At 39.7% G+C, this 144179-nt stretch overlaps 3 protein-coding genes and 1 long non-coding RNA gene across 14 annotated transcripts; 2 read left to right on the forward strand and 2 right to left on the reverse strand.

The window, feature by feature from the left end:
* Positions 1-6111: 6111 nt before the first annotated feature.
* cacna1da (calcium channel, voltage-dependent, L type, alpha 1D subunit, a) lies at positions 6112-69796 on the forward strand. Of its 10 annotated transcripts, none has more exons than XM_051947874.1 (48): positions 6112-6651; positions 8627-9077; positions 10818-10923; positions 26923-27062; positions 31786-31961; positions 32593-32745; positions 34350-34546; positions 34934-35037; positions 36497-36666; positions 38275-38349; positions 39558-39645; positions 39924-39950; positions 40653-40813; positions 41713-41938; positions 42055-42262; positions 43214-43334; positions 43896-43983; positions 44078-44108; positions 44207-44361; positions 44451-44580; positions 46052-46111; positions 47465-47571; positions 48918-49005; positions 49097-49204; positions 49295-49347; positions 49445-49591; positions 49786-49987; positions 50353-50511; positions 51596-51706; positions 52696-52779; positions 56573-56605; positions 57570-57698; positions 57795-57860; positions 57943-58034; positions 58130-58289; positions 58716-58843; positions 58948-59044; positions 59159-59261; positions 59421-59522; positions 61144-61277; positions 62130-62246; positions 62671-63059; positions 64072-64095; positions 64768-64896; positions 65034-65173; positions 65719-65825; positions 66112-66429; positions 66587-69796. In XM_051947874.1, the coding sequence occupies exons 2-48, from the start codon at positions 8773-8775 to the stop codon at positions 66890-66892; spliced, it is 6354 nt and encodes a 2117-aa protein (XP_051803834.1). In that variant the 5' UTR covers positions 6112-6651; positions 8627-8772; the 3' UTR covers positions 66893-69796. The 10 variants fall into 10 exon arrangements, with proteins under 10 accessions (XP_051803834.1, XP_051803836.1, XP_051803832.1 ...); XM_051947872.1 differs by lacking the exon at positions 46052-46111 and adding an exon at positions 45914-45973 and having other exon boundaries at positions 6114-6651; positions 64069-64095; XM_051947873.1 differs by having other exon boundaries at positions 6114-6651; positions 64069-64095.
* A 120-nt stretch (positions 69797-69916) lies between these two features.
* Positions 69917-73146, reverse strand: LOC110955248 (parapinopsin-like). Its single transcript, XM_022200164.2, has 4 exons — positions 72816-73146; positions 72326-72654; positions 71357-71599; positions 69917-70125 (listed from the first exon to the last, which is right to left on the reverse strand). The coding sequence occupies exons 1-4, from the start codon at positions 73144-73146 to the stop codon at positions 70015-70017; spliced, it is 1014 nt and encodes a 337-aa protein (XP_022055856.1). The 3' UTR covers positions 69917-70014.
* Positions 73147-80008: 6862 nt separating this feature from the next.
* Positions 80009-115370, forward strand: LOC110969094 (voltage-dependent calcium channel subunit alpha-2/delta-3-like). Of its 2 annotated transcripts, XM_051948737.1 has the most exons (40): positions 80011-80484; positions 80619-80889; positions 82681-82762; positions 84743-84964; positions 86398-86514; positions 88356-88415; positions 92466-92628; positions 93147-93278; positions 94989-95049; positions 95141-95291; positions 95465-95539; positions 95645-95734; positions 99325-99438; positions 100467-100545; positions 101932-102065; positions 102508-102525; positions 105529-105600; positions 106366-106446; positions 106531-106605; positions 107535-107618; positions 107928-107999; positions 108102-108163; positions 108280-108347; positions 108776-108821; positions 108950-109047; positions 109184-109277; positions 110163-110258; positions 110381-110502; positions 111163-111240; positions 111325-111386; positions 111479-111523; positions 111619-111681; positions 112272-112342; positions 112437-112512; positions 112691-112731; positions 112890-112945; positions 113085-113202; positions 113308-113420; positions 113675-113755; positions 114451-115370. In XM_051948737.1, coding segments are annotated over exons 2-39 (3318 nt in total). In that variant the 5' UTR covers positions 80011-80484; positions 80619-80764; the 3' UTR covers positions 113677-113755; positions 114451-115370. The 2 variants fall into 2 exon arrangements, with proteins under 2 accessions (XP_051804696.1, XP_051804697.1); XM_051948736.1 differs by lacking the exons at positions 113675-113755; positions 114451-115370 and having other exon boundaries at positions 80009-80484; positions 113308-113668.
* Positions 115371-134510: 19140 nt separating this feature from the next.
* On the reverse strand, positions 134511-136625 carry LOC127534220 (uncharacterized). The gene is made up of 3 exons (XR_007942253.1): positions 136387-136625; positions 135410-135685; positions 134511-134556 (listed from the first exon to the last, which is right to left on the reverse strand). It is a non-coding gene; the product is annotated as an uncharacterized LOC127534220 (long non-coding RNA).
* Between the last annotated feature and the right edge of the window lie 7554 nt (positions 136626-144179).

The raw sequence follows: 144179 nt of genomic DNA on the forward strand, positions 1-144179 counted from the left end.
GCTGCTATCCTGGTTCCTCCGACATTGTCCTTCTCCCAGTTTCCAGCAACTCCTCTGGGCTCCTGGGCCCTGTCAGAAAAGCTTTTCTTCACAGAGCCCCACAGGTGCCAGCCAATGGCAGCCTGGGAAGACAACGCCATGTGATGATGTTCAGCCAATGCCTGACGCCCACAACTGCACACTTCCTGAAGGGAAAGTGCATTCAGAGAGCATGAATGTTTCTATTTTTAATCTCTCTGGCAGAAAAAGAGGAGCAAAGCCACCACTTTTGAAACAATGCCTTAATATAACACAGTGTGTCATGTGCTTCCGCCAACACAATGCAGAGCTCAGGTAAACAAAAATGTACTCAGTGTTGTTGGACCTTGAATGATTAATGGGACTTCAGAAGTAGCGCAGATGCAGATGCACACACACACACACACACACACACACACACACACACACACACACACACACACAGTTACATAGAGGCCTGCATACGTGCACATGCACTCAGGCATGACGAGACATGTGCACACGTGTACACTCACACAGAGAAATGAACTCAGGAATATTCTCACATTTATATGCATAGAACCACACACACACACACACACACACACACACATCCGGTCTTGGTACATTGCTTTAATGCCAGTCGCTCCTTGAGGCTTGAGCCTTTTCCACTCTGCTCTTATCACTCCATTTCCTTAAATCGCTCTGCAGTCACCATGATGACATGGTGCTTGCCCTTCTATCTGAGAGCTGTCTGTAACTCAAAGGTCCCACACACTCACAGTTCATGAGACAAAGCATAGGAATTGTGATTGAATATCAACAAGCCACTCAGTCATACAGATATTCAGAACAGAACAAGGTGACTCCCCTGAGAATGTAGTGCTCTGTCAGGTTAAAATAGTGAAAAAAGGAGAGCGAGATGTCAACACATGGTCATGGCATAGAGGTGGAATCACCGATGAAGTAAGATAATTAGAGCAAAGAGGATTAAATTAGCTTTTTGAAGGGGAGAGATGTAAAGATTGAAATGGAGAGCTTTAGATAAGCAGCGGAAGTGGATGAAGAGAAAAAGGAGAGACAACAAAGAGAGAGGAAGATTCAGAGAGGAGAGGAGAGTGTGTGAGTAGGGGTTAAGGCTGAGTGTGTGTTGTAGGCTCAGCAGTGAAGTTGACGATGCACTGGGAGAACAGCTGCGCTGCAGGGCTTTCAGGCTCCATCACTACTGCTCTCCTTCAAGCAGCTCCACCAACACATTGCCTCTCTCACACACACCACATGTACACACAGCTCTCATAAACATGAAACAGCAATGATTGTTGCATCAGTGCACATGAACGTGCTGCAGTAAAAACCAGGATTTACATGCCTGCTCAGACATCATATATCAAGTTGCACATGGTCATATTTAAAATAGTTTCTAATGCCCCAAACCTTTATGTTACTATGTGACATTAAAAACATTTAAAACCATAGATTTCTGATACTGTGGAGACATAAAAAACTGAAATATTGAATAATACTGAGATTAAATTAGAAGAGGACTAGTAAGAAAATAGCTGTTTTGCAGCTTATGAGCACGAGTGAGGCGCTCATGTAGATTTATTGCAATCTGATTTAAAAAGAGCTGCAGAAAGTCAGGCAGGGAGGGAGCGGGTGCAGGAGAAACTGAGGGATAAAGGACACAGAGTAAAAGCTAAGTGCATTTACGGAGCAATAGAAAAATATAACAGCTGTTCACTGTGAATTGTATATGTAAACTAAACACGTTGGGCATTTTTATTGAGTCAACATTTTATAATCTCCTCAGTGGTTGGACAAACACAACACTGACACAGGACCTTTACCAAAGACCTGCTTTGTGCATTACTGTATCTGTCTGTTTTTGTTTTAATGTGCGCATTACAAACTCTCAAGCAACACAGAGCATCTGCATAGGAACCTTAAGAAAAATAACCTAGAAAAAATACTAATCAGAGATGAGGGCAGACTGCTGCACTGAGCCAAATGGCAACTGTGGTCCCTGGAGGCCACGGCACTCTAACTGTGTTTTTACTCCACTTTCAGAAATTTTGAACTGCATTGCGCTTTTCTCCTCAGGGACTACTCACTGGGTTTGAAGGGAAGAGAGATGTGAAGTTTGAACACAGTCTCACTGAAAACACAAACACAGAGATACATGCACATCAGCTGTTCCAGGTGGATGAACACGGAAACATATACCGGTAAGTGTTATTTCCACCATCTTCACCACCATACGGCGGGCCTTGCAGGAACCAGGTCAAGAACAACAGGAGACAAGAGTAAAGAAAAAAAAAGCCCAAAAACCCCAGAAGAGCATTTTGTAAGGGTGGAGTTTTAAAGCAATATATGTTCAGCTCATCTGACAGAGATAAAGTTAAAAGAAGAAGAAGATTAAACCGTAATCATCCCATAAGGGAAGGGTTTCAACATACAATGTTAGAAACCACTGATCAGTTAGACTTTTTCCTTCTCATTGATTAACACCTCATATGGTGTCTTGTTTAATCTGTGCAAAAAAACTAAATAGTTTTATGTATGTTTAGTGCTGGAACCATTTCTTTGCGGCGTGCAGTGACTTTCTGGAGACTTGTTGCTACTACACCTCATTGAAAGAAATATTGTGAGTTTTAACACTGCAGGATCTTTTTTTTTAACCTTGAAGATATCCAAACTATGTGTCTGTAGCATTTATGCTAAGCTAAGCTCTTGGTTACAAGCTTTCTGTTACTGTAAGAGTGGTACCAATTTTCTTGTGTAATTCTCAAAAAACAGCAAAAGATAATGCATGCTGAATATTAAATTGCTCAAAATGTCAGACTATTCCTTTTAGACCAAATGATTAAATGAGGGTCTGTTGTTTATAATTGCCTTTCAGTCTGTGTTCTGTTGAGTAATTATGTGTCAATTATTCATCCAACTTTGAATCGCTGATAACCAAGAAGTGCCAATTAATATTTAATAAAACTAAAAAGTACAAAATGTGAAGAAATTCTCATGACAGCATGTTTTAACCATTGCTTATATACACACACACACGCACACACACACACACACACACACACACACACACACAACCTCGTCCACAGGTGAATAATTCAAGACGATTCAAGAAGAAACCATTATCCTGGGCAGACAGGTAAGCTGATACGGTGAACTTCGTGCCTGCCTCTTTGCTCGGTCATCCTCCGCCTCTTACTAAACGCTGCTGCAGCTCACTGACTGACTGACTGACCGCCAGGGAGGACGACAGGTGTCTTCTGCTCTTCGTTGTCAGCTAAGACATGTAGGTGAAGCAGAAGCCTCGCTCAGCAGGTAGGATTCTCACATTAATAATAGTAATGAGTCAGTACTTCTGAACTGTGGTTGCTGCTATTTCAGCAAACATTAGATATTAATATATCAGACCGTGGTTGTGGATATTAATGAAAGCATTTGGAGAAGATGGAATATGTCTCGGGTATAATTTAAAAAACCCACCCATATAGTACAGTGCAACAACAAAGCCTCACTACACAACTGCTGTTTCATTAGCAGTGGTGTTAAGGAGACACCAGCTTAACGAAGTGAAAATAAAATCCAGGGAAGAGTTTTTAAGGGTCCTCTGTGGGTCAAGACTATCATTTGGTCATTAGTTTTTCATAAGGGTGGGATTAATGTGTAGCTGCATGCATGACAGATGTACAAGCCCTGCGTTTGTCAGACAGGCTTTTTACTTACAAATAAGCATATTTCACAGGATAATGCAGCTGTGACATAAAAGGCTGCATCTTTGATATAAAACGAACACCACATAATAAACAACAAGGGACTGTGTTATATATATTTACATACATCTGGAACACTCCAGCATTTGGTTGCTTAAAGAGACCAGCTGCAACGGGAGAGAGGCGTGCGTTACAACTAGATCAGGTTAGGTGGTGTTGACTTACTTTCTCATTATGAACACATGCAACAAGCTGTCAGGGGAAAGGACGCATTTTCACTGACTTTGGCAGGAAAGCAATAAATGAGTCTGTGTGATGGTAGCTGAACAACATGTCGACTTGCTTTATATACATGGTGTAGACTGAAGAGCATCTTTATGACTAATATAGTAGATATCGCTTTGAGTTATTGCCCTACTTCTAATTCTATCTGCTGCACTTTGTAATGCAAAGCAGGTCTTTTTGGATTTGTAATATCTGTTTTGAGTGAGAATCCATGCTACTTACTGATATATAAATGATGTTGCTATAAAAGTTTGAGGAGCAAGTTCATTTTTGATTCCATTCTAATTGAATTACAGATATTCTACAGCACAGAACTGCTACTTTTTCTTGCTCGAATGTGACACCGGTTCCTTTAAGTTATTCACTCCATTTTTGCTGACTGATAATATATACAATACAGCAGTTCATTGTGTTTGCTGTAACAATGCTGCATATGCAACCTCAGTTAGTGCCTATTTGTGTGTATGTGGAACACCTCAGAAAAAGTAGCTTTAGATCTTTGCAGAAACTAGATGTTTTTTTCATTTTCATTGGTGCCCTCCATAATAAATATTGCATATCGTAAGCCCCTGCATACAGACTTTGGCAGATTTCATAAGCAGCATGGTAGAAGTACAGTGGGGTATAATGTGAGATAGTATGGTGAGGTATAGATTAGGAGCATTCACAACATTATCTATGGCATGAGCTGCAGCAGGTTTCTCTAAAATGTGTGAACTATGAGTGGAGTGATGAACAGAAAACCTGTTGTTGTTGGGAGATGAAGGGTTTATAGATCGCTTTGATCAGACACTGTCAGTTTTTGAGGTTGAGCTTCACACACTGGCCACCTGGATATTTGTGTCCTGTCATTTCAAAAATGAAATTTTCAACATGCCTCACTCTTACAGAGGCTTGGGTCATGATAGGGTCCTTTATGTTTACAAAACTCATGAGTTAATGATGTGTATGGCTGTCAGTGCTCATTTAAACAGGATGACAACACACAACCTTTTGATAAACTATTTTGGAGACAATGCAGGCCTGTAGGTCACTTTCTGAAGATCTAACAAGTGATTAGAACCAATAATGATTTAACTCTCCAGTGGCTGCCACTGCCGATGCTACATATGTCCTGCTGGATTTTATTTTCTCTTTGAAAAAAGGACTGAAGCCATTTTTGTACCACATTCCTATGAGAAAATCTTTAGGGTTTACAAAGCGTAATTTACAGTAAATAAATCATTTATTTTAGGCTCATGGATAAGTTATAGGCCATAAACATTTACAATCTCAGGATGCCAAGGACATGAAAATGAGTTAGAATGTTACCATTTTCAAAATTTCAACTTCAACTGCAGATCTAGCTTATTATGACCAAACCCTAAAACTTAATGGCTATTACACTGAGAAAACAGTGGCAAGGTGAACGTTTAGAAATGGAAAAGAAAAACAGTTGCTAATGGGATTTTAAAAAAAATGACTAATAACTTATTGTTTAAGGTTTGTAAATGATTTATTTACAATAACACAGCCCGGAACATGTCTTAAAAAACCAGTATCCCATATTATTTTCAGAAACACAAACTTTTACACCCTCTGACTCTTTCTCACAACTGTGTATGTACAGATTTTACTTTCTGTTTAATAAATAGAATTGAAGACATATTTTGTAGCACATTATTAGATTGCTTAATAAGGAAACCTTTGAGGATTACAGGTTGTAAATGGGAGTTTATAAATTATTTATTTAAAGCTCATATAACCCATTGACATGACAGCCTGAGGTTAGCAAGGTAAGCAAATTTAACAAATATTGACTAAAACTTCATTTAATGTCTTGTTAAATTAACCAGTGGCCAGAAAAACATGGGTAATGTCATCATTTAGCAGTAAATATATATATATGTGTGTGTGTGTGTGTGTGTGTGTGTGTGTGTGTGTGTGTGTGTGTGTGTGTGTGTGTGTAAATATATATATATATATATATATATATATATATATATATATATATATATATATATATATATTGATTTATTAACCATAACAAAGAACTATATTTTAATTATAAGAAGTTCCTTTTTGAAACTGGTGCCCAAAATGTTTAGTACAATAAGCTCTCAAACCTGCCTATGATTATTTCACATGACTGCATACAGAAAAGCCAGGCTCACACAGATCTAGCATGGTTTTCACAGTGACATTTGCGTGATAAATGCATGCTGGATGTGATATTACACTAGAAAGGTGTCACTTCTTATGATAGGAGCAGTGTAGCAGGTAACACTGGACACTTGGCACAGCACCTATGCGACCAGTGGTGGAGCAGGAGGAGGAAGAGGAGGACGAAGAGGAGGAGGAATAGAGCTGCTGTCCTCTCGTTTCACTGTTCACTGGCGCTGTGACGATAAGCAGGCAGCGGACGAGGATGCTCTGTTGTCTGGTGCGCACTCTCTGCTGTCTCCAGCTCTCCACAGTCACCATGGAAGAGCTCCTCTAACGCACAGCCTCCGTGCGTCTCTCCTGCCTCGCTTGCGGGGGGGAAACCTATGAATTATAACCCGCCGTTTAGCTCCGGGACCTGCGTTTGTTGTGTTATTTTCGCCCTCCGAAGCTCTGGAGAGGACCGCGGCTGAACCCTGAAGTCTCCAGAATATTAAAGGTACTGAAGTTAGCCTCTTAGCATAGCTGCGTTTTTCCTGCATGATGCATTTGGGCTTTTTTTTCTCCCCCATCATTATTGTCAGAGGACAGCAGTTTACTAATGGCCACTTTCCTTCTCGACGCTGGTGGATTGAGAGAAGGAGGTTGGTCCTAAACAATACAGATAAATACGTGGGAATAGCGCACCTCCGGGGCTCGAACCTTCTCCCTCTGATCATGTGGACTGTCCACTGTATTAGCTCCTCGGTTGAGGTTGGTTGGAGCCGTTTGGACCATCTGACGACTGTGCGATGCTCAATTTTCCACTATGGGAGCGCTCAGTCAGTCAGCATGTCATTCCGTCGTTTTTTGTCTTTTTTTTTTTTTGTGAAGGGGGGGATTGGAGCATGTCTTACCTTGGTGCTGTCCAAGGAGAAACATGAGGACGCTTGATGATGGTTTGTTTTGTCACGAATCGCTCATGGAAACGTCAGTGTTCATTTTCATCACGGCCGACCATGTCGATGCAGCAGTGAAATTAATAATAATAACAATCTAGGGGGGCATTTGTTACGCATATTGTTCCCACACTGAGCCCTGCACTAGCCTGGGCTACCAGAAAGGCAGACAGAACAAGAGCAGCACAAAGGAGGATGGAAAAAGCTGGCAGCCTGATTCCACCTCCGAGAGTCGCTACATTACAATAACACTCACATCACTTTGTTTTTTTCTCCTCCCGTGCAAAAAGAAGATTAATTCTTCTTGGAGCATCACTGCAATGTGACCTTTTCTGTTTCTTCCTCTGCGGGCCTGCTCGCAGTTCAAGGACTTACACAACTGATGTGACCAAGTGATGCCTGAGAGTGGCAGCTCTGAATTTACACGCTCCATTCGCTCATATTTTGGCTTTAACTGCATGTTTCCTGCTTTGATGTTTGCCTCATTGAATGTGCTCAGTGTCAGGCAGTGACAAAGCCAGTCTGCCATGTTTGTTGTAGTTTTGAAACGTGCTCAGCTTCATTCTAATATTTCATCATTTATCTCTTGGAGTGATCTAGAGGGATGTCTGTCAGATTTACTGGCATCATAGAATTTGCTTTTTTTTTTTTTTTTGCAGCTCTGCATCAATCGACAGACCAGTGCAGTTCAATAAGACACCCAGGCTTTATTCTGCTTTTACTTTTGCAGCTGTGTTTGATTTAATGCCACCTATGTCTAATTTAATTGCTTAAGTTCTAGGGCAGTCTTAAACGTACACTTTGGGCCAGTATACACTGCGTATATTTTAACCTCTCTTTGCTTTCACTTTAAATCCCATTGACTTTGAGCCCATATGGAGCATCTACCGTGTTGTTTATCTGCTCATTTTACTTCTGCAACACAACAGATGCCATGAAAAGGCATACTCTGACTAAATATAATCTTTGTGCGGAAATGTTACAGCTTCAACTTGAGTATCAGTTAGGGCAAGCTTATAAGCTTTTTTTTATAAAGCAGAAAAGACTGGAGAGAAAAGGGGTAAGATGAGAGAACGAAAAAGAAGAATGATGATCATACCACTGCCACTAAAAATAAAAATAGCAGTAATGATTATAGTCATTCACAGCAAGTATACTGGAAGATTCACTGGAGTTGAGAATGTGCAGTTAAAATCAGTATGGTGCACATTATTCAGGTAGTAAAGGAAGATTATTAAACAATAAGGGCAATAGCTGAAAGCAGTATTACCAGATGGGAAGTATTGGACTGGATCATCTGTGAAGTCTGTCTGCAGCTTTAAGGTCAAACATATATGACAGAGCAACTCCATTCAGAGTTTTAAAGACGTAGTGAAGAAGCTTAAGATCAATGCTTGTGCGTACTGGAAGCCTTTATAGTGATTTCAGCTTTAAGGTGATCAGCTGTCGCTTAAAAGCTACATCACTTATCCTTTTAGTGTTCACAAAAATGTCAACTGCACTGATGCCACCTTTTCTAACCTTTTCTCTTTTTAGAGGCAAATTATGCCAGCAGCATCAGAGTCCCTCGCCCTGGTGACGTGCCAGCTCTTTGGTCAGACCACTCTGCCCTCCTCTAGCCTCCCTGTCTACCCTGGCAGATCCATGCTGCTGGATGCTCCTCACAGAGCCACGCCCGCACCATGAGCGCCAACGGGCCTGCCCCAGACCCAGCCCCCACAGCCCCAGAAGCCCCTCCAGCCTCAACCCCTGCCCCTGCCCCTGCTCCTGCCCCAGCCCCAGCCCCGGCAGCACCGCCTGCTCCTCCTCCACCTGCCCCGACAGCCTCTACCATCCCGGTAGGTGCGTTGGCACAGAAGAAGCGGCAGCAGTATGCCAAAAGCAAGAAGCAGGGCAGTAACGCCAACAGCAGGCCACCGAGGGCTCTGTTCTGCCTAAACCTCAACAACCCCATACGCAGGGCCTGCATCAGCCTGGTGGAGTGGAAGTATCCTTTACAGTGGCTTTGTGTGGGGGGGACTGAAGATCTGGGCTTGTTCAAAGAGCTGAAATGATTAGCTGATCGCTAAACTAATCTGATAATCAGTAAAACATGATAATAATACATCAAGCAGAAGCATTGATCTGGTTTAAAGAAGGGATTTTCTTTGGTTTTTAAATTCCTTTAAGTATAATTTGTGTACCTTCTGATGGTTGGTTGGTCAAAACAAGACACTAGAAGACATCATCTTGGTTGTGAGAAACTGATGGACAATTTTCAGCCTTTTATGATGTTTAATTGATTGCCTGAGAAAATTGCAACTGATCCTATTTCACTTTAATGACTATAATAATCACTAGTTGCAGCTCTCCTGGTTCACAGCTTTTAAGTGTTACCTGTGGAGGATCTTGGCTGAGGCAATTATTGATGACTGCCACATGGTGATATACATACATATATGTAAAAAAAATATGCATATATGTGTAAAGCAGGTTAGTTAAAGGGAAAAAACCCACCAAATTTCTCTTTGTTTTGCACATTGTCTGCGTTTTTTGAAAAGTTGTTGACTTAGTTATACTTTGGATTTCATAGTCGAAGTTTGTTGACGTAAAGCTGTAACAGATGTGGCCTTAAAAGTCAGTTTATTGTTCTTAAACCGTATGTCGCAGTTGCTGGTAATGTTGCGAATAAAACTACATAAGCACAGGGTAGATGGCATACTTTCTGAAGCTTTCCAATGTTTCTTTTTTAAAGACAAAGTGAACATTCCCAAACCCTAAACAGCGGTGGGATATGTAGATAAATTGTCTGAACACTGGCGTAACACAACGGTGGCTGTTTTTTTTTTTTGCTGCCATCACAAAATCCATCAGATGCTATTAAGGAGATTGCCAGACTTGAATTTCAGAGATACATTTCATAATCCATCTTTTCGTGTTTGTTGGCAAAAAAAAAAAAAAAGTCCCTGGGGATTTACTACCAGTACACTTTAGGAAATGCAGCTGTGTCAGATGTCCAAAATTGTTCTGCACTGACCACATGCAACAGCGCAGCGCAAGTGCATGTGTTTGTCCATTTTAATTTCTGATTTATTGCATAACTTCAAATGACAGTTTTACTTACTGACATGTTGTAGAATGTATTTGAGGTGGATGCTTGTTTTCGTGTTTTTTATACAAAACAATCTTTGGCTTTAAAATTATGCCTTACTTCAGTATTTAATTTAATCAGTGTGACTTTTAAGATGGAGTTTATTCATTCTCTTTTCTAGTGGCAACACTTTCTCAGTCGCAGAAGTTAAGCTTTTCATCAACTTGCATGTGCAGAAATGTTGACCTATTATTTGTTCGGTTTGGATGTGCTTGTTTTTAGCTAAATGCATATTTATATCTATTTGTATTTGTTGAAAATTGCTCTTGAAACAGTTTCTACAGACACTGAAAGCATCTAAAAAAAACTACTGGAGTCAATTTATATAAAGAGGAAAATGTGTAAAAGAAGTGGCCAAATTAACATAAATATAATGTGCAATTCATCAACAACTACTAAATGACAGCTAAGTTGCATAAAAGAGAACACAAACAAAATCGTATATCATGTACACTGTTTTGACAGGGGGTGTATGTCTCTGCTCAGCAAGTGGTAAAGTCACAGCTGGGGATTTGACATGTCCTGTTTATTTATATTATATATTATTTGATATGTTGTATCATCTTCCTCTGTGTTTTCCTTAACTTCTGTTTTCAGGCCATTTGATATCTTTATATTAATTGCTATTTTTGCCAACTGCATGGCCTTAGCTGTCTATGTTCCTTTTCCTGAAGATGATTCCAACTCCACCAACCATGACCTGGTGAGTGATCTGTATATGTCCTTATCATTAGTTTATTCATTTGATGCCTATTGTGCCTGTTTGCGCGCCTGTTGTGCTGTGATTTACGCTGATTATTACCGCTTTGCATTGTTTTAATTTTGACTATCTGAGACTTTGAAAACATCTTTGGACCTGGATTGAATTAACAAATTAATTGTGATCTGCAAATGTATAAATTGATTATTTAGAAGGAATATTAAATGTAAGGTTTTCACTAGGTTTGTGAAAAAAATGGCCTGTCAGCGTCTTCTTGTTTGACTCTCTTTCAGCGGCTGTTTTACAATACACTGCAAAATGTGTTGCCACTTCATAAGTACAGTTGCTAAAGTTTGATTTTATCACCCTTCTGAGGTTAAGATATAGTCAGTATTTCCAAGCTGCTGCACTCAGACTGTGTCTTCAGTGTTTTATTATGCAGATTTGAAGGACCTGCTGTGCCTACAAAGAGAAACACTCTCATGGTGCTTTATCATGTCAAAGTTTTACTGTACAGAGGTTTTATTCAGCCTTCTATTTTTAGAACTTTTCTCGTCATTGCTCCACTCCGTGCACCTTGTGCATTTATGTCTGTGTGATGAATTATGGGTGATGTAGTGTGGTAAGCATTGTTCCACAGCTGAGGATAAGTGCACTCTCAAAAGCCAGACAGACTCGCAGAACGTGGCGCTTGCGTGAACAGAATTTCGCTGTAGTGTTAAATGATTCATGAGCTGCATATACAGCGTGTGTGAAAGCTTCATTTAAGAGCCGGAACATGTTAGAGGAAAGGTTGCCAGCCGGCTATAAGTGACTGGCAGGAGCGTCCCTCTGTCTCGTACACTGCTGAACCTGCTGTGTAAGATAAGATACGACTTGCTTTGAAGTACTTTGGCGAAGTAAGGTGTACGACTTCCCAGCTTGACCTCCTGGAGGGTGACCTCAGGGTGTTTGTTTACACAGTACTGGTACATCAGAGAAAAGTGGGCCATCTGGGACAGAACAGTGTCTGGTATAGTGTTATGTCCATTATGTTGTCAGGTTTAGTTTGGAAAAAAGTTTGAAGGAGGTCGATTGTCCTAATAGTGACAAGGAGAGGAAATTCTCACAGTTGCATAAGAAATACAGAATAAGAGAGGGGGGGAAAATACTGTGAGGCCCCCTGACAAAACATTTGTGTCTTTAGCATCTGTAATCTGAACATAGAAACAGTTATTCTGCCTCACAAGAAAGGTAAGTGAGTGAAAGCAGTATCTGAAATCAAATACATTACTTCTGACTTTATAGTAGATGTATGTTTACAGAGGAGTGGTGATTGTAAAGTAGGGAAACAAAGACCAATAGCACCGATGTGTCACCTCATCTCTGGTGTCAGAATCAGAGCCAGAGGGGAAAAAAGTCAGATTAGTACATTTCTATTTTGTTTGGGTAAAATTTTCTTGTTGTTCTATCTTCTGCATAGTCAAATGTGGCTGTAGGGCAAATGTTTTTCTACAGAACATACTGTGAATGTGAGATTTATCTGAGTGTTAAAAGAAACTGCTTTTAGTTAAATGGTAGCTCTACTGTGTTTTAGATGACGGTTGAGCCAAGCAGCTCTCAGTGACAGAAGCTTCTCATGAATATGTGCTCAGCTTCAGCCTGGTAATGAATCATGTGTATATTATTAACAGGTGTTTAGTTGTTTTATACAAGCAACCTTGGGATCAGCCTCTAAACCTCAAGTCTTTTTTATTTTCCCCGTAAGCACTGTGGTGCGATGTTTAAAAGTGTTGTCAGAATTTACACTCAGAGCTTCATGTGTTTGGCTGAGGCAGGCCTCGGAGTGTTTTAATATTGGCTCTGATAAATGACACTGGGGCTGCACAGTGGAGTACTGGTTAGCACTTTCGCCTTGCAGCAAGAAGATCCCCGGTTCAAATCCCGGCCTGGGTCTGGGATCTTTCTGCATGGAGTTTGCATGTTCTCCCTGTGCATGTGTGGGTTTTCTCCGGGTACTCCGGCTTCCTCCCACAGTCCAAAAATATGCTGAGGTTAATTGATCACTCTAAATTGTCCATAGGTGTGAATGTGAGTGTGATTGTTTGTCTGTATATGTAGCCCTGTGACAGACTGGTGACCTGTCCAGGGTGTCCCCTGCCTTCACCCGAGTCAGCTGGGATAGGCTCCAGCACCCCCCGAGACCCTAGTGAGGATAAAGTGGTGTATAGAGAATGGACAAATGACACGTGCATCTGCTGTGGTGTTTAGGAAGGAAGCTACCTTCTGCATGTCATCTCAGTCCCTTTAACACAAAGTAAAGGGCTCTAAGTGGAAGCATAATTTGTCACTTTTTGATGATGCCTTCATTATGCCTGTTGTCTGAACCTGTTATGGCACTGCTGTGTAATATTTGTCACTCTGTGCTAATGGCCCTGGTGTAGCTCTGCTCTAAAAGTCAGTGTCAGATTGGATTTATGGACGCACCCATTAAGAATTAACTAAACAGCTAGCTGCCTGTCACTGAACAGGATCATTGATGCGGCTTGCATGTTTCATGAACAAGGTCATTGAGAAGAGATGAGAGGACAAGCCGATGAGCAGATATGAAAAGATTTATTTTGTATTGGCTTCCTTTCAGTAATCCTTATAGTTAGAACAAAGCGATGCATACCTGTCTTCCCCAGTGGAGTCTCCTTTGACTGCACTATGTTTTTTTTTTGCTTACAGTTATAATACAGCTTATTATCCATTGCTACAGTCTGTTTCACATTGCACAGAACTTTAGTTTAATTCTGCAGAGTCCACAGTAAATCAGAGGGTGAATAATGCGATCTTTCCCTTTTGCAGCAGAGGTTGAACAATAGAAATCTTTATAGGGCAGGTGTGCCAGCTTGGCCTTAGTTGTTGTACAGAACTCTTGCTGTATTCACAGGAGGAGCGCTGGAGAGAAAAACGCTGAGCTGGTTTTGCTTTAGCAGCCAGCAGGAAAGGCTGTAGTGAAGATTGCCATTTCACACTACTATGCTCCGCAGCCTCACAGGTGGACTGAGGACTGATATGAAACCTGAGTTGCAGTGCTGAGAGGCCTAATGTGTAAAGCAAGGATCAAATTGTATCACAAGGCTGCTGGGCTATGCAGGTTTTTAACTCAGTGATACATTCAAATGTGGTGTAACTTTCAGCAGACAGACACTGAAACCCTGTTAAAGGCTGACTTCTAGATTGTGGATGTTCTACACTCTTTATTTAGTGCATTGTGACTTAACGCATATTGTCTGCTTATATCAAAGCATGAAGTAAAACACTGAATCTGTTTTAGTCATGCTACACCGTGTTCACAGTGTCCAGGTGCTGCAGAGCTGCTTGAGTTAGAACATTGCACTGCTGCAAAGTCATAGAGGCCTTAATAGCCTGAGTCTGCTCGTCTTGTTAGTAAGGCTTGGTTAAATGCAGCAGCTCATTATAAATAGAAAGCAATTTCCTCCTCAGGCAGAACAGAGGGCAAAAGATTGGGGTCTTGCTACCACCAGGAGGCACAAGTGAGTAACAAGATGTAGCCAGCACACAAATACACACATGCACGTGTGCAACAAGACAACAAAGCCTGTCAGAGACTCATAGTCATGTTTTTCGCTGTCTCCTGCTTAGCTCTCTCCTTTACTGCTCTTCCTTTGTTTAGTCATTTCACTGCAATAGTAAGAGCAGCCACAAAACACATCCTGCACGTGACTGTGTCTCCTCCACACCCAACTTGTCTAGGGGACAGACAAATAGTCTCCAACCATATTGCCTTTGCTTTAAGGTCATTTCTGACTTATCTATCTGAGACTCAACACCCCAGGCAGCTCCTGCTGAAGGTAGCTGAGTAAAACAATGACCTTTTCATGGTGAATATGATTCATACATCTCATCCTTCGTAAGACAACATGCAGAGAATTGTGTCTGGTATCAGGTAGTGTCCGTGCCGTATCACTGTTATTGCATAACCCTGGAGCCGCAGAGCTATTTATTTTACTGGGGACAAAAGGACACAAACATGTAGAGTGAAATGTCCATGAACAAAGGAACAGAGGTCATTTGGATGCCAGAAGAGAACTCACAGTTGGAAGCTGTCTCACGTTTGATGCTGTTTAAACTGAAGATGTCAGAATTTTTAAAATACCTTTAAAAAAAAAAAAAGAATGGGTGAAAAATACGGTTATGGCCGCTCAGACTGAACTATATTCATGCCAGCATAGAGAAAGACAGATCGACTGCGCAGGGTGCCTCCTATTGCGTATCTGATTAAATATCTATATATCTGGGCAGTTATGACAAAATAATTTGCTTTGATGCTAAAATTTGATGAACTCAAGCTCAGAAGATAAATTGTGTTTGTTTTTTGCAGAGAGGTGAGGAGGCTGGGAGATGTTCACTGCACAACTGTCCTGCTTGTTTAACATGAACAAGTGAAACATGGTTTTAGTAATGATAGTTTCATGCTTGTCATCTCCCAATTATGGAATATAATGTTCCTGTGCTTGTTCTATGACATGCAGTCGGACAGCACAGTGCGTGTAGCAGCATCTGTTTCTGACATGACAGGCTTTGTAGATAAATGCTACTTTCATTATGTTTTTGTTCTTTTTTTCAGAGAACATAGGCTTTTTTTAATCTCCGCTTTTGCCATCAAAGCATGCATCAATACGTTATGTGCAATATGCTTGTCTTGGTTATTATTTAAAATTCAGATGTAGAGAATAACTCTGGAGCACACCATTGTCTTTTAGTTTACAGTATACTATCCCTACAGTTCATATGTACCATCTGACGCCAGCAGGTAGCAGAAATTCCTGCTGTGGCTTCAAATATACCACAAATTTCTCTGGTTTATCATCAGTGAGCTCTTCCAAGTTTTACATCGACTGTCAGACATGCATCAGTGAACTTTCACACCCATTGCACAACACAACAACATGCTCCAAGCTAGCAAAACATGACACACTACAGCAAAGTGAAGCTAATATATGTTGGATTTATATGCAGCTCAGTTATTGGCGTAAAATGCGCACACTATGGACTATAGAAAATGAGCAACAATCAACAATGAAGAAGTCATTTTTGATGTAAATACATCCCAACAACTCTCACAGTTCCAAACCCGTGACCTGAAGCCAATGCCTTTTGGCTGATCACAGTCATCGAGTACTTAAGTTTGACAACAAGCCACTGAGAGGCAGCCAGTGGTTCTTGTCAAACAACATCCGAGGCACAGTGCTGCCAAATTTTGTTTTCTCATCAGCTGACGTCTGATAATATTATCGGTGCTTCCATATTATACTACATCTTACTTTCTCAACCTAGTTTAATGTTAAAAATGTTAGATATCTTTAAAATTGAATATCACGATTAGAAAAATGTAAATGCAACCCTCCAACTCATTACAATAATCATTCTGCTCATTCTCCTGCATTAAAGTGCCACGTATTAAATATGCCAGACAGTTATTCATGGACAAAGCAAGATAATTAAAACAGTAAAGCCTAATAAACACAGTGAAACATGACTCATACTATGCGTCTGTCTTCTACTGCACTGCTTAATATATCAGGATAATCTATGTATGCGGTGCCCTTCTTGCTCAGTGTCAGCAAAACAAAAAGAAGCCTCAGGAGCTGATTTTTAAACTTCTAGCCAACATGCACCCTTGAACAAAATCTCGTTCACAACTGTAATTTATCATAAATTGCCAGTAAAACAGCAACAAGTCCCACTGCGCCTGTTTGCTACGGTTTATTCTGTGGTTTAAGTCAACGCTGAGGGAACAGATGACATGTATAGCATGAGAAGTGCTGCTAATGTTCATATGTCAATGTTTTGGCTGTGTGTTTGCAATGCAGAAGAGTGTAATGTGTACATGTTGGGGGCGGTGAAGCCGTTGGTTCTGTGTGTTTATGTGTAATGGCTGGCACAAGCAGTAACGTCTGGACTGTGGGCTCCCATAGAGATGATGGTAGAAGTATGTGTTTAGTCACTTAACGTAACTGCTCATTTGTGGCTCACACTAGCACTGTCCCCGCTTGTTATCTTGTGTGTGTTTGCGGATGTGTGTGCGCGTGTGTGACCGAGGGAGAGACGAAGATAGAGAACGAAGAGGGAGTCAGAGCTTTGAGTGGATGCTGAGTGAATGTGCAGCCATGATGGCTTGCAACGGCAGAGCATGTGCATCCGACAGGCCTTCTTAAAGGGGAACAAGAGCAGAATTAAAATTTGTCTTTTTACTCATCAGCCTCTATAAATAATACATTATTTATTCTGAATGAAATCCATTTAACAATGAATACTTTCTGTCACAAAATATTCAATAATTCTCATACATGCAATGGATCATGAAAACTGATCACATCACGGCTTCACGAGTCATGGATCAGATCATATTTTGGAGCAGTAAAATCTAGAGAAAGAGGGAGACTAATATTGCCATGAGCGTTACTATCAACATAGCTTTACGTGTGCATCAAGATTTACTGAATTATTCCTTGGCGGAGGTGTTTGTTTTTTTTTAGTGCCATTCAAGTTGAATTTTGGTGCAGACCCGGATCACATTCTTAAAAGGTCTCATATTGCGTCCCTTTTAAGAAAATTTATAAAAGCCTCACACGTCATCAGAATATATCCATTGCATTTTTCAGCTCAAAACACGACAAAGAAAATTAATTTTACCGTGATTGTATAACGACTGGTTTAGTCTTGTTTAAGCTGGCTGTTTCTAGTCTTCTTCCACTTCAGGAAGAAGACTGTCTCTGCATCTGTTATTCACAGCATGGAGCAAAAAAACTGCCAGCAGGGTGGTCACTATTTCATACTTGTTCTGTTGTCTGCAAACAGAAACAAAAAATTGTGTAACTGACAGCTTTAGTGGAAATTCGGCTGTTTTAAAAAGCAGCATTTGTGAGCACAGAGAGCAGGAGTGAAGCCAACAGATGGAAAGGGCCACTTAGGTGGGTATAGGTGGCATAGAGAAATGGCAGTGGGAGGGCAGACAAGCTCTGAAGTGTGTCATGCATGGCTTTATAAACAAAAAGAGTAAAATCAATTGCTATGTAACAGGTAGCCAGTGCAGGGATACTGGTGAGTGTAACACTTTCTATTTTGTGGTGCCGGGTATAACATGATAAATTGCAACAGTGCACTTGGTGTTGAACTTTGATTGTTTGTAATTTGTCCTCAGTTTACAGAAAGAATTTTCATTTGCTTGGTTTTAGCTGTATTTCACTAAACCTCAACAGCAGCAAGAAACTGTTGTATCTACGGAAAAGACGAGGGCATGTTGTTAAACATGGTTGAATTTCTTTGTTCACAAATCTACTGTATATGAAACCGTCACCTTTTATAGCATTGACTCAAATTGCATTTGTTTACTGCATCTTTCATAATTCACCAACTGTTGTCTGACTCAAACTCAGCCACCAACACTCAGTATTTACCCTCCATAAATGGCTGATTTAATTGTTTTAACATGCAATTACTGTAAATTGCTCTTGTTTTTGCACTATATTTTGATACATTTCCAACTGCAAGAAAGTAAAAAAAAAAAAGGTAGTTTTATTAACTCATAAATGGGACACAACGCTAAGTGCCTTTTTTAATTCCTTGATGACCCAAAAGATTTCTGCTAGGTGAGGAAATAGGATAGAGGAGTCAAATACAAGACCATTTTATAATTTTATGGGACATAAAGGCTTTTTACACAGACTACAGTTACTGCTCATTGCTGCATGACACCACTTTTCTGTCCACCTTACTCTCTGTTCTTCTGAAAAATTCTGATCTTCTTAGGTGTGGAAGGTTTCAGCCACATTAACAGACTAATTAATAGATTAATAGACTCTTAGGAAACACCAGCTCGTATCCTGACTACACGCAGACCTTTTGTTAAAAAAAGGTGGAGATAAATTACATATCATTATGTTTTTCTGTTTATTTCTTGTGGCTACAGTCAGAATTTGACTTCTACTTAAAGTTAAGTTTATTTGTTTCATTGAAATCAACAGCCTGTTAAAAGGACATCAAGTTTTAAAAACCCTCACTCGAGTTTGTCTCTAATAGAAGCCATCTTGTGCTGCAGCTTTAAAGGAGCCACAGTTTTAAAACCACTTTTTTTGTTAGATAAGTAGGTGGGGTCTCAAATCTGACCGGACTATCAGTACATGATGAAATTCAAAGCAGTTAAGGTAAATACAGAAGGAAGCACTTATGTTTTACTCATTTTACTGTTGATGACTGGAGCTATAGATTGAGGCAATATGGTCAGAAGAATCTTCAGAAAATCACATGTAGTTGCTGTTAACTTTGTCAACTACCTTCTACTGCTCTGACCTGATTGGTTAGCTTAAACTGGGAAGACAGGCCTTCCTGCTGTCTATATATATGAGTAAAATAGACGAGAAGTTGGGAAATGGTTTGTTCTGAAGGCAGAGAAAGTGTCACACTTCACTAACTGATGTTAAATGTTGGAGGTAATCCATTGAAAGTTTTTCCTCTAAGTTTAGCTTGTTATTTTTTTATTTTTCCTTTTGAAGGCTGCTACATTTGTTTGCCAGCATAATGTTTTGTCCGGTACATGACTTGACATGTTACCTACACATCTCCTTGCAACATGGCCATATGAAACTGGATATATTTGCGCATCAGCGGAAGGTTGCAGTGATGGATCAGGCATGGAATACGATTCTCTCGCAGGTGTTTTTCAAGACATCAGGTTTGAGTGTTCAAACTCTGCTGAACACACAGTTGGCTAGCCAAGTACTGTTGCATTTCCATATAGGTAGCATTCATTTGTCTCATTCTCCACACAACATTCACAGGCATACACAAGTAGCTGGCACAGTTAAACCTCAAGAGAAGCTCTGATTGTTTTGCTAATGAACTCGGTCCCACTTAACTCCCTAAACCGTGCAATTTTTTCCCAACCTCAACAGATCGGATACTTTTAGCTGACGTGGCTGCTCTTGTAGAATTTGCAAATAAGAAAACAGCGACTACATCGCTACTCAACTGTATGTTGGTCGTGTAACTCCAGGAAAAAAACTATCACCAACCACCTTATGCAACAAATATTCAGTGCAATGTTTTCTTTCTTTGTGAAGACATTCACTTTAGTAGTGTGAGTATACTTTCCATGACCTGCACTTGTAGTGTTTTCCTTGGCAGAGTGGCATCCACATTCTCACACAACTCCTGCCCGCCCCCACAGTACTTCACATGCTCACACAGACACACACATAAACCTGCGTGTACATGCATAAGCCCTACAAAAAGCGATAATAGTATACTGTACATACAAACACACGGGCAGCGCTGTATAGAGTGATAAGGAACAGAGCACAACAACAGATGGGCTGTGCATTTCGATGCTTTGTAGTGTTGTTGTTGGATCTCAGTGTGTTGCATTCAAGAATAAACACACTGTTTTATATTCTTTCGTTACTGGATGTAGCCAGTTGTTCAGAGTTACAACAACACATTTGAACTAAAAGCAAAAATAATTGTTGGAAGAATTAAAAATGCACTGTGCAAGCATTTGAAGTTTCTGAGCATACAGTATGATGTACTGGTGTAGCAGACCTAATTAAAATGATGCATAAGATTAACACAAGCCCCCTGCATAGCTCACGCTTGAACAGCCACCCCAATGTAGACTGCACACTTATTTAATGTGCAAACCTGCAGGAGTAGGCGGTGAAGAAGCACTAAATACTGGCTGCCCTCACCCACCTGGCTTGGCTGGATGGCACTGACTGATCTGTACAGACAAGGGAAGGAAAGAAGAGATGGAGAGGGCATGGGGGAGGGAGATAGCAGTAGAGTGAGAATATACGATTGCTCATTGAGTGTAGAATCAGATCTGAAAGGACACTGCAATGTTTCTGTAGCGCTCACGATAAATCTGCTCTCAAACTGTCCCGTGGTCGGTGACGGCGGGGTTTGTGTATGCACAGAGTTTGTGTACATCCTTATACTGTGCTACATATGGCGCTCACATCGGTATTATAGCTTGGAGTTTGTTGTGTTTGCTGTGCTTGTAAGCATTCTGGTCGCACACAGATATCAAACATGCATGATGTCACTCTGACTCATGTGACTCAGGGCTCGCCGCCACACGCTCAGATGTTCAAACACGCACATGTAATAACAGTCAGGTGATCATGGAATCAGAAAAACATGAAATCTCATTAAACATCTTTATCTGTAATGAGTTCATTAGAGAATGCATACACATGTGCTCTACATATTGTATATGTCAGGCGATCAGGCAGACGTTGGCCTCGACTTGTACATGAAGCTTTAAATTTTAATGCCATCTTAAAGTTTAATCATATGATGGGGTGTGCATCTCAGAATGTAAGTGGTTAACCAGGAAAAGTTAACCATGTGATGACAAGTTTCCATTTTTTGTCTCTGTTCTCTCTTTCACTGCAGTGCGGCTAAATTATTGTGATATTTTACGGCCACAGACTTCCTCCTGTTGGCTTTATGTCTGCTTTACTCATCACAAAGCATTTAGATTTATTACAGACTGTCAGTGCTGGAGCTTCTCAGGCTGACTGGTCTCAGCGGGAGACTTGTACATTTAATTTCCTGCTAAATTCTCATCTTTGCTACCTTTTTGTGTGTGTCATCTTTGTGCCCATAGAATTTTCTTACTGTTATTATCATATATTATTTGTGGTTTTGAGATTTGGTTTGTTGTCTGTCCCTGGGGTACAAACAAATTAAGTTCCTGTGTTTTAATATAAACAGGATCCTCTTCATGCAATTCACTGTGCAGTATTTTCTGCTTGAATGGTCCGGTGTCTCACAGTGACTTTAAACTGATAATAATATACTTTGACATCAGATTCAGAATAAGGTTTAATGAACTTACTGTGCCAGATAATTTACTGGTTTAGTAACTGGTTTATGGCAGACTTTGTTGAAACACAATCTTGGTACGCATTTTGAGAAGTTTGATTATTTCTGTTTTACCGTATAGAATTAAATGACACATTTGTTTTTTTTCATATTTGCATGCATAATGTTAAACAGACTGCTAATTTAGCATAACATACAAAAACTGAAGTCTAAAAACACAACATTGTGCTATTAGGTGTAATCAGTATTGATCTTTTACATGTGTAATTATGTACATTTCAAACAAACAATATTTATCATGTTGCTTAATGGATGTCTGGTGTGCTGGTAGGTGTATTTTGTTACTAGAGATTTGATGTACGCCAGGTCCAGAGTATTTATGTCAAACTAAGCTAGTGGTCAAGGACCTCTGTTGTTATATTTTGACAGGGGAGTGGCAGCGATCTTTTCATCTAACCCAGAAATGTTTTTTCTATTATTAAAAAATGCTGATTTCTGCCTTTAAATGTTCTGTGACTGTTTGAGATAAGTGACTACAATCAGGATACAAAAAATAAATAAATAGATAAATAGGGCTTTCATAGAAAGCAGCTCTAAAATGTTACTGTAATTTTCAGTTTTTAAAAAAAAATACAGAAAAATATGTAAAATTACAGATATTGCCTTTTAATTAACAATCCAGCTGTTATTTTAAGTTTTTTGTCAACAAGTCTGTGTAGAGTCTCAGCCATCCAGGCCATGCTCGTCATAGCACCTTCAGTAAAAAGCAGCTGGACTTGGAGTGTTGGTCTTGCAGGTAGTAACACAGAGAAAGACCAATTTCAACTTTGAATTCTTCCTGGGAGGCTCTGCAGATTTTGTGTGTGTCTTAATAGTGTGATTAAATAAGTTTTTTGGGAAGTATTGGGCCAATTTATTAATGATCTTGAGTGTCTGTTAACACTTTATTAAAGATGTGTGATAGTTATAATTTGAACCAAATCTATAAAATAAAATAGTTTAACTGCAGAACCTTACGTTTATTGAAGGTATTTGTTCATAACGATGAAAGAAAAACCTGTAATCTGCGACACACATAATAAAAATGTCTGTAAATGCGTTATTTTTGCTGTATCACATTTAATGTTCTACAATATGTTTGACGTTTGTAATTAGTTTTGATAAACCGGCTTTATTGAAAGAGTAACTGATAGCGTTTGAACAGTGTGCTATAATTACAAGCTGTTTTATTGTCTTTTTATGTCTTCATTCCCACTTATTAGTAGGCATAAAATTAAATTAGTGATCTCCCTGTGTGTCTGCAGGAGGGTGAATTGGGAGTGTTGCAGACAGGCCCGTCTGAACCGTTAATAGGCTGACATTATCGCTCTCCACCTGGCTCAGTCATATGGCGAGTTGTGTGGAAGAATGAACGGTTCAGTGGGTTTGCATCGTCTGTCATATGGTGAACTGAACTCTGTGAGATCAACTGAGTTGTGCTTGTAGACATGAACACTGACCCTGTGGCACGTTAGGACCCGCTGGGGTTGTGGCTGTGGGGGCTGAAGGGGAACTACACTGTTTGGCTCGACATGAGTTTGCTGTTAGCGTGCATTTCAGGATTAAAACGTGTGTCCGTGTCAGCGCCTCATGTTGTTATGTATATACCTAGAATAGCAGCAAGTGAAGTGACCACATTAACTGCTGATAGCATTATACTGTATGAGACAAGGAACCACAGTACAGTAAGTCTCTTTACAGCACAAATAAACTAAGATGAGTCACAGATATTTATGGTCATCCCTAAAGCCCTCTTTCCTCGCTTTCTCTCTCTTGTTGTCACTCTCTCACTTTCTATTTCTGCTCACAGTTCAACGTGCTGATAAATGAATAAATTACTGGTTAATTGAGAGGGAATGGTTATCATTTGCAATTATATTTAACACGCTTTAACAAACAAGGGATACATTTACTGCAGGTTGGAAAGTAAAAGTTGTTCTGACAACGTGTTGCAGGCTGTTTTCAGTATCTTTATTACCACTGTAGTCTATTCTAAATACACATCCTCGTGTGGCCAGCGTGGCCTGAAAAGACACGCTGAATAAGTTCTGTCTATTTATTCTTGTCAACCACTAACAGATAACTGCAGCAGCACTTCACTATGTGTTCTTTCTGTCTCTAAAATTGTTCACTCGTCCCTCTGTCACTTTCCTTCCATCCTTGTATGAATCGTTCTGTTCTCTGTGCTGCCTGCGGTCTGAGCATGCTCCGTCACAGAGGCAGCAGCCGTGAGCTTAACTCAACCTTTTACTTCAGTAACAAAGAGGACCATGTCTCTTATTCTGGCCTAAGTGCTCCTCACAATCTGCAGTAAACTGTTGGGAAAACGAGCCTCGCGGCCCACAGAACTCCTGCATTTATGGTGTCCGCAGAGAACACAGAGCAGGGGATTAAAGGCTCCCTTGGGCAGGAGAGGTTATTATGTATATAATAATATATGAGTGTCTGCCATTGTCTGCATTGTGTTTCCCATGTCAAAAGTTAAATTCCTGTCTGTAATACGTTTAGCGCAGTTTTGTACTGATGGACAGATAGTTTGAATAGCAGCAGTTTGTAGAGTTTATGTTGGCCTGCCTCATGCATAAAGGATGAAGAGGGCGTCTCTCTGGTTTCACATCTCATGGGAGGTCCCAGGACTGTACTAAACAAGCTGAGTCACCTTTGGTGTGTCCACCCCCGGTTTCTCGCACATCTCCCTGCACTGAAATGCACATACCACCTCTGTCGGGCCGTGTGTGCCTCTCTTGTCAACTTCACTCCCAGCCGACCTCAACCTGATGGCTTAATGTTCCCGTGTTCTCTCTGCCTTTGAAACAACCGGAGAAAGGCTCACTGCTGGGTTACATCAGTGCTAATCTCTACATACCCTCTAAAAACAGCCACTTTATTCAAAGTGTGTTTGTCCCTTTTGTAACCTCTGCCTCACTCTGATACATTCATGCCTTCAGAGCTCTATGGCTGTTATCAGTGAATCTGTTTTCACCATTTTAGAATCCTTTTCTGTTCATTTGTGGCCCAGGCCTTTCTTCTTCCACGATGGTCACAATTTTGCCATAATTTTCCATATCCACAATCCATCTTCCAGATCTACAACAAGATGGATATTTTTATGTCTTTGTGAAATGGTTTTATTATTGTTATTATTATAAGTATAGCTGCTGTCTGATTATTTCTTGTCATGGCAGTTTTGGAGGTCCATGCATGCCAGAGATTACTTGTACTGTTTATGTGCAACTCTAGTTGATTTAAGGAAAAAGCAAAAGATTTGGTCTGTCTTTTTAAGCTCTTGTGCATCAAGGCTGTAACACTTGAAACTGGAGTGCAAGAAGAGATGAATATCTGTTATTCAGGCCACTGTGAAAAGAGTTCACGCATTGCTGATTAAGCCATCGGTAGCACGTGAATTTCTCTATATTTTGCTGTATACTCGAATTTAAACCAAGTGTCTATAACAACATTCCCAGTCTGGCTACAGGAAAGTGAAGTGTTTTAGGCAATCAGCAACAACTAATGAGGGGAATAACCTCAATTGACAATGTTTTTATTGTCTGATTTACCCAATGTTGTCTGATTCTCCTTTTACTCCCTTTCTGCTATCTGCATGTCACCACTTTCAAAATCCCCCTGACTACAGAAAATAACAACAACCTTCAGGCAGCAAGGTACATGCTGAAAATTTCAAGTTTTGCAGAAAGTTTGCACAGTGCAATAAAGAAGCCTTGATAGTTCTTTTCAGTTTTCTGGTTCTTGCATGCAAAAGTTCCACCAAAGCAATTCAAATTCAAATCGAATGCCGTTGCTACATCCTGAGACGATTGTGATTGGTTCAGAGAAATCTATATTCACCACAGCTTTTTTCCCCTCTAGAATGATGGTGAGGTGACCATTCTACACAACTCTATGTCAATGCTACAGAATGGTCTGGCCGTGCAAAACCAGTGTTCATGTTATTAATCTCTTGACACTCGCTGAGGGGGAAGAGAAAAGTGTTGAAAGCAGGTTTCAGTCATGAAGCCATACAGATACTTTTCTGATCTAGTCTGAATCTGCAAACATGCACCTCTTCAATGGTTCTCATGTTGTCATGGTGTTCACAGTATTCTGGAAATTATGTACAAGTGTTAGGGAAGTATGAGAACCAAATCTGATTAAAGTGAGGTCGGGACATGGTGAAATTTTCTAGCTCTTGTTGAAAGTTGTTGTTTAATGATGAAGAAATACCCTGTACTACTGGCCGTTCTTTATTTTTGTATCACTGAGTTTATAAATGGGAAGAAAATAAACATGCAGCACTGATAAACTACATTGTATAGCCAGTCAATCTAAAAACATGTCTGTGTGTGCATGTACAGATAATTGCTGTATGTGTGTGTTTGCTGAGGCTTTCTTTACTGCAACTCTGTGACTGACATGAATATAATAACATACATTTTTGCTTAGTTAGATTTTTGGACTAATTGTCTGACAATAGTATTATAAAATACAGCTAATTGTATTTTGGGATGGACAGAACAAATAGGTCTTACTTAAGAATATGATAGCAATGTACGGTGTATTTATTCCAAATTTACTTGGTCATTTTTTGTACTGGTGAACCAGTGCAGTACATATTATTGCATTGGGAGGATAAGGGAGTGAAATGGGAGTTTGAAAAGAATTGATACTATAGATATTTTTGTAGATATAATATAGATATTTTATGCCTTTTCTAACATTTGCTCAGTCATCTTAGGAATTATGTGTATCGTTACTGTACTGGTAAGCTGTTAGGGAAAAAACAGCATTTTGAATTGAGTTTATTTATGCCGTACAGCAAGGTCCTGAACTCCACCATATTGTCTGGGGTTTCCGCAAAGAGTTATTGTTGTCTTTACTCCCTTAAACACATTCATACAAACTACTGATCTGCATTAAAATGCTTCCATCAGATTTATTTCCTTTTAGATCTGAGTGTGTTTGTATCTGTGTGTCGTATCTGAGCCTTCAAAACACTGTACTGTAATAATTTCAGTGCTCTCACTTCTTTATGATGATGCATTGTAATTCCTGTTAAAAAGCTTTTTTTTTTCATTTTTTGTGCGTTTGCAGGAAACAGTTGAGTATGCCTTCCTCATCATTTTCACAATTGAGACCTTCCTGAAGATTATCGCTTACGGATTGGTGATGCACCAGAATGCGTATGTGAGAAACGGCTGGAACATGCTGGATTTTGTCATTGTTGTGATCGGGTGAGTCCTCAAGTTAATAAATGTTTCTTTTTTTTGATTGATTTATTAATTGATTGTACGTATACTTAGTTTATGCTGCTTCGGTTGGTGTTGCATCGACTGATTCAGCGTATCTGTGTGGAGTGCAGGTGACAAAGTTTTGTTTTTAGTAGGATTTTTAGAGGTTACACTTCGATCTAAGCCTGACAATATCTGAGAGGAGAAATCAGTGTGAAAGTTGCTTAAGCTTCTGCTCCAAGTGGCCAAGTGCTAATAGAGACCCTCATACACCCACAGTGTATGACCCAGAAAAGACAGAGAGAATAAATCAGAGCTTTACCACCACTGGAGTGAGTCACCATCTCTCCATACTTCATCTCTTCTCCAACACTCCCTCCCATCTTTCCCTCTCCTCTCCTCTCACTGACTGTCTTTCGCTCACACTCTCCCATTCTGCTCTGCTTTGTCTCTGCAGCTTGTTCTTATTACTGCCCCCTTCCATTTTCATATCTCAATTGGTTCATGCTTTACACCTCCCCACCTCAGTCTGCCCTCATTCCTATCTCCTGCACACTCTGCTCTTGTTATCTTCATCCTTATCTCAGCTTCTCTTTTTCTCCTCTGTCCTCCCTCCTCTCTGTCTCTCTCTCTCTCCTCTAATGCGCACAGTCCAGTGGGTAGCTGGGTCAGATCTCTGTCTGTATGCTGCATGCAGGGTTGATCTGCCATCCAGTCAGACGCAAAGACGGCTGCCTCAGCCATGAAGACTGACTGTTGCTGCTAAATCCCCTAAAATCATCCTGACAGAATCTGATGACAAAATGCTCAACATTCAGACCACTTTTCGGCAGGCTATATGTTTGTTTGTCTTGGGGTTATCATTATCGACTCTTAAATAAGAGTAGATCATGATGTGGTTTAACAGACCTGAATGTAGATTTTTGCTCTGTCATTTTCTTCATATCAAGAATAACTGTAAAAATGAAGCTTGTAGAGTAAAATGTAACAGGAAAACTCCTATTTTCTTGATTTGTTTGATGAAAAAAGTAAGACAAAACAAGGAGATAAAAACTGATTTATCAAAAAGTTGTAAAGGAAGATGTGGATTTTAGAAATCTAAATTAGCTTTGCTACAAAAAAGCAACAATAAGAAATGCAAAAGGTGAATTTATCAGACAACAGTTTACACTACAGTAGAGGAATATACATATACATATGTTTTTTAAAAATGTATTTAAAGCAGTTTGCTGTTGTGTTTAAGCCTGTGTTTTAAACTGCAAAATAGTGTACTTTTTAGGTTTTTGTCACATGAGTACGATTCCATTCAACTCTATTACTGATCTTTCTCTTCAGTTTAAGATTTTGGTTGCATGGATCACAACTTGACAGTTTTAGTACACTCTTCCTGCTCCAAGCTTGGACTTGGCAGCAGTAGGCAGCAATTTAAAAAAAAGTCTTATAAATCTACTCTCCGCAACCTGCTCAGCACCAGTCAGCAGGAAAACTTATCCACATTGGCTGGTAAACATAGTGGAGCATTTAGCAGCTAAAGACACAAATCTTTCCCTTAGCAGCTGGTGAGGATCAAAATACACTGTAGCCATGACGAGATAAATATCTGAGTCATCCGAGGTTCATAAATACAATCCAAAATGACTGCTAATGTTGCTCTGTTACTGGATAGATTTATTAATGAACAGTCTGCAAAATGCTGCAGCTTTTTGAGGTAATATGCCAAATTAGATTTAAAAAAAATATATATAGCTTTAGTATTTTTGCCAATGACTTGTGACTGTATTTCATGCAGATTTATCTATTTGTGGGGTCTTTTTTTCAATATTCCAGACAACAGTTTGTTTCCTTTTCAGTGCAGTGTGAAAATGAATCAGCAAACTCATGAAAGTTGCTTGAGTGCAAACATTCACTGTAAAGAATTACACAACTCAAGGAAAATTCAAGAGACTGCTAACCTAACATTAATAACAAATAAAAATAAATAAAAATAATGAATGCCAGAAACAGTTTGAAAGAATATATTAAAATTTCTTAAACATGGTTTATAGTTTGCAGAATGACTGTGAGAAAGCTTTGCAACCCTAGAAATAATAGTTCAATACAACTAAAATGCAGCAGCAAATACATTTGGAAGGAACCATAATTATGACTGGATTATTTTGTGGTAAATGTGTTGATAAAGTGTTGGGCAAGTCACAAATATCATACTGAATATACTGATAATTGATAACAGTTGATTGAAATCGAATGAAATATTCTAGTCTCTTCTTCTTTAATGTAGTAAAAATGTGTCTAAATGAATGAATACCTTCATGAATTAATTACTGGGGGCTACAGACATGCCTAAAATCCATATTCTCTCAGTATGAGTGACCATGTTTTGTTGCGTACAGAGTGCAATATTTGCAATATAATTTTTCTGGATATCTTCTAGCTCTGGCAGTAACATGTTCAATGAGAATGTTTTAAAATATCCACTTGTACAATAGTTTTATAGCTATTTTTAGGCAATGGTAGTACTTGGTAAGATTAGTGAAAGACTGTGGTTTGGTTTAGTACAGATAAAGTCCACCTTGACTTGAGACACATTATTCACATTAAATTAAAACCATTGTCTTTTCCTGACCTTAAATATAAAATCAATTTGCTGCCTAGACCATCCAGTCACCCACCTCTTGCCAGCTCACATGTATTTTATAAAACCTGGACTCAATTCCTTAACAAAAGTTGCCTCTCAATGCCAGCAATCATAGTTAGGAAAATAGTTTAGTTGTGTAGAAACACTGGTTTAAAGCTGTAGAACGGCGGACTGGTCCTTCAGTAGAGTTACTGGAAAACACCTCCTTCACATCACCTCATTCACTGGGAGGGAAACCTGCTGAATTACTTTTATAAAAGTGCTTCTTCTGAGATATGCTCAGCAACAACAACAACAAAAAAAAGGTGTCGATATGTGAAGGAGAGTTTTCTTTTGAGCATGACTGGATGACTAATGAAACCCCCAGTGGCGGGCGGTCAGTCTTACAGCTGTGACTCAGTAGAACATAAGTCGGAGCAGACTGTGCTTAAAGGCCATCAGAACTCCTTCCAGCCCCGATCGGCAGCTTCATTCACTGCTTTTAGTCCGCCGCTTTGATGTGATGTGTCGAGATGATTTTCCCTCCTGGCTAGGTGAGGAATGTCTAACTGACTGTAATGAAGTGAGAGATCCGTTCACCACTGATTTCACTTTGTGACCACAGTAGGAAGCAGTTCTTTCGGTGCGTTTGTCGGCTGTATACATAGATTCTGTTTATGTATCTAAACTGGGCATTGAGCCAGAGGGATTGAGATGTTGTTATATTGTGCTTTGCCCAGCTTTCTATTGAAAGAGCTTTTTTGTTGCTCTGGTTCTGTATGAAGCAGGTAAGGAGAAAAAATAACTGAGAATCGTTATGTCAGGTCTTAAAAATATACATGCAGCCTCCCAACACAGTGTGTATTAACCACTTTTAAAGCCATCTATTCTATAAATATCAACAGCAGATTGTATTTATTAAATGTTTTGGAGTCCTATTAATCCAACTGTATCCTGGTGGTTTCAGTATGGTTTGTGGGTGGTTGTAAAGTAAACTGATGATTGTACATTATAGTGTCACAGCTAAATGATACTTTGAGGGATCAACAACAGTAAAATGAAAAGATTTGAGCCAGGAAAGAGTTTGAAATGTTTGCTGAAATAAATGATAGTGTATCAAATGTGGAACAGTAAGGAATACATGTAACATATTTTGACATTATGTCAGGAACTGAGGGCATAAACTTTTTATTTACTTGGTATTATGACTGTTTTAAGCATAATCTGATGTTTTGGTACAACACTGGTATTTTTAGAAATCAGTTAAAACATTTACACAAACATAACCCATGACTTTCTTTATTGGTTCTTAATAAAAATTACTTATTTAATATAGTTTTCGATTATTGTTAAAAACACTCAGTCTTACTGAGAAAATTATGTTGATATCTGGGAAAATTTGTGCAAATGCAGTGAATCTGATCAAACTGCCCATCTACTGTGTAACAATGATTAAAATTAAGATTTAGAATAACACTGATGATTAATCGGATGTTTTTATTAATTATATTTTGTTTAAAAGTTAAGGTGAATTTTTAATAATCTCACACTAATCTATTGTGTCTCACAGTAACATTTGTATTGTTACAGCAGCAAAGAGAATAATGCAAAAACATGTGGGGACATCAGCTGAAAAAAAGAAAAAAAATCATAAATACTGTTGATATTGCACACATTGTTGTACATGTATAAAAAATTAAGCTGTTCATTACACACACTTAAGATATTGTTAAAAATATTCTAGATTTCTGCCCAAGGTGACATCTTCAACTTGATGACTCTCTAAAATTAGTTCAAAACCCAAAGATATCCAATTTATTATCAAGTCTGAACAACAAAAGCAGCAAATCTTATCATTGCAGCTGAAACTACAAAATATTTGGCATATTTTTCCTCATGTTGGTATGCAAAATATTTGGCAAATCCTTCTTAAAAAATGTCTGAAATAAATAATTGACCCTCAAAAAATCCACCAGATGTTTTTTCCTTAATGAAGAGTAATTTAATCTTCACTATTGTTTGATAAAAATTTCCAGCTATATAAAATTCAGATGCAAATATGTTTTCCTTTGCAGACTGTTAATGTTAGGCTCTTCCTGTGTTTTCTAACAGACTCTTCAGTGTTGTTTTGGAGCTTTTGACCAAAGATGAGAAGGAGGATAGTGGTGACGGAGCTACTGCCCATGCGGCGATGCACGGGCATGGGGGGAAGCCAGGTGGATTTGACGTTAAAGCCCTTCGAGCCTTCCGTGTGCTGCGACCCCTGCGGCTGGTCTCAGGAGTACCCAGTAAGTAGTGAGAACTTTGGAGGTGCACGGCGAGGGAGCCAGCATTAACTGAGTGAAACACAGTGCGCAAGATCTGCCACATATTTTCTGTCTATATCGTGGGGTTACACATGGCAAGTCCAGATGGTCCATGTGCAGTCCCTGAGGACTTTCAGCGAAAAACATCCTTTCAGCATCTACATCAGCTCCCTGGGGTCGTGTGCTCTGGGTGTATTGATAATACACAGTTACGATAAACACTTCTGACATGTTTATGAAATATATGTGGGTCTGTATGTACTGAAATATACAGATATGCTGGAACTGGTATATATTTTTGTACATAAAAGCAAAGAGGGAATAAAATTACGCATGAAATGGATGTTTGTAATCTAAACCACCAAGACTTGCATGCATATTTTCATCTGCTATTTATATTTTTTTAAATAAATGTGCATGCAATTACTATTTTGAATGATCATGATCCTCATGCACTTACAGGGTGAAACACTTTACTATCGGCTGCCACAGGTGTCAGTATTTTCTTATTAAGAACAGTGATAGAGACTTATAAACCTGGTAGTTTGTCACCGTATTTTACTATCTGTTCAGCCAGTCTTCATATAATGTGTGTATTTTCCCCTTTGCTCAGGTTTACAGGTGGTGTTGAACTCCATCATCAAAGCCATGGTCCCTCTCCTGCACATTGCCCTCCTGGTCTTGTTTGTCATTATCATCTATGCTATTATCGGACTGGAGCTTTTCATCGGTAAAATGCATGCAACCTGCTATTTACCTGGCTCAGGTAAGCACTCTCGCCTGCCTTTTATGCATAGAAGTAACCTTTTAGACTATACATTGTGCATTTTGTAAATTTGTGGCTGTTTTTTATGTCCATGAAGCATCACCTTAAAATACAATGCACTGATTTTCAGCAAATACAAACATTTTGAAGGTTAAAGCAGAGTAAAGCTTAGTCTAACAGTTTTGTTTACCCAGTTGAACAGTTGTACAGAGGATTTTTTTTAATTCATCAAGACAAGCAGACATAATATTCTTTAAATATTATACAACTTGAAGCATACGTACAGAAGTTCAGACTGTCTTTTTCCTAATTACAGTTGTACACATTTACATTTAACCTCAAAAAGGGCATAAAAATGGTCTGCGCATTTTTAGTCGCACCACCTCACAACAAGAAGAAATTAATTCTACAGAATATAACGTTCTATTAACGACTGATTTAACACAGTCTGTCCAATAAAAGCTGACCAATACTGGATTTTAGAAGCCAATGCAGATTTTTGGGGAATGAAAAATCCTTTAACAGATATATCAACTATTCTTATATATTCACATATACAATACGTTAGATGTTGTAAGGTTATTAACCTACCAGGAATGTATTCTACAAACTAGTTGCTAACTTACTGTGAAGACGCTGCTTCACTCTGCACCACCTTCTCAGCTGTGATACAAACTCTGCTACATGTGCGGTAAACAGTGGAGTTAGAGCTGCTCTGCTGGATAAACTATGGGATGACACCTTTTCTAAATCGCTCAAAGCATCTTTTTCTGCATATTCTTCCCAAAAAATAATACCTTTCCATATCAGTGCATGTGAGACAACGCATGCACTGATACTGATTTGTCTGTCATAGGCCAGCATTGACTAATATTTCCAGTCTCAACCGTGTAGAATTTGTTTTTCTGTCTGTTCAAAGACATTTTTAAATTTTGTTATGTTACTTTACAAAGGATATGAAATTTTACAAATCAGATCAAATTTTTGGTTGATTGATTTCTTTGTCGTGCACACAAGCGTGCCCAACCCTCATGAGTTTACAAGACACCAGTATACTAGCACTGCAATAATACATCCAAAACACACATTATTCTGCTGCTCAGCTCTCGCATTCTGTCCCAGGACTGGCAAAGAAATTCTGCCATCAAAAATGCTCTCGTTCGAAACCATAACTCAGATTTTTCATGGTCACCCTACCAAAAGAAATCAGCATAAACAGAGGGCATCTTACTGAAAAGTACCTCCCTTACATCTTCACATACAGGACAGTGAAACACAAATTGAACCTCATTCTCAACTTCTCCTAATTTACACAACAAACAAAGTCAGTCCTGTGTAGCAGCATTAAACCTCCCACTGTCTTAGGCTAATGGTAATGTTATTGAATGTTTCAAGTTTAATCACTATAGCAAGTTTTCGTGTTTTATAAGTACGTGTCGGATATGTTGTGGAGTAAAAAATGCATAGCTTCCATCTGAAATATAATGGAGAAGAAGTAAAAAATTCCTTAAATACTCAATACCACTGCACTGCTCTCCTTGTAAATGCAGCACTTTATCGCCTGAACTTTACCAGCCTGATGATTTGACTCCGTCTTTCTGCAGATATGTTAGCAGAAGAGGAACCAGCTCCATGTGCGATCTCAGGTCATGGGCGCCAGTGCCCCATCAACGGATCAGAGTGCAGGGAAGGCTGGCAAGGTCCCAACGGTGGCATCACCAACTTTGACAACTTTCTGTTTGCCATGCTGACAGTGTTTCAGTGTATCACCATGGAGGGCTGGACGGACGTGCTGTACTGGGTGAGTCTCTCGCTCTGCCCTCCCACTTCAGGAACCTGTGACTGTCACATGCCTTCAGCTCGACTGTCTCCTCAAATCAGACCCAACAGTAATGTGACTGACATTCTGATGATGAAGCTGCTGATAATTTCCTGAGGCAGCTTTTATCACTCCAATACGATTGTTGGCCAAAATGATTGAATGCATTGAACAGCTCATCTAACAAAACAATGTTTTCCTGGCAGTGTCAGTATTCCTACAAGATCTCTGTTTTTCTTACTGGTGTTCTGCTCTTCTTTTCTGACAGTTTCTGTCTTTAACAGCTTATTTCGCTCTTTTCTTTCTCTTCGCTCTTCCTCTCTCTTGCCCTTCCTCTCCTTCCTCTATGGCGATTGCTTGTTCCTCCAGATGAACGATGCTATGGGCTTTGAGCTTCCATGGGTGTACTTTGTCAGTCTTGTGATCTTCGGCTCCTTTTTCGTTCTTAACCTGGTTTTGGGTGTGTTGAGCGGGTAAGCACCTTCTTCTTTTTGCAGACAGAGACCCTCTGCTTGGTTTGCAGGCCGGAGGTTCTCTGTTTTTGTGTGTGTTTGTGTCTTGTTAACCGGCTACTCTTGGCTCCTGTAGGTCAACGACGCCATCGGATGGGAAACACCGTGGATTTATTTTGTCAGCCTGATTATACTGGGCTCCTTTTTCGTGTTAAACCTTGTGTTAGGTGTGCTAAGTGGGTAAGAGGCAACCTTTGCAGTGGGTTTGGTCTGTGGTGTGCGGCGTGTGTATGCTGTGGGTTTTACTGTGCACTGCTTTCTGTGTTTGGGCAATAGTGTAAGCCTATAAATGAGCATCTTCTATGCTGCAAATTCTTCACTTCACTGTGCAAAAATATTGAGATAATACACCAGTAATTGGCTAGTCTACATCAGGCCTTCAAGATAAGCATAGACTCTTTCCTAGGCGGTCTTCTCTGACCCCTGCTCATGTCAAACTATTACATCCTTTCCACGGCAACTGCAAAGTGAGCATTTCCTCCCCCCCGCCCCATCCCCGACCCACCCAACCTCCTGAGAGAGAAATTAATCTTATTCCTCGCCCTTCACTCCCTCTGCACTCCTAAGCTCTCTCAAACCCCAGTTTGCTTTCCCAGCCCTGTGGAGTGGGGGTGGGGTATTACGGTAGAATTAACTCTGGATAGTTGACCAGCCAGGAAAGCCTGATTTAAAAAAAGCATAAAGCCAACAAGGTTAACATTACCATCAAGTCAAGCAGGCTGTTGGCTGCTTCGGATGGACATAATCTGTCTAATTGCAATGCCACTTGGCCAGCCAGTGAGCGTCTTTTGTTTTTTTTAGACAGCGATACACTTCCCATTCATTTGCGTTTTTTTATTATAGCAGCTCAAATCCGTATTTTTCTAACAATATCCCACCATGCACCATTTGTATTTACCTCCTGCCTCCTGTACTCTTATATATCATATTTGGCACACTCATTGTCTTATATAATTTATAAATTGAGATGCTGTGCAAATGTTGCATGTCTCTTGAAACCATCTGTCTACCTAAATTGCCTTTTCTGTATGATTAAGATGCTCGCCTGAAGGATACGCTACTGTACTGTCGGGATCTAAATATAGCTCTGTGTTGTCTCTTAAAGGTGTACATCTCCCTCCAGTGGCTAGAGTTCAGAAAAACACACCAGACATTGAATGTTTGCAATTGAAATAGTGTTGAATCCAACATGAACAGCAAGAACAGACAGGAAATCATACACAGTATCCCTTATACAGTGTTCTATTTTTAGGGATTATTTTAAAAGGGGTTGACAGACTTTCCTTTTTGTGTGAGAAAAAAGCATTTCTTCTTTGCTGTGAAAGATCTTTTGTGTGTGTTTTGGGTCATTCATGCACTCCTGTGTATTTGTGTGCGTTTGTGTCTTTTTTTTTGTCCACTTGTTCTTGTTGAAACCCAGAGAGTTCTCTAAGGAGAGAGAAAAGGCCAAAGCTCGTGGAGACTTCCAGAAGCTGCGCGAAAAGCAGCAGCTGGAGGAGGATCTGAAGGGTTACCTGGACTGGATCACTCAGGCCGAAGACATCGACCCCGACAACGAGGACGAGGCCGACGAGGAGAGCAAACGCAACCGTAAGAAGCGCCTCCCGCTTCCCTCTTCCATGTGGTTCACAGATTGAAACTGTTCTTGCCACATCGAGAAAATTATCCAGCAGTGTGTTTTATTGTTGGCTTGAGAGGGTTGTAATTTCTGCAGATATAATTAAGTGTGCTTTTTATGTAATAGTGAAATAGAAGACTTTCTACTCCAGACATTTATTGTGTGCTACAGTGGGTGTTCTGTGAACAACGTGAACAGACATGGTTGAAGCTAAAAGAAGAAATATTTATTACAGATCACCGTTTAAAGCACAACAGCAGCTTTTCATTGCACTGTATTCTTTTGGTGTTCTAATTTTTTTTTTGCCCCAGATATCCGGTCGATTACGCTGACATATGTAGCACAGATAGAGAGGGTATTAATTAGAAGAAAAGTGATTATTATCTAAAACAATTTTCCTCCTTTAGCCCTATGATTTTGCTTCAACTTGTAACAATCATGCAGGAAGAAGAATTTCAACACAAGCATCATGCAACTCGAGCAAATCTTAATTGGGGCTGATTAAGCCATGCAGTACTCCAGTTTCTTATGCAACTTTTCAGAAGCCACCTTGGGATTTAAAGTGAAAGTAGGCACTTTGATCAAACGTAGCACAGGTGAAAGGTCAGGAACACGACAGTAATTGGACTTGTGGGACGCATTGAGCAGTATAGTAGTAACAAAACACAATTATCAACAACTTGCCGTAGCCAGTTATTCTTTCTCAGCCATTCAGAGACACAACAAACTGAGAAGCATGCATTTACACATTCAAACACAGAGACACGCAGTGACAAAGAAACAGCCCCTCGAGGTGTTCAGTATGAACATATGAGAGATGTTTAAAGCTGAACGTACAGACAGGTTTTATCTCCACCCTCGGCGTATGTCACTGATGGAAGTGGAGCGTGCTGTAAGTGCCACTGGAGTTTATCTGAGAAGAAGAAAAAGGGGGGAAAAAAATAACATTTTACTTGAGCAGTAGAAAAACTCTTAATCCAAATCCTCTTTATATAAGCAGCACACATGATACAGAACAGAGAACCTGCAGCTGCCTCACCTTATAGTTTGAGCTCTGGTTTTTTTTGTCTGCTCATTACGATCCCCCCACGTACTTTACCCCACCTGTCTTTTCCTCTGGATACATTTTGCTCCCCAGTTTTTTAGTAGCGACATTACGTTGTGTATTTACCATAAAATGAGAAATGTCCCCTGTTTAGAGGACGAGGATCCATGCTGCTTTTCCTCTACATCCATCCTGGCTTTCGGTGTGTGTCGATGGCCCATGAGCCCCTACGAACATGTTGACATGTAAATGCTTTAATTTGCACTGTAACATGTGAGTACAGGGTCTGGCCACCTGCAGAGGCTTCCTTTGACTAACAGCTCTCCATGATGTTCTTCTGCCCTCCTCAGTGTCTGCAGTCCGTGTGGCCTCTGCTGCTCTGTCGTTGTTGAATATTGATATTTTGAAATACTGTTGTTGTCCTGTGGTGCTTGTCTGCTCTGACCCATTTTGATAGCAGCCCATTCTCGCCCCCATGTCCCTCTGCTGTGCCGTTGTGTCTGAATGCATGGGCTTGCATGCATTACACATGAAGGGGTGACTCTGGCTGACCTTACTGAGAAGAAGAAAGGAAGGTTTGGGTGGTTCAGCCAGTCGTCCGACACTCATGGTAAATCCTGTGGTTTCCCTCCTGTGTTCTCTAGCTTTTGTGTGTTGTTGTTTGTTATGCATGTGAGTATGAGAGATTTATGTTAAAATCATCTGATACAGAAAAATAAGTAGATAAAATTGTATGTTTTGTATTTTTAAGAAAAATCTGATCTGTTATATTTATTTGATGTCAGCACTCAGTGAAAAGTCACTGATGTGTCAAATAGATTCTAATGAGAGTGTGACTTTGTGTGTTTGTGTACATGTGCAGCCTAAAGTAATATCTCATCACTGTGTGCTTTACTATTGTGTTCTACCCATCGTGTCCAAACATCACAGCCTTTTTCAGTTTCTCCTTTTTTTCGTCTCTGGTTTTTCTACCACTAAATGAAAAAAGCTTATCTTTTCCTCATTAAACAAATCTGATGTGGACTAGAAATACAGCTGTGCTTGATAGCAGCCTCACCCTGTTTCCTTCTCGTGTCCCATTTCAAAAGCTGGGGCTCAGTATGAATATAGGAAACAGGGCTAAACCCAGATCACTACTCCAGCAGTCAGCACTATTTTCAGAGCTGAGAGCTGTCCGACCGCTCAGGAATCAAAGCCAACACGTCTACATAAGCTAAGCAGCGGCACACACCACGTTCCTTCATACGAGCTAAAGCACTGAGACATTTCACACAGTTAATCATCATCTGTCTGCACAGACAGTCTCTCCAAAGCGCTGGCGGTACTTTGAGTGTAGCATTTCAGAGACAGTTTTAAGAGCTCTGTCCTCCTCCCTCGGCTCCCTTCTTCCCTCTGCTCCTCATTGTCTGCATCAGTCAGCTCATAGAGCAGCTGTCCACTCGCCTGTCCTGTGTCAGCTCCCTTTCAGCACTTGGTAAATGATACTGATGATGACAGTGATGCACAGTCGCCACACTTAGCTCCTTCCCTTCTATGAGGTGGTTTGGAATTGTCAGTGTAGCTTTGGAGATTAAACTCATCATCAAACAATTCTGATTCTCTTGAATATAGTTTTCGGTGTGTATTTATTCTCAGTTTTGCTGATTTGTATTTCATGAAATTCTACTAATAATGCGATGCAGACAGACCCTATTTTATATCTCTTCACACGTCTCCTAACTGAGATGCATTACATTGTGCCTCTCAGAAGAATCTTCTACCACTGCAAAACGTGTATGATTATATTTTTATAAATGTGTGCTTTATTTGCTGCCACAGCGAGCGTTCCGGCCAGTGAAACGGAGTCTGTGAACACCGAGAATCAGAACGGGGAGGATGAAAAGACACCATGCTGCGGGCCTCTGTGGTGAGAATGTACAGCACTTTGCACCACAAACTGTTTGGTGAAAACAGGACCACTGCTATTACATTTCAGTGCATCAGACTGTGGTTCTCTCTGGTGTGGCTGCAGAGTCAAATATCAGTCTCTCCCTTCACAGGCCTTCAGCACAGCCAGCCACCTTATTGTTTGTGGTTAAAGTAAACTTGTTTAAAGCTCCCGACTTTTGCAGCTGCTAACTAGTCAACTTCTTGACAAATTTCTTCTGCAGATTTTTTTAAACTTTGACTTCTTCTTTCTTGCAGTCAAAAAATTTCCAAGTCAAAGTTCAGGTCAGTATATTTGTGTATATGTGTCTCTGCATAATGCATAAAGCTGTTACTATAAGGTGTGTGCCTGCATGGGATTATAAAGATATTTGTATGCTTGGCTTTCATTTTGCTGTATTTTAATGAGCCCTTACTGGGAATGATAAATGAACAGCTTTTATTAAGTCAGCATGTACCGTAAGGTATTTTTAGAGAATAGCCTTACACAGTATTTTTCGGCTCATTTACTGTACAGTATGACTTGCAAAAATGTATTGATGCAGTTCCCCTGTGGCTCCCATCCCATACTTTACTGCATTCTTCGTGTTCATGGACACAAACGTCAGAGATTTTCTTGAAAACACAAAGTTGATATACAGATGGTTGACAAATTAAAGGAAAGACCAACATAAAATGTCTCATGAAGCTTTTCCAAGTCTCAGGTATTCATCATTCTTCCTAAAGATATTCCTGCATTTGGTGTTTTGATGATGGAGGTAGAAAGCGCTGTTCAACAGTAAAATGCCCCCCATAGCATCACAGTCTCCTCACTACAGGGTCAGATGTTTTGGTTTTTCCTTTACTTTATCACCCACCTGTATCTGTTCCATATTTATACATTTAAATGTATATGACTACATATTGTGTTCTTTTAAATGAATGCATCTGCAAATTAAGTTACACTAATATCATGCTTCATTCTGACATTGTTCCCTCCTCCTGCAGTCGGCGCTGGCGCCGCATGAACAGATTTTGCCGCAGAAAGTGCCGGTTGGCTGTCAAGTCGGTGCCTTTCTACTGGCTGGTCATCATCCTGGTGTTCCTCAACACTCTCACCATATCATCAGAGCATTACAACCAGCCTCTGTGGCTGACGCAAGTACAGGGTATGTGGTGCATGAAAATCTAATTCCAAAACAACAGAATGAGATAAATATTGTAACCATATTTGAATTTTTGTCCATGTTTAAGTTAGTGGGGTATCTCAAAAACCAGAATAACTCATTTTAGCCAAAGTAGATCTCTATGCTTTTTAAAGAATTGTTTAGCCCCTTGATGTCCAATGTCACGAATTCTCATCACACCACTTTCATTCAGAATGCAGCGGAGATAGCGTATCCATTCCCCCAATGCCGGCTTGTGCATTTTCAATACGTACCTCAGAACCTTTTGCAAACACTGGTTTCTTGTAGGACAGGTCAGAGTGGGACCTAATTACTGTATATCTGTTATTATTATATATCTGTTCTATGTGTAATAAGCAAATTAACAATCTCCACTTCTTTTAGCATCAGCTGGAAAGCAAAAACACACAATTATAATTTTTTAATATAGTTGCGAATAAATTCAGGCATCAAGGGGTTAATATTTTACATTATTTTCTCATGAAATGCTGCAGTAACTTTCATAAAGATGTCCCATATATCTCATGCTTTCTACTACTGTGTATTTTTAGGGAGGCCTAGATTCAGATGGAGGTTAAATTGAATGAAATTTTACCAAAAAAATATGGATATGCACACAGTGAACACTGAAAATGTAATTTGGGCTCTAAACTAAAGAAAACTAAATATGTTTTAAAATGTTTAAAATTGCATGTAGTTGTGCAGCCTTGGCAGAGGTTTGCAATAAGTGTGTCTTAAAAGCAGTAATGATTCTGTGCTGCCAAATTATTTACATCTTCTGTAGCTAAACACATTCAGCACTATCTAATGTGTCACCATAAATACTGTCGCCTTCTTTCTATTTATTTGTGTGTTTTTACATCTTCTTCTCTGCCTTTCAGATGTGGCCAACAAGGTGCTGCTCGCTCTGTTCACATGTGAAATGTTGGTGAAGATGTACAGTCTGGGGCTTCAGGCCTATTTTGTGTCACTGTTCAACCGCTTCGACTGCTTCGTGGTGTGTGGAGGAATCACTGAAACCATTCTGGTGGAGCTGGAAATCATGTCTCCTCTCGGTATCTCTGTGTTTCGCTGCGTCCGCCTGCTGAGGATCTTCAAGGTCACTCGGTAAGACCGCCGTCCTGCTGTGTGTTTTTTCGGAACGTGTTCTCAGTGCAGGATGTGTGGTTTTCAATCCATCTCCCGTCTGTCCTTCTCTCCCCTGGTCAACCTTTCTTCATTAGACACTGGCAGTCGCTCAGTAACCTGGTGGCGTCTCTGCTCAACTCCATGAAGTCTATTGCTTCCCTGCTGCTGCTGCTCTTCCTCTTCATCATCATCTTCTCCCTGCTGGGCATGCAGGTGTTTGGTGGAAAGTTCAACTTTGATGAAACGCAGACAAAGAGGAGTACCTTCGACAACTTTCCCCAGGCACTTCTCACCGTGTTTCAGGTGTGAATTACTTTTCAGATAACGACATACGAACACATCTGAGTGCCAAACACCAAACATCAAGCATTTGCCCCTCAGTGCACTCATGGACAGTATGCTGAAAATTAGTATAAAATGAGAAGAAGACCTGCTTAATCCAAGCAGATGAGGTTGAAGGCAAAGGAGAAGAGAAACAGATCTAGACAGATAAATCAGTCAGTTTTGGCCAATTGGAGATGTTTTGAGGTACATGCTGATACTAGTATGTAACAAGAATCTGCAGTACAGAATTAGAGAAGCAAATCTTATGACTCCACATCAATATTCTTGTTCATTCTTATATAAAAAAAAAACACCACCATTTGCTAAGATAACATTATCAGAATGATTACAATCTTTTTTTCATTATAATCCAGTACAAGACAGTAGTACCACAGAAAAAAGTCAAGTGTGTGCAAAACAAAATGTCTGTTAAGGCCTGAAAAAACGGCAAAAGGTCTACAGAAAGAAAGCAATGTAGATCTAAAAGAGATGTGAAAAAGTTCTGATCTGAATAACAAGCAATCAATACTAGTATTAGCAGTTTTGGTATTAGTTGTGACAATACTAATAAAGCCTCAAAACACTAATCAGTTGCAATTGGTGCAAAAACATGAAAATGTAGTTGTAGTTTTGCATTTTGTTTCAGGTTTAATATGTTAGATTGCCATTCTTATAGTGTGTGTTCCTGCTGTTTTAATTTTGCTCAAAGTTCCTAAACTGGTTTTACATGCCACCTCAGTGTCACAACTATAGAACATATAAGTTTCAGTAAACTTGTTTCTTTTAGCGATATTCAACCTCCCAGTCCATCCCCCAGCATTTGGCCACTCTTCAGTTTCTCTCTACAGTGTGAAAAACTTGCTGCTTGTTTATGTTTGATGCTCGTCTATTGTTGGGTCTCCCACAAAACCAATATTATGATCTACTCAGATCCTGACCGGTGAAGACTGGAACGCTGTTATGTACGATGGGATCATGGCGTACGGAGGCCCTTCCTCTTCTGGGATGATCGTGTGCTTTTACTTCATCATCCTCTTCATCTGTGGAAACTGTATCCTCCCATACCGACAGTACTGCAGCTGCTCCACACATCACAATTCTTTAGTTACTGACTACAGAACACACTGCCATTATTAGTGGAGCAGTATTCTAGTTTATAGTAGTTATAGAAAGAGGGTTGTTCTTTAGGTAGGCATTAATTTATTTATTTATTTATTGCTATTGCTATTTTTAGAATGACTTTTATTTATCAATTTCTCTATTTTTTGACTTATATATTTTTGTTTATTGCATCATTAATTACTTCATTTAAAAATAATTTTCTTATTTTGTTTTATTAATTTTAACTTGCATTTTTTCTTTTATTTACCTATCTTTGTTTTATTTATAGTCATATTTAATGAATTGAATTGAAGTGAATTTATATTTTATTTAATCTGGTGTGTCATCATTGCATTATGCTATTCTATTCATTTTGTCAGTAAAGCACTTAGTTGCTACGTTTCATTTTATACATACATATATATATATATATATATATATATATATATATATATATATACTGTATATATAATGTCTAATCGACTGATTGTTTACTGAACACTTTGCTCAGACATCCTCCTGAATGTCTTCTTGGCCATTGCTGTGGACAACTTGGCCGATGCAGAGTCTCTCAACACAGACGAAGGAGACAAAAAAGGGTGACGACTTGATCTTTCAAAAAATATCTCATAATCTCAGATAAATGTTTAAACTTCACTCTGCAGTTCATAAAAATATCTGTTTTTGTTACAGGGACAAAAAGGATGATGAGAAAGATGAGAAGGTATTTTTTAATTTCGTTCAAACACTGAACCATAAAGTAACTTATCCGTGTAGATATAAAAGTTACGCATATTGACACATTATATTCTTTTTTGTAAGGAGGAGGAGGAGGACAATGACGACACTGCAGCAGAGGAGGAGGATCCAGAAGTTCCATCGGGGCCTCGGCCGGTCATCTCTGACCTGGTAAAGAAGGAAAAGATCACTCCGATCCCGGAGGGAAGTGCCTTCTTCATTTTCAGCACCACAAACCCGTAAGACAAATTCACACCATGTAAATTACACATACGGAAATGAGTTATGTCTTAAATCTCGTTCACCATGTATTTCTTCCTTCTTCCAGGGTTCGCGTGTTTTGCCACAAACTCATCAACCATCACATCTTCACCAACCTCATCCTGGTGTTCATCATGCTCAGCTCCGTCTCACTCGCTGCTGAGGATCCAATCCGAAACTTCTCAGCTCGCAATATTGTAAGTTCACAAACCTGCCTTCGAAACATATTCATAACTTAACAGAAACCATGTAGCAAAAATATATGAGCAAAGTAACATTCTCGATAAATCATCTTCTTTTTTAGTAATATTTCATTGGTAATTTCAGATGTTTTTAAATGACCATACTTTTGGTTTTGCATGTTTTAGCCCATTTACTGTCATTTCCATACTTTACTTAACCAGTGACTATTTTGCAAAGCATAAACTACGGGTTATATGTTGATTCTGAAGTAGTATTCATGGTGTTTCAGTAGCACTAGAGTGAACTGGATGTTACTTGATGTGCAAAACAAAAGCAGCTTCACAACACCTGCTCTTAACACCACTGAGGATGTCAAACATGTTTTTATCTCAAATCTGAACAAGTGAAGCAACAAACAAAGAGTGCATTTACTTTTTGATAGGATTACTTTGATAGTGTGTCATCTGAAAAATAGCTTCAGGCTACTGGTAAGAAAAAGACATTTTTCTTTCGTGTGTATTATGTTTGTGCCTCTAAGTTTTACAATAAACAAGATGAAGAAGGTGAAACAGACAGAACAAATGATTAAGAGCGAGAAAAATGCCTTTACCTTTATCCACATTATCTTGCCTGTCCTTAACCTCAAATCGGCCTTGACAGGCCAGGTTTATTTGCAGTTTATTTTACAAAACATACATTCAATGTAATTGTCAGCACAAGGGCCTCTCCTGTCAGGACACCAGGATAAATGCTTGAAAATATGAGGCATCCGCATTTAAAGGTTGCGTTTGGTCACTCTGTTCCTTTTGGTCCATTCCAGCTTTCATGATTTAGAGACAACAGCTTTTTAACTCCAAGATACGACTAAATTCACATTATCCTCACTGTATTATTTGTCGCTTGTGAGTGCAGTGCTTTTTATCAGCAAACTCATACATTTCAAGTGGTTCACTATAAAGGAGGGTTTTTTTTAATTGTCTATATGAATTTATATGGGATGCCAAAAAGTAAGAAAATGAGTTTTTCACAATAATGTACAACCTACTTTACCTTAAGATAATTTATGCACATTGATTTCCATACTCATTTTGTAGCAAGTTGAAGCTGCTGCAAGATGTGATTCTATATTCTATGAGCTAAAACAGGCAAAAACACCAGTACGGTCCTGTGAGTAAACCCTCAGGTGTTGCATTTTCTGTGCATTGTAACGACTGTAAATGAATTAATGCTAACAAACCCCTTTTCAGGAAATGCTTTAATTTGTTTCTCCTTTCATCTTGTTTACTTATGACATGTGAAGCTGCACCATGAACTGTCTTTGTTAAACATCTACGTTGCTTTTTGCAGATACTTGGTTACTTTGACTATGCTTTCACGGCTATCTTTACTGTTGAGATCGTTTTGAAGGTAAATGCCCTGTGTCCCCTGTCCGTGCTGTGACTAACCACACCCCAATAACACTCCAAACGTCTCGTTGCCTTCCAGGTCCTAGGCTATGCAGATTATGTCTTCACTAGTATGTTTACATTTGAGATCATATTGAAGGTAACCCCTTAAATGACAACGAGAGCCTTGCTGCATTCTCTCCTTGTGTGTCACCTGCCACTCAGTACAACCTGGCTTGTTTGTTTCCTTTCTCTTATTTACTTTTTTCTTCATGGCACCTCTTTTAAAAAAGCAAAAGAAAAAAAAAAAACAAATCAACCATTGGAGTTGTTAGTCACTACTTTGCACACACTAACACAAACAGAAGATTTGTTCAAATTGCACTAATCAAAGAACTCCTGATGGGGGAAGGAAACATCACATCAGCATTACATTCTACTCACATGGGTGTCACGTCATTCGGGCAGTCATCGCTGAAATGATTTTGATGATGCAGATATGTCCAAAAAGAAAAGATGCAACCCTTCTGTGCGATGCAACAAAATTCAGTGGGCTGTTCAGACATTGTTCAGGCATTGGCTGAAGTTGAGTTTGAGGTCATCTTCAGGGTGGTGTTTAAAACAGTAAAGTCAACTCCAGTCAACGCTGACTTCATGCCTCTCGTACAGACTGCTCTTCAGATTTCCCATAAAAGAGGGGGCAAAACCAACCATGTTCCTGCCGAGCATGGTTCAGTCTGCTTTCCCTGACTGAGTGCATTGAAATGTGGAGTTGCCTCTGCAGCTATTTGGGCAAAAACCTGCCAGGTCCACTGCTGTTTGACTCCAAATTCTCCAGTGCTCTTAGTTAGCATTCGCCTCTCTTCACGTCTATGCGGGGCTCCACATTTACATGCACTCGGAAAACGAGTCCTTTACTTTTATTATTTGAAGAAGAGTTGTTTTGGCCGGTTTTTCTTCTCTGCCTGCTGAACTCTGAAGCTTTAATTGGGAGCTGCCTCCCTTTATTCTGAACTATTAAAGAACATAATGGAATGTGCTTTAAGATGACGGTCCACATGAATGTGACAGTAAGGCCATTTCAACTTTCCAATCGCTATAACTAGAGCTCTTGCAGGTAGTAAATATCCCTGACATCATGGCAACAAAATGCATGCTTTATTGCCTCATCCCATAGTGGATTGTGAAATGAATGACTTACTACTACATTCATGTAGTTAAGGGCCGTGGGGGTGGCGATGGTAGATTTAGCCTCCTGTTTCACCGCTCTGAGCTCGCCACCCCGAATCTGAGTGATCTACAAGAGTGTGAAGACGTGTGTGTGCGTGCGTGTTTGAATATAAGGTTGTGAGTGCTGGGAATATGTTTTTCCTGTGTTTGTGTGGTACGTCTCTGTGTTCTCTGAAGTGTGGAGTGTAACACTGTGTTTGTGTGTGTTAGGTGTATGTTAGATGAAGTGTGTGTTCTTTTTCTTTGCCATTTGCTCCTTTAACTTCCTCGGTCCTCTCCTCAGATGACGACATATGGAGCTTTTCTCCATAAAGGAGCATTCTGTAGGAATTACTTTAACCTCCTGGATCTGTTGGTGGTGGGAGTTTCGCTCGTCTCCTTTGGGATTCAGTGAGTACTGAAAAACATAAACACATTCTGCCTCCTGTTTGTTGTACAAACCGCACAGTTGTGTCCTTTTTGTCCAAATAGTTCCAGGAATAGTGGAGCCAAACTGAGGAAACAAACCAGGACCTAAACATCCGATTTTAGCATTGCTGTTTGCATTTCCTGTGCATCTGAAACGCAATAAAAATGTAATGAATGAAAGAAAGGAAACAAGCAGCACTAAGAAGAGACACTTCAGAACCTCTTTCTTTTAAGTACTGGCTGTTTTTTCTGGTTTTGTGCGTCACCACACAGCTTTGCTTCTTCTCTCTTTCATTCACTGGTGCTTTCAGCTTGTTTGCGTGCACCGTCTCTCTTCATCGCTCACTCTTTTCAGATTCATCAGAACATTACAACAGATGTCCTACCCTTGTCCTAGTATTCATTTTAGTTGTTGTGTGAATAAAGCTATAAAAAAGGTTTGAGTTTGATACACCCTCTGAACCCCAGGTAGTTTATAGGTGTTTGTTGCTCTTGTTGCATTTTTATTTTCCGTGTGCTCATTCTGCACTGCAGTATAAAGTCATTCACCTCTATGGAAACATCACAATCAGGACTGGGAGTAGAGAGAAGTCAGAAAGGACTTTTATCCAGCATGACAAAGTTATGATGTCATTGATCTTAAAAAATGGAAGTTCAAACCAATACTGAAAAAAAAATATTCTGGCTCTACATGCTGTTAGTATTTCTTGAGTTAGAGTTTAAATTTTGTTCTGAAGATATATTTGTTTGTGTCACTTATCTTACCCTCTGTAAACAACACAGCCTGCAGTTCAGCCAAGTTTAGCCAAGCAGACCCTGAATTTTTGTTGCAGCTTCTGTTGAGTCTTCTCTTTTTTTTGTTTTATACAGAATGTGATGTCTACAACAAGTTTGTTGTTGGCGATTTTTAAATGAGACATGTTGAATAAAGTAGTTTTGATGAAATACCACAGTTTTATCTTGGATTAGGTTGTTTTTCACCATAAAACCGAAAGTCACACACGATGAGTTAAAGATTCACAAGACAGTTGAAAACTCAATGATTCTTCCTGTCCAGTGCCTTGCTATGATAAATCATGTATTTTTCTTGATTTTAAAAAACAATCCTTTAAACACACCAGTGAGTTTTGGTGTTTCAAGGGTTAAGCATCACCAGTCAGCCGACCATCTCCATAGTAAACACGAGGGGCAGAGTTTGTTTTTACTTTTTGTCCTGTTGCATTTACACACAAGCAAAGTAATTTCCTGATTTGGTTCCAGGGCCTTGAAAAAATGTTCTATTTCTGTTTTTCTCACTGACAATTCACCCATTTGATTTCCCTGTTAAGGTCCTCGGCCATCTCCGTGGTGAAGATTCTGAGGGTCCTTCGAGTGCTTCGACCCCTGAGGGCCATCAACAGGGCTAAAGGCCTGAAGGTAGGACCTCAAGACCTACTGAAGCTTGTTCACAAAAATCTGCAAAATCTTTGACTCGGCCTATAAACATTTTTAACTCTCTGTCTTGCAGCACGTTGTGCAGTGCGTGTTTGTGGCCATCAGAACAATCGGCAACATCATGATCGTCACCACGCTGCTTCAGTTCATGTTTGCCTGTATTGGAGTGCAGTTATTTAAGGTTTGCAGGACTGAGCTTGAAAAAAAAAATACTATTACACACAAAGCCAGACATTTTCAAAATGCATTATCATCATGTCTTCCTCTACAGGGAAAGTTCTATCGCTGCACAGATGAAGCTAAATCCAGCCCAGAAGAATGCAAGTTAGTTTCACTTTTCTTTTCCCAGCACACCAGATTACTTGCATGTATCTTCCCGGGTTGGGCTTTATCCTCCATACCACTTGGTTTTTTCTCACAGGGGCACCTACATCCTGTACAAGGATGGAGATGTGAACCAGCCAACCATCCACAAACGGCTGTGGCACAACAGTGATTTCAACTTTGACAACGTCCTCATGGCCATGATGGCTCTGTTCACCGTGTCCACATTTGAAGGCTGGCCTGCGTAAGATTCAAACCTTTTCTTTTTGTATTAAAGCTTTAAATGGGTACATTATTAATAGCACGTTATTAAGGTCCTTCTTTACACAGATTCATCCCAAGGTGCTCAAAGCGTGCTGAGAGAAACACTGATGATGACTGAGCAAAGTGTTTTTGGTGCATCTGAGTCACATGCTGCCCTTGTTCACGTCTGCTCAGGTTACTGTACAAGGCCATCGACTCCAACAGGGAGAACCTCGGTCCCATTTACAACTACCGTGTGGAAATTTCCATCTTCTTCATCATCTACATCATCATCATCGCCTTCTTCATGATGAACATCTTCGTGGGTTTTGTGATCGTCACATTTCAGGAGCAGGGAGAGAAAGAGTACAAAAACTGTGAACTCGACAAGAACCAGGTCAGAAAATGTGGCGTGTGACGGCAGTGAAAAACTGAGAGCTTAAAATATGCTGTTGTAATGTGCTATGTTTTGCACTGAAAATGATAAAATATGCTGTTGGAAGCTCATTTCACAGAAAAGCTGGTAGGCTACAGTATAATGAGCGTCTTGACTTTGTATGAGGAAAAGGAAGTAGCATAATTATTATAATAAGTACTAATTAGTGCAGTTCACAGGTGTGCATTGGGCAATTAAAATACTGATTACCACCATTACATTGTTAACAGAGTTTGTCCTGTTAATAATCTAAGAAGGGTTCAAATGAGGATATCAAGAGTGTTTTTGACTTAGGAGTAAAAGCCGTTTTGTGTGTTTCTATGCAGCGTCAGTGTGTGGAGTATGCACTGAAGGCCCGTCCACTGAGGAGATACATCCCCAAGAACCCATACCAGTACAAGTTCTGGTATGTGGTGAACTCCACCGGGTTTGAGTACATCATGTTTGTGCTCATCATGCTCAACACACTCTGTCTGGCTGTTCAGGTGAGAAGCCAAGTAATTACATGAATGAAGCCAAACAGCTCTGTCTGCCTCACTGCTATAATTTCATTAGCATTTTGTGCTATGTAGAAATTTTGACTTTGGCATCCCCCAGTGGCAGCATCACAGAAGACACTGTCATACACAGCAATGCAAGTAAACCCAGGGACATGAGAAGTTTTGCTGAGTTTTCACACCAATATGAAGTCCTTCACCTTAATGCAAAGAGCACAGCTATGGCTAGAAGGAGAGAGAACTCAGAAATGTATTTTATGATGTTTATCAAAATTATAATGCCTTAAAATGTAAAAAAAAAAGAAAAAAGAAAGAAAGACAAAGAAAATTTATTAAAGTTTAATTATTTTTATTATCTACTTGACAAAAATTAGGAAAAAAATGTAAAAAAAAAAAAATCACCCTATGTATGATTTTTCCAGCTCCCAACAGATATTACCAATACTGGAAAAGAAAGTATAGTGACTACATACTATAGATGTTTTACTGCTTACATATTTGGCTTAATGTGTTTCTATACTTGTCTCCCATCTGCTCTGTGTAAACACAGCCTCCAGTTCAGCTGAAAAGTCACTGTATTTTTCTCATATTACTGTTGGTTGCAGTTGAGTCACTAATGGCTTCACGACTGCAATGTGGAGCACATAATTTATTGTTTTTTAACAGCATCTGGTTAGATCAAACAGTATATTTTTGGAGAATTTTTCAACGAGTCATGTAAAATAAAGTGATTTTGATTAAATATCATGATTTTAAGCTTAGCTTTGGTTATTTTTTACAGTCAAAAATGTGAAAATCCCACATTTTTTCTGTTTTTACTGATCTTAAATCAATTCAAATGCAAACATTTGAGAAAACTACTATGACAACCCCACACTTAAACCTTTGAAATTATTTTCAAGAATGCTACAGTCAACAAATCATTGTGCAGACTTTAACATTGGTCATTGGTATCTTTCTGGATAGTATCTTTTAGCATCTCAGTTTTGTCTGAAATTAATTTGGTGTATTAATAAAAATACCAGACTCATTTTCCTCAGTTTCTTGATTGTTCCTGTCCTTCTCCTTGCAGCACTACGGCCAGTCGACACTTTTTAACTATGTCATGGACATCCTCAATATGGTCTTCACCGCTGTGTTCACTGTGGAAATGGTTCTTAAACTCATCGCTTTCAAACCCAGGGTGAGTTGCTTTTACATGTTTTCATATAGCTACTGAAAAACTAAAAATAAACTGTCTAAAGGCAAAAAAGTCAAAAGATTTACCTACCAGGAGCCGCAAAGATCATTGTAATAAAAGGTTTTCTCTATATATTTTACTAAAACCACTTCTGAGGCATGTTCCCCAAAATTTTACACAATCAGTTTGAGCTACATTTCAGTGTTTATTAAATGAGCAGCAGAAACAACAATGTGAATACAGATGAGTCAATGAATGTTTTTCTCATTTTCCTCTTCGATGCGGCTGCCAGCTCTGTGTTGAGAAGAAGGACAGAATGCTAGTAAGAGACAAAGTGTGGGGTGCTGTGCAGACTTATTTGTTTTTAAATAAAATAGCTCTTGGTAGCAGTGTTGTGCACATCATTTTATTGTTAACATGAATTTGCTGCAGTGCTCTGCAGTATATCAGTGCACTATTAATCATGAGTCCTTCAGCTGAAGTAGCCAGCAGGGGTTTGTGTGAGTTTTAAATAAGCAGCACAAGTGGCTTTAAATTTCAGTGAAGCATTTTTTGTTTTTGCTGATATCACATTCAACTCGCCCACCACTCGCTCAACCTCGATCAGGGATATTTTGGAGACGCCTGGAACGTGTTTGATGCCCTGGTTGTGATTGGCAGCATAGTAGACATTGTTCTCAGTGAGATTGATGTAAGTAAGCTCAGATACGCCTGGTCTCTCTGCTCTCTGACTTCTTTCTGTTCAGCCCTCTTCATCTGCAGGTTTCAGCGGCAGGACTCTGACTTCTCGCTTTATTTATCTGATCTCTCTTAACGCTTTATCTCCTTTTCTCTCTCCTTTTGTGCTCCCCTGCCATTTCATTACAACTTTTGAGTCATTCCTTCTCTTCCTTATGTTTTCCACTTGTCATCCCCCTGATTATCTTTCCCCATCTTTCTCTTCCTGGTCATTTTCTTTCCATCCCATTACATATAACATCATTCATTAACAGCACTATTTCGCTGATGCTTGGAACACATTTGATGCCTTAATTGTTGTTGGTAGCGTCGTCGATATTGCTATCACTGAAGTTAATGTAAGTACTACTTTTTTCTGACTCACAAGTTGAACTGAAGCCTTACAGGAAAGCCACATGGTAAATGTCAGTGATTTAACTTTCATTTAAATACATTTTAGTTATAAAAATATGACTTGTTACAGTAAGCTTGGATTTTCCGTGTTTGCTCATTATGTTTAAATTTTGCAGCTTTTTATAGTAAATCGTAAGGTGCCATTGGCTTTTTTTGGTAAAGCTTCAGTTTGACTTCCACGTATATTTTCTTGTCATTATCCTGCTGCATTAACACTCAAATCTGCCTTGTTGGAGTTTTGTTTCTTCTCAATGTGCTATTGTCATTGTGTCATTGTTTTCACCAGAATATTCTGCAAAAATGTTTGCTGAAAGTGTCAATTGTTCCCTTTGGACATAGCAGTGTATAAACAGGAGTCGCTCACATTTCTTTGTGAACTGAGGCCTGTGTTTGGTTCAGAGCAGGATGGTTTATGATGTGGTTGTCTAATTCTTACTCTTGTTCATTTTGTTTCCATAGAAACTTGTAGAGGCAAGTATGGCAATGAACGAAAATGTTGTTTGTGTGTAACCTGTTGTTGATAACAACTTTATCTTTGGGTCCCCTTTACAGTGGATTAAAAATTATATAACTTGAGTCGGGAAAAAGTAGATTTTTGTAGTGGTTTTATTTAGGATTCGGATAAAAGTCAGGTACTTTTAAAATTGGTGTCAACACTCTATAAAATAGATGAAGACTGCTTCTCTATTTCAAACAACTACAAAACCAACCAAATGCTCTTTGTTTTACGGCTTTGCTGTGCACATGAACACCTAAAACAAAGACTTTACTTTGCTGTTTGGTGCTTTCACTTGTACAAAAATGGTAAAAGACACTTGAAGTTTAGATCCCACGCAATCACCAGGAATGCTGAGAGACCAAATCTGACATTTCTACATTTCCGATGAATAGCTATGGTGATGATGATGCTTACAAGAAGACTTAGTGCTCGACCTGAACCTCCTTCCCCCTTCCGAGTGCTCTCATGTCTGAGCTGCAGTGCTGTTTTTCTGGAGTAATACTTCATGTTTTCAGTGTTTTCTCAGTTTGTGTTCCAAAATGTGTGTCTGCATGAGTGTATAAACATAAAGCACAAGGTATTGATGTGTTTTTTTAGGTTGTTAGTTGTGATGCATGTGTGTTTTACATGTGTACAGTGTATACTTTAGGTTGTCTGTGTGAGTGTATGCAGAGGTGTGTGTTGTGAATGTTGGGGACATGATGTTGATTTCACAAGGGCTTTCATTGTGGTTCTTTGACGCACCTTTCATGACATCTGTTTCTGATTTGCACTGCATGTGTGTTGTTGTTGTTGTTCAGATGTTAAACTGTTCCATTTAATCATAACAGCTGATCTGTTATGAGGTTTCCTTTATAAGTCATTGATTTTTGCTACTTGCTTGCCATTTTGGTCATGAGTCGTCCGATTGTTTAGATTTTCACTTGACTGCTGTGACCTCTCCAAATGCATGCTGGGATGTCAGCCACTCATCTCATTCCCTAACATCCTTTTCATGTCCCGTCCCTCGCAGATGGCGCTTGGCCACCCGCTCCATTCCCCCCCGGTCAGTTTTTTCCATAGAGCCTTGTGAAGTTTTCCCTTTTCCGCTTGTGTACCCCTCGACCTTTACTTCCAGACAGAATGGCCCTGGAGCTCAGAGCTTGGAAATTCTACACAACATTAAGGCGAATTTTAAAATGGACTCCATGAAGCTCAATCTCTTTGTGATTAATAAATAAAAAATAATAAAATGCCATCATTCAGTTTCCTTAAAGTTGTGTAGGCTACTGTGGCTTCACATACAGCTGATATAATGCATCAATAATTAGGGAGCAGATCAAGTCATGTAGTGACCTGGAAGGAAATCAGAGCTTTTCCAGCAACTGCAACTTAAGATGTATTCCTCAAATTAAAGTAAAAATTATTTCGCAAGTAACAATGACCAGTAATCAGGTAAGACTGTGTGATGTAAAAAAGTCACTGGCAGATCAGATGACGCTAAATTAGCTGTGATTTTGTACACTGATGGTGGTTTAATGCAGCTGAGTCTGAGGTTCTTTGATGATCTTGTGTTTGTGTCTCTGTGAGTGATTGTCTCTGTGTTTTGTTCTGTCTTCCTGTAGTGAGCTCTTAAAGCTCAGAATGGAGCTCATGTGTAGCGCAGGTGTGTAGACTCCAGTCAGGTGCATGAACACTCTGCTCTCTCCCTCTTTACACCTCTCTGCCTCTATTCTTCCTCTGGTTTCCACACCGGACCGGTTTTACTTTCTTACCTAATATCGGTTTCTCTCACTGCCTCCTTCTTCTCTGACTTTCTTTCTTTCCTCCCTTCCTGTCGTTTCATTCGCGTCTTTCTGCACCGGACTGTGAGAGCGCCCTGCTATGGCAGTTTTGTTGCGGGACACTACTGACATGCATGAGTTGCTGCATTGCTATGAGTTCACCACTGGCTCCACATCATTCAAATGTCTTGCGTGTACGTGCAGTGCTACCCCAGCAACGTGGCGATGCTGAACGCATGCTCCATCAGCGCTGTGGCCAGGATTACCTAAAGAACCTCCTCAAGCTAATTCTACATTTTTTCCAATCATTTCTGCTCATTCTGCACCTCATACTGACAGTATGTGAAGTATTGTGCTGAGGGATTTGAATGAAGCCATATCTGTCTGGAGTATCTCTCTGTTTCCAGCGCTGAGCCTTCTATTCTTACTCTCGTTTGGCATTGAGTTAAACCCTTTTTGTTATTATAAAATCACATTATCATTATACAGGCTCAGTCGTGAGACGCCACTACCACTGTGACTGATGTTTCTTTTTTATTTTGCACCTGGACTCTCTCTGTGTACAAGTGCTCGCTTTATTGTAAATGACATGAATTGCAATCTACAGTTGTGTATGGGTGTGGAGCTGTGTGAGCGACTGTGTATACAAACGTTTTTTAAAGCTCTTTTTAGGCAGCACGCATTTTTATTTCTGAAACAAATAGTAGTCTCCAAAACGTATTATTTAAGTTGTTACACGCAGGAGAAGATTGAGCAACTTACAGATACTATAGTCTTTTTCATGGCTCCATAAATAATGCATTATGCACACAATGTATGATTTTTGACCAGTCAAGTCATATACTGATGTGTGTTTGCCTGAATCTGAAGCCTTACAGGGTTACACGATGAGTTACAGCAAGAGTCGAGGCTCTGTACAAGTAGCAGATGGTGCTTTTACCATGACATGAATTCATAGCATTTGTTATGTCAATTAGTCAACTACCCATTAACATTGTCTAAAGCTCACCAAAGACATCTCACCATAAAATCCATTTAAACCCATTAGTAATGTCCATTACAGCGGGGGAGTGATAAAGTTGTGTGCCAGTCTTACATGTTGATTGGTATTTAAGTGACTTCATGTTGTTCATTAGTCTGACATGCTATCGTTAAGTTCCACATAGAAATGTTAAGCTGTAAACTTGTTGTGTGGCAGTCTTTTAAAGTGTTAAGATACTGTTTAATGTCTGTCATTACATTAAGTGTACATAGATGGTGGTAAATCAATGTCTGTCCTTGTCATAGTGAAACTATAAGACAGTTTTGTCCTGTCGATGAGAAGAGTAGTGATTTTGTTCTGTCTACGTCTTGACTGCCGTGTGCTGGCATTGTGTGACAACAACTTCTCAAATGTAATGTTTCCGTGTTTGGCCCAATGTGTGTGAGACCTGTGGGCTCTGTACAAGTCATTAATACAGGTCTTTGATTTTAAAGCCAACGGAGACTCCTCAGGTGGATGAGCTGGGGGTAAGATGCTCCGCCCCCCACCCCCTGTCAGGGCCATGTCATGTTTGGATTTGCATTTCTTTGTTTGGTATTCTGTTGTCTTCTTCACCTTCTATGAACTATTGCTTATTTCAGTTACATTTATGTTCTCATGTTAAGGTTTCCATTTCTCTCTATTTTTGTTTTGATCTCATATCTGTTTCGTTAGTTCATTTTGCATAAATCCTCAAAACATTTTGCTTTCCATTTTCCTAAATGTTTGGAGTTATTTCGAAGGAGAGTGTGTCACTCAAACGTGACGCTTGTATCCTGTTAGGTGGGAGCGGTTTCGAGCCGCTCTTCACGTTTGTACTGTTGACACAGCTACATGGTCTCTGCCACCATTCTTGCGTGTGGTAGTGACCCATGGATGACCCCTGGGATCAGGTCACCCAGCTATGACCTGTGAACCTCCCGGCTGACCCATTCGGGTTGGTCCCACTGTGACTCCGCATGCAGTGACTCTGGACTGAGGGTGCCATGCTTGTGCAGATGTGTCCTCTCAAGTATGGCAAGGTTTTCTCCAGCATGCTTGCCTCCTTGCTTCCTCCCCTGTAGGTCTATACAGTGACAGGGACCCTGACAGTGCTTTGGACACAGATTAACAGAAACATATCAGCTGTAGCTGCACTGCATTAGAGATCGGACCAAATTAAGACTTTAGAAATAGTATAAAATGATAGTCTTGAATAGATTATATAAAATAGCAGCATTTTGAACATCTTATAGCTGCCATCAGTTCAGAAATCTAATTCAAAACTAGCTTCGTTTTAAGAATGCAATTTTCCATGATGTACAGATGCAGTGTTGCCTTTTCAGCCCATATGTATCTGGTATTGAGGTCTTTCCTCAGACTTCATCATCCCACAAAAGCACAGCCAGGTGCTCTGTTTCCACTATGCTCTGTTGCTCTGCTGTCATCTCACTCTGGTCTCGATCTCCACAGAACACGGAGGACAGTGCTCGCATCTCCATCACCTTCTTTCGTCTGTTTCGAGTCATGCGGTTGGTCAAACTCCTCAGCAGAGGGGAGGGCATTCGCACGCTGCTATGGACTTTCATCAAATCCTTCCAGGTGAGGCAAATGACAATCTGGTGATCAGTGACTGAGGAAAAAAGTCATGTTACTCATATTAATCTTTATCTACTTCTTCCCTGTTTTTGCCTGCAGGCGCTGCCATATGTTGCTCTTCTGATAGCCATGCTGTTCTTCATCTACGCTGTCATCGGCATGCAGGTTGGTACTAAATGTGACAGAAAATATTTTTCCACTTGGTCTGTAAATTTGCTACTGTATTAATATGATATTTCTGTTTCAGGTGTTTGGAAAGATTGCCATGGTAGATGGCACGCATATTAACAGAAACAACAACTTCCAGACCTTCCCCCAGGCTGTGCTCCTTCTCTTTAGGTCTGTAGAAATCTGGGGTCAGAGATCATAAAACTGAAACAGTTTTTAGTATTCTCTTTGATTAATTTGTGTTTTAATGCCTGTCTGTTCTCCAGGTGTGCCACCGGTGAAGCATGGCAGGAGATCATGTTGGCCTGTATGCCAGGCAAACTGTGTGACCCAGAGTCTGACTATAACCCCGGGGAGGAGATGACGTGTGGCAGTGGATTTGCAATAATTTACTTCATCACCTTCTACATGCTCTGTGCTTTTTTGGTACTTAAAAAATGTAACTTTGTTTATCTTGCATTTAATGAGTCACAGAATTGTGCTTAATACGGTGTTGCATTACCTGCTGCAACATCCGTCATTCAACTAAAGTAAAGCAACTCAGGTGTAGGATTTTAAATGTCTGTCTTCAAAAGGCTGGTAATTAGCGCAGTTTAGGTTTGATTCATATAAAATGTTTCTCCACATACTATAATTGCAGTGCAACTTTAAGATATACTAGAAACAATATACCTCAAAATAATCAGAACTAAACAAAGACATAATAAAAATTCTGAAGTTTCCTTCTATTACAGTACAATATAGATTCAAAATAACATTTGGCCATTGTTTGCATGTTGCTTTTGGTAATTCCTCTAAACTCATGGAGGACACTACAGTTTGTATAACTGTCCTTTTCTTGTACTTCTCCAGATTATCAATTTATTTGTGGCCGTCATCATGGATAACTTTGACTATCTGACACGTGATTGGTCCATTCTTGGTCCTCACCACCTTGATGAGTTTAAGAGAATCTGGTCGGAGTACGACCCTGAGGCAAAGTATGTCATTTACGATTAATGTGGCCCAAAAAAAAACAACAGAAATTCACATTCATGTATTGTGATTTGACTCTTAATGTGTTCCATCTGTTTTTCTCATGTAGAGGCCGAATTAAACATCTGGATGTTGTGACCCTCCTTCGTCGTATCCAGCCTCCTCTTGGCTTTGGCAAACTGTGTCCTCACAGAGTGGCTTGCAAGGTCTCCTCTCCCCCCTAATAATATCATTTAATTTTCAAATGTCAGACAGAAATACTTGTTATTCATCTGACCTGTTTTACTCGTTGAAGGTCTATATTTGCTCTCTTCTTTCAGCGACTGGTAGCCATGAACATGCCTCTGAACAGTGATGGTACTGTCATGTTCAATGCCACTTTGTTTGCACTGGTGCGCACAGCCCTGAAGATCAAAACAGAAGGTAGAAACTAAATATGAATCACACCACATTGCACCGCTCCTACAATATTCCTCTGATGTATACACTGTTTGCTGTGATTACGAGCTTGCATGGATGTAAAATGGCTGTGAGCCGGAGAACTGCTGGGTTCTCAGGGACGCTTGTCTCCCCATGGTGCAGGCAATCTAGAGCAGGCCAATGAAGAGCTGCGAGCTGTCATCAAGAAAATCTGGAAGAGAACCAGCATGAAGCTGCTGGATCAAGTGGTGCCTCCTGCTGGTGGTTAGTGGAATCAGCTCCTCTCTGTCAATAACGTCACACACCTCCTTCTGTTGTAGTTTGACACACAAACCAAGCTAAAGCTGCCTGGCAGAATCACACACACACACACACACACACACACACACACACACCATATGCCGCCATGCTGTTAAAATATAATTACTCCAAACTGCTCTTCCATAGCTATGTCCTTAAATACAAAACACACAAAGTCTCACACACAAGTCAAGCTGTATCATGCCGTTTCTGCTCTGCTCATGTTTTCCTGGTTGTCCCCTCTGCAGTGTGTTTTTTAACTGTGTGTATTTGGTCCACATTCCTCCCTCCTGCCTTGGATGCTGATGGAGGCCCCCGACTATCCGCTGGGCTTTGGGCTTGCATGGCCTTGTAGACAACAGTGCAAGTGCATGCTCTGTCTCTCTTACTAATATCTCTGTCTTTCCTTTCTCCTCTGTCTGCTCTCTCTTCTCTGACTCACTCTCTTGTCTCAAACTCTGTCTTTTCTCACTGCCTGAGCTTTTACAGCTTAATCTCCTCACACTGTTATATTTCTGTATCCAAAAATCTAAAGCACTTCAGAATATTCTGAAGCAGTTCTGTTTTAGGGTGGTGGCATGGAACTAGTGTTGCCTCTGTCTCCGATCTCTGTCCCCAGCGTGCTTGTTCAAAGTGACTCAGACCCCTGCTTCAGAATGATTCTCACACACTCTTACAAACACTTCAAATGAAAATACTGAGACGAATATACATGTAGAATCACAAATATACGCAGCTCCAATTATAGTATTCACTGATTAGCATATATCATATGACTAAAGGGCATAGATGAGCAAAAAAACAATGAATTTACACACACATGCTGACATGTATGATTCATACTGTAGATCCGCTTGCTTGCATGTGCTAAAGTAGTAAATTAAATGGCGTTCTGGGATAATTAAGAAAGAATTTGGTTCAAACACCCTCTTGCCTCATGATAGAAAGAATTTGAGTAAATCAATATGATAAATCTTATCTGAAAATTGAAAAGCCTCGAGCTGTGATACAGTTTTGCAGCTGTGTCACGGCTAATTTCACCTACTTCAATATTTCAATATGTTATACGTTATTTTCTGCTCATTCTGTCCTCTCCTTTTAAAGAAGTTACAACCATTACTACTTGCAGCATTAATCTGTTGTAATAATGCTGTAGGTGTTTGAACATTAATTCCTCCAGTTAAATCCACTGAATTTACAATCAAATATATGTATGTACATATAATGTAGACAATCTCACATTTGTCATCAAAAGCTCTTCATGTGAAGAAAAACACGGACACAAAGTGTCAACATTGTAGCATATATTCCTTTTTTTTATCTCTTCTGGAATACAGCGAAAGATCCTAAGTGGTGCAGACTGAGGTACAGTATGCATACATCTATCAAGGTGGATGTATATAATTTGGATATGATTCATTTGGTTGACTGAGGTTGAACAGTGCCTCACATGTCTGCAGTCCTGAGCTGATGGATTTTTTTAAGGAGAATTGACGAGGGGGAGAAGAGTCTCTCCTTCTCTGCCAGGCTAATGTGTGGAGTGAGCTGCTGATGTAGGAAGCATTTGTGTGGTCTGTTCACTCAGATGATGAGGTAACCGTGGGGAAGTTCTATGCCACCTTCCTGATACAGGACTACTTTAGGAAATTCAAGAAACGTAAAGAGGAAGGCCTGGTGGGTGCACACCCCTCCCAGAACAACACAGCCATAGCTTTACAGGTGAGTCTCGCAGCGCTCGAGTGTGTCTCTGAGTGTTTGAGACGGACGAGAGGTTGTTCCAAACTTTGTGAAAATGGACGTGTGAGCATTCTAATTTTGTTAAGTCTGTAACACGTCTTTGTGCATTTCATTCAAATATCATCAAGTGTGCTAATGTTATGGTTTATGATCCAGCAGGACGTTCATGATCTTGGTGTACAGTATGAATCAGTTTCTGTGATTTATGTGTTTCCAATGTGTGATTTTGGTGTCTCTGTGTCTGTAAATATCATAGATGTTGATGTTAAGCATGTGTCATTGTCTCCAGCCACCATTTCATATGTTTTCTGTGCACTACAATTCACAACTCATGAAATTTACATGCAAAGCTTGTTGCCATTTCTGTTACCTTATAATGTCTGATATATGGCTTCAGTTTATCCCCATATATCAGTGTCAGGCAGTAAACATTACCAGTTTCTAATTTCTTATAATAAAATCTCTTTTTATATTGTGTTAATATGGTTATATATACCTACAAAAGAAAGGGCAGTTAGGAAAGTGAACTATTTTGACCGCAAAACAGCAGCAACACACTCTGTGTGACAGAAAGCACAGCTGGATGCTGCAGAAGACATTTCAGCTAAGTAATACTCACAGCAGGTTGCATTCAGGAGAGCACATCTGTCTGTCCCTGTGTTCTCATCTCTCACAGTCTGTCAGCTCTGTAAATGTCAGGTGTTGCATAGCACAGGTGCGTGTATGTTCAGTATGTGTGGTGGTTATGACTGTATGATGTCAGATTTCGTACTGTGAGTTGTAAGATGAAGGTCCCAGCCTTAGCGCTTAGCCCTCTTGTTGTCATGGTTACAGGCTGGCCTTCGCACGCTGCATGATATTGGGCCCGAAATTCGCCGAGCGATATCATGTGATCTGCAGGATGACGAACTAGTAGACTTTATTCCAGAGGAAGACGAGGAAATTTATAGGGTAACTGATTTAAATTCACATGAGGGGGAAATGTTTGTGGCAAAATTTCAAGTTGTGCTCGTAATGAATTACTTTCTTTCATGGTAATATAAAAAAAATCTATGGAAGAGAATGTGCAAACAGAAGAACTAATCAGCTAAATCTGTTGTAGATGTATTGACTGCAAATCTACAATATCTATTTTTTTTCCATTTAGTTTGTTTTGGTTTCTTGTGTTTTCCCTCCATTTCAGTTCCAACAAATTAAACAGTGCTTTTATTTTGCTCACATAAATCATGCCATGAATCAGCTTCTGAACTTACTTTTGCTCTTATAATTTCTGAAACGATATCAGTCCTCAGACTTAACATCAATAGCTCTTGTGTTTTGCTGATTTGTAAGAAGTAAAAGCTCTGGTGGTTTTACTTTGAGCGTTCCTTCACAGCGTAATGGCGGCCTCTTTGGTAACCATCTCATGAACGGCGGTCACCGGCGATCCAACGGACATCAGACCAACGCCACCCAGCGACCTCTGCAGGTGCAGCCTCCACCTCACTACGCTCACATGGAACAGCCGGTGGGACGCCTGTCTCGAGCCAATGCAATGTCCCATCCCAACCACCATCATCACCACCACCACCATCACCACCGCCACCACAACTCCTACGGCAAGTCGCCCAAATCCACCAACATCAACCTCAACAATGCCAACGTGTCCAGTTTGCCAAACGGAGGACACCACCGCTACTATGAACATGCACCTCCCAACGGCTACCCAGGTCTGCGCAGCACCTACTACGACTACGATAAGCCCCGGACACCCCAGGGTCAAAGGTATCCACACACTGATCATGCTGCGCAAACAATGTCGAGCAACATCTCCTGTATCCTCTGACTTGGACCACATTTTCTTTGGTTGAAAATCACACGTCAAGATATTTTCAACATAGATTGTTACCGCATAATTTTTTATGACTACATTTAAAGCACAACTGTTCTTTCTCAGTGGTGCATAGGTCATGTCTGAAAACAAATTTGCAAAATGATGATGGGTTAAAAAATCGGAATGCAGGCAATAAGATAAAGATGATCAAAAATCATCTTAGTTTCTTTCAGAAACATTCAGTTTTACCTCCTGAAAATTCCCTCTATTACCTTTAATACCACAAACACTTGCACAAGTTTTAAAATTTGTTTTTGCTTCACTGCTACCTGAGAACACTTCTTGCTCATTCCATGCATGCATCCCTTATCGAATGGCAGCACATAGATGAGGAACTTTAAAATAACACTGCCATTTATTCCTGTGCACTCATTTCTTGCTACATAAGTATCTTTGCCAGAGGCGGATTCTTATCAAACCTTTCCATTACACAAACCTTTACTGTAAACCTTTCATTCCATAATGAATCACGAGCCTACACTCACACTGACAGTTAATTTCATAAGTGCCCAGTAGTACACTTATCTCCTTATTTTTTGTTTAGTCAGATGCTCCAGTCCTGAGCCTGTTTTTCTTTTTTTCTTTTTCTTATGTTTGTTTCTCGTGCCCAATAAGTTTGGGGGACAATTTCATTGCTGCCTACTTATGGAGAAGAAATTATTCTGAGCTTGTTTCTTATCTTTAGAATAGAAAATGGAATTGTCAACCAGCTCTTGAGTCGTCACCATCACCCTCTATCCTCCTCATACATATATATGAGAATGCTGTATATGTTTCATATACTGTGCAATATATATATGTCACACCTTCTCCATCCTGTTCTCTGTGTTCTCTCCTTCTCCCGTTCTCCTTCCTAACTAAAATGCTTTCTCTCAACCATCCCTCTGCTTTCTTGGACAGAAGGCGCTACTATGAGACCTATGTTAGGTATGTTGTTTTTCTAGGTTTGGTTCCAGCAGTATGTCTCAACAGCAAAGAAGAACTTAATTTTTATGTTTATTTGTTTTATTTTCACTTGGTTTTGGACTGGTGGATTGTGCATCTTTGCTAAGTCAACATTATGTGTTACATGCTGGCCAGTCATTTGTCTGGGTATCATCCGCCTCTGCTATGACACAGTTGTGTCAACACTTTTAAGTAAATAGAGTAATACCATAAATGATGTGTGGCCAGCATACTGCTGACAGCAGCCCTGCTTTATGCATGTGCTTTAAATAAGGATCCAGATGCTTGAAAACAAGGAAATGTATGAGAATGTTTTTAAGAATCACACTACTTGTGATCTGTTTAGTGCTCATATCTCCCAACAATGCACAATCCTACTTTTCGTTCACATCATGATTCTCACCAGAAAGAGTTTTACTTTATGTAATGATGGACATCAACGTGGATGGGGTGCTTAGATGACAGAGTGATGCTCTTCAAGCCCACACCCTCTGCCTGTTGTCTTGGTTTGGCTGTGGTAAATAGTTATAAGGGTGGTCACTTGCATTGCTGCCCCCTGGAGGCTTGTGTCTGCATGGCAGTGCATGGCCCTATTCCAATAACCCCCCCCGAACAGCAGCAGTGTGCTTGCTCTAACCCCTGACTGTCCTTCAGGTCCCACAGAGGTGATGGCCGCCATCCCACCATCCGCAGAGAGGAGGAGTTTGATGAAGACCGCTTCTCTGGGGAGTATTACAGTGGAGAGGAGTTTTATGAAGATGACAGTATGCTATCAGGGGACAGGTATTACTCCTTTTGTCTCATGCTGTTGTATCCTGATTGCATCCAGATGATTTTATTTAGTGTTAGAAACCAGAAATTGAATTCCAAATGTCTGGGATAAACCCTCCGACAAACCCTTTATCCCATCCGCTCCACAGGTATCAAAACAGTGATACAGAGTATGAGACTCCCAAAGGCTACCATCACCCTGACAGTTACTATGACGATGATGAGCAGCCTCTCTACCGCGACTCACGGAGGTCACCAAAGAGACGGCTGCTTCCCGCCACACCTCAAGGTAACTCCTTTCCTGTTTACATATCTGCACCACGTGTCAGCTTTAAATTGTAAAAAAAAAAAAAAACATTTAGCTGACCACAAAATAACAAACATTCTCTTTGTCTGAGGAGGTTCAGTAAAAGGTTCCTCGACTTTTTGAGGATGTTTCACTTCTCATTCAAGAAGCTTTCTCAGTTTTCTTGAAGAAGGAGTGAAACATCTTCAAGAACCTCAATCAGAAGTCCAGTTGCTTTTACTGAAGTTCCAGGACAATTTTGACCTGATGAGAAATATTCTCTTTGCTTTTATTGTGTCTTCATGGCGTCTTCATGTTATACATTATTCAGAATGTCGTCATAATTTTAAGTGTAAGCTGTGTTACTTGTGTATGCCTGGAAAAAAGTCTCACACCTTTCATTTTGCTTTTAAATGTTTATGTTCCTAAATGCACACACACTAACTCATTTAGCCACATATTCACTTCCATATTTCTCTGAGTGTTTGCAGCTTGCTAAAAATTCCTGCATGACGTCACTCATTCAGTCCACTCCTGAATTTCTTCAGGTCACAGAAGGCCGTCCTTCAACTTTGAGTGTCTGCGTAGGCAAAGTAGCCAGGATGAGCTTCCACATCAGCGTACTGCTTTACCACTGCACCTTATGCAGCACCAGGTAACACAAGCACCAGCGTTATTTACTCAAAGATATTTTCAACACGTGTCACATTTTCGTTCATGGTTCATTATCTTAGTACATGACAGATTTCCGCAGTGTTGTCACAAACCTTTTTTTAATACCTTTATATTACAGAAGTGTGTTGAGTTAAGGTAAAACTGAACTGTCTGCATGTTCATGGAATGGATTAGTTACAGGGACCACAATTTGAAAACACGTGAGCTGTCTGTTATTATCCTGCACTGTATAAAGCTTGTATTCCTGCTCTCTTCTGACCCGTCAGGTTATGGCTGTAGCAGGCCTGGACTCCAGCAGAGCCCATCGCCTCTCCCCGACCCGCTCCACCCGCTCCTGGGCCACCCCCCCTGCCACCCCGGCCAGTAAAGACCAGTCACCATACTACACCCCTCTCATCCGTGTGGACCACCCGCACAGAGAGAGCATTGTTAGCAGCCAAGTGTCTGTGCGGAAGAGCTCCTGGTACACAGACGACCCTGAGTTCTCGCAGAGGACGTACTCACCTGTCCACCTGCAGGTGCCACCTGAGTACCACAACCAGTACCACCAGAAGAGAGGCAGCGCAACCAGCCTCGTGGAAGCGGTGAGTTTGATTATGGGAGAGGTGCCCCTGACCAGATCATTTGATCTCACGGACACATTTTTAGATTTATGCCGCTGTCAGAACAAAATGATGCAAGGGAGATAAGTAAAAATGAAAATTCACAGTAATATATCTCTCCTCATATCCTGTCACACAGGTTTTGATATCAGAAGGCCTTGGGAGATACGCCAAGGATCCCAAGTTTGTCGCTGCCACGAAGCACGAGATAGCAGATGCATGTGAGATGACGATAGATGAGATGGAGAGTGCAGCCAGCCACCTGCTGAACGGAGGGATGGCACCGGCCATCAACGGAGTCAATGTGTTTCCCCTTCTGACTCCAAGGGACTATGAAATGCAGGACACCGGAGCCAGCTACAGTGACGAGGAGCCAGAGACAGAACCCAGAGCTCCTTATGAGGAGGACCTGGCAGACGAGATGATCTGCATCACGACTTTATAGCAGTGGCTGGAGAAATCTGCAATTAAAACCTTGATAGAATTAAATTGTGAAAAATTTTAAAAAGAAATGCAACTGTTGGCTCCGACCAAAAGAAGTGCCTTTTACATTGAAGAGAAAAGGCATATAGAAGAGAGACACACTAGCCCCGTTCGTTTAAGTGTTCTCCACCTGCCAGCAAAGGAGGCCACAGCAGAGAGCCAGCGACCATCCCTGCTGAGCACAGAGGGACTGACTGGACCCTCCTTTCAACGGTCTCAACCTGGAGGCAACACACAGGTTCAGCCTGCAGCCAATCGGAGACGAGGACATTGATGCCAGTGAAAGAGATGGACCAATTGGCAAAGGTGTGAGATACTCTGTAGGGCGGGTCTTAAAGGGTGATGACAATCAGATGTACGATGTCATTACCTCAGTCACTTTATTAAGGTTCGGCATATCATGCAAGTTTTCAATGCAAGCATAGAAAGGCATATCTCGTCGTGTAGTCGTTAGAGTAACTTGATCCCCTTGTTGTTAGAACAGGTCGTTTAAAGATCGCTAGAGCTGAGTCAAAAAGTGAAGAGCATCAGTAGAGTTGTACCAGATTATGCAGGAACTAACTGTCCTACTTATAGCATCATTCAACTTGAGATATGTACTTTTGAAGCAACACAAGCATTTGTGATAAATGCACTAGCAGGCAGGTTATTTTAAAATTTTAGAATAGCCTGATTAATATTTCATAGTTGATATGCTGTAAATTGTATTATATTACAAAAGAAACTTTGTAAAGAGATATTCTATATTTTGTAATTATGTATCATTTAAAAGATCAGCAATATGGACCCTTGTGACTCCTGTTATGCTATAAAAGCAGACTTACATTATTTTATTAGGTACACTATACTGATAATTATTTGCCTTTTATTTTTTGCTAATATGCACCCTTTATTTTGCCTATGATAACAACATTTTTTAGAGGTTCTGCTTATGTGACAACACTTCTGCATAAGATATGCAAACGGGTTGGGCTCCTTAGCAGAGGGGTTCATGTGTTACTTCATCAAACCAACACCAGTGGCATTAGGTTTAAAGGAGGATTTCAGAAGCCAAGTCTCCAGGATCGAGTGGTGAACGAAGATGAACACATTCGTTTGCGTATTTTGTGCAGGAGGTGCACACAAATTTAAAATGCATAGTGCATTAACAGTGCTGCTTTTTTAGTTGGTTCAAACCTAGGTTTCATCAGCCCCTACTGAAATGCCTTTTTGCTGCTGACAGAACGAAAAACTGATAGATGGTAATAACAGGGATAAATTAATACTTCTCAATGCTTGTGCTGGGATTTTCCATGACATACTCTTCGTTGTTCATGGCGTGATTCCATTAAACCTTTGTACTGAATCTTCGCAATCACATCTTAGCCTTCATGTAGTGTGTGAGGGCTCGTGGTGGCAGGAGACACATGCACACATCCAAAGGTCAGAAACAGCCCAACGTTGTGTTTAAGGTAGAAGGACAGAGGGTGTCCTGGTGTCAGGATGCTGGAGAGAGGCAAAGCAATACTAACCCCTCACCCCTTTCTCTCTCAGCCTGCCTGGTTCCTGCATACAGTATACCTCGTAAGGCAACAGTGACAACATATCATTGTCTGAACTTTATCTGTTTGTCACAATGTCCCTCAGTGGAGTGTTTGAAAGAGATTAGGTAGGGTTGAACCTGGATTAATCGTTAAACAATAATGAAGCTTGGAAGGAATTAAACCCCCTGGATGCATAAAACAGCAACTGAAGCCCACAAGTTGAAACACACAACAAGATATTTTTTGATTTGTTTTCATCAGTTATCATTCATTGATCAATCCCAAACTGGACAAAAGAAACTGAAGTGGGCTCAGGATATTTAAGGTTAATGTGATCTGTTGTTCATGAGTGTTTGATTTGTAGGCGAGTGCGTACTGTACTCTAATTCAACCGAATACTGTCATGAAAATGTAGGTTTTCCATTTTGTGTGCACATTGAAAGGGCTCTTTGAATTGTTTGTGAGTTTAAAAAAAAATGTGTTCTAGTCCTTTTGTTGATGACTGTCATATAAAAGGACCAATGCACATAAAAGGCACATTGTACTATTCGTAGCAATTACAGTACTGATGAACTGAAGATATGCATTATTTTGTAAACACTTTTAAAAATTGTGTTAAACTAAAGATGAAAAGAACTTACTTTTACCTCATGTCAGGGATTCCTGAAAAAAGAAAAATAATGATTTGGTTCAGTCTATACCAATGGTATTTAAATATTAGCACATAGCTGTTTGTCTTTGCACAAGTAACTGTATAGTGCTTTTGTTTCTCCTTTTTCTAAACAAATTTGTGTATTAAGGTGAGACAATTTTGTACTTTTTGTGACTGTGTGTATGGTTTAGTGGAATCTATATTTGTCATTTACACCTCACCTTACAATGCTGGGAATGAAAGAGTATTAAAAAATATTTTCAAGGTGCACTGTTCCTCTGTTTCGCAGGTAGGGAAAAAAATAAAATGGTAAAGTACCAGTTTACAGAGAAACACATATTGATTTGAAAGTTTTTATTGGTTTTCTTCATCTTGTTATAATTATAATTACTATTACAACTATTAATGTTCAGAAAGCTGTATTAAAATAGAAGATAATGTAAAATATGTACAAACGTATGGAAAGACCCATGGTAATGTTCTCTACTTGAAAGTCTTGATATTTGCTCCTTAATGTTTTTATTCAGTAAACATCATTTCTCTTAGTAGCAAATGCTTTACTATAACCCTCTAGGTTTTGTATCAATACATTTTTGTATTATTCATTTTATTTTGGCCTTGACTTTATTTAAATCAATACTGATATTTTATTTTCTATTGATCATCATTGAATAAACTTATGCTGAATTACTGTTCTCATCTATTTCTGTTCTACGCTTTTCAGACAACAGACGGACAAGTCAAGTCTTACCTTTACCATTATGGAGATCTTCCTATCCGCTATGGCATCTCACATTAAAAAACATTCAAACACATAATTTCACTAATGTTGAAGTAACAGGTGACAAAACATGTGTTAAAGGAATTATTATGATAAAGGTAATGGCTAGTTTTAGGCATTTGCACATTTCAGGCCGGAGACACTTTGGTCGTCTCCACGGTCGTCACTGCCTCTGATGATTCGTCTTCCACCAAAGGCTGTTTCCCACACAGCAGGAAGGGCACGGCATATTTACGGAACTGTAGGAGACAAAAATAAGCAGAACGTAGACGCTTCAGTCAAACATCAAGGTGCATTGTTGTGCTTCCAAATAATTTCAGTTATGTATTCTGTGTGATAAAACAACAACTAACAGTAAAATTAAAATATTTTCCAAATAAAAAAACTCTGAAACTAGAATTACTGCCTTATGGTTTTGAGCCTTCACCAGCCAATCACGTAGCAATTTATATCCATGTGCCCAGAATAATTTAATCTTGAGTTAGGACAAAAAAAATGAGAATTATGAGGTCACAGTGACCTATGACCACCAATCTTTAATCTGTTCTTTCTTAAATCCAAATGAACATTTGTGCCCAATCTGAAGAAATATGCTCAAAGAATTCCTAAGATTTTGTGCTCACATCAATGACAACCTGAAAACCAAATGCCTTTGCCCCACAAGGCAAAACATGAATGTTTTATTTAGCCTTTATACACAGAGTATAAATACTTAGTATATGTAATGTAGTTTATGTAAGAAGATATAAGTGTATAAGATAACAACTATGTCAATGACAAGAACTTCTCCTGTGAGATGTAAATGCTGTCTGGTATGTAAAGAAAACTAATGAGACAGTATTATGCTGGCTGTATGTCTCCAGCAACCATCCATCCATTATCTTTGCTTATTCCTCATTAGGGTTGCGGTGGTGCTGGAGCCTATCCCAGCTGACTTAGGGCCAAGGCAGGGGACACCCTGAACAGGTCCTCCAGCAACCAGTTAAGCTAAAGTTTATATCCATGTCTGCACAAACTTAACGTTTGACCTTTTGATTGGAATTTTTCTTACCTTTATCATTTCACCACATTAGACATCTGAGTGAAACGTCGTCATAATTAGTGAGAGAATTCTTGTGTTATGGCCAAAATAATATTAATAATTTGGTAAAGTAAAGGTAAAATCAATTTATAACGAGGGAATGTGAGATTTAGCCGTTAAAATCACCATGTTTACAATAAAACACAAAGAGTTCTGTTACATTTGAATTTAGTTATGTCTCATTTTTACCTTGAAATACAACACAATCACACATTTTTACACTCAATCCTGAAAAGTTGTATGATGTCTTTTATTACCACTAGGTGGTGATGATGTGATGCCCACAATACAGAGAACGTGCTGAGCTGAATCACAATCCTGCTATACTTAGTCAACCATAAATACCAACACTCGGTTATTACAGCGATGTGTGAGTGGTGTTTCAGTACCTGTTTGTTGAGGTAGATGTAGATAATGGGATTGTACACGGTGCTGCTCTTGGCCATGTAAACAGGCACTGTGCCAACCAGCGGAAGAATCTTTGCATCGGGGTTGCAGACAATGAACATGGCGAGGCCGGCATAAGGCAACCAGCTGATCAGAAATGTCAGGACCATCAGGACGACCATGGACGCCACCTTCATCTCCCCCTTTGCTACTGCACCACCTTCCACACAGGCCATCTTAGATACCTGCAACACAGAATAACATTCAAGCTCCTGATGGGTGCATCGATACCACTCAGCAGCATACCAGTGTTTGATGTCTTCTTTCTCTTTTAGTTTTCCTTTTCTAGATCCGATCTCTTTTTTGCACAGTTTGCACATTTGGAATAAATGAAAAGAAGAAAATTAATGTGAACTTGTGAGATCAGTGTTGTGAGAGAGTATTTTACTTTAGCTACTACAGCTGTGATTGTCCCAACATCCCTTAACACTATTTTTCTCTTCTTCAACAATTATAGTTTGATCCCATGATAACCCAACGACAAACTATAAAACTGTGTTTTCTCTGTATCGCTCTTCCAGATCGATCAGTGCAATAACATCATGTTTAACACCGGTCTTTACCCCAGTAATGTTTATTTTTTTACTGCAGTAACAGAATTGTGGGTATGTTATCTTCCATGGCAAACCTGTAAATATAAATTCATCAAGTCATATGTGTATATAGCCATATTTAAGCTCATCATGTCATAGCTGTTCTTATTCATCTGTAAATTCACTATGTTATATATAAACATATCCATATGTATCATGTAACATACAAATTTTCCTGGTGAGGGATCAATAAAGTTGATCTTATCTTATCTTATCTTATCTTTAAAAGTACATTGTTTCCCTCAGAAATGTAGTGTATAAGTATTAAGTACCTAAAACTGCACTTTTCCACAGTATTGATGACACATAACGGCTCACCTGGTGCAAAGTCCACATCAGTTTAGAATAAGATGCCAGGATCAAGGCGAAAGGAATAGCAAAGCACACTGAGAAATAAGCCAGGATGTAGGAGACATTGTAAGGGTCTTTGCTGTGCCAGTCGGGTGCGCAGGACGTCCCAACGCCCTCCAGCTCGTACCTGCCCCACCCAAACAGTGGAGGTAAGTTCCATGTGAGGGACCACAGCCAGGAAAGGACAATACCTCCCACTGCATGCTTCTTTTGGAAGGTTATCTGCCCCAGTGGCTTACATACCACGAACATCCTCTCCACTGCTATCAGAGCCACGGTGCACAGAGATGTGATGCCTGCAGACAAGTCAAGAAAAGCAGCGCCAGGAAAGTAAAAACTAAACTAAAAGATGTCTGATTTTAGACAAGAAACGATGCACAAGTTGGGTGCTTATTCTATCACATAAAGCGTGTAAACTATTCAACCTGCAGCCTTCTGTGCTCCTCTGTTCACTCACCAAACAGGGACACTGCAAAGCCCTCCATCACGCAGCCCGTCCGGCCCAGGGAGAAGTAGCCCTGAGCGTTGTTGACCACAGACAGCACTCCTCCGGTCATGGCTGTCCCCAGATCAGCCACGGCCATGTTCACTAGAGCATAGTTGAGCGGCTGCCTCAGCTGCTTGTACATGAGGGACACAACAATCACTGTAGCATTGAGGATGATGGCTGGACCGGTGAAAAAGGCCATAATGACAGCGAGGACGATGAAGCCGGTGCGTGACAACGGGGGATCCTCCTGTGGACCCGTGTAGAGGGAGGCATTGGGTGAAAACGCAGACGGCTGCATGGGTGCAGAGCTGTAAAACATGCTCAGGTCGTCTCCTCGTCACCTGGAGCTTCTGGAAGTTCAATATATCACTACTCGAGTGTAAAAGCTGAGATTACATGCCTCAGGTCTAAGAATATATCCTCCAGATCTGGAATTAAGAAAGAGTAATTCCTCCAAATGATCATCCGTGATCCTTCACCTTTTGCTTGATTGAAAAGAGACTTAGACGGGATGACTGCACAGTCCTGGGATCACCGCATTTGAGCTGCACGTGAGAAAATAATTGACAGAAAGTTTGCTCCAGTTAAGTAAAGAGATGAGAACATGCAAAATGTGTAAGAAGAAATAAAATAAAATTTAAAATGCATGTATGTAAAATGGACATATATTGAATGCTATAAACTTTCTCTCCTGTTCTCATTTCAAAAAAGGATACAGGAATATAATGTAAACACAGCGAGAAAATCTTCCTTCAAAGCAATTCATTTCCAGTACAATAACAAATTAAATAATTTAAACATGTTTTAACTGCTAATTTCAAGACAAACTCAGATACAGTAAAAAGTTTAACCAGCAGGCAGATGGTGATAAACTGCAACTAAAATGATTGTCTTATTTGTATGAAGTTTGATTGGACTTGCTCAGCTTTTCCCCACTATCACTGAAGCATTACATCTCATTAGACCTTCATGTTTAGCTTTCAGTAACTGGATGAGGAAAAGAGAAGTCATGAAATTGTATGAAATATTAAAGACTTCTTCAAAAACTTCATTGTGGAAAATGATACTACTCAAATACTGACACGAAATGATCAACAGCACTCACTCTGTTACATTTACAGAACCTGTAATGTATGTATATGTACTTCTACTTATATACAGAACCTGCATATATGTTCACACAAAACTGCAGCATGTATGTACTTTTTACATTGCTGTAGGCCACTGAATTTCTGCAGATGTTCAGGAATGTGCGATATCCAGAAGTTTAACCTCAGTTACACTACTGTCTTCATAGTGATCAAAACACACCAAATAATATATTTACAATAAAAAGCTATCTGATTGTTTTCATAAATTACACTTGTAATATGTGTACTGTGCAAAAAGAATAAATTCATTCTATTCCATTCATATAATAAGATTTTTTTTTATTTTTTATCAGAGAGCAAATTATGTATAGATTTTTAACATGGGGATGTATTTTCTATATGTGAAATCTTCAATGGAGAAGATCGCAATGTAAAAAGTAATATTCCTGTATTAAAATATCGTTGAAGTAAAAATGTTTTAACACTAACATCTTTTTAAATTAAGAAAAAAACTACAAATATTCATGTTGCAGTAAAATGTACTCAAGGCAGCAAAGGAGAAGAAGTGTTTATCATGAAGAAAGATGGGAAGGCAGCCACTTTATTAGATTATTTGCAGTCATCAATTGTAGAATATTTGCAAAGTACTGTATTTTATAAGCTTCTGAGTTTAATGATATAAATTTCAAAGCAATTAGTACTTGAATTTGAGAGCAAATCAAATACTAATTATCTAATAACACAATATGAATGTATGCTGAATGTAAATAATTTAACCAGAACCAACATTAAAAAAATAATAGACATTTGCTAAATAACAGTTTTAATTAAAAGTGTTTATTAAAATGTAGAAGTCTTTTGTTGGTTGGTTCAAGTCAAGTTAATGAGCTTCTTTTGAAACACATTGGGAGCTCCCAAACAGTCAAGTTAAGCTTTATTTACCAGCATGTGCTGCTTGGACTCTCTGACGTGTGCTTTAAGTAGGTCTGTATAAACTTGTTATCAAACATAATCACAAGCTGAAGTGCAAGTACATGTTATAACGTGTGACGGTGAGGATCAGGTCCAGTATGTAGCTGCTGCAGGCTGGACTTGATCCTTATTTAACATATTAAATAAGTTCACAACAATGATGTAAAGACATTAAGAAGCTCTGTACGTGTGCAAGGCTGAGCAACAACATGGAAACGCTTCAGCAGACACAGTTCTCTGAATCACGTGAGCCTCAGTGAATGAATAAGAGTGGATGAGAGCAGGCAGACAGCTGGAAGGTGTCTGAAGTTGAATTATCCGCAGCGACTGAGGACACGCGGTGACATTAAGTCTGAGACTTAACAAGAGAGCATGCAGGTGTCCCGTGTTTCACCTTGTAAGAGGTTTAAGTTCAATCAAGTCAAGACAGAGATTACAACTGTTTGGGTTTAGGGTTCAACAGCGTCCAACAACAGCCCGGTGTTGATTGTAGGGCTTTTCTTTAAGAACATTTTATAATTCCTTTGGTTTCAGCTGAAATGACAAATTGCTCGAAAAGTGGAATCAGTGGTCCATTTATATTCCTCTCTGTCATTAAACTGAAAAGCCTCTCCACTGACTGTTTAGAAGAAAACTACACACCAGCCAGAAAAACTGACTCTTGACTTTGGAAGTTGCAGCTTAACTAAACGAGTCAATCCAAATCAACCGTACGCGTTAACTTTTGGAGGATTTCAGTCCACAAAGAGCTGTAATCATAGGAATCACAAAGCTCAGAGCTTGAAAAGATCTCCAATACAACATAGGAAACTAACTGAAGACTGTGATATGTTCAGTGAGAAGTGATTTGATCCTTTATTTAAGTACCAACACAGACGTGATTTGGTCCTTTATTTAAGTACCAACACCATGCAATTAAAATATTGTAATACAGGTGCGGACAAACTACGGCCCCCGGGCCACATACGGCCAGCGAAATAATTTTGTCAATATTAGAATTGACGAAATTACAGTAAAGACCACATTCATTTGGCCTTCCACTGCAGTGCCCGACGTTTCTGTTGTCCCCACTAGATGGCGCGCTCCAGACACAAGTGACCTTTGTTGGTTTATTTTCTCTTCTTCTACGTTGCAACTGCATTGAGACCTTCCGTAACAATGAGTGGTTCAAAGAAAAGAAAAGTTGACAGTGAGTGTCGAGTCTTTCAGAAGGAGTGGACTAGGAGTAGATTTTTTTTTCGCTGAAGTCCGTCCAAAGGCTGTATGTCTTAACTGCCATGAAACCGTTGCGGTTTTTAAAGAATACAATATCAGCCGGCACTTTTCCACGAAGCATGCTAACTACGCTAGCAACCACTCAGCCAAGAACGGTCAGCTACTGCTCAGAGGCTGGCAGCCAGTTTACAGACTCAGGAAAATACATTTTTTTCTGCAAGCTACTATTCAAGAGTCAAGCACGAAGGCAAGTTATTTGCTAGCATTCAAAATAGCAAAGGCAGCAAGCCTTTCTCCGAAGGGGAGTTTTTGAAAGAATGCATGGTAGAGACAGCAGGTCTCCTGTGTCCAGAGAGTAAAAACAAATTTGATAAAATTTGTTTATTAGCAGGATAGTTGCTTGCTGTGTTGAACTAAAGGACGAAGACTTAGCCAGCTCACTGAACGAAAATGCGGAGTCCTTCAAGCTGTATTCATTAGCACTGGACGGAAGTAATGACATAAAAGACCCTGCTCAGCTTTTAATTTTTATTAGAGGGACTAATGAACATTTTGAGACAAGGGAGGAATTTTTGTCCATGAATCCATGAAGGGGAAAACACGTGGAGAGGACTTGTAGGATAGGGTGTCTGGGGTCATCCAGAGGATGAAGCTGCCGTGGTGGGAAATCGCCAAACTCGACAGGAAAAAACGTCGGACTGCTGAATAGAATCCAGGATAAGGTGAAAGGAGGAAAACCCTGAGCTGGATGTGATTTTCCTACACTACATAATCCATCAGGAAGCACTCTAAGTCTGTTTTGCATCGTGATCATGTCGTGAAGCCAGTCGTAAAACTCGTTAACTTTATACAGTGAGAGGACTTCAGCATCGTCAGTTCATGAAGTTTCTTGAAGAAACTGATGCTGATCACCAGGACTTGCTTTACCACTCTCATGTCCGCTGGTTAAGTTTGGTTAAAGTACGTCAGCGAGTGTGGGAGCTCAAAGGCGAGATTAGCTCATTTTTGGAGTTAATCGGGAAAACCGATGTTTTTCTTGAGCTGTGCGACAGAGATTGGCTGCTTTTGCCATGGACATACTGACGCACATGAATGAGCTGAACATGAAGCTGCAAGGGAAAGATCAATTTGTGCACAAAATGCACACAAATGTGACAGCCTTCAAAGCCAAACTGACTTTATTCTCAAGACAAATGTCAAAAAAAGTCCTTTGCTCATTTCCCTACACTGGCGATGCTGACAGAGGCCAGTCGACATGTAGTGAAATATAAGGAATCACTAGAAGACCTACACGGAGAATTCTGCCGTCGGTTCTCTGATTTTGAAAAAATTGACAAGACACTTCAGCTGGTATCATGTCCTTTGTCACAAGACCCAGAAACAGCACCTCAGGAGTTGCAGTTGGAACTGATCGATTTTCAAAGTGACTCGGTCTTAAAGGAGAAGTTCAGCTCCCTTAAACTGAATGACTTTTGCGTTTCACCAAGTGAAGCCAAGTTTCCAGACATTGGGAAGATGGCACAGAGGATGCTGGTGTTGTTCAGATCTAACTATGTGTGTGAGCAGATGTTTAGCATGATGAACATCAGCAAAGCCCACCACAGATCCCAGTTAACTGATGAACACCTCAGATCCATCCTGAGAATTGCCACAACCAGATTGACACTAGACTTTGATGCACTGGCAAAAAAGGGTGACCAACAAAACTGTTCCCACTGAAAATGAATGTGAGTATTCTTTACTTTGTCAGTATTGTCTTTAATATGTAATTCATATTAGTTTGCACAATCTCCAACCATCTGATGCTGGTCTGGCCCGTCTGTCGAATTTCAAAAGTCAATGTGGCCCCTGAGCCAAAGAGTTTGCCCACCGCTGCTCTACACTAACCTGACAAGAAAACGTGAAAAAAATACTAAAAGAAAACACAAAATGGACATGTTAAGAAGGTAAAAAAAAAATCTTGATTTTCACTACAAGGAAAGTTTCTGTTAAACAATAAGAGAACACTTAATCCTTCAGGTTATCACAAAGATTCACTTTAAAATCAATACTTTTCAAGTTACTTGGACAATTATGGTATGAGAAAATGTAGTCAGAGAAGCAACTAGTGATGACAGCTGTCAGACAAATGTTACCTAATGAAGAAGTAGAATCTGTTCCTCTGTGATATAGTGGAGTGGAAGTGTCTTGTTTCATTTAATGGAAATACCCAAGAAAGGTATAAGCACCTCATATTTGTACCTACCTATATCACCAACAATAATATCAATAGAATTTGCAGTAATGTAGTTTGTGCAATACCAGTTTCAATATCGTGTATTTCATTTTTGTAGGCAGCATTTCCATTTCATGTACAACATGTTAATATAAAGTTAAATATTTCATTTTTCCGTGTGCAATATTTGAATTTAATGTGAAAAATTACATTATCATCTGTAATATTTCAATTTGATCTGCAATGTCTTTATCATGTGTGACATTTTACTACCTCTGTATCATTTCCAGTATTGTTTATTACTTTTTATGTTCTATTTCTGTTTTAGTTTAACCATCTTTAGCTTCACTCATTTATTCTTCTAGTATCGTGTTGCTTTTCTACCAGGCACTACATATTATGTCATTTTATTTTTTGTACAATATCTGGCAAAAGAATTTCCTTCGGGTTTAATAAAGTTTTATCTTATCTCAAGTTCATTCCTCGAATAGATGTACTTTGTTACAGCCGGATAGTGCTGAGAACAGCTATTACAACGGTTGTTTTGGCAAACTTTAAATGCATCATTCAGATGCTTCACTGTAAACCAAATTCAGCACCATGGAGAGCAACCAGCAGCCTCCTATGTTATCAGGGTCTTAATCATGTCTGTTGGATGTGACTTCATACAGGATTATCTAAACTCTCCATCAGGTAAGCATACTTTTTTTCTTGAAAACTGAATTTCAAACTGTTGATGTTTTAAAAGACACCTTGGAGTCCAGTCAACTGCTCTGAAAGATGGACACAGCAGCAGATTAATGCTCCTGCAGCAGGATGTGTTGGAATTGACTGACTCTGGAGCATATAAGCCTGCTGGGGGCGTTTCTTTGACCTGCTGCACTGTGTGGTTGGAGGTCGTGACATTGTTCAACAAATTCAGTCAAATGGAGAATGTCTTTTGTCTTTCCATGTACTAAAACTTTCACAGACATCTCAGCAGCAGCAGCAGTGAAGGATGGCAGGATTTGCTCCAGGACGCTGTTTGACTGGTCCAATAAACCAAGAGGACTTTCTTCAGTGTAACGGAACTGCTTTTATTTGCTGTTATTTACTTAATTAAAGCATTCTGGGAGGATGGGGTAGTGAGCGGAGTCTGTTTAGAGGAGAGACGGGATGATATTGTCCGTCAACCAGCATGCAGGCGCCTTATCGGTGCGTCCCAGGCAGCGCAGCCTCCTCACAACTTTGATGTACGATGCAATTACTAAACTAATAAAAGCTTAAAGTCGAAACACGGCTCTTGCGGATGTGATGGTGAGAGGAGGAAGAAGATGGAGGGGTGGAGGAGGAGGAGGAGGAGGAGGAGGAGGCATCAACCCGCCCGCCGCCTTGACATCATTATCGCCTCCTAATCAGCGTTTTAAAGCGCAGGACAATGGGGACATCTCCTGGTCTGAGAGTGAAGCAGAAGACACCGAACATGGAGCACAAAACCGCGTTCTTTCATGACAACTCCTGAAATAATCACTGCGGTCCACGTGGAGAAGTTACCGGAGGGTGACGTGACGTCGCCGGTCCGAGTGATTAATTAGACTATTAAAGCGCAGCCAATCACAGAGCAATGCGCAAAGTTAACTGGAGGTTTTTCTCCACGGTTACACACTGACGAGGCTTTTCATTGTGACTGTTTGGTTCATAATCTGAACTCATCTTCTCCAACCCCGAAAACCGTGTTTTTTTTTCATTGTGCTGCTGGCGGTGCGGAAGCTTTCATGACACATCTGCAGTCTCATTATCGCCCACAGAGCCATTTTATGTCAGGAATCCACCCTTTAAAAACGTGTAGGCTTGTTTATTCAACCCTTGTGCTTTCAAGAAAGTCATGATGTCATGCGCAGTGATCACGCTGGAGGCTGGAGGCAAAACGGTGCACCAGGCGCGTACAGTTATCCTGCAGAGTCAGCGCTAAAGCAACAACTTGACAACAGTTCGGCGCTGTTGTCTGTGGCCAAACACAACCCAGATGCAGCATTTCACAAGTGAATTCTACACCTGAAAAACTGAACGTATGGAGCTCTGATCTCCACAAATGAGTGCAGCTGCCCCAAGCTTTCCAGGCTTCAATTTAAACAAAAGAGGCGACACGTTTCCAGGCATAAAGGTCTGTGATTCCTGCACCAGAGGGGACTTCAGGGGGAGGATGGAGGGTGATACTCGGTCTTTCTCCGTGTGTGTGTGTGTGTGTGTTTGTCTGCATGACTCTCCCTCTCTCTCCCCCTCTCTCCCTCTCTAAAGGGGGAAGTCTGTACAATCAGATCTACAGTAGGCTACGTGCTGGAGGTAGCGCGGCTGTGGAGAAGGTGCACCGGGGGTCGAGCGGTCCGGCGCGGCGCTGGGACGGGATTTTACTGTGCTGATCTGTCACCAAACGAGAGTTAGAGATGCAGGGAAACTGGAGGATCCTTTTCTCACACGTGTGCAGCAGCAGCTTCCTTCTGCTCTGGATCTCCGTGGGCTTGGATGTGGTGGAGGTGGCGGGATCCCAGCAAGGGATCCCTCTGTCTGTGTGAGTGAGAACTTTGTTTCAGCTCGAATTTTGCTGATTGTGTTGATTTCTTGCAGGCAGGCAGGAAGCAACCTGGAGTGGCAGCAGATTTTGTGAATTTTTTTTAAAGATTTAAATGAATTTAAGCAGCAAAAAGCAAGTTTAGGTAGCAGAGGGGTGGATAATTTGCTGTGGAAATCTCTGAAAATGCTGCTTTTTAAAATATTGTTGGTTTGCTTGGTGACCACAGTATGGAGTTTAATTTTTATCTCCTGGTGTTGTCACATAAAGGCCGTCTTGTTGGCTTAATTTGTCACTTTTTGGTAGATGAGATTCTACTGGTTAGAAAATAGTGATACAAGCATTTTTTTCAAATGTATGATATAGAAATTCAAATGATGTCTGGAAATTACAATGTGGGAAAGTTATAGCACGTTAGCCTCCAAATGACATTACAAAACTTAATTTAACAAGCTTAATTTCTTTGCAATGTATCCTATCAATTATTGCACACTAATAATAATATTTGTTATTTTTTATTTCTTTTTAGTTATTTTTTTTCTTGGAGGAACATTTTATTTATTGTTTTCATAGAATATATAATAGGTAAATCTGGTTTTAAAAATTAAATTAGAATCTCACTCCTTTACCATAGAAATATCACAATCACAGTCCTTCACATTATAATCTAATCAGTTCCAACATCCACATAAATTATTGAACTAAAAGTGCACCATATTTTTCTTTCTCAAATGTAATTATATCTGCAGCAGTTTGGGAGACTTTGGAAAATGCAAAATCTTTTACTTTGACATTTTTCAAACAAGCTATTTTTCTTTAAAAAACCAAACATATTTTTTTTAGAAAAGAAAATTAATATTTAAGATGGACATGAACTGAGATTCCAGTAATTAATTTTGCATTAGATAACGCTGATGTCAGTTACGTCTTATCAAAAACTAATTTAAAACATCAGGTGTCCAAAATGCAGCACTGCGCATCCTTAAAATGATTAGACAAGACCTTTTTTCTTGCACCAAAGTTTAATTTAGCGGCTTGAGTTTTACATCAAATTCATAAAATTTTGCCAGAGGATAAAAAATAGAATTGAGATTAAAATTTCCCATTTTTGAGAATCTTTCAGAAACTATTTGGGGAAAGTCTGCATAGGAAACATCTCATTCCAGAAAAAAATATATGAAAGCACTTTATTATAACTACAAATCCATTATTTTTTTATACATGCTTGAATGCATTGTATGTTTACAGAGTTTTTTGATTTCTTATAGCCGACATGGTCTTGATACAAAATCCAAGTTTGTGGTACCAGAGACACTGAGCTTAGTTTTACATTTTAGGTGTAGCGTTTTGCAGCTGAAGAAGACTAATTCATTGTCAAATGGGAGAAACTTTGATAAGTGTAGATGATCAAGTTACGGACAATCATTTGCCAGGAGAGTGAAGGTTGGGGCCACCAGGCCAGGGTGATAGTGTTTAGCTGCATCGTGTCAGAAAATAAAGCCACCGAAATGACAGGTAAAGACATAAAATGGATTTACCAGCATCTGGGGTGTGGAGATGACAGGGAGCAGGCAGTGAGTAGAAGGTGACATAACAGGTTTAGATTCACATCATAGGTGTGTTTTCTGATACCATGTCTGAGTTTAGATGAGAAAAAAATTGTAAATACTGCTTTCTTAATTTGGTCTCTTACCGTTCTATGTATTTCTTGCTATGCTTTGTGTGCATTTTCCATTTTGTGTGGAAAACTGTTGGGTAAATGTGTCTTTTGTGGTGTTTTTTATGTCCCAGTGTAAAGCTTTGGGCCTCCGCATTTGGTGGAGAAATTAAATCCATTTCTGCAAAATATTCCGGATCCCAACTACTGCAAAAGGTAAAGCACTTATTTCCCAGCCTTGTATGAACACAAACGCATTTCCCTTTGTCTGATGGCCGTGTAGTTACACCCACTGTATGCTGTGATGCTGTGTTCCTTCTCTAATGGCTGCAGAGACATTTTAGTGTCTCAGCTGAATGCTGATGCGTTATTTTAGAGGAGACTCAGGTGTGTTTAGCAGAGACCAAGTCCCCTCTCTCTCTCTCTCTTTCTCTCTCTCTCTCTCTGTGTATGTGTGTGTGTGTGTGTGTGTGTGTGTGTACTCGATGCGGCCCATTAACCACAGCTCTGATTCTCATCTCTCCAGTTAACTCTCTGGAGTCAAGAGTTTCAACCTCTGGATATGAATGCGACAAGGAGACAAATTAAATAAGTGTGGTTGGGTTTGATGGTGGGTGTGAGGGGGGCTTTGATATGATGAACAAGTGAAGTCTACAAAGAACGAGCAATGATCCGGCGGAGTAGATCTAAATTTCTGACCACTTGATGGCAGAGGTGGGCTCTGTGTCCGCAGGCCTGGGCTTTAAAAAGGTGGCCAGCTTTGACTCAGGAGGATGGATGGTGAACTGTCCGTTTCATTTAAACAGGAGTAAACTGAGGAGTGGGAAGTAAACAGCTGGAGGAGCTCCTCTGCTCGAATGCTAAATAACTGTAGAGTTCTGGAGTGTGTGTCCAGGTTTTGCAGCATAGAATCAGTGCCCACAGCGTGTGAGGTCCATGTGCCTTACCAGAGTGTTGTGTAGCAGTAAAAAGAATAAAAAGATAAACAACAAGTGCATCCAAAGGTTTAAGTCTCTTTCTCATTGTGAATACATGCATAGACATGTAAAGAGTGTTTTTACAAATGCATTAAATTGTCACATGTTAAATTGCTTGAAATTTAATCAATCAAAAGTAAAATAATGCCCTGCTTTTGTGCTTTAAAATTCCCCTAATAAGTGTGGAAGTTGTCCTTTTTTTAATTTATTTATTTTTACTGAGGGACATAGAGATACAAACGGACAAGATATAAAAATAAAAAACATGGACTGGTCTGTGAGCGTTCTCGTGTAAAGTTATCATCATATTTAAGATACCCCAACATTTAGGAAAATAGCATTCTGTCTCTGACAGTTTTATACCAACGTCTGTTTGAACAGGCTAAACATTGGTCGATACTGTGAACAAATCAAACTCAACAACATTCTAAGTTTTTATGGCCCCTTTATTATAAAAATGTTTCGGAAATCACGTCCTCAAAATGGAGCCCAACATCTTTACAGTAATTTAAAACACTTGGATCATCGTCTGCATTAAAAGTGAAAATGAGGTTATTAGGTTCTGCCAAACAAGATGAGTTTGTAGCTGTGCACTGAGAAGATGATCTGAAGAGGTTGAAAACTGTGATGACCGGTTCAAACTTCTCAAGTTTCAAACAGAAAAAAGGCTTCTTTTTAAGAATGTTATAAATCCAAATCTTGTGTATCTTTTGTTTCCACAGAGCAGAATGTTTTCTTAAATTGACAAGCTAACCAAATAGAAACTTATATATAATGTAGTGCTGTACAGTCTCAGTTTAAATTTTTATTTAACAGGTTGTGTGTGGACTCAGTTCTAAGGTACAGTGAGTTATGGGGCTGCACTTTGTGTTGTCATGTTGAAGGAAACTTTTCATTTATGAGAAAACTTACCGACTCCTTGCTTAGTGATAGATGTTCGCTACATGAACAACATAAACTACAGCCTTAAAAACACCTTCCTGTCTACTAAAATTGACAATTGCTTCAGTGAGGTGTTGCATTAATTGCATGTGTACATTTTTCTGGTCAGTGAGTGTGCATAGCAGGCACTTCCATCCTGCACTACTTTAATCCTGTACAGACTCAGAACACTATGCTCCTCTTGTCTCTTTCACTTTCTTCCTGTAGGTTAAGGTGCTACATGATTCCATCCATAATACTTGTTAATCTTCTGCCTTTTCCCACCCCACTATTGTAGGAGCTGTGGGCCATCACAGCACCACGTCCAGGGACCAACTCCAGCTCTGAGACCAGCACCTCGGTGAAGGGCGCCAGCAGGATTAAGAGCTCGGCTGCGTGTCCTGGAGTGTGGGAGGAAAGCGGAGCTCCCAGAGGAAATCCACGCAAACACGGGGAGAGCATTCAAACTGCATTTCGAAAGCGGCTCCAGGCTCCAAACCTCGGACCTCCTTGCCCTGAGGTGACAGTTCATTAATACAAGGTTTGAGTGCAAACGCGAGGTGGAAAGCGAAGCACTGTGCGTCATTTCTTTCCTTTTGTTACCAAATTCTCATTTCATCTCTGTCCCAAACCATTTTACAATGTGCCCTGCAGATTTGTTCCCTTTTTTTTTTGTCCGTATGTAAGCACTTTGCTCGTGTTCCTGTTCATGGAGGCATGTCTAGAGAGAGCTGTGCTGAGCCAGCCAGCACAAAGCACTGAGCTGTGAGGGAACTGACGGGTCGTTAGGGGCTGCTCATTAAGGCTGATCATTAGATGCTTTTATGGTGATTTAACCGATTTCACAAAGATTTCTGCAAAAGGGAGAAGCACTGACTCCTCAGGCCCCCGGCAGGCAGGCAGGCGGGCAGGCCTCACTCCTGCGTTGGTCATTACTCTAATCAATAATCATGATCAGAGCTTTTGATGGATGGGGCTTAACCTCCACTTGATGACTGGAGGGGTGTGAGGCGGGGGAGGTGGGGGTCGGGGAAGGACTGGGGACTCGGGGTGCTGGGGCGAGGAGGACAGGCGTGAAATGAACTGTTCTGCTCCACTGCAGGCCCACACTCTTCCTTTCAGTAGGTAATTTGTCGCCTCATGTACTGGTGTGTGTGTGTTTTTGTCTCCACACAATGTCTAATGTGTTTGAATGTGTGCCATGAGCCTCGTGTTTATTTTTAGATAACGTTATTGGAAGTGTGTATGATGTGGCTGACTGGATAGCGTGAGAGGATCAGGGTTTTTTGTTTTTATTTGGCGTGTGCGTGTGTGTGTGCCAGGCAGGTGTGGGATTATGTAATGTCGTATTCCTCCGAGCTGTGGCGGGCTTTGTTCTGTATCACTGGAGGTCCTGTGCATCCGGCAGAATCAGCATTATGTGAGGTGTAGTTCATTACCCAGAGTCGCCCAAGCTTGACACGTTATTATCTTTCTCCTGTGCTTTGACTCCATTTCAATTACCCTCTTACCATGCATAGCCTTCAGATCCAGCACCGCCCCTGTGGCCACCCAACATGGCCATCTCCAGCCAATCAGAGAGGAAGAAGCAGTGTGCAGCCAGTAACTGAGACCAGATAAAGACTATCAGTCATTCTGTGTTGCAGCATGGATTTTATCAGCCACTCATCTGGGACTGGCTGCATGCAGCTTGTCAGCCAACATGTGAAGGCTTATAAGCCTTGTTCAACAATTCCCCACCTCTCTGGAGCGCATGCAGCGAGACAATAGTGCTCTAATGTGCTGCAGAATACCCACAGAAAACAGATTATCATATCTTGATGTTTTCCTCTTTGTTTAGCTAGGTGAACACTCTCTATGGGTTAATCAAGCATGTGACCTTAATAAGTTTGCAGTACGTTATCTGGTGTTTTAAGATTTGATGCCAACCCGTTTCTTTCTGGCTCCTTTCAGAAATATAAAGAACCTGAAAAGTCAGTCAGAGTGGAGGAGATTGATGGTGTGAAACTGGTCAAAAACCTGGCAGTAAAAATGGAAGAAATGTTCCGAAGAAAAGCAGAGGCCACCAGGGTAGGTATCATGTCTGTGACAGAACATTTTATTCTGTATTTATGTTTGTTCTGGTTTATTTGGGGGGTTGGGTTATGGTAGTATTTTTAAAATTATTTTTGTTGAAGGGGGGACCTTTATGGTGCTTATTCGCTCATTAATTCAACTTCTGTTTTTTAATGATGTGTTGTTTGGCACTGCTGCCAAGAGGAAACACCTCTAACATGCCTGGTTGTGCGATACAGGCATCACTGACTGGTTTAGTTTTGATGGACAGTCTGCTTGAACCACGTGATAAATTTCATTTTTATTTTATTGCTCAGAGGTGGGCTGAGGAAAACCCTTTCACCCTGTGAGTGACAGCTGTAACTGTGGCACATAATCCTTCTGAGTTTGCCGTGTTTGTTTTTTGGAAAGATAAGTGTTCAAATGGGAGATCATTGCATTATTGTGAGATATTAAAGGGTGACTTCGCTGCAGTATTTATTGAAGTTCAAGAAAGTAATATTAGATGCAAAATAAAGTTTGATTTTAATGTGAGATTTTGCCCCCTTTAAGTCCAGTTAGAACTTGAAATTGTTCCAACACTAAAACCTTCACTTGGTTTTGACGTCTTGCTTTTGTCAATCCTGTATTTCCCGTCTTGGCCTGAGCTGACGTCAGCCTCACAGCAGCAGCCTGACTGTGACCTCAGAGCAGAGGACACTGGAACCATTTTAAACGCTGCACCTCGCAGGGACTGCTGGGAAATGATAACGTTTATCTCCCTACCCCTGATCCCAAGTGAGCGATAATTCATGACAACTGAGGGGATAAATTACACCCAAAAGAAATCCTCTAATTTAATAAACTGATAGAACTGCATTCTGTGTGATGAGTCAGCATATATAAAGCTTCTCTGAATAATATGCATAAAAAAAATAAAAGACTCAAATGTGGTTCATGTAAAAACTAAAAAACAAATCCAGCCTCATGTTTAAGCCAGAACATGGGCGATAAATCCAAATTGAAGTTGCTCCAAATTGAAAAAATGACCTTAATAAAGCGTTGAACGTGGACGGTCACAAGAAGGAAAATCACGCACAGGCCTACCAAGACTGTTCTCCAGCTAAATCAGAAAGCATTCTATTTATTTTATGATGTTTTTATTTGCCATCTGCTGACGACACAAGAACTCGCCATGAGGTCAATTGAATTCGTCCGGCGCCGCTCAGCAGCCGCAGGAAAAGCCTCGGTTGTGTTTATATAGCAGTTATTTTGACACATGTTGACAGATGTTAATTACCTGCTTGGCTCGGAAGGCGAGAGTGACTGTAGCGTTTAGGTGGCATTTCCCCCCAGAAATGTACTGAGCCAAGCACTTTTTTTTCCCTTCCGGAATCGAGTTATTACAGAAGTTCCCGCTGCTGTGGCGCACAGCATCAGAATCCCGCTCCAACGTGCCTCCATCAATCATCCTGCAGCTGCGCTCCGCAGTAGTGGCCTACATTTTGTGCATATCTTCAAAAAAAAAAAAAAAACTCTAAGGATTGCCAAGAGGGAAGAGAGACTCGATTTTTGGAACGCTGAATCCTGGACAGTCCAAAAAGCTTCACATGGTTTCATCCAAAGATTAATCTAAAGTCTGGCAACGCGCCTCTGTCCTGTTCTTCTTCGGTGGAGGCACGTTTGTTGAGATTTGTTGCGGAGTAAAGTGTAAAAAACCAAGTCTGAGGAATGAAAAAAAGCAGCACCATGAGAGTTTATTGAAGTTTCAACGAAATGCACGCTATATAGCTGATATTGTTCTCTATATGGGAATGGAATGATTTGTTTTATGCACATTATATTGTGCGTAATAACCTGCTTTCCCCTCCTCTCAGCGGCTGGTGGAGGCAGCAGAAGAAGCGCACCATCAGCATGAGGATAATCCAGAACTGCAGGTGAGGCCCGGACAAAAGAGAAGTAGAAAAAAGTGAAAGGAACGAGGGGTGCAAATGATTAAAAATGTGATGCGTCATTGTGTTGGATGAATCATTTTTAGCTGGTCAGGGGAGGAGCGGCGCTGCAAGGTGAGAGAAGGGTAATAGGCCCTAAAAGTCTTTAATTGCGTTGGCATCGTCCTTCACTCCGGTGTTCCGTCAGCACTTTGATACATAATGTTTCTTTGATAAGCAATGGCGCACACATCGAAGGCTGCGGCGCCATCAAAATGCAATAACTCACACGGACTGTTTTTAAGTGGAACCGTAGCTCAAACGCACGTCTGCGCTGCTGCGACGCCTTCACTTTCACCTGCAGTGAGTGAGTGACTCTAAATGGAGATTGAGATCCACCACCTTCTGCATGCAGAATTAAAACCTGCTGCAGGTGAAATGTTTTGTGCGTTTTTCAGAGGATGGTGCATTGCTAGGTGGACGTGAAGAAGGAAAACCAGTAGAAAGAAAAGGGCCTGCTGTCCTTCTAAATGTAATTCTATTTCACAGGGTCTGCTCGTGTGCTCTGCCTTTGTTCAGGACATTATTTAGCGGCTCTCATTGCGGATTTCCAGCTCTCTCGGTCTCTGCAGAGGGAATGCAGCATTTTGCTCTCCTTCACTCTCCCTCTCTCTCTCTCTCTGTCCAGTGGACAAAGATAAATGAAACTCTTTTGCGTGGCGCATTGTTTCACTTTCATGGCTCTAGATTGGAAACCCAGTCGAGCACCAAAGCACTGAAATAACGGCAACACTTTACAGTTAATAGAAGCATTTACATCATATGAATACATTCAGTCCTCTTGTTCGCTGGGCGTTTCTCTGCTGTTCACACAGCCATAACCACACTGCTACATGTCACCTTTAAACCAAAAGAATAAAATAGCGAAAAGGGGCATTGGCCACATTTTTTAAATAAAGACTTTGCTTAGGTTTAAATACCTCCACTAGGTGCACATGGATTTCTTCCTCTAAGGCACAATGCTGTGGAGGATTTTTAGCATTTCCTATACTTTCATTATAGTCAGAATTTCACGTCATTTTATTTGAACTGTTCTAAAAAATAAAATACGAATCTTGTCCAAGGCTCCAGCACCCCCCGCGACCCTAGTGAGGATAAAGCGGTGTGTAGAGAATGGATGGATGGATCTTCTCCAGATTGCATCTTTACATGAACTGTTTGAAATCTCAAATCTGAAATGTATATGTGGGCTCCACAAATATTAGATGAGTGCAGGTTAAATTCTTTATAATATGTTTGTCATAACCGTTGTCTCCAGAAATATTTTGATGTTGTTCTTTTAGTTTAATGTAGTTTTGTGACAGCTGCATTGGGTTTCTTTTTTACATCTTACTCTGAGCAGATATCTGTCTGTCTGTGTTGCATTCGAATCATTTTCTATATTACATGGAGGGGGAAAGGCTGTTTAAAAGGGTTACATTTTCTGTGTAGATTTTCAGTCATCAGGGTCAAAGAAATCCTAAAAGCTTCAGCGACAAAAACAACTGGGCGTTTCTTTATTCTTTTCCAAAAAAAGAAATGCAGTTATTTCTTTCCTGGAGCTGCCAGAATTTGGGTTCAATTGTTGCACACTCTTGATAGACAAAAGCTGTTTTAACATTTTTATTCAAGCATTTGGCAGTTATTGTGCACAACATCACACATACATTTCCCCCTTAAAAGCCATAAAAATAATGAGGAAAATTCAATTTCCACCTGCGATAATGATGTGATGTCATGATATTACTCCTCGTGGCATCATTTAGCCAAGCTCGCCTCCTCTGACACCACACATTTTTCACGCACCATTTCACTGACCACAGCGAGATAAAAGCCGGCTGCTCTTATCTCAGCTGCTTCGTGTCAGGACAGTCGGATGTTTTGCGCTGACCTCAGTCTCGCCTGCGGTTCCAGGGTTTGCAGATCAGATCTGACAGCGCAACACAAAGTTTGTTTGGACCTCAGAGTTTCACTCACGCTAATCTGCTTTACTTTGGTGTTTAACAGAATAGTTTATGTCAAAAGGCCGAGAAAAGGTCTTTAACAGATTCTAAAAATGAGCGATGCTTCAAAGTTGCATTCCCTTTTTCAAAAAAAATGAGAAGACACCAGCAATATTAAAACTATTTGAACATAATGTTGTGTGCCCTTAAATCTTCTTTAATATGTTCATTAAAACCTTCTCCAGCTGTAAATTGAAGGCCTAAAGTTCTGCTTTTGTGTTTGTTCTTGAAAATATACGAATCATTCAACAAAAAAAGGGGGGCAGATAAGATTTCTTGCTTGCTTTGGTGTAAAAAATGAATCAGAGGAGTATGTTTAAGATGTGCTTTTGAAATTTCTGAATGAACTGCTGTCAGCACGATGCTGAACACCGTAAGATTAGAGTTTCTATAACAGCACTCCTATGAGATTATGCAACTAAATCAGATGGTTTCAGGGAATACTCTAAATGAAATACAACACATCGGATTTGCTTGATTTTTTTCATCAACCACACAATTTAAAGCGCACTTCTCGTTGAACAATCTCCACCACAGAAGGAGACAGCTGCAGAACAAATATGATTCTATGCAGCTGATAGTTACAGTACATGCAGGATGAGTCAGGGCCTGTTCAGCAGAATAAATCTGAGTGAGATCCACCAGTTCTGGTTGTACTGAGGCCCAGCAGCCTGTAATGGAGGACAGATTTCTGCAGTACGGCCTCACAGCTAACTGCAGTGGTGTAAGAGTCAGTGGGCCGTCTCGGAGAGCTGCAGTGTCCCATGGCCTGCTCTACAGTAATAACCCCGGTGGTTAACGTGCCTCTCTACAGCACTCAGTTCTGCTGAGGGTGCACGTTTCTCTCTCCGATTGCTCCCCCTCCCCAGCTCTCCCCCGTCCTCCCTCCCGCCGCCGCAGCTCGTCAGAGAGCTGCTCAGGCGTGGTATGAGCTGTCAGCGGCTGCTTGATGGTGATGCCCGCTCGGCCTCCCCCGAGAGTGATGCTGTAGAGTCCATCACCCATCTCTCCCTCCCTCTCTCTCCCTCTCTCTCTCCCTCTCTTTCTCTTTCAGTGTAGACAATAAGGACCAGAGGCCACAGAGAGGCCGCTCAGACGGGATGAGGTAGTCTTTCTTCTGCAGCGGCAGGCAGTGAAGGACAGGACAGGCAAACTGTTGGACTTCACTTTAAGGAGCCAAGAGTTTTCTCCTCTTAGTCTTGAAGTCTACTTTGCACATCTTCTTAGACGTCACTAACAACTGCTGTCTTTTAAGTGCATTTTAAGAAGAAGAGAAATTCAAGAAAACTGCGAGAACTAAACTTCTCACAAAATGTGGAAATATTTTAGTTTTAATATGCCATCTATTTTTGTGCTTTTCCGTCCTTTACCCCCTTTTTCGTGTCTGACTTTATTGTTTCTGATTTGATGGTTTGCAATCCTCAGCAACCAGATGCAGATCAAACATGTATTACTGTTTTTGATAATGACATTATGATTGAATTCTGACATCTTTTAGGAAAACATACAACCTGGCTAAGAAAGGGTTCCTTCATATTTTTAAACTTTGTCACAAAGCAATGTTTACATAACTGTTTGTCTGTTAAAACAGATGTTTGGATGTTCCTTCTGTCCTTCTAGATTATGAAGGGATCCTTTACTAATTTGAATCCTTCCCTTATATGAATGAAATTGGTGCAAAATCCCCACAGTCCTGAATTCCATGCTCATGTTTCTGCCACAGCTTAGCAAGTAAACTTGTTTGAGGGATTTCCTGCTAAAAATACTGTAACTTTTGTAGATAAATGCTTGATTGAGGACTGTAAATTTTGCCATTATCAATACATATAAATTGTCTTAAGATATATTTTAAAAATGTGAACCTGTATTTTAAATATTGCCATAAATGAAGATCATTGTTGTGTTACAATAATCTTCCATCTGCTCTCTTGCTGCTTCTGCAGGCTGCAGTTAACACACATGTATGTCTAGCATTTGCTGCAATCACTTTCTTTCTTTCTTTCTTTCTTTTTAGTATGAGTACTTCAATGCTGTGCTAATCAATGAAGTGGATGAGGAGGGACATAACGTGGAGCTGGGAGGAGAGTTCCTCCTGGAACCCAATGACCATTTCAACAACCTCTCTGTCAACCTGAGCCTCAGCGTGGTTCAGGTGCCCACCAACATGTACAACAAAGGTGAGACCTCCCGCAGCCAGTCGAAAGGCCGGATTATATGGGTGTTATTTAAGCTGATGAATGGGGAGGAGAGTGGGAGGGAGGAAAGTAAGTGGTGGAAAGTGAGAAACGGTAGCTGGAGCTGTATCAGTGTCACCGGCTGGAGGGAAAAGTGGAGTTGGGGGATCGATAATAGCCCAGACATAAAGAAAGGAGAGCAACAGCAGAGCTCTCTGGAAAGATGCTGCTCATATGGTGGCTGCTTCTTGTTGTCACCTCTCCTTGTGCATCGCCTGGGTGGCTTTTGTTTGGCTGTAATGGACTCCCCATAACTCTGTGTTCGCAGCACAAAGGGAGGCTGGTCCAGCAGTAGGAGGAGAGGGGATGATTTAGTCGCCGGCTTTGTGTCTCCTTCAAGGGGGGTTAATAAGGGACAAAGGTCAACCACACACTCAGTAGTGGTGACCAGGATGGTTACCATTATCACCGTTTAATTTACTTGTCTCTCTGGCTGTCTTGCTTCCTTTTGTCCTCCTCAGATCCCGACATAGTGAACGGAGTTTACTGGTCCGAGGCCCTGAATAAAGTGTTTGTGGATAATTTTGAAAGAGATCCGACACTGATCTGGCAGTACTTTGGAAGCGCCAAAGGTTTCTTCAGGCAGTACCCCGGTGAGTCTGTGTGTGCGTGTGTGTGTGTGTGCGTGTGTGTGAGATAGAGAGAGGGAGAGAAGAAAGGATTGTCGTCCCATGGGAGCTGTCAGCCCTCGGTGCTGAAAAAAAAAAAGCCCAGATCTGAACAAATGATTTAGAATTACTAAAAGGGTAATTTGGCTAATGTTGTAATTTTACAGACCATCAGAGAGGATGCATATATACAGGCTGCAATTAATCAGAATTTGCTGGTGTTGGTCTACAGCCACACTGAGGAACAGCCTTTGGTTGTTAGACTGTAGTGCTGAAGCGAAGCCGCTGAGATGAGATACAACTTATGATGTTGTTACTTTTTGTTTTGGTCATGTTCTTTGAAAGAGAGAGAGAATGCGAGTCTAAGTAAATGCACAATTAACATAGCAGCAAGGCTTTAAAAGACAAGGAATTACTGTGAATTTTTCTTCATTTTCAACAAATGGCATCAAAAAACCAAAGCCACTGTTGGTTTAGTGCATCTCCAAGTACTTTTTAACTTTATTTGTCTGTCCCTCAAACTCTCTGGCTGCTTCCAAACACATAAATCATTAAACGGGTGACAGCAGTTTGAAGCAAATGCAGATTTGTGGTGACAGTTTTCAGTCACTGACTAATTTTGGTGCACTTGTGAGTTTGCTGCAGCAGAATGGTGAATGTGGGAGAGACTCAGGACAATAAATCACAGTGAGAGTGTTCATCATAATGAGAAAACATGCTCCTCAGTCTGATAGTCTTCGGACAACTATAGAGGACACAGAATTCATCCTTAAAATTCAGTTATTTGTATCTATTTATTTTAAAATATAGTAAATTAACAGTCTTGCCAGTTTTACTTTACAGTAAATCCACACAATGATCAGAATTTTGTGTTCAGCAAATTTGTCAATATGTAGTAGAAACTGTAAGGTTTCAAATGAGGGGTGAGCCCTGTGATTAGGATGTCTAATATCTTTACATCAGTGGAACTGCTCTGACCAGAAATATAAAGGCAGCAGGATAATGGTCTTCTGTTCTGACTTGGAGAAAAACGTTCAAATCTCTTTTCTATTGATCTGTTTAGAAGACGATTCAATTACATCTATAGAGCACAAAAACCTTCTGAGCTGTTCAGCTGGTGACAGATTTTCAGGTGATGATCGGATAGATGAGAACGGGATGCTGTCGCAATGGATGCTGGATGTTCCTTGGGACCATAGTCAGACACTTTAATGTTCAAAACTCCACCTTTTGTAGTGCAAAACATCTTGTCAAACAGCTCTGTCTCCTAAAATGTCCTACAGCTTCTTCAAGCCTTTCAGAAAGAGCGAGACAACATTTCACAAGCAGCATCAATAACATATTACGAACTGTATGTGCTGCTGATGTGTGATTCATTACTGAACTGTGACTGCTGGTCTGTGACCCCGCTGTCCATCTGATCATTTCCAATGTAGCGTGTTATTTGCAGTTTAATGACATTCTGATGTAGACATGTGTGTTGGAGCAGCAAATATTTATTCCCCAATGTTAAAAAGAATAGATAGAACTTAATCAAATATTCCAGGCTGTGTTTGTTTTTGTTCAGCATATTGTGTGCTCCAGATGGGCCTCACTGAGAGACTGTCAAATATCAAATATTCTCTGTTAGTGCGCTTGTTGTTTTACGCCTCTTTGTTCTTCATCTCTTCATTTCCTTCCTGATCTGTCCCTCAGGAGTGAAGTGGCATCCAGATGAGCACGGCGTCATTGGTTTTGACTGCAGAAATCGGAAGTGGTAAGCCTCTACAACATACGGTTTGTAAAGGAAATTATTTACATTTCTACTCCTCCCTTGTTATTGTGAGTAATTTAACTCCACATCACAGGTACATCCAGGCAGCTACATCCCCTAAAGATGTTGTGATCTTAGTTGATGTTAGTGGAAGTATGAAGGGGCTGCGGCTGACCATCGCCAGACAGACTGTCTCCTCCATATTAGACACACTGGGAGATGACGACTTCTTCAACATCATTGCAGTATGTTTAAAGTCAATAAGTCCGATATTTCATGATATTCTTAGTCTCCAGCTGTCTGTTGCTGAAATGAGAAAGTTTTGGATGTTTCTGTCAGATTCATTTTCACTCGTCGACCTTGAAAAACAAAGACAACCTAGTTAATTCTGTTTAATGTAAATGTTTCATCTTCGCAGTATAATCAGGAGATTCACTACGTGGAGCCTTGTTTGAACGGTACGCTGGTCCGGGCCGACAGAGCCAATAAAGACGTGAGTCCCTATTCCAACTGATGAATTCACATTGCTTGCATCAGGTTGAATCTGTGCAGTTAATGTTTAAAACCTTTCTTTTGCACCGTTGTGATTATCTGTCAGCATTTCCGTGAACACCTGGACAAGCTGTTTGCCAAAGGGATCGGGCTGCTGGGTGAAGCTCTGAGTGAAGCCTTCACAATCCTCAGCGACGTAAGTTCCACTACAGCAAACTGTGACTGTCAGTTTAATGAGGAAGCTGTTCAAACATAAATCCTTCTCATAGCTTATCACAGAGCACATCAGCTAAGTTATTATTTACTGCTTACTGATTATGTGACAATGCTGCACTATTAGTTTTCCTAATTTTATGCAGAATGATTAACTTATTTTATTTTATGGATTCATTTGACACACAGATAATGAATTTGTGCACGAGCCCAGATATTGCCAATAAATTTCATTCTCATTTAATTCAAGGGCTCCACTTGACCAGAACAGAAGGAAAACTTTCCTTTTACAAGCCACATTTGTTCCCACTGACAGAAAGTGTTCAAGTACAACACTCTGCATGTTCTCAGCTAATCATAAAAAGTAGCACACTCCACTCTAATATATTTGAGCATTTGGAAGGTGTGTCGCCTGTCGAAACGCTCCATTGCTATCCTCGTTCCGCCCTCCAAACACAGACACATCTATTCTGAAGCGTGATTAATGGCCCTAATTAATGTCAGTGATTAATAACGCCGCTGATTGGAACACAAAGCAGATAAGGCCAGGAGCCACGCCGCACTTCTTTTATCTCCCTGTTTTCAGGCAAGCTTTGGCGGCGCTGCTGAAGCTGAGGGAGCGCAGCTTTTACCTCTGCATTTGTCAGATTAATTAAAGCCCCGCAATGAATATGGTAATCAGGTAGCCGGTAGCCCACCGCTGAAATTCATTGTTGCACCATTGCCTGTGAATTAAGTCAGAATGCGGCCTATCACCGAGCAAATCGAAAAGAAACTCACTTGATGAGCACTGCAGCATTTATATCGAGTCTTAGGCTGCTTGTGCTGTAATGCAGAATGCACAGACTTTTCCCTCTAAAACACTGGTGATATGAAAGAACCATTAAACAGTAAATATCATCACAAAATCTAAAATCCATTCATTAGTTGGGTGATTTTCTTTTTTTTTTTCTATAAAAACAAGAACATCGATTTCACTCTCCAACTCTCTGGCTGCAAGGGTTTGGGATTGATTAGATTTTATCAGCATCAATTACCTAATGGCCCCCGTTATTGATTACATCTTTATAATTAACATTTATATTCACAAATTCCTATATATTTATTTATTATTCACTTAGAGTTCTCAAACAAATTGCCTAATATGCACTCAAACAAAGGCCCAGCAGAAGGCTTTGAGGCTCAGCAGCAGAAGAACTCAGGTCAGCAGTCAACCCTCCACTGTGTGTCGTGACAGAAACCGACCACAGACTGTAGGAGGGACGCACTGGATAAAGGTCTTTATGGGTCTTTTTCTCAGAAGATACAGCGGTGTTTGAAAGTTTCTGAACCCTTTTCTATGTTTCTGCATGAATGAAAATCTCAAATATCATCAGATTATCACACAAGTGCCAAATGAACAAACTAGAAAAGCACTCGGAGAGCACATACCTCCGCCATGCCGTTTGTCTGTCCGACAATTGAGAGATGGCTGCCAGGCTGGCAGCCATCTCTCAATTGTCCTTCGACCTTCAAAAAATTCCTGGATCCAGACGGTGATTCGGATCACCTCCAAAATCTAATCGATTCTTACTCTTGCTCTTCCAGACATCCTGTAAAAATTTGGTGAAAATCCGTCCATGACTTTTTGAGTTATGCTGTTAACAGACAAACAGACACACACACGGACACACACACACACGGACAGACAAACAGACTCCGGTGATTACATAACCTCCTGGCGGAGGTAATGAAGCGAAAATATTAAGCCGATCGTACATTTATGGAGGAAAGTGATGTAATGTGTGACCCTTTGCTTTCAAAATCTAATGTGACCTCTGTGCAGCAATAACTGCAACTAAATGTTTCCAGTAACAGTTGATCAGTCCTGCACATCAGCTTGGAGGAATTTTAGTCCAATTCTCTGAACAGAACAGCTTCAGCTCTGGGATGTTGGTGGGTTTTCTCACAAGTAGCACTTATTTCAGGGTCTTACACAACACTGCCACTGGATTAATGTCCAGACTTTGACTTGTCCATTTCAAACGTTTCTTCTTTAACCATTGTTTATTTGAATGACTTGTGTGTGCGGTGTTGTTGTCTTGCTGCATGATCAGTTTTCTCAGATTCAGTTTACAGGCAGACGTCCTGACATTTTCCTTTAGAATTTGCTGATATAGTTTGGCCAACCTTCCCAACCCGGAGGAAACAAAACTATCGCCATGTTTCACAGATAAGATAAAGTTCTCATGCTGGAATGCAGTGTTTCCTTTCTTCAAGCGTAATGCTTCTCTTTTGAAATGAGAAATTCTATTTTGTTCTCCTCCATCCAACAAAACATTTTTTCCTTTTCCTCTGGCTCGTCCCCCTGAACTTTAGCAAACTGCAGACAAGCAGTGATGTTATTTTCAGAGAGCAGTAGCCTTCTTCTTGTAACCCTACCATGCACATTATTGTTGTTCAGTGTTTATCTGATGGTGGATTATGAGCGTTAACGTTAGCCAACATGAGAGAGGCCTTTAGTTGCTCAGTATTTATCCTTTGTTCCTCTGTGATGCAACTTGTTTATGGAGTGATGTTTCTTGGTCCCGTGGAGGCTATTGATTGTCCAGAATTTCCTCCATTCGTACACAGTCTGTTTGTCTGACTGTATTGGTGGAGTCCAAGCTCTGTACAGATGTTTTTTCTAACTTATAGCAGCATGATAAGCACCAACAATTCTTCCTCAGAGGTTCTCAGAAATCTCCTTTGCTCATGCCGTAATGATTTGTGGAAATACATTTCTTCAAACATGTTGTGGAAGAACAGACTTTGGTAAAATTCTGTTCTGTAAATAAAACAGACAACCCACCCGATCGTCATGTTTCTGGTTGAAAACACCCGATTCTATTTTCACTTCTAAATTCCCAGCTAATCCTACAGGTTTACATACTTACTACAAACTGCAAACTACTTTAACAAAATGATAACGCATACGTATACTATACTTATTAATAATTTCATTACATTCAAGTGTGGTGATCATGGTTGGCACTAACTTAGTTTTTTTCATTCATTCCACAAGTAATTAAACAGCAAAATTATGTTGTATTAGTAGACAGAACCTTGCGTTGTGTTGCATTGCATTGCAGACTTAAGTAAGATACACCTCAACCTACTGTTGCAGCAGTGGTCTAGTTGTCAGACATGAACACAGCTTCTTACATTAGCTTCATTGTACACAAATGTGGTACTGCGGCAGTGTATTTATGTGTGAGAAACTTGTGAAGGCCTCCTGATGTTTGGCCTGAGTGATTTAGGAGCAGATGTGCTCAGCAGGATTTGTCCTGTGATAGTGTCACTACGCGCTCCTCTGTCTCTCCACATTTAGACAGTTACAGGTCAATAAACACTTAATTACTGCACTGCATCTTCTAGAATCAGAATAAACTGCACCACATTATTCAGGTTTGCTTACTTAGACATTACTTGAAGCTTACTGACTGAGGTGTCGCAGGCATCATGATCACACAAAGATGTTGTCTCTCTTTGTCTGATATAAATGACACGTGTTTTTTGTTTTCTGTATATCCTCATGTGTTTTCCCTCTTACAGTTTAATCAGACTGGACGTGGCAGTGTGTGCAGCCAGGCCATAATGCTTGTGACTGACGGTGCTACTGAAATGTACGACGACGTTTTTGAGAAGTACAACTGGCCTGAAAGAAAGGTGAGTCTTGATCTCCCTCCCTGCCTCCCTCTTCGTCTCTCCCTTTTCTGTTCTACACGGTGCTTAATTTTCAATGTTACACGTCTTTTTTCCAGTACATTTTCTGCTCGCGCTGCAGTTTTCTTGCATCGGGGATAGATGTAGATTTTAAAACTACATGCCAGCTGGAGCTCCTGTCTGATGTTCTGAGGAATTGGTTTCTTACTTCATTACCACTTATAACACTGAAATGTAAAACCCATGTCAGTATGATGTTTTTCAATCTGTTGACGCACTACGGTGCATTTCTCCCATGAGGAAAAAGACATTAGAAATAAACTTCTTTCAAGGGCAGTGCATGTACAAGCAGCTCAGTCTCAAAGGGCTTTGCTCCCCAAACCCCACTGCTGTGTTCTCCTCACATTTCTTCCTGGACTTGGATCTGAAGTCTTTTGTTCGGCTCTCTTTGTACAACCGAAATGCAATTGAAATGAAATGAACTGCTGTGCTATTCACGGAGCAATAAAAGCAACAGCTCAGGGGCTTTTGTTCAGTCCTATCAAGCATATGTGTGTTGGCAGTGTTTGGCAGAACACAGGGCAGTGTTTGGCAGGGTGCCCCTCCTCCACCCCACCCATACACCCTGAGGGTCGCTATACAGCAGCCATTCAGTGTTTTCTATATGCTTAGCAAAGCATCTGGAGCCAATGAGCCGTACAGGTCTGACAGTGTCATGCAGTGTTCTTTAAAAGGACAGTTGCTCATGCCCTCATGCTCAAACCCCAACAAAACAAAGTGAATTGAATTTAACTGCGTAAACTAAAAAAAAAAAAAAAAAAGCAGATTTGAAATAGACTGACCAAAAAGAAAGAAGGAAAGGCAGCGAAACACCAAGTGTTTCCTCACAAGGTTGTGAAAACCTCTTGCTCCTCAGCCAGATAGAATCAGGACAAGAAGATGAAGCACTAAGGAGATGCATCACTTTGCATGTTTTTTTAAAAAATCCTTCCTTCTTTGAAACTGTTGACATCTATGTGTCCTTTACACAGGTGCGGATATTCCCCTACCTGATCGGTAGAGAGTCTGCGTTTGCTGATAACCTCAAATGGATGGCTTGTGCCAACAAAGGTTGGAGAATTTTTGATAAGCAAATTCCTCGACAGCTTCGTATCAGAGCGTAGAACAGCATCTGATGTGGTGTTTCTGCGCACTAATATGATAGATTGAGGATGTGTGTTTTGTGTGTGCATGCATGTGCCTGTGCTGCCTCAGACTCTTTCTGCCAAGAGGCAATGAAGTGGCACTTGGGGGGGGTCAGAGGTCAATCTGCTCTAATCCTTCTTCCTGTCAGTGTCTACCTCGTGGCTGCTCGCTGCTGATGGCTCCCACGTGTCAGCGCTCCGGATGAGTGCCCTCTGGAAGGGAAAGTCACAGCCAGGAAAACAGATCACAGAGGGATTGTGGAATGACAAGCCCCAAACCGCCTTCCCCGTACAGACACCCACTGTGAAATAACCTTACGTGTCCGATGTGAAACATTGTCAGCAGCAGCAGGAGTTGACATCGAGTCAAATCATTCCTGAGTCTCTCTAAGCTGAAGCATGGGAAAGCTTTCTGTGCAGGGGTTCAGTGCAGTGTAGTAATGTTGAGGGCATCAGCCGGTGTGGAAAGTAGCAAAGTACTCCCACAAAGTTTTCAATTTTACCAACTGAGTTTCCATCTGATGCCATTTTAAATGTAGTTTTCATACAAGTAGTGAGATCCAGGAATTTTTCTATCCTATTTAGAAATGCATTAAACTTAGCTCCACTTTTATTATCGTTACTATTAATCAAATAGTACAGAATATGCACAAAGTAGCACCTGAGAGAGATCACTCTGGTCCCTTTTGATTCTATTCTGGATTTTATTGGTGTGTCAGTAGATACATTTATCTTTTTTTCAGGTTTTGGGGTGTATTTTAAATTGGGAGCACGTCTTTTAAAAATGTACATACTGTGGGTATGTTGTAAGCTCATTCCATTATGTTTAGATACAAAATGTTAAAGGCGTATTACTTTTAGGAGTCATAATTTCACTATCTTAGAGCAGCATATCAGCCTTTTTTAGAAAATTGTAATTTATGGAAAATGTGCTGATTAATTGTGTGACTGTTCACATGAAAAGTCCAAATAATAATTTTAAAGGTTCAGAGATCTAATTTCTTGGTATCTGATCAAAAGGAAAGCACTGGGGCAGCTTGGACTTATGGCCTCAGTTTGTCTGAATGTTAAGTTTTAAAATCTAAGTGAAGACTTTCGTTGTTGATAGCACTTTTGCACAGCATAACTTAAATTTTAGATGCAGGAGGAGCCTTCCACATTGTAATAGCACAATTTCACTTCAGTACAGTGTCTTCAACCACTGGATATCAGTTTAGATTCAATTTGCATTGTTAAATATGTGGAGGATAAGCGTACTGTTGTTGGAATCGAGGTTTTTGATTTGGGGGCCTATGCGTGTGTTTTGTTGCAGGATATTTCAGTCAGATCTCCACCTTAGCTGATGTCCAGGAGAACGTGATGAGGTACCTTCACGTTATGAGCCGCCCGAAGGTTATCGATCACGAGCACGACACGGTGTGGACTGAAGCTTACGTAGACAGTGCTGTGAGTATGTTACAACGATTTAAATCTATGTTTAAGGCTGTTTCCATGTCATTGTTTTGCATTAATATATCCAATATACATGTGTATGCTCGTTCATCTGCATGCTTGAGAAAATACCAGGAATCTCTGACAGCAGAATGCAGTTGAATTGATTCCAGTCTCAGATGATTATAGTTTGTGGTGTTGCTATCCAGCATTACATGGTGGTGTGAGGTGCTCATGTTGCTTTGTCCATCCCTGTACTGTACACTGAGCGTGCACATGTGTGTGTCTGATCTCTCGTCATTACTCATTATGCTGCTAGAATGATTCTTCATGATGAGCTTCATTAATCTCCATGGATCATCCTCCTAATGTACGTCTGTGTCCACAAAGTCAATGCAGAAAGTGCAAACGTGAATTCACTGATGGTTCAATCTTTGTGTTCTTCCTTTTGCGTCAGCTTTCTCAGGCTCATAAGGTAAATATCTGCATGCGGTCACATCAGCATTTTCTGTCTGTTAGCTTGTGTTAGAATTAGATGCTGTGAGGCTAATTCTAAAGGATGGAAAGTCTCCATTCAGACTCGGCAAATTTGAGTGGTGCTGTCTAAACTAGAAGTGACTTGAGGTTAAATATCTGCTCATTGTTCCTTCCTTTTCAACATCATTTCAACATTTTTGAGGAAGTCTAAAGTAGGAGTCTTTTCTCTCTGAGGAGCAGGAGCAGGAGAGAAGCATTTATTGTACTGCTTTCCAGTATGGAGACAATGAGCATGCACACACACACACACACACACACAACACACACAAAAGGGTTGGGAGATTGTCCTCTGGAGTGTGTGCTCTTGTATCTCAGCCTCAGACACACCATTCATCATTCTGTGGATCATTGCACTTTATCTCCTGAAGCCCATAATAAAACTGACATTGGAGGAGAGACCAAGAAGGAGAGAGAGAAAAGGGAGAGAGAGAGATGGGGGTGGAGGTGGTTAGGCGTCCATGGGTTTACCTGTGTGTGTGTGTGTGGGTGTGGGTGAAGACCAAAGCAGACCAGTTTGCTCTTCCATTGTGTGCTATGATGAATTTAAGGAGCCTCCATTCTTCATTTTGTCAAGCTGGCTTGTACACACAGCAGTTCACAGCTCGTTTCCCTCATATGCATGCACATACACAAATGAACATCAGCGCCACACGCACACACACACACACACACACACACACACACATAGACACACACACACGGACGCTCAGCTGTATCGACTCATGAGGTGAGGGAGTAGCGGACCTACTTTCACAGCCCTCCTGTGCTTAAGTGTGTCAGCCTTCATCCTCCTGAGCACATGAGCCTCACATGGTTGAAGCTTTGATCAGCGTCGTATTTACATTAATTCTACTTTGTTTAGAGGCGACATTCAAATCATTCATATTAGTTTTATGTCTCTCTCTGTTTAATGAGTCTGGTATTTTCTAGATCAACTTTTACATGTGTCCTATAACTCATTTTGTAGAGTCCTTTATTACAGGCAAATTCTGAAGCTGTTTTCCCATGAGACTCATGTTCATCTAATTTAAATTTTAATTTATTTTTTACATTTTGTCTTAATTAGATTGGTAATTAGCTGTTGTACTAGGTAAATAAAATTAACTGTTTTTGCATTGTCCTCATAATTACTGTTTTTTTATTCAAAGTTGCAGGAATTATTAGACAAAACATTTTGTCTTTGGCAATGGACATGTATTTACGTAATTTATATTATTGCTGTCAAATGATTCAAATCTTTAATCAGATTAATCACAGGGTTGCTGTGGCTTAATTTCAGTTAATCATGATTAAATATCGTTCATTGCAAACAGAGTCAAAGACGAGAATGTATACATGCACTTAAGTTGTTTATCAAACACCTTTAAAGGTTCATGTTAGAATCCCTGGCTAGCACATGCTTTGCGCTCGTGTGGTACTTTAAACTGGAAATGCTTCGGTATAAAGAAGCTCCTTCCTGCAGAGTGTGCATATCACTGGATATTAGTCGACTGTTCCATCTTGGGGTTTTTTTGGATTCAAATTTCCCACCGTGAGGGTTGACGTACTGTTTAGTAGGGCCCGACTGATAGGGATTGTTGAGGCCAATGTCGATTCCAATATTTGGCAGGAAAAAATTCTGATAACCAATTAATCATCAGAATAATTTAAAAAATATATAATGAATAAAATAACTTCTTTTTTGGTCTCAACGCCTATAACAACAAAGATATGAATTACAGGCAGAACATTTTACTGTTTTACAATACTTTGTTCTTTAGTGTTTAATTTTACAACAGAGAGGAATTTTCAAGTAGAAAAACATGCAACAAAGCATTAAACCTCTGGGATATTATATAACCTTAAAAAAGAGTCAATCTATAAATGAGTTTTGAAATACATCTGGTCTTTTACTACTTGTTGCTGCAAATTACATTACATTTTCTCTACTCCATTACTTTCTTTGCCATGAAGTCACAACTCGTATGAACCAAAATAAAAACCGGAGACGCCTTTCTCAGATGTCAAAGCATGTCATCTTTGACAGAGCTGCATTTTAAATATATAATGGTCACGAATAGTCCGACACTAATGTTCCTCCAGAGCAACACACGGTGAGTTGCTGTTCCAGCCTGGGTCACGTTCTACGATTTTCTGACAAAGTAAAACTAAGACTGACATCATGACGTTTGCTGACGACAGACAATTATATTAATCATTTTAACTTTAACCTTTTCTCTTCACTGAAATGGGAGACATGTAGAGTCACTGTTAATTTCACAACGTAGCTTTAAACTTACTTGTCGCTCAGCCCACTCCTGTCATGTTGCCTGGCTGTAGCTTAAACGGCGCAACGACGTCATTCTGCTCTGACACTTAACAGCATTTACTGTTTTATGAGAAATTAAGAATATATCTGCGTTTAATCGGCAAAACTCCCGGCGATGATGATTATTTTGAAAAGGGCTATAATCGGCCGATTTAATTGGCCTTCCCTACTGTTTACCTTCTTCCATGTGGAGTTGCTTGGGTCTGCTACTTCAGGATCAACTGCCCATTTGCGCATGCGCGACGGCATGTCTACTTGGACAAACTGCCTGAAATGCGTTGACAGAGACCTTTCAGCAATTTTGAGTCATTCTGTACTGAGTTAGTTGCATTATATCAGGTTAATCATGATGATGGATTAATCCGTATTAACGCCTTAATTTTGACAGCCCTGATTTATATAAAACAGGTCATTGCTCCTCCTCCTTGATTAATAAGGCATGCTATTGAAGGATTTAAACTCTGTAGGTGCATGAATATATTCTGTTTCCAGTCAATATCAGCTTTGTTTAGAGGTAAAAGCAATTAGATATAGCTTTTTTCTTTTGACTTAAATGTAATGGAGAACATGTTGACATCAATGTGATCAATAACAGAAGTCTTTAACAATAAAACCTGTATTTTATTTCTTCAGCTGAATGACAAATCAGGTCCAAGTCTGATGACAACAGTAGCCATGCCTGTCTTCAGCACAAAGAATGAAACGGTGAGTGAATTTACTTCAGTATAGTTTCAAGTAAACTGTATTTTATTAGAGCATTTTTCATTTTCCTGTTTTGTTTGAAAGATTATACTTTCCATTTTATAAAAAAACCCATGATCAGAATATAAAATACAATACTTGTTAAAGATGAAATCAGTGGCTTCGAGCAGCTTTTTGGGTTGTGAAAACTAGGGAGTCAGTCTGTCGCTGTTGTATGCAAATATGATCGAACTGTGAAAAGTTCCTATTTATGTACTTTTATTGGGTATTTTTAGTTCTTAAATTGTGGCATTGGTACTTTCACTGCAGTGGGAATCTCATGCCACTGAATCAGTTGATCTGTCAAACTTCATTCGAACTAGAAGTAATATAACCGAGCAAAGACACAAATACAACATGTCGGCATACAAATGCAAAAAACTGAGGGAAAATTAGCTAAATAATGAAGCTTTTAAATATAAAGACAGTGACTTAGATTTAAAATAAAGTGAATCAACTAAGACAAGAGCAGCAGTAAAATAAGATGAAACTAAAAACCTCAATTGCCCAAAGGATAAAATGAGTCAGGCTTTAGATTATTATGGGATGCAGGTGCACAGTGACTAAAAGTAGATTTCCCAGGCTCAGTAGAAACAGTTGGCACCTGCAGTGTTCAGAAAGGATGCGCATTAAAAGACAGCAGTGGAGCCATGTAAGGGGGTAAAGTGACTGAATATTAATGCAGCTTTTATCTGAAGTTGTTTATGTGTTTTGCATCTTTTTATGCAGAAGAACCAGGGTATTCTGTTGGGGGTCGTAGGAACAGACATCACTCTGCAGGAGCTGATGAAGCTCATCCCCAAGCATATGGTACAATCAGCTGTTCTGTGCTAAAAGAATGTATTCATATGCAGTTTTTCATTCTGCCTCATGGACCTCATTTTCTGTCTCTAGTTAGGGATCCACGGATATGCATTTGCCATCACAAACAATGGCTACATCCTGACACATCCGGATCTCAGGCCTTTGGTAACTATTTTTGCCATTTCTTCTACACTCTCACAGCATTCCCTGACTTTACCTTGCTGTTCCTTTTTTTTTTTTTTTGATTTTCGTCCATGCTATTGTAACCGAAAATATGATCTGAACGCCTCCCACGTGGGCACACAGAGACAAATGTGATATCTGGTTAGGAGGGCTCGTATTATCTGTAATCCCCACCTTTTCCTTTGATGTATGCATGCAGGGATAAAGGCCACTCATAGGGCTGGCTGGCCTGAAATTTCCCAGAGGTAACTTAACACTCGCTGGCAGAGACCACAGCCGCTCGCTCTGGGAACGCTGCTTCCTCAGGAGCTATGGCTGTGCTAGTGGATCTGTGTGTGCCAGTGTTAGTGCTACTCCTCTCTGTGCAACTGTGTGTGTGTGTGTGTTGGTCTGTGTTGGTTTTTCGTGAGTGTTTCTTTGTGGCTAAAACTGTGCTGTGGTCGTAGTCATTGACTTGTCCTTTTAATGTGAACCGGGTACAGTAGCAGAGTCTGACATGTACAGTTTTATTGCACTGATATGGGCTTGTTTGAGCGTGGATTTTCTATCAGTCATGTTAATTATTTTTAATTTACCTGACAGTGTTAATTTCACAGACGATTTGTTAAATAATTACTCAGCAAAAACCTCCATAACAGTGCTTGGGAACTGTTATGGAGAGCATTACAGTGTGCCTTCATTTTAAAAGTGCAATACAAAAGGCAGATTACAGCGAAACACTTTGAAATCTAGTTTTCTTCCTAATATCGGGCTCATATAGTTAAAAAAAAACTATGTGTCACGTCAGATTTTACAGCAGTTTCAGGATAGATTAGCTGACACATTTGAGCTCTGGCTCACTTTTTGTCAAAACTAAGCCCCATTACACTGCAGGGATCATTGAATTGGGTACATTGTGTTCCTCTGTGCAGTATCAGGAGGGTCAGAAGAGGAGGAAGCCCAACTACAGCAGTGTGGATCTCTCTGAGGTGGAGTGGGAAGACAAAGATGACACAGTACGTGTCAAAAATCTATTTATTAAACCAGAAAAGCTGCTGGTATTCTAAACAGACTGTATGCAATAAGTGAAATATGAAACATTCAGCGTTCTGTGACATTTCTTGATTCAGTGACTGAGTTTCAAACTGTAACTGTATTACACATTCAGTACTTTGTTCAGTCATTACAGATGCTTGTATTAGATTAAATGAGCCTAAGAATAATAATTATTACTGCTGAGTTTCCAGCACAGACGGGCTGGTTGATCAGTCACCCAGCTTCGACCTTTCCGCTCCATGTGTCTCTTTGTGTACTTTATCTCTCAGCTACGCAACGCCATGGTGAACAGGAGGACCGGGACCTTCTCTATGGAGGTGAAGAAGACGGTGGACAGAGGGGTGAGGCTGCAGATAAACACGTTTTGTGTCTCCCTATCAGATAAACATTGTTCTCCCTGTTGTCTCTGGACTAAAAGGAAAGTGAATCTCTTTTTCTTTCAGAGGCGAGTGCTGAAGATGCACAATGACTATTACTACACTGACATCAAAGGAACTCCATTCAGGTAGAAAGAAAAGTTTTATTACGTTCCTAAATGACTTTTTGTGAGTTTATGTCTCGGTTCCAATCAACCGTTGACCGACTCAGGTTGATGATCTTCAATTCAATTTGTGCCTCCAGTGTCGGAGTGGCTCTCTCAAGAGGCCACGGAAAGTATTTCTTCAGAGGAAATGTATCAGTTGAAGCAGGTAATTCACTCCAACTCTACCAGTTACTATTTTAATAAAAAATCTGAACAGATTAAGCTGCATGTTCCTCTAAGTGTGTGAGGCCTTTCCCTGTGCAGTTAAGTTCACAGTAGTATCCTGGTTTGGACTTTTATCCTGTTTTTGATGATATGGTACATTAAAAACCTAGTTATTCACATTCCTGTTTACACTATACAGGTGTCTGATCAACTCCTGTGTTATGTACCAACACAGAACAGTTAGCAACCTGTATAAAATGTTTAAAAACCACAGGTTCTTGGTTTTTATTGGGGTGTTATCTATTGGAGCCCCAGATAACCAGGCTACTTTTAAAAAAATCCTAACCAGAACACTCATGCACACATTAACAGACTCACTGTATCAGTCAGACTGGCATTGCTGAAGCGTTACTGACTTGTGTTTTTCAGGGCTCCGTGATCTGGAACAGCCAGATGTCGCCCTGGCAGATGAATGGTAACACAGGGGTTATGGAAGCGGGCATTCATGCATTATGTAGGTTATCCCTCTGTGTTCATCGGGGATCCTGAGGCCTGTGATTTAACAGCATGACTTTTTTCTTCTTTTTTTTTTTCGGACTACAGGACCTACTGCAACACAGAGGAGGAGCACGAGCATCGTCACCTGACCCAGATTCAAGCCATCAAGCTCTTCATGACGGGCCGCAGACCGCACCTCAAGTGTAAGGGAGTCGGATTTAAATCCATTAGACCAAGTGGGAATTAGCCCACTAAGTGTGAACACAGCAAAGAGAGAATGTGTTGAATGAGGTGTCTCGTGTTTGTGAATCTGATTAAACCTGGTGTTGCATTGTGCAGGCGACAGAGAGCTGATCCAGGAGGTGTTGTTTGATGCTGTGGTCACGGCTCCACTGGAGGCCTACTGGACTGGACTGGCTCTCAACAAGTCAGAGTAAGAATGTTTTGGTACCACCGTCTGTTCTCCTTCACACTTACAGATATTAGGAAGTTATTAACAAGTGGTCAGTACATTTTTGCTCTATGAATATATATACTGAGCAATCAGAAAAACACTTGTAATTCACTGCACTTATGACTGTTAGTTGATCATTGACTGAAGGGTTCCTACAGCAACCCAAATTGATTGAAATTGTCATGTGAGGCATTGAAAAAGGATTTATTATTGATTAATCTTTTGTTTCAAATTATAAATCCCTTATAAAGCATGTGCCATAAGAGAGTTGCATCCTCATTTTGATATGGAAAAACTAAAACCATGTCCTTTTATTTCTGCAGAACAGATTAAGACCTTCTTATAACACATATGATCATATTAAAGCAGTTTTAGTTGCTACAGCAAAAGCTAATATGCAGTATTTCTTAATCAGCATTGTTGCCCTTTAACTCTCTGAATCGTATCATTATATTGGATGATGTCATAGAGGGAATTGCAACTAATGATTATTTTCACTTCTTGTTCAATCTCTTAAATATTACATTATGTCTAACCCAATAATAATTTAAGATATCAAACATGACATTTTCATTCTTGCTTTTCATTTCTGAATAAATGAAAAACAAGCAAGTTGTGTTATTCTTCTAAAATGAGAGCTGCATCAGCTGCTTAAAGAACCTTCCTCTATACGCCATTCAGTTTCATCGGCAGCAGATCTCTCAGAGGAACAACAACCCAGCCACACTGCAGCACTACATTAATACGTACATCCTTTGTATATTTAAAAGAGAAACCGACACTACATGCGACATTGTATCAGTCAGAAATGTTCAGGGAAAGTTCTCAGAAATGATGTTCAGACGCTCTGCATTACACCAACAGGAACTCAGACAAAGGAGTGGAGATTACTTTTCTGGGAACACGTACTGGTCTGTCGAGAACCAACCTGTTTGTCCCGGCCGATCAGCTGTCCAATCGGTGAGTGCCGCTGCTCAACATTTCTCTAATCAGTACTTACAGCACACGGCGAAGCTGTGATTGCGTTTGATGAATCTAATCCTCTGCTCCTCACCTCAGTTGCATTGTCTGTGCTTCCTCAGAGATTTCCTGACAGCGGAGGACAAGGAGGGAGTGTTTAATGCTGATCACTTCCCTCTGTGGTACAAGAGAGCGGCGGAGCAGGTCCCCGGCACATTTGTCTACTCCATCCCCTTCAGCACAGGTAGCAAAATGTGTGATCACAGCATTTAATGGGGCACTGTGAAGTGTAAATGTCAGCTCCCTGAGCCTGTGTAAAACCACATGAAACATGAGTTTATCTGCATGTTGCTGTGAAATCTTCTGTATCTTGCATCACACAGGTCCATCTTATATATTTTCATTTCCAAGTGCAGGACTGCACACTGTACTTGTTGGAAATTCCTCTGGTTGATGACAGTCATTCAGCAAATTAGCATCTATATTAGTCTCTTTCTTTGTCCCTCTTTCTGTTGTGGCTTGTGGCTTTTACTGGTGGGATGTGCAGCACAGCTCGCCTCCCTCACAGCTTCTCTGCAGTTAATGTGGCCCACGCTCTGTCTACTATCTGGAGGATGGAGAATTCAAGTTCTCTCTCCAGGACATTTACCACCTTCCCTCAGTTAGTAATGACTGCATCCACTCAGGCTTTGCCATCATAACCTGAAACGTTCTGTCACTGCGCCGCATCTCAGAAATATCGGAGTCATCTGGCTGTAGAAAAAGCTCTGACTGGACTCCATTACTGTAAAGTGGTGGACTGGTACTGCAGTTTCTTCTGAGACGGCTGACTGAGACTGCTGAGTGAAGAGCGCCATCTACTGAGCAGAAAATGCAATTTGATAATTCTCTTTTTCTTCTCCAGCTCTGGAAAATAAGAGCGTGGTTTTGGCCAGCACAGCAATCCAGCTCCTGGATGACAGGAAGTCTCCAATAGTTGCTGGTAATGATCTCCAAACCACTTTTATATCTCTGCAGTGTCCAGCTTCACTTCTTGTGTTAAAACTTGCTTTTGTTTGACTCTCAGCTGTAGGGATCCAAATGAAGCTTGAGTTCTTTCAGAGGAAATTCTGGACTGCCTGCAGACAGGTAACCACACATCCACCACTATGATACGAGTTACAAAATAAAAGAGCTTCCTAATTATGTGTGAAACTAAACTCCTCCTGTTCTGTGCTCAGTGTACAGCTCTGGATGGAAAATGTAGCATTAGCTGTGATAACGAGGTGATAACAGTTTCATTGTTCTCTCTTATTTCTTACTTTTTGTGTTTTTTTGTTGTTGTTGTTGTTAACAATCTTTTTATTCTCCCTTCTCACAGGACATTAACTGTTATCTCATTGACAACAATGGCTTCATTCTTGTTACAGAAGAACAGTCTCAGGTACTGTGTGCATGTCAGCGTATACATCTTTACATTTAGGAACATCATGAAATCCCCTAAACTCTGTTATCTGAACTGCTTTAATTATCCTTAATGAAATCACTGGACTATTTATACAAAAGGAAGGATGAAAGAGGAAATTGCAGAGTCTGTTTTGCGCTTCCCACAGAGACTTTGTTTGCATCACAGCGTACATGTAAGCATGTAAAATCTCAGTTGTATGACAAGGAAACATGAACAAGATGCTCTACCTGCTGTATCCTCCAACAGCTCCACAATGTTTAGCAGCTGGCTGCTATCACTGTGGGTTAGTGCATCCCATTTTCAACCGTGAGACGTTTCAGGCTCTATGTTTCTTACAGCAGTTTCCCCTCCATCTGGTACAAATGCTGCTCACTTTACAGCCCTGAAATAACAGCTTGCATCAGTTCTTTCTCTCCCGATTGTTGCTGCAACCCTTTCTGAGTATCTCTGAGTGTAAATGTACTTGATTACCAATATTTCAAGTTAAAGACATATTTCATGATGATGTTTGCATTATTTTGTCCACCTGGTGCAGCCGATGTGCTTTCACATGACTTCTCTCTCAGACAGGGCTCTTCTTTGGAGAGGTGGAGGGTGCCGTTATGAACAAACTTCTCCAAATGGGGTCCTTTAAAAGGTCAGAGACAAAATATGACATGTATCATTATTTCTTGTTATACGTGATATATTTGATGCTTATTGTCGCCTCTGCTGTACTGTTTCTTTTGCAGGATCACACTATATGACTACCAGGCCCTTTGTAAAGAGTACGCAGGGAGCAGCGACAGCGCTCGCACTTTATCAGACGTAAGTTTGCAAGATACAGCATCAGCAGGTAGAACAGTCATTAAAAATATTTCTATTATCTGTGGTTAACTACATCGACATCTGCACTTAAAATAATCATTCTAGTTAAAGGGTGATCCACACAGAGGTGTAGAAATTTTTCACTTTTGACAATAAATGTTTGTTTTTTCCCTTTCAGCCTTTCTCTGTTGTGAAGTGGCTTCTGACTGAACTTGTCATGTAAGATTTTTTTTAATATAGATATTTGTTTCACAGATAAATTTTTATTTATCATCATGCAAAACTACAATGACAATCTGATTAGCAGCTCTTCAGCTGTTAATTAATCTCAAAACTATCAGTTCAAACATTGGTCTAAGTTTGTGCTTTTCTTTTAGTTTTCTGCTAGAATTTAACATCTACAGCTGGTGGAACGTCGATCTTTCTGTCAAAGGTAACTGCAGCGTGTTTGTGTGAGAAAGAGAGGGGACTGTGTGACTGAGAATGTGTGCGTGAGAAACGAAAACCTCGTCTGTTTATTTACGGCTCGGACCTTCTGCGGTTCAGTCAAACTTTCTTTGTCGCACGTTCAGCTCAGAGGTCTCGGGGGAAAACCATGATGGTCCCATGTGATACGGAATACCCTGCCTTCGTCTCTGAACGCACCATCAAAGAAACAACAGGAAACATCGACTGTGATGGCTGTTTTAGGTACTGTTAAAGCCAAAGTAAATCCCATTTGTCTGCATTTATCCACGTTAAACAGCAGATGTCTGTCATTGTATATATTTTAATTCTAGTCTGTCTGTGCCGCAGGTCTTTTGTCATACAGCAGATTCCCAGCAGCAACCTCTTCATGGTTGTCGTTGACAATAAGTGTGACTGCAGTGGTGCTCCTCCAGTAACCATGGATCCCATCGAGATCATGTATATCCTTTTGAAATGAAACAAACACATCTGATTTGTAGAAAGATGTTTTATTTCATTGAAGCTCTTGGCATGTTTAATTCTAAAAGTGTGTGTGAGTTGTTGAATGTGACAGTAATCTAGTTCCTTCTTCAGGGTTAACTTCAGATATGCAGGTCAAAGGTTAAATTTAAACATTAGTGAATCATGATGTATTTTACTGAAGCTCTGAGCTGAATCCTGTTCTGCTCTTTACATCCTTGACACCTTTGAACACAACGAGTCACTAAAATGTGACAGACTGAAGTTTCAGAAGGACCGGAAGAAGCCAGAATCATGTCATCCTTTCCACCCCGAGGTAAGAGGACTTAAGCTTGTCTGCATGTGTGTGTTTGCAGTTCTGCAGTTACATATTACATAGCTCCAACTTGTTATTTTTGCACTATGAAAAAAGGATGCACATTGCTAATTAGTGAATTTTAGTGCAGCTAAGTGATTTTTTTAACCCCAGAAAAATGATGTTTCCCACGTTTCTCATTTGTATGCTAATGTAAGCGACGAGGGTGTGTGAGAAGGAAGTCCAACATATTCTGGCTTTTCCTCATAAATTCAGAAACGATGATAGAGGCCACAATAATACGCTTGTAAAACCACGGTAATTATCTTTTAACAGGCATAATATGGAGCTTCGTTGTAGTTCAGAAAGCATCAGAGTCGGTGCAAATCATAAACCCTTTTTCTGTCTAATTGTTCATGATTTCAGTGCGCCCCACACATTTAGAACACTTTATAACTGAGGCGGCATTCATTCATTCACCACAGCACTCCTACACCAGCAAATCATATCACCAGAAAAAGAAAATGTTAGGTCTTTGTTTCTGTTGTTCATGCTGTGTTCATTCAAATGTTGAGCTAAATGGTTAGATCTGTCTGCCATGTCTGTTTACATCTCTGAAACATTCACAACGGTCCCAGTAATCTCTAAACAACATGTAATAATTGTTGATTTGTAATACCAGTGATATCTGTCACAATGGACTGTGTCTTCTACAGGAAAATGCCATGGAGTGTGGTTCAGCAACACGCCTCTCCAGTCATCTAACAGCGGCTCTACTGCCTCTGATAGCAGCGACCATCAGCAGGTGACCACTAGCTGGACATCAGTAAGGACTAGCTCAAAGAGAAGATGCTTCTAAACACGTAGAGAACACGTCGATCAGAAATGAATTTGCGCATACCTCCGCAACAGTCAGCACTCTAAGATAGCATCTTTATCAGTAGCACTAAGACTCACATCCATTAATGCAGAAAACACAAAAGAAAATGAGAGCAGTGGGAGTGCTGGGTGGCTTTGCTCAGAGCATCGCAGATCACGCCGCTGACAGTTTGTCATATTGTTCTGAATGTGTGCTGAACTAAGAGAAAAAAAAACACAGTAAGTCTACAGTAAAAACAAATACCTGCGAGTACAGGGCTTCATTGTTAAAGTCTAAAACAAGCCCTTTGTGAAAAGGATAAATGTTTGTTTCTTTGTTGTGAGGGAAAAAAATGAAAGCTCATGTCTGCAGAATGTAAAATACACTTTTTGTGAAATGTGAAAAGAATGCAGAATATTTTTGGCAGGAAATTGCTAAAAAAAAAAAAAAAACAACAATAATTGACAGTGCAAACATTGTTTGGTTTCTTTAAAGTTTATTTTGTGACTAATTTCTTTTTGATGTCAGTCACAAATCATGAAAAATATTACAAAGACGATGGTCATTTTGAACTTGCTGTAATCTGCCAGTTTCTCCTTGTTTGAAAGCAGAAGACGTTTGAGACGAGTTTAAGATGCATGAAAAGATTCAACAGTGTGTTTGAAGAATGTTACATCGATGTATTCAGCCATACTTTGTCGAGGCGACCACAGTACTCTTAACCACATGTTTAGGGAAGCTGACAAATAAATACAAAGAAATATTTTCCTTCATTTACACCTTGTGGTATTTTCTAATGTGTGTGTGTGGTGATGTTTGTTTGTGTAGTATGTATGGACTGTAGCAGTAAGTTGTAAATAAATGACACAGAGGTCAATGATAAAATATATCCTGATATTTAAAAAATATTCAATATTAACAAGAAAACTTATTAGAAAACAAAACTGGTAAAAACGACTGCATCTTCCAGCTTGTAATTAATCTTTGTAGATTTTTTTGTGTTGATCTGACACAAAAAGGTGGAACACATGCAGTGGTGGTGAAAATGAAGCTTTAGTAAATATAATTCAATAATTCTTATGCCTGAGAAGAAGAAATAAGACGAGAGAGCTCTAATATTTCACACACTGTCTACATACTTTACACACAGTCCATCTATCTTTTTTTCCACTCAGTACAGAGCAATCAGTGGCTCAGTGTTTGCTGACGGTGGAGTACAGGGCCGGTATAGTCGGCTCCTCAGAGACGGTGGAGTAAAGGTGGTATGTGTCAGTCTGGGAAAATAAAGAAATCAACTGTATCATCTATTAACATATGTGGGAAATAAATGGCATCCTTGTGTCGGACTTACGTTGTCATCTTGAAGCTCCTGCCAGTTTTCTATAACAGAACCTGCACCTACGACATAAATTCACACTCAGGTGACTTTTTTTTTATTGAGTTTTGGCCACTTTTTGCACTGTTTTTACAAAAATAATACATATTTCACAAAGAAATGATTCAGTCAAGTTGATCAAGAATTTCATGTCTAACAGTAAAAAACTACTAGTCTGTTTTTATGGATCAGAAAATACACATTCTAGTCTCCTATAGATGCTAAAGACAAAAAGCAGCTCACCAAGAGGACAGTCGGCAGCAGGAACAGAAGAAACCACAGGCTGCTCATTACCTGGCTTTTTTTGATTAATGGAAAGAGGGCAGAATTGAGACGATGTTTACACAAGACTGTGAGGAACAATTGGGATGATGAAAACATTTGCATGTTTCAATTTACACACATTAATTTAATGTCATGAATCGTATAGATGATAATAGGCAGTGACCCCCAAAGCATCCAGACAGTTAAACTCTGTTAATCTAGGATCATAAATGATCAAAAGACAATTTGTATGGCTCTAAACAGTTTTTACTAAGATAGATGAATCAACTAAGGAAGCATGAATATATCCTCTAAATGGTAGCAATAAGTATCTTTACAAGATCTGATTGTCAGACTTATGGGAGCATTTTTTTCTGCGATAAATTCTACTCATGGTTAAGGTTGAACTTAAAAACAGATGAAAAGTTAATATAAATGCTCTTAATACTGGTTAGTCAAAAACAGCTGCAAAATCTGACATTCAACGCAAAATAGCTCACTTCCTGTTGGGTTTGGAATGTGGCTGTCACTGACTTTTTTGTTCAGCCTGATGTGCTGCATATGTGCACCAAATTTGGTAGATGCACCCGCTGTCAAAAGTTGTAGGACAGGTTCTACTTTATTTGAATGAAAAAGAGTCCTAAAACTTTTGACAGGGGGTGTATGTTTCTGGAAAGTTTAGCAGTGGACTAAACCTTTATCCTGATTAACACTAGGATAACCACAAAAACAATGTTTATATTTTTCATAACCCTCCCTCACAATTTGAAATAAGATCAACATATCTGGGTGCTGCAGCTGTATTAGTTCATAAGGCCAGATTGTCAAACAATGCTGCAATCTAAAGTATGGAAACTCAAATAAAACACCATAATTGTCATAATCAGTCACTATGAGCTGCATTTGTGGAGTTTAAGTGTAGTTCATAGTGACTGATGTCCACAAGTGTCTTCATTATGAGCTGCATTTCTCATGCTTCATTGTGTAAAACCAGTCAAACTTTGTTCATGTGGAATATTTTGATTGAAAAGTATGCTTACAAGTCTTCTTAAAAATAAATGTCATTTGCTTTGACATTTTTTTTTATTATCTATTTTTTGTGTTCCTCAAGTGTCAAAATTCTTTTTGGGGCCACTCTGAATGTGAATGTTGATATCTGACTAAAAATGGTTTTTAAATTAGCATTTCTTCAAGATAATTCACGCCCATTACGAAGTTTACAACAGAAAGAAAGGAAATAGAGATGTAATATAAATGCAATACATACTGTGTGTGACACTTTGATATTGTAGGAACACCAAGCGTTTTTATTACTGCTGTCAAGTGCTTGTGATCTATAAGAAAGTAAAGAGAAAAATATTTTTGTAAGGAATCTGGACATAAGACATAAGTCACCGTAAACTGTTGCACAAACAAAATAAAGCTGATTTCTCACCTCGTAGAAACCGATTTTGCTGTAAAATGCAATAAAAACAAAAAATTAATATTAACAATAAAATAACAATAACAGCTGAGATTATTCCAAATTTGTACAACATTTTTTTCACATAGTATTATTTTATCTCAGTCATGTTTTTATATTTCTCTTTCTTACAGTTTAAACAGCAGGACATACAGTGGTCAAAGTAAGCTATACTTGGACTGCAGTTACTTTAATTTAACATGCAGCTTTTTGTCTCATCTCTGAGTCAAAAGTAAAACAGCTTCTGAAGAGTGATCTTATCGGATCTATTTTCAGACTGTGTTGCTCACATGTGGGGAAAAAAACGTCAGAGGTGGTTTCAAGCATGCTTTTAATTGTACATGTTAGTCAGGTGTGAGCTGTTGCTCTCGGCTCACGGTTGTTTTAGTAGCTGTGCACTGTGTTAAATCATGTTCACACAAAATACACCTGCATTCTGTCGCATTGTGGGTGGAGGGACATAATTTTTGTTCCTGAATTCTTGGACCACACATTTCAAAGTGCAGTGATTCTCAATATGAAACTGTACCCCTTAGAGATGTTTTACATTCAAAGCTGAACTGGTTTTAGATGTCTGTCAAAATCAGCATCTGGACACAGAAAAATATAGTGAGGGTATATTAGAAAGACAAATAAGTGTGATTCTCACCTCTGCTTTGTTGGTTTCTCAGAATCATAGATGCCAGTAAGACACTTCCCACAACTGCTCCACAACCGGCCACAAACACGACCAGTTTCCAAATCCGTGTATCTATCAAAACAGTGCCGTTTATTTAGTCTCACAGCATTAACACAAACAGACATTTAACACGGCGAAGAAATAAAATGAACTTTTTTGATTTTGGCAAATGGCTGCAATGACAAAGAGAGTGAAAAATTTCAAGGGGTGTGAATACTTTCCGTACCCACCGTGTTCTTACACTAAAACACTGATTAATCAAACCAACTATAATGGTACCGGTGTATCCTCTGTGCACAGGTGACGTGTTGCTGGGAGTTACCAAATCAGTGCTTCTTTCTTCTTTTTGGTTTGTGCCTAAAACAAACATTACAGCATGAAACTGATCTTTTTCTGATACTGCATCCACATAGATAATAGTAACGGTTACTTACTTTGTATAGTAATGGCAGAAAACTCGCTGTGTGGAGACTGTGACTTCCAAGCCTCAAGTTAATACATATTCTTACACTAAAACACTGATTAATCAAACCAACCATAATGGTACCTGTATATCCTCTGTCCACAGGTGGCGTGTTGCTGGGGATGGGAGTTACCAAATCAGTGCTTCTTTCTTCTTTTTGGCTTTTGCCTAAAACAAACATTTCAGCATGAAACTGATCTTTTTCTGATACTGCATCCACATAGACAATAGTAACGGTTACTTACTTTGTATAGTAATGGCGGAAAACTCGCTGTGTGGAGACTTCGCAGCATGCACAGCGTACAAACAGTTCACTTCAACTAGAGCAGATGAACTCTGATGTGACATCTTCAGCAGCTCAGATCCTGTCATTGTGTTCAGACATGGGAGTTCTCGGACAGTTCCTCCACTCTTGGTGTAGAAGAAACACTGAGATACAGAAACAGATGACGGAGGCCGACAGTCCAGAGTGACTGAGTCTGTCTCTGTGATCATCGGTGGGTTCATGGTGAGATTTGGCGGAAGAGGAGCTGAAAATTCAAGTATTTGTTAGATTATAGTTAAAGTTATATTAATCTGGAAAAAAAATTCTTATGGCTACATATACTAATTGTCAGTTACTATTTTTTTAATGCCAAAACTGAGGCTTCTAAAACTCTCATCACAGTTCCTCTGTGGACATTATATGCATGTGGAAAGAAAGAGTGTTTATAGGTGTTGATTTTGTATCAGGATATAATAAAATCAGTAATAAAGTCACTCACGTCCTACAGTGATGGAGGAAAAGTTGCTGTATGGAGAGTTTTCATAACGACAGTTCACTTTAACCTGAGCAGGTGATTTCTGACGTGACATCTCCAGCAGTTCAGATCCTGTCATTGTGTTCAGACAGGGGCGTTCTCGTACAGTTTTTCCACTCTCAGTGTAGAAATAACACCGAGACCCAGAAACAGATGATGGAGCCTCACACTTCAATGTGACTGAGTCTGTCTCTCTGATCTCTGATCCATTCACTGTCAGCTTAGGTTCAGGTAGGGCTGAAAGGTTAGAGGGTAACATATGTGCATGTTAGTGAGCACAATAAGAACACAGGCGATGCTTGAATTAATTATTTCTAATGTTAAACTCAGGGACTGACCTTGTACTTTGATCACATGAAAAGAACCTGTTGGAGAAACAAATTGTTATCAAGAGAAATAGAGGAGATGAAATGTCATAATTTTAACTAAATGTCGAAAGATTAAATGTCTTGGTGTAATTCTGTCAGTATAATGCACAGTTTGCAGATAACAATACACAGAGAGTGATGTTACATATATTAGCCAACACTGAGGATGAAAATTGTGTGAGAAAGAGGTTCAACTTACAAATGAGGGTGACAAACAACAAGGGTCCAGTCATGATGAAGCTCAAAACTGCAACTGAAGAAATCCTCCAAAGACTGCACATCTTACTGACATGCTAGACACTTTAAGTCAGGAAACCACCTGAAACATCAGGGTAATAATAGTGCTGAACAGACCACAGCAGCACGTTTTAGTGGTTGGTTGGTAGGCAGGCTGACTGACTGACTGACTGACTGACTTTATTGTCCGCCCCAAATGGTGACAGAAATTCTTCCTTGACAGGCTCAACAAATTTAAAATCCAAAATACAGATAATAAAAATATAAATAGCAGAGAAAGCCTGAGAGAATAATTTCCTGAAAAGTCTATGAAGGAAAAGCAGCTTTTTATCCTGAAAGATCAGAATCAGCTCCAACATCTGCATCTGACAAGATCAAGTCAACCAGAAAGAAAAGAAAAAAGAAAATGACTTCTTTCTGATCACATCTGTTCCTCTGCTGCTCACATTCTTCACCTTTATAGTCCACTTTTAAAAGTTCGGCAGACAGGTGCTCTGCTTTGGAGTGTGACGATGTCGTCGGTGATGTGGAGACTGAAGTTTCCGTTTTACCCACAGCGTGCTTTAGGACACCCGGGTTGGACTTTATGTTTGAAATACTGACCGACAGCTCAGATTTAACTGTCTGCAGTTCCGTTTTGATGGATGTTAAATCTTCACTCAAAGCCGCCAGGAGCTGGGTCTTTAAAATAACCGCTGTCTCGTTACAGAATGAAAGTAGCAGTTCCTCCTTAAGGTCAGAGATTGCAGCATCTGAGCGCCTCTTCAAAAGAAGACATACTTGATGAAGATGTTCTCCAGCAGGACCAGAAAGACCACGACCAAGCAGCCTTGAAATCTTAGACAGTGTCTCCCTCAGGTGGGTGTCAACGGAGTTCATGGTCAGGTCTGTGGTAATCCCGTCAAAAAACAAAACAGACAAAAAATCTAGATTACAAATCAACCTGTACCCAAAGCACTCTGTGTATAACGCCATAGAATAGGATGTAGTTCCAAAAATGTCAAAGTATAGTCTACTTTTCAAGAATAACACAGCATGGCCTGTAGTTCATAGTATAGCATGTCGACAAAAAACCCCATCGAGTATGTGGTTCAAAAAGCACAAAATGATAGGATGTTGCCTAAAATTGTCATGTATGATTTGTGGTTCAAAAAATGTCATAGTGCAGTATATTGTCAAAATAGTATGTTATTCAAGAAAACATCAGAGTGTAATATGTGGTCTAAAAAATGCCATAGAATAATAGTTCATTGTAAAAGTATAGTAATTTTTAAAACTGTTCAAATTCCTTTATGTTGCTAGAACAACAACAAAAAATTCAAACAAAAAAAAACGTCATAGTAATATGTCAACTAAAAAAAACTATAATATAAGGGGATAAAAGCAAATGGATGTTAGTAAAATAAAAATAAATAAACAGAACTAAAAGTGAACGCCATCATATACATCGTATATTGTACAAATAAGTCAAAGGAAAGAGACATTCATTGTAGAATTGTAGTAATTGTGGGCGGACTGATTGACTGATTATCAGTATTTCAGTTTTTACTGATTTTAAAAATGGCACTATTTTGGCTCTGAACCTTTATCTACCTGTGGTTGCTCTGTCTTCTGGAGTGATTTGATTGGTTATACGTTACGAATAAAACTCCTTTAACTTAACATCTGTAAACAAAACAAAAACATATCAACAAAGTTTTCTGTTAGAGTTTGTGTTCTTATCAGTTTATCTCCAAGATTTTAAATACTTTCATTTACTGCAAATGAATATCTCCTCCAAATGTCTCACTAATAATCATTATAAGCCTTAAAAACCCACAAAACACCCCTCTATACTTGACCACACCTAGTACAATCCGGTTCCCCCTTGTATAAATCTGCTTGGAATCTTCCACTTCCTGTTTGTCAAAGTGGCCTTCTACCTGGACAGGTTTTGTTGGAGCTCATGCAGCAAACATTTTGGGTAACTGCACTTTAATATGGATGGATGACACTGAATTAGTCTGTTTTAATGAGACTGAGTTCAGATGTGTAGCTCTGTCATTAAATAGTAAATTATTTCTCAGAATTCACAGAGAAAAGTCTGAAATGTTTGCTAGGTTAGCGTCCCACATGTTTTTTGGCTCAGCTAAAGCTAACTCTCTCCAACTTCTGGATCTGTTGAGTTGCTTGTTGCTGAAATATCTTGCTAGAGGTGCTGAAGCTCAGAAAGTCTGAGATGTTTGTTCAAAATAAGTTCATTCTCAAGTCTTATCTGAACTGTCCTCTTTAGTTTGAACTTTCCCTAAACTTAGGAGTAAATGACAGAGCAGCACATCCAGACTCAGTCTCATTTATGTAGAGATTAAACTTCAGTGTCATTTATTGATGTTAAAGTGCAGTTTTTCGAAGAAGACCAAAAAGAGAAGATTCTCCCCTTGCTGGGAATACTTTGACCTGATTTCTCCTAATAAAGTGGCACATAACAGATGAAGTTTAATATGAGTATCTGTGACAACACTGCACATTGCTTGTTCTAATTTTTTTTTTTTCTAGTATTTCAAAAGTTGAAGTGTCCGTTTGTGTTCCAAGGAGCTGGAGAAATATTGTCCAAAAAAAACACACCTAAATCCTAGCACTGTGGAAGCATTTTATTTTTTAATAAAAACAAATAAAATGGTGTTCCTACTTTTGTTTTTCACTGGTACCACAAGCACAGTCACAAAACAAAAAGTAGCACAAGCACATTCTACTTATATAGCCCTTATTACAATTAAAAGTATTTAAACACTTTACAGAAAACCAGAACCTGACCCCAATCAAACAGTCAAGCTACAAATCTCTCATTTTTTTCCCCACTTCCCCCCTTTATCTCTGCTATCAGGAAAGACGGACACTATATTAAGTATATTACTTGTTTATTGGTATTATCATTTAAACACGATTCAAAGCTTCGCATAGCAAAGCCAGTGTGTCATTATAGGCACTCTGCCTGTTTTACTTTTATTTGTCCACTTGATGGCGCAGTAGAGCAAATGAAGCACCATGAAGCTTCGACCCATGAGTGAACCAATTGGATGGAAAGCCTCAATGCTTCATGAAGCTTCATCTCGCCATCACTACCTGCAGCCTACCAGAGAACCTCATTAAACAGAATCAGGACAGGAACTCTTACCTTCTGGACAACCAACGTTGGTTCACAAACAAGAACACAGAATGTGTCTGACCAAAAACCTCTAAAGACTCACTTCAGCCAAGATAAAGACACAACTCAGCTGCACCAAATCCACTAATCACTGCACACATTAGCATCATGTGATAACTGTGGCTAAAGAACCACATTTACCAAGACAACTATTCAGTACAAAGCCCTAAAACACACCAAGAAACACATTAAAGATGATTTTACTGCTGGAAGCTGCAAGCCAACACCTAAAGAACAAACTAAAGCAACGGAGCCAAACCAGGTTTGGCAAACCCGGATCAGTGAAGAGAAGCAGAGGAAATGTTTGACTGCAGACATAAAGCAGGAAGACACTGAGCTGCTCAGGTGTTCCTGATGACACCAAGCAGCCACCTGGACAGCCAATAGGAACACAGCTTACTGGAAGTCCAGAGGGCTGGCTTAAGGGCCGTTTACACGAGGACCATCCTAACAGAAAACGCAAAAGTGGCGTCTTGTCATTTCACGTTTAGACGAGCGGTTTTGAAGGAAATCTGCGTATATACGGTGACTCTATAGTGTGTGGAATTCGATTGGATATGCATGCCAAGCAGCTGGGTGGCGCTGTGATAAAACTCTGCCATGTCTACGCGCATGCTTACTATCTCCCTTTTCGGATCTCCGCCGCGGTAAATGTTCATGAATGGAATCTGTACAGATTCTGTACATTTGTTGGTACGACTCCTGTAGTGTACATAGAGCTGCCAGAGTTGCTTGAAGGTAGGAAGGATGGAAATAATCACACATCTTTGTTTACGTCCTTGTACCCGGCAAACCAAAGCACGTATGTGACGTAATCGCGTATGTGACGTAATCGCGTACGCGACGTGGTCTGATCTCGGCAAAGTTTTGTGTTTTGCTGTTTAGACGGAAACGTAACGGCGGAGCGTTTTCTACTTTTCCACTCTGGAGGCCGGTTTCAAATTTTTGCATTTTCAAGCCCCCAAAACGCCATCCTCGTATAAACGGTAGGGTGTTTTGTTGAAATATTTTGCCGTTTTCACCTGCAAGCGTCCTCGTGTAAACGGCCCCTTAGTGAAGTAAATGTAGTTTAAATTTGAAGCAGAAAGTTAACAAAGAAAGTTAAAAACCACCTTCTGATACCTGAATTCTCTGAGTTTTCACACATAGAACGCCTGAACATGTCAAACTGGTTTCATAGTAGAACCTTCACTGTAAAAACGTCATAGTATGGTGTGTTGCTCAAAAAATATTACAACCAGCTGTCTAGAGTTGCTGAGGAGTGACAAACGCTGGTTTCCAGGGGGTTAGGAGGCTACTTATTTGAAAGAGTAAGTTTATAACAACACAACATGTGAGCAGAAAAATCACAAAGTCTGTCTTTTGTTCAGCTGAAAATATTAGTTTTTGTCTTTTTTATTGACCAAACTTTTCAGGAAGTAGATGAAGAATAATTAAAGCTCTCATGCAGAAGTCCAACTTATTTTGGATCCTTGTGGAGAGTTTAATCTTAGAGTTTGTAAAGCTGTTGAGTTTTTAGAGTCACGTGGATTGTTTTGACATTTAATAGAGAGTTTAGTGGCTGATTGTAATTCTGTTCAGTGAATGGATAATTTAAGTTGTGGAGATATGTTTTATTTTTGCATCAGCACTTTTTATTGTTTAGTTGCCTGACGTGGTCAACTTGAAGCTGTTGAGTGTGTGCATTAAACTCTTCCAAGACAAATATTACAAAGTGGTTGCCAGAGTTATTTTAATTATGCATATATTTATGGAAAATTCTGAAATGTGTTGTGCACATCCAGTCACAGAACTTTCATCCATATTTTACATGAAGAACTATTTTCAATACTGCCTGCCCTTGCTCTGTTTTTTTTTCCAGATTTTTTTAAGCTCAATGTTTTTTTTATTATCCCTCAATGTTATCTCTATAATAAGATTTTAACAGGCAAAATGCTCTAAAATTATACCAGAAGGCAGGAAATAGGATCAATAATTTTCTAAATTTTCTGGGGGAGGACCCCCAGACCCTCTGTCAGCATCCCGCACAAACCAAACCTCACTCTAAGGTCTGGTCACAAGTTGGCAGCCCTGCCAGAATCAGGTGATCGGGAGCAGGGCACAGGCCAGGTATAACAGTGTTTCGCTGAACATTTCAGAAGGACAAGAAAGTCGGACATAATATGCAGTACTTGCAAACCAAACAAACTGAGAAACACACACACTCGCGTACAGAGCCTTGTCAGGAGTCGCTCCGACAGAGTAGCGCCCCCTTCCTCTCGGGCCACAAACTGACCTCCCCTGAAGTTGGTTGACTGGATTGATAAAGAGACAATGAGCCCCTGAGTGCAGACATATAAAAGGCACTGTTACTCCAGCACACTCAGCTGAAAACATCTGTGTTGCTTGCATTGGTTTTGTATCATTTCTTTGCTGTCAGTGTACTGCTTCAGTCACCCTGCTATTCTTTTGTTTTCACCATGGTCTTGCTACTCCCCCATCACTTGACCTTCCTACCCACACACACATCGCACTCATAGAAATAGAAAGCTGAGGTTTACTCAGTCAGAGGTAGAGACAGGAAACCTCATTCAAAAAGACATCAGTTTTAAACCTGTGGTGAGGCTCAGCGGACCGTGAGGCAGGAAGGTGGTCATGAGAGACAGAGTTCAGGCAGACAGAGAAAAGACTGTTGGAAAACAATGGCTTCTGCAGAAAACATGATCCGACAACTGTCTGAGTCTCTGTCCTGGGTGCAAGTCTGTGTTTACTGAGCCGTACAGTAAATAGTGATGTAATTTGGTTAAATGAAAATAAAATAAAAATTGTCACCATGTTGAATTTCAGAATTCTTTTCTGTGTTGATGACTGTATTCCTCTGAAATGATAGACGACTTCTATGAACTGCAGCTGTTGATGTTTTTCCTCTCTATGAAAACAAAGAAACAGTCATTAGTCAATGTGATTCTGTGAGATGTTCATTGATACCAGCAGATAAACCAGCAGTTCTCCAGAAAAAAAGCAATTTTGCTCAATATTAATAGTCTCATAACAGGAAATTAACGTGTTTTTAATAATGTTATTTTATTATTCTATGCTTACAAGTAGACAAGTAAAAAATAGATTAATTAAAGTTAATCATCCACTTCTGTAGGCTTCAGAGCCCCGGTGTGAGCAGGTTTACCATTTGGGCAAAGAACCACATGAAGAACAATCAAAACAGTCATAAAAGTGTTTACATGGGACAATGCAAAGTTATTGTTCATCTTATTGGATAATCACATTTATATATTGGTCATTAATGTCACAATAAACCTGTTCCTCAGCTCTCTTTAAGAACTTTGGACAACAATCAAGTTGGTGGGAAGAGAAAAACAGCTCACCAGTGGAGGCAACGTTGCTGGATTCATAAATGATGAGTTTTTTTCCAATACCACCTTGAAAATGATTTAATAAAACAAGCTGAGGGTGAATGTGAGTATCCATTCACAAGACAACATAATCATTCTATTGAGGAAAAAGTATTAGAAGATATTTCAACATCATCCCTTTTCCACTATTGTGACTTTCCATATGAGACAGAAAATTAATTGTTTGAAACATATCAAACACTGCTCTGTTGAATGGTAAAACCACTAGTGTGCTCGTCTACAAGCAATTTGATTTACTGCCAACACTGACTTTTAAAGAGTAATCTATTGTAATCTCAAAACCATCTTAATTTAAAACAGAACGCACAGTAAAAATATGTTTATTTTCTATTCGACATTACGTTTAAAGACATGATTTATATAAAAGTTAATATTTTAATATTATAGATGCTGTGCGCCTTCAGGTTTTCAAGTTGATTTAAGTTGAAGCTCCAGGTGACCCAATGCTCATGTATCTTTTCAAGCTATTTCTGAATTCTTTATGAGGATTAATTTGGGTCAAACAAACAAGCTTTTTTGCACTGTCTTATATCTACAATGAGTCTAAGTCTGAACCAGACCACTGAGTACATGTACACACACATACAGAAACACACACTTACTGTATATTCATGGTCTGTGAATATACAGATATATTTACAATTACTTTGGCACCACCTGGTGGTCAACCTCTGCTGGTGACAGAGATTAATGGAGACAAAAGAAGTCAGTGGCTCCTTCCTCAGCAGAAATAGAAACTACAGCTTTGATTTCAAGTTGCTGGCCACAGAACATCCATCCATCCATTCTCTATACACCGCTTTATCCTCACTAGGGTCGCGGGGGGTGCTGGAGCCTATCTCAGCTGACTCGGGCAGAGGCAGGGGACACCCTGGACAGGTCACCAGTCTGTCGCAGGGCTACATATACAGACAAACAATCACACTCACATTCACACCTACGGGCAATTTAGAGTGATCAATTCACTTCAGCATATTTTTGGACTGTGGGAGGAAGCCGGAGTACCCGGAGAAAACCCACGCATGCACAGGGAGAACATGCAAACTCCATGCAGAAAGATCCCAGGCCCAGGCCGGGAGTTGAACTGGGGATCTTCTTGCAGCAAGGCGAAAGTGCTAACCACTAGATCACTGTGCAGCCCGGCCAGAACGTTCAGTATCTATTTCCTTTTCATTCTTCATGTCAGTGCTTTGAACAAAGGCACTTCAACATTCAGCAGGAAAGATTTTTTTTTCAAATTCTGTTTATTGATTATCTGTTGTCGGTTTTATACACAACCTATATACAAATTCATGAACACTACAAACATAGAAGAAAGGAAGACGTGATTGTTACATATCACTCAATGTCCTGTAAAATATATTTCAGAGAAAATACAGTTGTCGTCAGGATTATGCTCATAACAACATTTATTCCATATAAGAGCAACATCCTAAATGTACAAAAGTCACACTGAGGGGATTCAAGTGGATGCAAACAAAGCATAAAACCTCAGGATTTAAACCAGAGACAGTTGCAAGGCAGCATCTTGCAAAAATAAGTTGCGAAATATAATTATCTTGGTTAAATTTTGAGAGTCTTCTACCTAATGAAGAAAATCAGAGTTGACCTTTTTGACATAACTCAGTCTGCGTTTTACACCTCAGCCACATGCTTTAGGTTTAGTTAACATAACCCTTAAACACAATAATTTCTGTCTGTATTTCCAGGGTTGGAAAGAGAGAAATATAAGGAGCTTTGCAGATGGAGTGAAACAAGTTTTCATTGACACTAAACAACTTGCAGGTATTTTCAATATTAACTTTTCATTGTCATATTAAAACAGAAACATTATCGAGGTGATATTATTACTACATTGTTTATATTCTAACAATAATAGCCTTGCAGTCTAAGCCTTATGGTTTAAATGTGTGATAGTTCTGTCGGCGTATCTGCGTTTTGTTTGTCTAAACGGTATTAAAAGCTGTGTTTCAATGGGGCTGTATTGTACTGTAAGTAATGCCCATCAGGTCTGCTGCAGGTGCATCCTGGGGGATGGTGGCGTACACATGGTATACCTCAGAATAGAAAAAGAAAGACAGCAAGAGTTCTTTAAATCTGTAGCATCAACATAGTAAAAATACTGAGACTTGTGTCTCACTTACATTCTCACTTTGAGACTCCTGTCCAGTCACTCGCTCAGACCCTACAAGTACAAGAGAATTAGACACTAAGAAGAAAAACATCCATAAAGTTACCTTTTTCTCATATGACTGTATAAAATAAAATGTTTCACTTTTTGGGACAAGCTCTGGTGTTAATACATTAAAAAAATTAAGTTTTCTTTTTATCACTTTGCAAACAGCTCTTACTGTACAAGATTCTGTTTCAACATGAACTTTAAACTTCCTGTTGGTAAAAAAAAAAAAAAAAAAAAAAAAAAAGCAGCGGCTCACCAGTAGGACGATCAGCAGCAGGGACAAAGCTGATGTAAGCTTCAGTATTATCTGCAGATAACTTGTTAGAGAACAGAAGAGAAGAAGCAGACCACAGAGCTATTTATAAATGACTCTAAACACATGAGTTTGCACTGAGTGTTGCTATGCAGATACTGTATGATGTTAGAGTGTGTGAATGTTGCATTGAATAAAAAAAAGTACCAATCCTCCACGGTCAATATCAGTCATGCTCAGAAAGTCGCCTACAACAGAGGACAAAACAAAACTCAATATGGGAAAATATAAGTTCAATACATACTGAATGCGTATGAATAATGCGTCATGTTTCCTGGTTATTATTAAATGTGTACATTACCAGGACTGCTGGCTTGTGATCTTTGTGGAAATAAAGGGGAAAACAATATAGTTAGACAATGCACTGTACTGTATACTTTTAATTTCCTAAAAACCTGCACCAATTATGTGTCACTGCCTTGAATTTCTTCATTAGTTAAATAATTCAGGAGATGAACAAGCTGCTTCATCAAATAATGCTCTGGGGCCTCATTTATAAAGCTTGCGTACTCACAGAACAGGGCTAGAAAGTGGCGTAAATCACAACCTTTGCGTAGAAAGTGGCGTACGCTGTGTACGTTGTGATTTCTAAAAACAAACCTGGCGTGAGAATGTGCGCACCGGTGCGCCAGCTTTGATGCTTGCTTAAGCACATTTTGGAGACAGAGGGAACGGCAGTGCCGGAGGGTGAAGTGGAGAATTGAACCAGATTGATCTCAAACCTTTATTGTTATCACATATTAGACTTGTAGAGCCGGGTAATCATAAACCCTCATTGTTTTAGATGTTCATATAGTGCGCCATTCGGCCTACGACTGTATTTGCAGAACTATGTCCATATATCAACAGGGGCGGATTGAACGTTATTTCATTCGGTCGTTTGACCGAAGGGCTGGCCCACATGTGGGCCGGTGTGCTGGTCTTTATCAAATCATTTTGTTTATTTATTGCCCGGCGCCCATAGCTCATCGGGTTAGGCAATTGACTCATTTGCAGGGGCTGGTTTCCGACGCAGCGGCCTGGGTTCGAGTTCTGCCCGTGACCCTATTGTGCATGTCTTCTCCCCATTTCCTGTAACTCTTCACTGCAACTATCACAGTAAAAAGAAAATGATTTTGTTTATTTATCCATATGCGGCCGAATGGGATGAGCGTCCAACCATTAATTAGCCCTGTACAGGCCCACAGGCCCACATGCGTCACACCACAACCACGCTCAGTCCCCCGGCGCTGGGTAAAATGCCGTGGATCCCGCAGCTTATTTATATACAGATACATTCATGAGTTACTTTGCATTGACCATTCATGGTAAAATGTGGGTGTGTTGTGGGCGGAATATGAGGTGGATCCACCTGTGTCTTCCAGTTGGTGTGTGATTTATAAAGAAATTGCCTGCAGCTGTGCTTACGCACAGTTTTATAAATCAGGGGCGAGGGGCATACGCCCATTTCAGATTTTCGGCATACGCAAACTTTTAGTATGGATCCTACGCAATGTTTTATAAATGAGGCCCCTGGTTTCTAAAAGGAAAGCAGTGACCAGCGTCACTGAGCTTGATGTCAAACTATTGAAGTTCTTTAACAAACAGGGTGACAGAAATCAGAGGATCACCCAGCTTCTCCTGAAAAAGATTAAACACATTTCTTACCTCTCGGGAAAACTTTTTTCTGAAAAAAAAATTAAAAAATCAAAATGGTTAAAAAGCAGCCAGTAACCACAGAGATCAACAAGTCTTTTTCACTATGTGGAGCTTCTTTAGTATCTGTAAACCAGGAAGTACTATGTTTGTAGTAACTGCATTTTTCAGTTATTTTTGTTCTTCTTCTTCTTGTTATTATTACATATTTAAATTCTCAAACTGACAAAATGTCTTGATGCAGTACCTGATATATTACACCTCACAATGCATCATAGAATACTATGACAAATAATTCCACAGAAGATGTTATAATCCAAGTCAATATGCCATTGGTAGAGCAATGTAGTTACTTGAATTATAATACATGTATTAATCTAGATTTATTTTCCCCTGTGCGTCATACTGTGCATTGTGTTGTGCAACAGTAGTTCATTAGTCTTGGTGCAGAGCATATGATGGGGACCGTATGAATCACTGGAAGAGGTGTAAGGGTGGAGAATTGTCTGAAGGTTATGAAAGATGCAGCATTATTGTAATTTAGATGTGTGCAGTCATGTAGAGAAGTGCTTTCAAGCTTTATAGATCACATGCATCAGTACAGTCCTTACCACTTCTTCTTTTGTGACAGACTGCTGTCACTCCCATGATGATGACTCCCACGATTACTCCAAAACCAGACACAGCTACGGCCAACATCCGCAGTTCTGGTGAAAACAAAGACCTCAACAAGTGTCAGTCTCACTTCCTGCAGCGTCAAAACTTATATAACATATTTACCACCCTGAAATGTTCCAGATCATCAAACTAGTATTTATATTTATTTAATATTACACATAGGTATTGATATTAGACATAGCCCACAAAACGCCATTTTTAAATGATGATGTATTGAAGATTTACTGAAAAGCTATATCACCCCTTTGTATGGCACACAGCTGCAGCGCAAAACCAGCTCCATCCTAAAAGACTGCTCACATCCCCTGAATGGGGAACTCCAGCTCCTTTGTTGGGGCTGCTGGTTTGTGGTCCCTAAGGGACGGACAAAACGCTATAGGTGCAGTTTTGTTCCCTCAGCTTTTAATGCTTAACTGCAAGTCCACCAGGTGAACACTTGTGCAGATTGTTTTTAGGTAGATCAGGATATGTTGGAGCAGTTTCCCTTTCCTTTTTTTCTCTGATTATGCTTTTTGTGTGATTTGTCTGGTCTGAATGTTTGTTGGGTGTTTTGTTATTTAATTTGTTGTTGGGATCGCTGAGTTCCTTCTTGCACAACAATTTTACCATTTGGTACAATAAAGAAACCTTGACCTTGACATTGACCTTTGAAAAAGTAATTGCCCCCCCGAAACCTAATAGCTGGTTGGTCCACCTTTAGCAGCAACAACTGCAGTTAAATGTTTGTAATAGCTTGTGATCAGCCTTTTACATCACCATGGAGGATAGTTGGTGAACTCTTCTCTGCAGAATAGTTTCAGTTCGGTCACATTAGATGGTTTTCCAGCATTAACTACCCTTTTAAGGATTTTCTCAATTGGATTCAAGTCCAGACTTTGACTCCAAAGCCTTATTTTTGTTCTTTTTGAGCCACACAGAAATGGACTTACTTACTTTGGGTCATTGTCATGCTGTAGAACCCATTTGTGTTTGAGTTTTAGGTCATGAACTGATGGATATTCTCCAGGAGGATTTTCTAATAGAGAGCAGAATTTATGGCTCCATCAATCATGACAAATCGTGCAGATCCTGTGGAAGCAAAGCAGCCCCAAGCCATCACACCACCTCCACCGTGTTTCACTGCTGGTTTGATGGTCTTCTCGTGGAATCCAGTATTAGCTTTACACCAGATAACGGACCCAAGTCTTCTAAAAAGATTCACCTTTGACTCATCAATCTGCAGGATGTTATTCCAAAAGTCTTGGGGCTCATACAGGTACTCCTCAGCATATGCTGGACGAACCTTTATGTTCTTTTTGCCCCTTGAAACTCTCCCATGGATGCCATTTTCTCCTAGAGTCTTCCTTACTGAGGAATCATGTAGAATCTACATGACGGACCTTAACTGAGGCCACTGAAGCCTGCAGTTGTTGTTCAGCTGGGTTCTTTTGTGACCTCCTGGATGAGATGTTGATGCTCTTGGAGAAATGTTGGTAGGCCGACCACTCCTGGGAAGGTTCACCACTATTCCATGTTTCTGCATATGTGGATCTCACTGTGTTTCTCTGGAGTCCTGGAGCCTCAGTAATGGCTTTGTAACCCTCCACACTGATAAAAGTCACTGACTTTGTTTCACATCGGTTCTTATCTCTTTGGAACGTTGTATCATGTGCTGCATTTTGAGAACCTTAAACCTTCTTCCCAATGCCAGACAGGTTTGATTTAGGTGATGTTTAGATTCAACAAGCCTGGCAGTAATCATAAATCAGTGTGGCTGGGGAGACTGAACCCAGCTGCCAAATGAATTTTGTCATTGAATTGATTGGCAGCTAAGAGGGCGATTACTTTTTCACACGGAGCAAGATGGGGTTGGACAGCATTTTTCTTTTAATAAATGAAATCATCATTTAAAAACTGCTTTTTTCTTGGGTTATATTTGTCTGATATAAAATAGTCTGATCAGCTGAAACATTTAAGTGTGACAAATATGCAAAAAAAAAGAGAAGATATCTGCAACTACTTTCTCACAGCACTGGATATCATAACATCACAGTAAAGAAAGTTGTAACAGATCATTGAGTTAGATAAGCTTTGTAGTTAAGCTAAATGGGTTGCTTAATTGCACAACAATACACACCAGGAATGTTTTGACATGGACATAATGTCAAACATATGATCCTATATTTATGAGATAATGGATGTAATGGCACACACAACTCATTGCAAAAGATGTCAAATCATCTATAGAGAATTTTTTAAAAACACTGCACCAATATATAATGTATGCTCTATGCAATGTTAATAATATACAGAAAAGACATTTTGCTCACCGAGAAACAAATTTGTTTGGGTCACACAAGGCACATCACATTTCAAAATGTCTGTAGTAGATGCATTACTCTCTTCAGACACTGTTTAAGACACAAAACAAAAACACAGAAAAAGGCTGTCCTTTTAAGATGTGCTGCAATATCAGTGTGACTCATGAGTAAATTTATTATGTGTGCTACAATTTACGTTAATAATATGCAGTAAAGACATTTTTCCTCACCTGGAGATGGGTCTGTTGGGGCAACAGAAGGCAGAGCAGAAGTCAAAGTGTCTGTCGTAGCTTCATCAGTCCCATCAGAAGCTGTTTCTGTAAGACACAAAAGAAAACCACAAACGGCTGTTATTTTAAAATGTCCGACAATATCAATGTGACTCATAGGAAACTAAGTAACTGGGTCACCTGAAGTGGATTTCACTGTTGTCACAGAAGTAGAAAGTGAAGTAACAGGTTCAGTTGGTGTACTGGGAATCAAATCTGGTGGATTTAGAGAAAGTTTCAAAGTATCAGTCTCTGGTATTCAGTAATGTTACAGATAGCTGTGATGAACGTCTTACCTGTAGTCGTCCTGAAAGTTGTCATCTGAGTTGTCGTGGATTTGACATCAACTACAAAAGAAGGTACATTTAGAATAAGGATAATGACCTCTTTTTGAGGAATCACAAAAAATATGGAAATTGGTCATTTAAAGGCACTGTAGTAAGTAAAAATGCATTTTTCCAAATAACTGTTGATGTGTTCGCCTGAAAGAAACATTTCTTCTGTTCCCTAGAGAGTTCTCAGGTCTGTGACACATCAAAAGTGTTACAAATGCACAACATTTTTTCCAATCTTCACCACAATCAGTACCAATGATCTTCAGTCCTTGCAGGCCCGACAAAAATTATCAAGTGAATGTACATTTTATTTACACCACTTGTCAGTCACAGTGAACTCTATTCAGCTACAATCTGCCAAACATGTATGGACAGTTACCTAATGTTTCCCACAGAATAGCATAATTTGACCAGTGAACAGCAATTTGCAAAAAATGTCTTTTTTCTAAAACTGTCTGATGAGTTGGCCTCGTAAAAGAGGTTGTTATGTGTGGTGATATTTTGGGAAATCTCAAAGATGGAATGTGGAAACCTACGATGTCGCCCAAATTCATATTCTCACTATTCTGCATTTGGTCAAGAATCTGAAAAAGTCTTCAGTAACAATAAATATTGTCAGATATTAGCGTGATGTGCTGGTACAGATACCTGCTCCTCTGCAGTCTGTTGAGCTTTGAACAGATTCTAAACAACCTGATCAGACCAAGTTTCCATGATGACTGTGTTCTTCTGAACTATTTCAATCCCTCATTGCTTCAATATTTATTTCAGTTTTTCTTTCATATTGTTGGTTTCCAGCACTAAAATTATTGTGTAATCAGATCATTTATAAAAACAAAATAAAGAGTATAAACATGTTACTTACCCCTAATAGTGGATTTGTGACTGTGTGGAGACTGATAATGTCCTATGGTGTAAAAACATGTTACTTCAACCTCAGCAGGTGAACTTTGATGCGCCATCGACAGAAGCTCAGTTCCTGTCAGTGTCTGCAGACAAGAGATGACTTTGGAGGTGTTTGTACTCAGAGAGTATAAATAACAGTCAGACACAGACACTGATGGTGGAGTCACACAGTTCACTGCAACAGAGTCTGTCTCTGTGACTGATGCTGGATTCACTCTGAGTTCAGGTGGAGGAGCTGAAAATGTAAACAAACATGTTTAATTAAAAAATTGAATGTTGCATTTATTTGAAAATAAAATCTGACATCTCTAAAAGTAAACAATGCTCTGAGGCTTTCATTTTATCAAGTGCTTACACCTCCCCCATCCAGCATGTTGGCAGGAGTTTTGTTGTTTATACTGATATTCCAGTTATATGTCCTTATTTATTCATTTTTGTTATTTACTTACTCTCTATGGAGACAGAGGCCACATTACTGTGTGGAGATTGATGTGTCTTCAGGTAAAAACACGTCACTTCAACTGTAGCAGGTGGACTTTTTTGTACCAACGACAGCAGTTCAGTTCCTGTCACTGTCTTCAGACAAGAAAACTTTTCTGCAGGTTTTCTTGAAATGATGAAGTAACACTCAGACACAGAAAGAGACGATGGAATCTGACAGTCTAATGTGACTGAGTCTGTCTCTGTGATCACCCGTGGATTCACTGTGAGTTCAGGTGGAGCTGAAAATGTAAACAAACATGTTTAATTAAAAAATTGAATGTTGCATTTATTTGAAAATAAAATCTGACATCTCTAAAAGTAAACAATGCTCTGAGGCTTTCATTTTATCAAGTCCTTACACCTCCCCCATCCAGCATGTTGGCAGGAGTTTTGTTGTTTATACTAATATTCCAGTTATATGTCTTTATTTATTTTTCTTTATCATTTACTCACGCTCTATGGAGACAGAGGCCATGTTACTGTGTGGAGATTGATGTGAAATCAGGTAAAAACACGTCACTTCAACTGTAGCAGGTGGACTTTTTTGTGCCAACGACAGCAGTTCAGTTCCATTCACTGTCTTCAGACAAGAAAACTTTTCTGCAGGTTTTCTTGAAATGATGAAGTAACACTCAGACACAGAAACAGACGATGGAATCTGACAGTCTAATGTGACTGAGTCTGTCTCTGTGATCACCAATGGATTCACTCTGAGTTCAGGTGGAGGAAGAGCTGAAAATTTAGAGGTAAATATGAGAAATTTGAAATACTGAACATTTCCACCTGTAAAATAGCATTCATGATGAGGATTAATGAGTCATTATAGAAGGCAAGAGAGAAAAACATTCAGCATTAAAACAATCAAATCAAACTGATCAAACAATGAAAACAGAAAACAATGTTAAAAACTGACCTCCAGCTTCGACCACATTAAAGGAACCTGTTTTAGAAAATGCTTCAAGGAGAAACAGATGCAAAAACAACTCATCAGATAATTCAGATTTCAACTTCAACTGATCTGATATAAAAATGTCTCATATGCTCTGAAGTTCCATTTTAATTGAGTAGCCGTCATCAATTCATAACCAACACAGACAATGAAAAAACTCAATAAGAGGTTTAACTTACTCAGAGCAACAACCAGCAGCAGGCGTCCAGCCATGATGAAGTGGAATGATCTGAATGTTCATCTGTCAGACTACTGTGGCTTTCACCTACACTGACTGTCCTTTTTTAGAACTTGTTCTCAGTAAAACCACGAGAAGTGACTTGCAACGGCTGGCCACAGGAACGCACACTTTACATCGACCTACTTCAAGACAGTTTATTAATTCTTATATTTCTGTCTAAAACCTTTAGATCAACTCTACCACAGTGTCGATCAGTTGGTTCAGTTAAACAGATTTTATTCATTGTTTCTGTTGCTTTCTTACTGTTTTTGCCTGAGAAGCTCATTTGCTAAAAAATATCAGTATGATTGATGTACGTGCTGTATGCCACATAGATCAAAACCACAAAAAATTGACTTATTTTAGGGTTTTTGGAAGAATGCTGTCATTGTTTTAATCAGAATATTATATTAGTGGAGCTCAGAGGTATTTTGATGTTTACAGATAAAGTTGCTGTTCCTGTTTCCACTGTTTGTGCAGTGTTGTTTAACTTCACACTAACTGGAGATACAAGAGAGTGATATTAATCTTTAGCCTTGACCAAGAAAACAAATAAAAATCTTTCCTGAATTGTTTCCTTGTTTCTTCCTCACACACAGAGGTTTCTCAGCCGTCACCTGATGGGAGGATCTCCAGGGTTTAGTTTTGGTTCCCCTACACATGCTGTTCCTAGTAAATGTTGCAAACAACAACTTCACCTTCCAGACTGTACAGCCAACACACACATCCAGTGAATGTTTCATTACAGTCTAGCAAACAGTCTCTCTCAGTCTTTTAGAAAAGACTAAAGACCCAGCTCTTCATTATGGAGCAATAGGATATGGAGTAATAGGAGTGCCAAATCAAAATATAAATAAATAAATAATTAAATAAATAAATGTGGAAATATAAAGAGAAATAAATAATTAAATAAATAAATGTGGAAATATAAAGAGAAATAAATAAATAAATAAATGTGGAAATATAAAGAGAAATAAATAAATAAATAAATAAATAAAAGGAAAATTTTGTCTTTGCTTTTACCTTTTCTGTTTTTTTCCCCTTTTATTTATTTATTTATTTATTTATTTCTCTTTATATTTCCACATTTATTTATTTAATTATTTATTTCTCTTTATATTTCCACATTTAATTATTTATTTAATTATTTATTTATTTCCCTTTATATTTCCTCAGTCCACCAAGAAAAGGAAAAATGCAAATCAGTTTGCTCTGGGCGGGGATTCTGAACACAGGAGTCCTGCCTGACACCAGCTCCCAGCACGGCTGAAGTGAAGCCATGTCACCGTTGAGCTTCGGCTTATTCTGCCACTGATAAGAAAATAAACATTAATTTACCGAATTAGCAGCGTCCTTTCAGTGTCTGATGGCAGAATCAGCCGAAGCTCCACGGTGACACGGCTTCACTTCAGCCGTGGTGGTTGGGACGCCGCTCAGAGGGGCGTGTCGTGTCTACTCTTCATATGCCTGTGATCAGGAACGACGAGGAAGCCCCGCCTAGAGCCATTTGATTGACAGCTCAGTCCACCAAGTGAAAGCAAACTGATTTGCATTTTATTTCTTGGTGGTTATTTCATAATGGCCTGACACCATGAAATAGAAAAATGCAAATCAGTTTGCTCTGGGTGGGGCTTCCTTTTCAGGGTGGGGAGTCGTACCCGCACACAGGCTTCTTTCCTGACGCCAGCTCCGACCACGGCTGAAGTGAAGCCGTGTCACCGTGGAGCTTCGGCTGATTCTGCCATCAGACACTGAAAGAACGCTGCTAATTCGGTAAATTAATGTTTATTTTCTTATCAGTGGCAGAATAAGCCGAAGCTCAACGGTGACATGGCTTCACTTCAGCCGTGCTGGGAGCTGGTGTCAGGCAGGACTCCTGTGTTCAGAATCCCCGCCCAGAGCAAACTGATTTACATTTTTCCTTTTCTTGGTGGACTGAGGAAATGTAAAGGGAAATAAATAAATAATTAAATAAATAATTAAATGTGGAAATATAAAGAGAAATAAATAATTAAATAAATAAATGTGGAAATATAAAGATAAATAAATAAATAAATAAATAAAGGAAAAAACAGAAAAGGTAAAAGCAAAGCCAAAATTTTCCTTTTTATTTATTTATTTATTTATTTCTCTTTATATTTCCACATTTATTTATTTATTTAATTATTTATTTCTCTTTATATTTCCACATTTATTTATTTAATTATTTATTTCTCTTTATATTTCCACATTTATTTATTTAATTATTTATTTATTTATATTTTGATTTGGCACTCCTATTGCTCTATACTTCATTGAACACCTTTGCATTTGACAGACTACAATAACAATAAAAATAAATAAAACTCCTATTAGGCCTGAACTGCCTGTGGACACCAAAGTTCTATTATCACTCTTGAACTTGTTTTGTAGGACTTTTCCATGATTGATGTCTCCTCACCAGATCCTTGCTGGGGTTGTATCTACTCTCAGATGTACGTCACTTTGGATAGAAGCGTCTGCCAAATAAAACTGTGGAACTGTTGTAGAATTATATTCACGTATGTAGTGAACAGGAAATAATGTCAGACACAACCACAGAGTCTCCAGCAGTAAGCTCTGACACTGAACGGAAGCTCAGTGTTGTTTTGACCTAAAAGCTATTTTAACCATGTTGGCATGATCACTCTGACAATACAAACACACTGACAAGAAGCTGGTAAAAGTACAATTTGTCCAACATATCAGCAGCTGAGGTTAATTCCACCCATTAATGGCACCAGATTAAACATTAAGAGGTCAATAAAGTCACAATGCAATGAAAAGACAAAAAGAATGTGTGACATATTTCACTGAGATCCATCCAGCAGCACTTAAATCACCAACATCATTGTGGTACATGATAAAGGACAATAAATGTCTGTGTGAAATGTTTTGGTAATCCAACCCAGTGGACTGAGTGAATGACAGAGACATGGACTGACCACTAACACGTCTTTAAAGAGATCATCTTACTTTGAGCTTCATCTCCTTGCAATGATTCCTCACCAATTCAAATCATAACACACATTATTAACATTGTTTTTGGTCATCCACTTACATCTGGGACAGATTTCCTCATCTCAGAGCACCAGGAGGTCCCTTAGATCCTTAAGACAAACTATATTTTTTGTCCCACAGTCACATTTAATTCCACTCTACTTTTGGTTTGGGCAGAGTGAAAATGCTTCAGCAGAAACAGTAAATGAAGAAAATGTGTTGATATTTTTATGAAATCTCAAAACATTTGGTTAATTCTCTTCATACAGGACTTAAGATGGAATTTCTCTTTTTTATTATCGTGGTTTAAATGTGGCTCTGAAGATCTCTCTGTGTATGTGCGCTGTATGGTGTGTAGGAAAAACTAATGGGACCTTTTTCAATAGATGTGAATAATGCTTTTATTATTTACAGCACTGAAACTCTTGATACATGTCATCGTCTGACCTTGGCACAGACCTCAGCCTCTAGATATTCAATAAAATAAAATAAAGCTAATTCACCATTCTACTGGAGAAACTAACATAAACCGCAATGAGCCTGATCATAAGAAAATGTGTGAGAAAAACAGTGTGTCAGAGCTGCAACAGCTGGATGGAGGTCTGATGTGCAGCTGTTGTCACTCTGTGGAGAAGAAACAAAGAGACAGAAATCATCTGTCCTCATTCAGGTGGAAATGTTTTCCAGGATTAAACATTTATGGAGATGTATAACTTGCAATGGCTCATTTTTGACATGCCAAATCATTTCTTTTTCACATCAGAGAAGACGAGTGCTTTGTACCAGTAATAACAAGTCTGTTCAGATTCAATACATTTGAAGCTCTCCAGGAGAACTTGCACCACCAAGTGGCCAAATTGTCTCTACAAGAACCTTTTATTACATTCAGACAGAGAAGAGCAGCTCACCACGTTTGTATTTGTATGTGACGACACTGTAGGTTTCATCATCGACAGCCTGCAGATAATTTAATGAGATGTGAGATTAAAGGAAGAGTGATGGCAGCCTCACACCAGACAGAATATTCAGTGTATGAAGAAAGGAGCAGATTTATAATTATGATTATTCTGTTGGTGACACCAACCATGTATGTCATGTCATCTAAAACAGAAGCCAAAGCACGGAGTTAAAAACACCCCAACATAATAGATGTACTATAAAAAACACTGTAATTGAATTATCATGGTTATTGTCATCAATGCAAATGAGCAACATACCTGTTGATTGACCAGTCAAGTTCACTTTTGTTCTGAATGGAAGAAAAAGTGAAAGAACACTTTTTGTGACAGAGTTCACAGGGAAGTGAAAACACAAAAGCCATTTTCAACATGACTCTCTGGAAACATTTCTAAATGACGTGAATGAAAACTTTAAATCTCAGGTTCTGCTACGACTCTGCTGATTCCTCCATCAGCACCTTTAACAAGATGCTCCATATCAGTCTTAATATTGTTCAGTCAATTTGTTCATTTTACTGACAGAAAATGTTATGAAATCTATGAATCTTGAATCGTACACTAATAATGTTATTTTTCCCAGCAGGAATATCACTGCTGATGAGATTACCAAGGCCCTCAGTGAAAGCTTTTAAAGGGTAATTCCAGTTTAATTCAACACAGCCTATTTTCAGTACATGTGTGTTAAATACAGCTGTGATCTCAGTTGTGAGATTCAGGGGTAGTGAATACTTAAAAATCCCTGAAACTATTCACAAATCTCTTCAAAGATGGAGACTGCAAAGTCAGCAGAAGTGATAGAGTTGCAATAGTTACATATATGGAAAATGCACAAAATTAACCAAAGTTTTCCTTGAAGCTGCCAGAAAGAATACATGAGTATGAACCTGAGCAATGATGGAAAAGAAGGTACAAACTCAACCAAAACCATCTTATAATGGCAAAGAATCAACATTTCTTACCTCTTGGAAACACAGTTCTCTGGAAAATATAAATTAAATAAAAACAAATAAATACAAACAACAATGATCAGCAAGTAATTTTAAAAGAAACTTCAATAACCCACCAAGAATAAACCAAAGAAGCTGTATCAGTCACTATTTTAATGTTTTACTGCTTGAAAATATTGTCATGTCAACTGATTTTTAGATTTAACTGAAACAAATGAAAGCACATGAACTGCAACTGGGATTTAGTTTAAACAGTAAGATGTTTTAAATTCTTACCTTTATTAAAGAGAAGCACAAATCCAAACAAGAAGACTCCTGCAGTAACAGCTGCACCAGTTACCCATAAAATCCTCCCTGCATTATGAAAAGGCAATTAAAGTTCAGTCCTTTAAGTTTACAGAATTAACAGACAAAGGCTATGCAGTTTATTGTGATGGTGATGCAACACAAAATGTAAAATTATTTATAGTGTGCTAGTATTTGTTCCAAAGTGACATTTTATTCTTGTATTGAAACAGTAAGTAAAAATGATCCAGTGAACTATATGAATGAATCATTACTTTATATCAGTAAAATGCTTCATATTAGCAATTATTTAGATTCAAGTATAATTGCTTTATATTCAACGGAGTAACCCAAGTGCTCTCTACTTCAGATCACACTCATAAAATATATTAGAACATTTCAGCAAAGCATTTTAGCATTTTGCTAAATTAATTAAAACGTAGTTCTACATGTTATTTTATCATCAGAGGCTGGATTGATCAGAGTTGTGTCAGCAAAGTTCAGACCACCTGCAGCAGTGAAAGCTGTGCCTGTAACAGAAAACACAACAGCTAACATTAAATTAACAAATATCCCAAACTCTTGTTAGTCTCACAGATTTTTTAAAATTTGATTCTTAATACAATGGAACCACGAGGATTTAATTATTAAAATCATAAATATGTGTCAGACAGTGAGATCTTCTGGATTGTGAATCACAGACATTTACATGAATGTATCTCAGCATCTTTAAAGAATAAGGAAGTGGAGCTGAAGTTCTTATTGCGGTGGATTTTAAAATGTTCTGCAATATCAGCGTGACTCAACAAGAAACTAAATGATTGCATCACCTGCTGCTTGCTTCACTGATGTTTGTTGTGACGAACGTCTTACCTGTAGACATCCTGAAAGTTCTCTGTGTTGTAATGAATTTCACATCAACTACAAAAGAAGGTAGATTTAGCAGCAGTAAAGACATTTTTCCTCACCTGGAGATGAGTTTGCTGGGGTCACAGAAAGCCGAGCAGAAGTCAAAGTGTCTGTCGTAGCTTCATCAGTCCCTTCAGAAACTGTTTCTGTCAGACCCAATAGAAAAACACAAACGGCTGTTATTTAAATGTCCTACAATATAAGTGTGACTCATTGGAAACTTAGTAACTGGGTCACCTGAAGTGGATTCCACTGTTGTCACAGAAGTAGAAAGTGAAGTAACAGGTTCAGTTGGTGTACTGGGGAATCAAACCTGGTGGATTTAGAGAAAGTTTCAAAGCATCAGTCTCTGGTATTCAGTAATGTTACAGATAGCTGTGATGAACCTCTTACCTGTAGTCGTCCTGAAAGTTGTCATCTGAGTTTTCATGGATTTCACATCAACTACAAAGAAGGTACATTTAGAATAAGGATAATGACCTCTTTTTGAGGAATCACAAAAAAAATATATGGAAATTGGTCATTTAAAGGCACTGTAGTAAGTAAAAATGCATTTTTCCAAATAATTGTTGATGTGTTCGCCTGAAAGAAACATTTCTTCTGTTCCCTAGAGAGTTTCCAGGTCTGTGACACATCAAAAAGTTTTTCAAATGCACAACATTTTTTCCAATCTTCACCGCAATCAGTACCAATGATCTTCAGTCCTTGCAGGCCCGACAAAAGTTATCAAGTGAATGTACATTTTATTTACACCACTTGTCAGTCACAGTGAACTCTATTCAGCTACAATCTGCCAAACATGTATGGACAGTTACCTAATGTTTCCCACAGAATAGCATAATTTGACCAGGAACAGCAATTTTGCAAAAAATGTCTTTTTTTCTAAAACTGTCTGATGAGTTGGCCTCGTAAAAGAGGTTGTTATGTGTGGTGATATTTGGGAAATCTCAAAGAATGGA

This window comes from Acanthochromis polyacanthus, chromosome 5, assembly GCF_021347895.1.
Source record: "Acanthochromis polyacanthus isolate Apoly-LR-REF ecotype Palm Island chromosome 5, KAUST_Apoly_ChrSc, whole genome shotgun sequence".
Taxonomy (NCBI): domain Eukaryota; kingdom Metazoa; phylum Chordata; class Actinopteri; family Pomacentridae; genus Acanthochromis; species Acanthochromis polyacanthus.

Excerpts from the sequence above, each read along its gene's own strand:
- cacna1da (XM_051947872.1), top strand. The coding sequence starts at position 8,773 with ATGAGCGCCAACGGGCCTGCCCCAGACCCAGCCCCCACAGCCCCAGAA. Across the intron at positions 9,078-10,817 it reads ATCAGCCTGGTGGAGTGGAA|GCCATTTGATATCTTTATAT; the intron begins GTATCCTTTACA and ends TTCTGTTTTCAG. Across the intron at positions 58,844-58,947 it reads GAGTACGACCCTGAGGCAAA|AGGCCGAATTAAACATCTGG; the intron begins GTATGTCATTTA and ends TTTCTCATGTAG.
- LOC110955248 (XM_022200164.2), bottom strand. The coding sequence starts at position 73,146 with ATGCAGCCGTCTGCGTTTTCACCCAATGCCTCCCTCTACACGGGTCCA. Across the intron at positions 72,655-72,815 it reads CTTTGCAGTGTCCCTGTTTG|GCATCACATCTCTGTGCACC; the intron begins GTGAGTGAACAG and ends ACTTGTCTGCAG. Across the intron at positions 70,126-71,356 it reads ACATCTACCTCAACAAACAG|TTCCGTAAATATGCCGTGCC; the intron begins GTACTGAAACAC and ends TGTCTCCTACAG.
- LOC110969094 (XM_051948736.1), top strand. The coding sequence starts at position 80,765 with ATGCAGGGAAACTGGAGGATCCTTTTCTCACACGTGTGCAGCAGCAGC. Across the intron at positions 108,164-108,279 it reads ATCAAAGGAACTCCATTCAG|TGTCGGAGTGGCTCTCTCAA; the intron begins GTAGAAAGAAAA and ends TTGTGCCTCCAG. Across the intron at positions 112,513-112,690 it reads GCGCTCGCACTTTATCAGAC|CCTTTCTCTGTTGTGAAGTG; the intron begins GTAAGTTTGCAA and ends TTTCCCTTTCAG.